A 144,179-nucleotide genomic window follows, 5' to 3' on the forward strand; every position below is an offset into this window, starting at 1 on the left:
CCCTACTACCTTTATCCCCAGTCCTAGGCATCCAAGGCCTCCTTTGCACATTGTTGTTAGGTCATATAGGCCCCATGGCAGGAGGGCAGGATCCTTTAGCCTTTAAACTTTTGGGACATCAGTACTCAGATGCCTTTATTCAGGGTGAAGCGCTGAGCCCTCTGATCTGGCTGGAGTCCCCACAGAACGTGCACTGGATGTTGGGGTGGCCTGTGACTCAGTCAGGTCAGGCAATGGGCATCCTGGGGGTGTTGGAGCAGAAGAAGCCCGGTCTGTGGGTGTGCTTATCCTGGCCTTCAGCATGGGCATCATTTTGAGGACTGGAGGCTCTCTCCATTCCTATGGCATCAACTCAGACCAGTGTGTAGCAGATCCCTCTCCTACTAGGTGAGTTCAGCTGGGACTTTTGGGCACCTGTTATTCTCACTAAACAGGAACAAGGGAGTGGAGTCTGAGCTGGACTGAGCCATGGGTGCAGCCTCAGGAACTGTGCTTCCTGTGAATACACCATATTCTCAGTGATTCCCCTGCATGAGGGCTAGCCAGAGACACAGAATTGCCATGGAAAAGCTGAAGAAGGGACATGTTTTGTGGGTGGGAAGATGTTGCATGGTGGCACAGCACCTGCAGAATTGGACCCAACGCATCTCCACTCTACTGCAAAAGTCACTGATTTTGGTGCCAGCATATGAAGCATGTACCATGAATCTTGACTTTTCTTGGCACAAGAGAAAGCTTCCACAGGTGAGGTGAAGGGGGAATCTCCCAGTCTGCAGGTGGAGAAGGAATGGCATTCCCTCAGGAGATGTGTGGGTAGCATCCACTCACCTCAGTGAGCCTCTACTCCTGAGCCCTGGAGTGAAGGTCAGACGTCCATGCGAGGTAGAAAAACACCCACATCTGGATCTCTACTGGCATAAAGATGTTTACGAAACCAGAGCACCATTCATATGAGGAGAGGCTGAGAGAGCTGGGACTGTTCAGCCTGGAGAAGAGAAGGCTCAGGGGGACCTTATCCGTATGTATAAAATACCTGATGGGAGGGAATGAAGAAGAGGTTGCTGGACTTTTCTCAGTAGTGCCCAGTGACAGGACAAGAGGCAATGGGCACAAATTTAAAAATAGGAAATTCAGTCTGAACACAAGAAGACACTTTGCTTTGAGGGTGCCCAGGCAGTAGCAGAGGTTGCCCAAAGAAGTTGTGGTGTCACCATCCCTGGAAATATTCAAAACCTGACTGGGCACAGTCCTGGGCAACTGGCTCTGGGTGAGCTGGCTGAGCAGAGGAGTTGGACCAGATGACCTCCAGAAGTCTCTTCCAACCTCAACAGTCTGTGATTCTGTGTATGGTACCTGTCACAGCTCCCCATTTGCCTCCCAAATCATCTGAGATTAATGCAGCCCACAATTTGTTCTTTCTTATTTTATTTATAATATAAAAAATGTTCAAGTGTTAAACAGTCGAGAGTTCTGACATTCAGACAATCCAGAGCAAACTTTGACAATCATCTTATGACAAATCAGCAGAGTTTTCTATCTGACCCCATCATGGGTGAGGAATAGAGGGTTTAGTTACTTTATTGCTAAAAGTTAAATGAAATACACTGTCAATTGTTGTATTATCTTCTCAGTCACAGCTTCACCATGCATCCAATCTACAGTATCTGAAATGCAAAGGACATGCAGAAGTAAAAATATAAAAAGAAAAGTCAGGCTACAATGTAAACAGGTTTGCTGCAGAGAACTGAGGAGAGAGGGGCACTTCCACGAGTGATGCTCTGCCACCTAGACACGCAGGACTGTCTCTTTGCGCCACAGAGCCAATGGCCAGAGCTGCTCCGAGTTCAGAAACACGACGTTGATCATCAATGGCAAGATGTGATGGGAACAACTGTCTTTACAATATATGGCATGGTGGTACAGAAGAATCCGCTCGCTGGGCTGCCCCATGCAGGGCCCTTCCCAGCCAATGCAGGGGCGACAAGTGGGGCCAGAAGTGCTCGGGCTCCTGCCAAACCCCAGGCCAGCACAGCCATCAGCTGCCTGGCACGGCATCCAGGGTGAGCCACGGCTGTGCTGTGCCACGGACCACCGTCCTGGTGTCCCCCTGGCACCGCCTGAACCGCAGCCATGCATGGCACACAGGACGCCACAGGCCTGGCAGCCCTACAGCACCATGGCATGTGGAGCCATGGCCAATGTCACACCACGGCTACACTGCTCAGTCAAGGGGACACTGTGGCCAGCACGGCACCCATATGGCAATACAGCCACCAGGCACCACAGCTGAATGGAGGCCACCCTGTTGGGACCACTGTGCAGTGCCATCTGCCTGCCAGGGCTGGCTGCAGTGAACTGGATTCAACTGCATGTAACAGGGCATTATTCCACCACGTTCATACAGGTGCCTGCCTTGTTTGACTACAAACCTGTGCCAACCCAACTTCAGACCCCCACGTAAAATGGCCAAAGGTTGAGAGCTATATTGTAAGGGATGCTGCTGCTGCACAATTTCATTTTCTCTTCCTACCTATGTTGCAAAATAACCATTATTTCTGCATTTCGGTATGGGGCTGTTGGGTTTCTTTTACTCCTGATTTAAGCAAAAATACAAGTAATTTACAGGGCAAGACAGATCCCCGTTAGACATGATAATGGAAATGCTCCCACTCATGTCCTTGATGTGTGTTTAAATGATACCTTAAAGAATAAGATCATTAATAGCAGGGTACGGGGCAACGTGGCGAGGCTGTTTTCTTCCAACAAAAGAGCGCCCTTGTGACAGGTTGTCTCCCAAACAAAAATCTATGATCATATGATCTTAAAAATGCTACTGAAACAGAATCCTCGGCATGAATCCCAGCACTAGCATACAGCAAAAGGCACCATGATAGTTTTGTTTTCTATTTTAAAGTAGTCAAAAATTGGCCCACTTTTTTTTTAACTTTATTGTTTGTTTTCTTTTCTTCTTTTTTTTCTTTTTTTACTTTTTTTTCTCGGAAGCTGTAAATCAAGACATTACATATAAATAGAGATTCCCTATAAAAAAGTCATTGCTGTTAGCCATTATAAGACAACTTTGCTAAAATGAAAATAAAACATTTTATTTGTTATATTTTTTCCCTCTTTTATATAAAATAAAAATATTTATTTTTGTTTTGTCTCGTCTCCCTCCTTGGCCTCCTCCATGTGGGTTATGTCTGCGGGTGCGTGAGTCTGGGAGGTGCCTAGAGAGGATCTGGGTCCGGTTTGGGTGTCGTGTGCACCAGGCTGCTGCGCCCGCTCTCTCCATGAGCACTGTGTCTGCTGCAGGAGTAGTGAGTCCGGCTGTCACCTGGCCGGTGGAGCGGGGGCGACTCTGTGTGCGCCGCCTCATTGTTCTGAGTGCTTAGGAAGGGGGTGCTCTCAGCCACCAGCTCCTCGTCAGACTCACTGTAAGAAGCGCTGCTCAAGGAGAAGGAGTCCCGGACAGCTCTGGCTCTGTGAGGGATGTGCCCATTCAGTTTGGATTTTTTCCACCGCCTGTTGCTGCTGGCTGTTTTCTTTGGCTGCTCTAGCGCTGTGACGTACTCCTGTGTCGTCTCGTACTCGTCATCCTCCGTGATGCGGAAGGGGCTGGAGGGCAGGCTCCCCATGCTGTCATTTAGGTAGGTCTTCCTTTGGTAGTAGCTGTCGTACCTCTGCATGTCCTGGAAGGGGAGCTGGTACCGCCGCAGGAGGGGCTGCTGTTCCTCCACACGAAAGCTGATGGGGGCCGCCGGCGGCAGGGAGACAGCATGTGCCGAGTTGGGAGAGGTGATCTCGAAGGTGGGCACCTGCGCGGCCATCGAGTAGTGGAAGTCGACCGGTGACAGGCGTGCTGGTGTGGTCAGGGCTGACACGTACCTGAAAGAAGCAACACCTGTGTTTGGACACTGAACAACCCCAAAAGCCTCCAGCTGTGCCCGCGCCCTATTGAACATCGGGTGTAGGGACACATGAGGCCTCCAGTGCACCTGGTCCTGGAGCTGGGCTTCTCCTGGGGAACTAAGCGGAGAGACCTTGCACCACTGTGCCGAGGGAGGATGAGCTGGTGGCTTCAGTGAGCCCTTGGGCACCATGCACCATGCATCCCAGGGCTGACTTGCCCGAGGGACTCGGTGTGCAATTCCCATCTTGCATTGCTGCAAACCTTGCAGCATCTCCCAGCATGCTGAGTCAAGACTTCCCTGCCTCTCGTCTACCTGCCAGCTGCTTTCTCTGGAGCTACCAGGCTTGTCTCTGAGGAATGTCCCTGAAATTCCCACCCCATGCTCAGGCCACAGATGGGGAAAGCCTGGGTATTGTTTCCTCTGCCTCAGCAAAAATCTTGTGTCTCAAAAAGGCATCTATTGCTTTCATCCACTCTAGTGACATCAATGTGGCAACTCAGGTCTGATCTAGCCCCTCTCCAAAAAGCCCTTCCTTTGGCATAACCTCTTTCTAAGGAGCAGATTTCACTTCTTCTCAGCAATGCCAATTGGTGTCTCTGCTCATTTCAGGCTGCCCAGGCTGCCTGGCTTGGCCGGTGCCTTTTTACCTGCATGTCTTGTGAAGTATGAGACATCTGTATGAGCTGGGTCAGTCTGCCTGAATGGACAGGCTGACCCCTCTGCCCCACGGACAAGTCCACTGCCTTGAAGGGTAACTGCCTGAAAGTGGCCACATGGCCACCCAGGGTCCCCCATGGCTACCCACAAGGGGATGGAGCAAGGGTGGAGATGTGCTTCTGTACCATGAGGCATGAGACCCCAGAAGATGACTGTTGCTGCCTCTCACTGGCTGATGGTGTCTCAGCTCTGTAGTTGTGTTCCCCAGAAGGCTGCATCATACAGTGTCCTGTCTCAAGGCTGTGCCAACATAAAGCACCTCTGCTCACCAGGCCATTCAGGATTATGCTGAGGACGCACATCTTTTCCCCATACACCTGGGGCCAGACCCTGCTTGAGCTGCCAGCCTGCCAGGCTGCCCAGGGTGTGCTCTCAGCCAGTTTTTCGTCACCAGTTGCCGATCGCAGCCAGGTATTTTCCTCTCCTCTCATCCCAGTGCTCCAAACCTGTGTTGCCACCAGATAAGCAGGGTGCAGTGCTTGCTGCTGCCCCTACCAGAGTGGCCTCCCGGGTTAGTGGCTTCCTCTGGTAGGACCAGTGCTGGAGTTTATCCAGTGCTACCATGGGACTGCTGCTCAAGGGCTGGGCAGAGGCAAACATTTTTACATCCGGCACAGAGGGCACGGCTTGTCTCTGCTGTGCCCAGGTGGCACCACGCAGTGGGGTCTGACCTCTCACTGTGTGGTGAGTCCCGCAGAGAATCCACTGAGTCACGATACTGTGTCGTGGGCCTCCGTGAGTCCTCGATGCAGAAGGCAGCCCCACGGCGAGCCCGTGCCTCCACACATGCAGGACTGTTGCATTTACTGGTTCCCACTGAGGACAGCATTATCCCGGACTGGGAATCTGAAGTCAGGCTCTCCGTCCGCTCCAAGCTCCAGGTGTGGCTTTCATGTCTGTGGACGAAACCCCATATGGACAGTGAGCAAGGAATCCCCACCAAGGTCTTCTCCAAAGAACTGCATGCAGGCACAGCTCACCCTCTGCTCTGCACTGGCATCCCTTTCCTCTATCTTGCTGGGATACATCTGGCCAGGGAAGTGCAATTTCCCAACCCTGCCTTTGATTTGCCTTTCTTTGCTACTTCTTGGAGATATGATTAGAGGGTAAAGAAAGGCAAGCCAGTGAAGTGAATACCAGGTATTTATCACACAACCTTCTGATGGCCAGGGCCAGGGCAGGACAGCCTCTGGAGGGAGGCCAGGGTAATTCTGCTTTGCGCTTGCAAAGCATTCTGGGTGTGGAGCAACAGACTGGCTGTGCCAAGGCAAGTCCGCAAAGGATCTTCAGATGTGCCATCTGCATTGCCAGATGACAGCCCCTTCAGCAATGCTACCAGAAAGAAGCCAGAAAAAACCCCACTCAAAATTACTTTATCATCAGCAGAGAACAACATACCAAAGGTAGATCTAGACGTTCAGTTTCCACTGATTTATAAAAGATTTTGGCAGCAAAACATTTTCTAGGTGCTAGACAAAAACTATGATACATCGACTAGACCTTGCTGAGCATTTGGAACTCCACCTGCCCTAGTCTTGGTGCAAAGAAGACAACCTGCAGTGACTCACTGGGGATGCATGGGGCCATGCACGCACTGGGGGCACACTTGTGCCATGGCCACCAGGCTGACCCATCTCCATAGCAGAAATATGTGATCTATTACAGCAACACCTCTGAACTCCCAAACTGCACCAGATGGAGCTGTGCCAGCAGAGGATTTTTGGGTGCAGGTTTGCAAAGAGCAGGCCTCATTAAGACTTCCCAAGAACTTTTTAATTATTGATAGCTCCAGGCACATGCTCGGCTGCAACCACCACACTCATTTATAACTTCAAATGGTGTCCTCATTAGAGGTGCTGATCAAGTAAAATGGAGCCCGATTATGCCAGTACTTTGCCTCTGGCATGACTTCAAGAAACACCTGCTCATTGCACTTGACTCAGGAGGATTAGGTGGCAGGTAGCCAGGACCAGGGGCCATGCAAGGTAAGTGCCTCCCCACAGCTGTCTTGTTAATGCTGCCCTCCAGACACACCTTTGTGTCTTCAAGAGGTTCCCAGGGATGGCCCCGGGGTCCCAGGACTTTGAAGTGAGCATGGAAGGCCAGCAAGGTGCAGCTCTGCGGGCACAGGAGCCTCTGTGTGCCTGGCTCAAGCTTGCACACACCTAGCCAGGGTTGGGCTGCAGCATACAAATTAAAAAAAAAACCTGGAAAACACACCATATAGCTCACCAGGGGAAGGATTTCCCTGGGCAAAGGCAGTCCCTTCCAGCCCAGCAAGTCATTCTTAGCTCCCTCTCTACTTGTTGGAGGTCTAGTCAGAGGAGTCTGGGGAGAAATTGACCTGAAAACTTAAGTTCAATATCTAAAGTTGATGTGATGCATTGTACACTGAGAGTACTTGCTCATCCTTGATGAATGCCTGAACCCTGAAGAAACCTGTCAGGAGCCATCTTTGAGCCCTAGCTGAAAGGATTCATTGCTTCCTGGACAAATGGAGACAAACACGTCAGGCTAATGAAGTAAATAAGCCAGGGTAACTTTCGCTTTATAAAGTTGATGCAATGTGATCTATATGTCATTGGCAGGCTGTAGATATGGCTCCCCTGCACCTTGTAGTCACTTTTCAAAGGCAAGTGCTCTCCTAGGGCAACACCATTGCTTACTGGAAGAAGCACAAGAGCTATGAAAGAGGAAGAACCTGAACATCCAAACTCAGCACAGGATTTTCTCTAGAGCATTTGAAGGACTTTTCTGGACAAATAGGGAATCTCCATCTGCAATTTAAATGCTCTCAAAACCCGTGAATTTCAGCTTCCAAGCCATGCTGCTCTTCCCCCCAGTGGCTACTTTGAGATGTAAAAAAAATTTATGCCTCATTATGTCTAGCACGAATTATTGGTACTTTCCTGCTAGCTCCAGTTTTCCTGAGAGCTTCAGAAAGACTTCCAGTGAAAGAGGTGCCACCACCTCAGAGGCTGAGATTCTAACACAACTTTCTGGACTGTGATAAATTGCTCAGGAGTGGCTTTTTCTGCTGAAAAACTGGACTTCCAAGTCGGACCCTAACTTGAGGAACTGGCCAGAATGTTTTGTGATACTTTGTGTACGTTGCCTTCCGCAAGGCGATACATTCTAAATATATCAAGCATGAAATGAATAAGCTGTGTGTGCTTAATGAATTATTGCAGGTGTCCAATCTGGTTGCAAACAGAACTTGCAAAATGTTTCCTAAATGCAACATCCCCCCCCTTTTCTGTCTGTGCAAAGCATGAAAGCACAACTTCATTTCCTCCTAGTTTCCAGCTATGTCAGCACAGCAGGTTCCTTCTGGCACCTCACTGCAGGTCAAGGATCACACCTTTCTGCACCTTTCACTAACTGGCTGTGCCAGCAAAGGCCCACACTGTCAACATGGAAAACTTTTTACTGACTTTGGATCTCACAGCATCCTAAGGCAAACAGCAGGAGAAAGTTCAGGGGAAAATGTTATACATCACCTCTGGCTGGATGTCGGAGTGGCTGTGGAGCAGTGATGAGATGGGGAGCAGGAGTGACTTCCCGAAAAAGTTGTCTCTGTTTCCCTTCGGATCACATGCTCAGTGACAGAAACATTCTTAGAAATATACTGCAAAATACAAAGAATCACACAGATCAACCACCAGCTTGCCAAGGGTGCCACAGCCAAATTCAGGTGGCTTGATTATTTCTGGTGAAATTAGATGAGTACTGAGTGAACCTCACAGCTCCACACCCCACAGAAAGAGCCAAGGAGGCTGGAGGCTCTTCTCTGCCCCTGCCCTTTGCACACTGGAAAAGGGCCATGGCATGGGGACTGAAGAAGGATGTGAAGAGCCAAAGGGTTCCCCAGAGGGTAGTGGTACCACGTGCAGCTACTGAGCAGGAAAACATCTGTGCTCACAGAAGGTTATACACCTGACAGTACCAGCAAAAGGACAACCACATCAGATCTGCCAGAGATACAAGTGCTACAGAAACACCAGATGCAAACCATATATTTATGCTGAGATATTCCTTCATGTAACAAGAAGCACTGCTTTTCACGACGACACTAAACCCTCTGGGGAAATCAGTACTTTGGGACCAGAGGGCTGTGGTTCTTAGAAATTCCCTTTCCCTCAGTGCTTGTAACTGATCCATTGTACTAATTTCCATCAGTACTTCTTTTCGTTTGGCTCTGCCTTCCCCGTCCCTTTTCTGACCCCTTTCACTGCTTTGGTCCAGCAAGGCACTTGAGCACATCAACGGTCCTATTGAGTTCACAGAGTTTGATGGGAATCTCATGCGACTGAAGTCATGAGAGCAGCTGAAATGCCCTTCCCTTAGCTTGTTCTCATTGATGTGACACTGGCACCCCACCAGAACATCCCACCTTGCCCAGGATGCAACTCTTGGTGGGTTAACAGGCAGGTGGGCTAAGGTGGTGTTGACCAGATCACCACAATATGCTTCAGCACAACATGGTCACCTTGGCGGCTCCAGCCACTGCTGCACCAATTGCATTTGTCATGCTGCAAAGTGGGACTTGATGAGATAGCTCAATAAACAGGAAACATCAGGAACACCTCTCTCAGAGGGAAACAAGATCACACTTGATTCATCAAAACAAGCCTGTCCCAAGTGCCCTAATCTCATTCTATGCTTCAAAGTAAAATCACATTTTGCTTCAGATATTGATTTTGGAAATGTTTCTATGCAGAATCTCATCTTCCTGTTCAAGTTTGTTAGTGTTTTGCTCCTCATGCACATGCACACAGGTATGTAAGCATACACATCCACATCAAATCCCTGGTGGAAAATAGGCACTCAGTAACATGCAGGGAGACAGAGACAAAAGGTCTTACATCAGCCATTTGGATTTCCTCAGGATCCAAATGTGGATGACTTGGCCCATTCGCAAGGTTCCTGTTCTGATGGGCAGGGCACATATTCTGCCGTAAATGATTATGCATTTGTTTTCTTTGTTTCCTTTAAAACAGAAGGGAAAAAATCTATTAGGAAGACTTATCTTATGGGGTTCTCTGCCCCCAGAGACACCTGGGGGACAGATGATAGAGAAGGCAAGTCTCAGACCCGCTTGATGTTTCAATGGTGTTTGTGGAAAGCTGCAAACAGGAAGAAACAAGGCATTCAATAACTGCCACCTTCTGCTTTTTCAAAAAAAAGGTGAACATTTCTCACTATGGTCAATTTGGGAAGCTGGGTCCAGGGTCGCCTTTTGCAAGACAAGGCCCAGCACAATGCAGTGGAGCCAGGGGCATCATGGTGCTGGGAGCAGAGGAGAAAAGCAGGGAGAAGGAAAAGGGGAAGCAGGTCCTGGCTTGGCCCTGGTGCAAGGCACTTGACCTGTCCTGCATTAAGCACAAAGTGGCAAAGCCTACCTGTGCCCCTGGCAGGGCATCCACTCTACAAGACCCACTGTGTCCTCACTCTGAACTGAGGTGAGGTGCAGTCCAGGCAGGGGAGGCTGGCTATAAAAGAGGCCTCTTGTTCCATCAGGATTGCTCTGAAAGACCCTGACATGTACACAGCTGAGCCCACAGCTCCTGCACAACAACCAATGTGCTTCTGCTGTCAGGAGATGAGCTGATGGCTTGGGGGCCAGCTTTTCCCAGTACCACAGCACCACCTGGCTGGGCAAAATGATGCTGATTCAGGGGATAAGCAAATGGTCGCAGGAAAACATCCTGCTCAGGCACAGCCTGGTAGATGGCTTCACTGGCCTCCTTCATGAGACCTTCCTGGGAATACCGCAGCACAGCATCTCCTTAAAATAGCATTTGGGCAAAAAGCATGAAAGCATGAACGCTATGACTCAGTAACCTCTGGCCAGATATTGTCTGTTAACCACCCATACTCACTTGGTTTTACAGTAAGCTACCACACAGACGATGCCCACCACAAGCAAGGCAACACAAATTCCTGTGATGGTTAAAACTCTCTTCTGGTAGAGCTCTTCCGCTTCTGCAAATGGAGAGAAAGAAACCAGTTACAAATGGGCTCCAGCACCGGGGATGTGTCTGACTGCACAGGAACCAGCACTACATGTGGGTAAGATGGAGAACAGGGCTCGGTCAGACCTCCAACCAATCCACTGTCCATCTCTAATAGCTGCCCCAAACCTGAAACCAGCTGGCCCAACCTTACTCACCCCTCAAGAGACTTTCAATCCTTTGGTGTCTCTGCACCTCTGCCCTCTCTTGCTCAGTAGTTCACTGTGTTCAAACATGCTTCTTGCTTTCTCTTCTTTTCCTGCAGCATAACTTGGTGACTAATCTCAAAAAGCCCCATGACTCTCCTCTCCCTTCCAGCAGGTCCCCCCTTCTTGGTAACTTACTAGCCTACCAAGGAAGTCCCCGAGCATCCCCCACTCACCACGTACATGCATGCCCTGTGATACTCTCATCACAGGCTCTCTGCTCTGACGGACTCAGAATGCCTTTTTCTTGCAGCGGCTGCATGCCCTGGAGCTCAAGTGGTATGCTAGAAACCACCGAGCAACAGGCCCCAAAGCATGTAGGTGCTGAAAGTGACATCCTAAAACAGTCAAAAAGCAGAATGAGGATGGAAAAGTGATAGCACATTAGACAAAGAAAAGGGAGTGGAGTAATTAAAACAGTAACAAATTACAGTTATGGATTTTTAATGAAACCCTAGGAAGCAATTAATTCCATTGCACCAGGTAACTCATATACACACACAAAATCCAAGCAGCATGCTGCTGCTTCTCTCAAATATCACCATTTGTCATGGGCCACCCTTCAAACCAGAAAAATAAGTCACTTGCATCAAAACCCAGACCATGCTGGAAGTGAGGTAATTCATTCACATTAATCAAAGCTCCAAGGAAATGCTAGGAAGTTGCTTGCAGTGTAACTGAACTACACCTAGGCAGCAATTGCACAGCAAGGACACCTCTCCCTCTGTGGCTACACCAGAGCAGATGGTCTTCTCGGTGACATCCAGAAATCTCCACTGAGATCAGCAGAGGCAATTTGGTCTCCAGCTGGATGACTGAGAGAAGGATTCAGTGCACAGCTGCCATGAGCATTTTAGTTCAGTACCTATGAACAATGTCCTTGTGCCCCCATAATATGTGTTAATGTTAAAGCTGTTGGGGTTTGTGCCTTCTTTAATATTCATTGAAATATTTTTTCATATAGGTTAGGCAATAAAACTCATGCCATGGTTGCTATGCTCAGCATGGTTCACCATGCCACACTAAATACCTTGAATGGACTATATGATATCCCTAGTGTTACCAGACAATGAAATACAAAACCAGAAGACAAACAAGTCTGGTCTGAGAAACCCCTGGAACTAGACTTTAGCAAAAAAAAAAAAAAAAAAATCCAAGTGGGAAGCAGTGAAACATTCCAGATAACTGAATATTTAGGCCAATTTCAGCTTGCTATTTCAGGAAGGAAAAAACATTTTTGGAAGAAAAAAAAGTGCTAGGAAAAATGCTTATCTCTTTCTAACTCTCAAAATGGGAATGAAGAAAGATTTGCTCAACAAGGGCTGAGAAAGACAGCCCTGGCATGAAGATGCAAAACATAATCAGTAGAGCTTGCTTCATGCCTGTGCTGCAAAGCCACAGTTTAAAGAAATAGATTTCCATCCATTTGGTTTGCACCCTGGCCTTTGGCTTCATGAGTTGCTCAGGGCACTGGTGGAGTTCCCAGGAAGGCAATGTCCCACCATCACTAGAAAGTCAGGCAGCTGAGACTCTCCCAGACTCCATCTCCACTGTGGTGTTGACCAGGAACGACAGGTCATGGGTCTCACTTGGGCTGAAAGTTACTGAGCTGCAGCAGCTTCACCAGCTCGTTGCACCTCCTCAGGCTTTGGGTGCTAGCTGGCCTTATACGCCTTGTGTTTTACTACAAGGAACCAGGTGGTTCCTTGTACAAGGGCAGGTCAGTTTTCACCATAGACCCAGCCAGCCAGCCAATTTTTTCAAAGATTTTTCACCAGCTATGTTTTTTGCTACAAATATTTTTTTTCAAGCATAAATTGTTCCCTTTGACTCATGGACAAGGGAAAAAAGAGTGTGAAGCCATCAAAACTATGGTGTTTCCTATTACCTGTAGGTAATAGGTATTACCTACATGACAAAATTTTTTGCCCAAGGCTCAAATCACAGCCGCTGTTCTGGTGATCATGTCAGTATGGGACCCTGACACTGGCATGTCTGACTGTCCTCAACCTTCACCTGAATTGCATGGGGAATGTTTCAGTTAATCAGAAATACAGATTTAGCCTCTCTGTCTTGAGCTGACAGCTCTGCTATGTGAAGCACTGAAGTGTGAGGCTGTGTGTCACTGCTGCAAAACTAAAAATTAAATGACCTGCTGATAGTAATTTAACTTGGCTCCTAACATCTCATTAAAGTTGATGCTCAGTAACACAGTATCGTCATGTTGCACAAAACCATCTCAATAGTGACAGAAAGAAAATAAGAGAATGCACGCTACGATTTTGTATTTGAGAAGGTAAGATCCTGGAGCAGGACTTGTCCATTTGTTCTCTATGCTCTACAAACACCACGTCTTCATCAGCAGCATTGTCACTCTACAGCAGCAAACACTATGAACAAACCATGTGGTGCCACATAATGCCGACAGAATCACAGTCCAGCCATGGGTGTCACAGCAACGCATGAAAGTGAAAGACGAATGACAGAGAAGAGACGACTGCAGGCTGGGAACAGGATGTGTGTGGTTCTGCGATGACATTGAGAATGGATGAGGAAAAGGACACAAGATCAACAAAAAAGGGATGTCAAAAATCCTCGATTTTAAAGTTTATTTAAGTGTATTAGCATTAGCAGCACCACTTTCTCTGAAGCACCTGAACTCAAAATGCACACATTTTCTGCAGCAGGGAAGAACTGCTGGGGGATACACACCAATCCCGGTGGATCAGGCATACAAAAACCAGAGGAGATTAGTTTCTCCAGCTTCAGCTAGTGCATGTCCTTCCACCTCAGGGAGACAATTTAGGATCCAGAACTGAAAGATTGGTGTCCCTATACCTCTAGCAAATGGAACTGAAGTGTCTTCATGTGAATGACTGCTCTGGCTGACATTGCCAGGTCAATTTTTTTAAACTGACAAAGGTAAATCTCTCTGCTCACGTCTGACCAAGCCCTCCCTGTAGCTGGCCTGTACACTCAGGGGAAACCTAGCCTCAAGCATTTGATTTCCCAGGTGCTTACTCAAGAGATACTTGATATATTTCTAAAAACGGACTGAGGAAGAAAAATAATATGATTATGAGGAACTGGGCAGGACCAGGTAATTGCCCAAAGGGGATATTTTGAAAACCATTTAAGTTACTGCAGTGTTTTTCCAAACTTCAGCTTGCTACCATGATGCTCAGCTTTACACCCTCCGCTCTCATGGGAGACTACTGACTTCCCCCGGCTCACTGTTTTCTAAACTAACTTGTCCCATGCCACCTTTCTTGGAACCATTTCCTGCTGGTCAAGAACCAAAATAAGCTGCTAACCTTTGGGAGGAGGAACAGCAAAGCTTGTTCTGACCCTTCAGAGGATCCACTGGAGGTTAGCGTGTCTAGGATGGCAATTTCTATAAAAGCCCTGATCTTCCTAAACCTTGCCTTCCAGTTCCTGGAATGCCTGCCCGTTCCCAAGTGGTGCCTGCTGGCAGCCTTTTGGATGGACACAAACTCCAGCTTTTCAGTTAAATACACAAAAGCACGTTGAATGAGGAGACATGGCAATTGTAACAACCCAGTCACGCCACACACACCAGGCTGCTGCTTGAAACAAAGAAAAAAGTGCTGCTAAAAATACACATGCATTTTCATAGGTTTACATTTCGTTTTTCTGTTTTTCTTTGTTTTGGTTTGGTTTTTTTTCAATCCAAACATCTATCTTGGTGCCAGGGAAGAGAACAGAACAGCTGATTTTTTAATCATCCCATTAAAGCCATAAATATAATGTGGGCAGCTCTTAATGGCTTCTGATTAATAAATGAATGGTTGTTCCATACCCTTTAATTCAAATCCAAGATGCTCTGCCAATGCAGAAAGAAGACAAGGAAGAGAAAGAGAAAAAGAAAAACAGGTCTGTCAGAGATCTCTAATATACAAACACACACACTGTGCAGTTACAGCAGGTTAGCTTTTCTGTAGGCTCAGCAGCAGTTACACAGAAGACAGTGTATGCTTCAGAGCATTTCAGATTCCCACCAGAACTTATATCTTATGTAAAGAAAGACCCAAACAAATTGCAGTGGAAGTTAATTATGAATTCTTGTAGTTAATTATGAATTCTTTTGAGATGAGCCATGTTTGTTAGTACCTGATATGGAATTCACAGTTTAGGCGGGGGGGGGGGGGGGAGGGGGGGGGGATACGCTTGTTCTGAAATGACTCCTGACAGGTCCAAACACATCGCCACTGCATGAACCTGGTAAAAACCATTCATTCATTTTCTACAGGCAAAATATGTCCTGCATGGTTTCACATGCCCCTCTCTGCCTGGAGGCCTGTGCACCAAAGAAAAGCGCTGGGCAGACAGATGTGTGGGCACTTGTACAGGGCCCTGAGGCCTGTCAGCATGATTCTGCTACCCGCAACCTCAAGACAGGTCTCAGATGCAGAGCGTCATCTGGCAGCATTGCCTGTAAATCACCTGACGGCGCATCAGTTGTGCGAGCACTGTTCTTGGCGGTACGGATCTGCAGTTGAACCACTGATCCCTTGCAGATCTAAAAGCACAAATTGCACTGAAGGTTTCCCTCAAGTCTGTGATCTTCCAAATTTCACTTCTGCTGTGGTTCTGCATTGTTTTATAAATAAGCATGCTGAAAAAAGCTCAAATTGGGGCATCTACTTTCAGATTCATATTCATTACAAGTAAGATTACAGTTCTTCTTGCAGAGATAGTGCTAAGCAAAGTAGTTTACCTAATGAATCAACAATGCAGTTATCCAAAACAACTATCCTGGATTTTAGTAATTTTCCTGGTACAGGCCTCACCTAAAGACAGTTTTTCTTACATAAACATTAAAGTTCTCCATACTTATCATTGTACATAAGCTCTGCTGTTCCCAATCACCATACACACAAGATTATTTGCAGCTTGGAGATATCCAGATTTATTTACTATATTTTCCATAGGAACTGCCTTTTGCTGCACAAAAGTATTGGCTTTCTTATGCAATGCTCTTCAAACTTTAGGCGGGGGGAAATCAGCACAAATCATTATGGAACATGTAAACAGTTTTTCTAAAGCAGGTTCTTCTCTTCAAATCAATGCCGATGTTTGGGGCTTTGGGGGGGGGGGGGGGGGGCGGGATTTGGGTGGGATTGGGTTTTTTTGAAGTTTTGTATAATTTAAAGGTCACAAAACCTGGCTGCTCTCTGCTTCACATCTCACATTTGTGCAAAAGGAAGGGCAAATTCTACCATGCATTTCACAGACATTTTGTACAAGTTGCAGTGACATGGACACAATGTGGTGGGCAGCAGAGAACTGGACAGAATACATTCATCCCAAACCTCTTGGTTATCACATCTAGCCTTGACCTTTTCCTAAGGCGTGCTACCATTACACACACTGTTTCATCCGACACTATGACAAATGCGTGTAGAGATACATTACATTTCATCTATATATCTAAGCTGCTGATCCATTTGATAGCTGCACACTGCCTATACATTTCCTCCCTGTTTCATGATTTATTGCAACATCTACAGCTACAAATGGATGCAGTTCAAAACATTTTTTCTCTTTTTGCAAACTCAAATATGCCTGTGCAAACAGAGGTGGTGGGCAGGACCTGAGGAACTTTAGCCTTCCTGCTGTCCCTCTCACGTCAGAACTGCAGTTTCTTTTGGCTCCCCAACCCCATGGAGCTGATACAGCCATCTGGCTCATTGGTTCTTAGATACAGGTTCCCTGAGCAGGAGAGAAACCATGCAACCATGCAGCAGCTGGAATGTATGTGCCTGCCTATGCCTACAAACCCACCAGTAGCTTTGCAGATAGAGGAAGCCTTACCCCAGCCTATCCTCGTGTATCCGACATCCACAGCTACTCAACACTTCTCTATCATCATTTCAGGCTACTGGCATTGCTTCTGTATCACCCATAACTGAACACATCGAATTGGGAGCTACTCTCCCCTTCCCCTGCACAGGAGTTCCTTCCAGCCTGGGCAGGTAATGCCTCCTGTGCTGGGACAGTGAAGGAGGAGACATTTCAAGAGAAGGCTGAGATTTTCAGGGTTTGACGCTGTTCAAAATTATTCAACATGGTACAATCCAGAGACTAATGAGATGACTCCAGCCCTGGGAAAAACATTGCTTCAACGTGTAATCATTCTGTATTCAGCAGAGGGGTATCATCTTCACAAACATGGCTTACCATGTAAGCCTATTACCATGTAATGCCTATTTTATATCAACAATATACCACTTGGTAGCAAACATATTTGAGAAATCAAAAATTCTCATACAGACAACAATTTATTTTGGTTTGGAGCAAAAGATATTTCTGACTGTGTACCATGTTTGAAAGATGTCTCCTTTGCTTTTTTTAAGAGATTGATCAGGAAAAGCTTTGGGTTATATTTGCTGCTAGGTGGAGAAGACGCTCAGCATGATGTGTAGCACCTGCACTGTTCCCTGCAACAGTTCACTCAACCTACATTTTACTCACCCTCCCAGTTAGACTGGCAGTCTGACAGACCTGGCTGCTTGGGATGCCCAGAAACCTTTGGGCAACAGTCCCCTCTGTGTCCATTAACCACACAGAAGCATGAAGTCCACATAAGTCCTCCAGCTCCTCCAGATGGTGATTCACTCCATGCCGATAGAGGTGGTTGCAGTGGGGAGGTGTATTGTATCCCAGGCTTGTGGCAGGGGGAGCCTTTGGGATAGCTAAAATTATTAAATGCATGAATCCCATCTGTAGAGACAAACTGATACATGTCAGGAGTGCTAACAGAGTGCAGCAATGCTCTCCAAATCCCATGGGACAAGCTCCATTGGAAACAATATACCGAAAGGCTACCATGCAAATAAATTACAGTGAGACAACACTGAGGTGGTAGCACTAGGCTGAGAAAATGGGCATGTTATTTTTCTCACATCATCAGCCTTCTGTCTGAACCCCACACAAGCTCGTTGGTCATGGCAAGGAGCTAGGGCTGGGCACCCTGAACTGCTGTGAGACTCCCAAAATGATTTGAAGTGAGGACATGTTTTTTGGAAAATCTCTTTTCAAATGTGCCTGCTGAATGTTTCTGAAAATGTTGGACTTAAGATAGAACCCATTCTTCCTAATGCAGCCATCAGTGCTAAGGAAACAGTACCTGCTGGCCTCTTTAATGCATTACTTTGCAGTATTTACATTTCTTGTACCTAAAAGCTAAGCTAGGCTCTTCTGTGTTGATCTGAAAGAAGACTGGATCAGTAGTTTGGAAATGTTCAAATACCTAACTACTGTATGTATGACAGAAAGCTGTCCAACAGAGAAAGGCAGCAGGCATGGGAGAGTTGAGGAAGGGACAAAGGGAAAAAATATGAGAGAGATGACAAAAATGTTTCATTTTCACACTCTTCATCTCAGCTGCAGCACATCTGTGTGGGATTCTGGTTGGTTCTCATCACCCATATTGGTACCACTCAGCTGTTTAAAGCTAGGCTTGCTGAACAGTCATGTGATATATGGACCTTACACTCAAGTCCCCCAAAGGTTGACTTTCAGCTGAAGTGGACTGAAAGAAAAATTTCAGTTGGATTTAGGTGCTACCAGTAGGGTGGGTACTCTGTGGACCCACTGTCACAAATTTTGTGGTGGATTTTTTTCTTATCATCAGACAGAAGAAAAAGTCCTACACTTGCTTGATCCACAGTGATTTTGTGACTGTTTTTCTCTACAGTGTATTTTAAAAGATGATCAGACAGAAACATTAAATCTAAAATATCCTCAAGACAAGATGGTTCTCACTGAATGGTAGACTTATAGGATGTTTAAGAGGGATAAAAACCTTAGCAAACAGCTGTGAAAACCGGGCCTGTGCTTACATAGACTTCAGGTTGCCCAAGAACGTTGTTAAGATGTTTAGTTACTGCACGCTTTACTCCCCCTAAACACGCTTGGTCCCCCAGAGGGCTATCTGGATCACAGAGCATGCTCCAAGGCATAAAACAAAGTGGAGAATTAACATCTGAGGACCAGCAAGACAGACTACTGATAATAAATTGTACTGACGAGTAATACTTGCAGGACCCTCGTCCAGGCTTCTCCCAGGGGTTACAGGGAGCAATACAAGGCAGTCCCGTGATACTGGGGGCAGAGGACACTGCTTGCGTTAAGGGCTGGGAAATACATGGGATCTCCAAGTACAGAAAGTTTGCAAACTTTCCATAAACTGCACAGGCGCTTAGCTTGTCCAGTAGTGTATCAATAAAAATAATTTGGTAGGCCTCAAAAGTCCAGATACGTAACATAGAGTATTAGCAAGCTGCTGTCGATTAGCATGCAATTAACCTTAGGAGATCCCAAAGGATAACCTGAACTGCTGTCCAGGGGAGAGGAATAACCCTGTTATGATAAACCACAAACGCCCTGTAATTACCCAGCCACACCCCAGCATAGTCATCGCCCTATAAGTAAGTGGTCAGCAGTTACCATGTCATTGAAAGGAAGCTGCAGAACATTCGTGGAATTTAAAATGTTGCTAAATATTGTTTTAGGGTTCAGATGAGTAAGAGGTGGAGGAAACAGAAAGGTAAGTTAAAAAAAAGTAGTCTTCTGCTTATCATTTTCATATCGCAATCAACAGGTAGGACACTACTGCTGAAGAAGTGAAGTGAAGTGAAGCGAAGCGAAGTGAAGCGAAGTGAAGTGAAGTGAAGTGAAGTGAAGTGAAGTGAAGTGAAGTGAAGTGAAGAACAGAGAAGCTGAAATTCAGATATAGACCTTCCCAGAAGAGCTTGAAGTGGCACATTTATCCCTCTGCCCATGGGCACACTTCACCTTAGTGTGAGAAGTGAGTGTCCAAAAACCACATGCCAGGTCACTTTTACATGTCAGGGTGATGACTAACAGTCCTCTGGCTGCAGCCTGGTGACTTCAGACTGAATGAGACCATCCCTCAGAAAAATAAAAAGCTTCTCACCCAATAAACCTACAGTGCTCTGCTTCCATTATGGTTTAGTCAGCAGCGTTGGAGCCAGTTTGTGTGCCACTGTGGGAACATGTGATTCTGTTTCCAGCCCAGAGAGCCTGATACAGACACTGCAAGTAGAAACAGAGTATGCTTTTCTGGCTGGAGAGGTTCTATGAAAGCAATTTCCCTGGAATGAACAACTGAAGGGATAGACACAGACATCTGATCTACAGGAAATGTGTTATGATAGAGCAGGAATCATGCTGCTGAGATCATTACACAATCACACCCAGTGATGGTGCAGTGGATGTTCAAGAACAGATGGTGGTTTTCATCTTGGAAATACCCGTGCTCGTCATCTGTGGTTGGAAGGAATCTGTAATGCCAATGCAAGGGAAATGTCCTGTCACACAGCAAATTGATCAGGAGCCAGACCCATCACACTAAACTTGTGATGGCTACGGTTAGGTAGTCCTAGGAGACGTAACAAGCTGGGAACTCAGGATACGCTTTCATATCAGTGTCCACTGCAAGCAGAATTAACCAGATAGTCATTGACTGCAAGACACAGATTTCTCAGATGAAGCTCTTCTCTTCCATGTTTCCAGATGACTACACTGAGTACCATGCAACAAGAGTAACTGTCTTTCTCCCTTTCAAAAAAAGGGATTTGATATCTGAATAACAGACTTTTAGGGGATCCCAAAGTTGAAGAGAAAGCCTGCTCTCCCAATGGAAAATTCTGCTCTGTGCTTCCAAAGCAGACCAGTAGAAAGACTCCAACTATGAACTAAAATTCAGTTTTTAAAGAAACCAAGAATGAAATAAGAGGTAAAAATGGAGAATATGCTAGATTACATTGTATATGAATGTCAGTTCTATTCCAGGATGTTTACAGGCAGGCTACAGACTTCAACTTTAATTAGGTCACGAAGTAGAAAATGAAAATGTTTCACTATACAAGAAGATGAATGGTATGACATTTGTCCTCTAGATCAGTGACAATTATTTTGGGAGATGAATAAATAGCAAAGTTAAGATGAAATTTCAGATTCCACAGACAAGAGACAAGCACAAACATAAAATTTCATCCCAAATTTCTAAATTGTTCCATAAATTGCAAGTGGAAAGAATCCAAATGTGCAGGCAAGCAAGGTAAAAACGTCGTTGCTCATGATGTTTAACTTCCAGTATCTCAGCCCCACCAGGAGTGAAATAGCTGCCAATGTGTTTTACAAAACCTTTACAAACAGTCAACCCAAAGCCTGGCAATTTATTAGCAAATTTCCAGCAGGGTTTTACAAAGACCTGAAAAGTTTCTTGTAGAATAGAGAGGATTGAGCTAGGTCTTGATCTGTTGTAGAACAGGCAGCTATGAAATACAGGTGCCAACACAGCTTTAGAAAAAAAGTTTCTTAAAAGGAAGGATGATTTCAGGCATGCTTCTGTCTTCTGGAAAGAACTACAAGACATAGTTGTGCCTATGAAGCTGGACCCAAGAGACAGCTGTCAGCTGGGTGAGCCTCCAGTACCCACTAGAAGCTTGCATATTAGAAAGACATCTGGACTTTTTTGTGATATTGCTGAACTTTTCACCCACGTGTGCCAGCAGAGATGAAGAACTGACTGCAAAGGCAAAATGGTCCCTGGGTATTAATACTATGGATCCATCCAGGCTGTGGATCAATATCTGTTAAACATCATTTCTCACTAGTGCATGGACAGCCAGACAAAGACACCTGTGATCTATGACTGCAGCTACCTGTACCAGGGTTCTGGGAGAGACATTTGACAGAAAAACCTATGAGTTTGTACTCATCTGGATGGCAGCACTAGAGTTCAATCAGCCAAATGCTCACCCTTGGGTGCCAAACCCTCTGCAGTGACTACGAAGGAAGCGTGGGGTATGAATTTGGACTCAGACCTCTAAAAAAAAAATCTAAAAGATCACTGAAAAAATAATGGGAGTCTGGCTGCACTTGCTGCAAAGGGGGGGCCAGAGAGAACAGGGATCAGAAGATGAGTTCATGACGTGAACTCAGACTGCCAGTACAGCTGGTTATTGCATTCCTTGTTGCCAGGGTCAGGGAGGATTCCTGCTTTAGGTTGGAGAGTTAGGATCTCTCCAACACCTATGGTTTCATTGGAGTTATATCATAACTGCAAGATCTAACTCCTGAAACTAGCAGACTATATGATGTTACCATGATATGTACAATGAAGTGTGTATATATATATATATAAAAATTATATCTGCAACTATAATTGTATGGAGACATAGAAATATGAAGACCTTGATGTGAAAAACATTTTAGTAAGATGATTTAATGACTTATCACCCACAGAAATATTTCTTTGTATTCTCATCTACCAGGGCATTACTCCATTTTATATAGTAATCGCAGACAATCACTGTCCCCTCTGTTCACTGCCATTAATTCTCCTTCAGTCTAAATTAGAACTGCTTTAAATGTTTCTTTTATGTCCCTCAGTTAAATCGTACAGCCTCTGTAAGGCTTTCCTCTTACAGGTTACTTAAAGCCTAGACAACATGATCTTCTAACCTTGATCCATCAGTCAATTCCTTATGCATGGATGGAGGAGCATGCCCAGAGACTGAGACCAGTGACATTTCATACAGACAAACGTCATCTAAACAGGATTAAGTAGCATATCTTAAGTCAGAACATCTTTTTCTTCTCAGATATGTACCTTTCAACTATTTTAAACTCAGTGAACTTGCAGCTGTTTGCTCTGACATCTCTCCTTCCTTCCTTCCTTCCTTCCGGTAGGTTTTCTGTTCTGATGAAAGTAGGAAAGCCATCTGTCAGACTGTCCTAAAACTGACCTATGGTAAACAGGATAAAACTTTTAAGTTTCCCTGTGAGATTTTGCCCATACTTACTGGATGTGGGATTACTACGCATCAATGTCTCAAAGGCTCTCATTTGTATTGCTGCCACTTAGCAGGCCATTGTCCATCTGACAGACAGTAGCCATCTGCCTACACATACCTAGCCACTGCTGCGCCAAATAAACGTGCTGCCTTAGATCTCCTTATGGTATGAGCCTTGCTAGAAAACAGACCATCAGGGTGGCTTAGACTAATGCAGGCTTAGCGTAAAGGCAGGCTTAGAGAGCTGACACAGTGGCACCTTGCTGGGCCAGAGCAATGTTGTCTGTTTGCACTATGCATCCATTTTCTCAGATAAGTAGCTGTTTCAGCATGCTTCACCTTTTTTTCTCCGGCATCTCAACACATTTCCTATTACATTTGCATTACAATGCAAGCAAAATAAAATGTAAACTCCTTATAAGCAGATAGGAACCAACTACTGATATACTTGCTTGAATTCTGCTGTTGCAAATTCCTACCAAAAGCAAATCCTATTCAACCAAGTAAGGGCTGAGCCAGGACAGACTGGGAGGTCTCTGAGCTAGCCCAATAATACAATTCCTAGTGAGTTCCTCTGTACCAATCTGTTAGAAAATAGCAACAGTGTGAGCACAACATATTAAAAAGCTCCATCTTTAACATCTCCTCTTCATTTTCAAGCAGTAGGTTGTCTGGCAGAATGTCTGGCAGTAGGTACTTGGTCATATGGTTTTAACAGCAACATAGAGAAACATCACATGCGAGAAAACCTATCTAAATACATCTGATTTTCATCTTCATAATTGCAGTGAATTTCGAATAATCAGAGAAAAACAAACCTCCAGAGCTACCCATCAAATAGACAAAGATAGCCTGAACTCCTAGAGCACATAGGGAGTTTTACCTGAGGAAAATCTGAATAAGGGTTTGAACTGGTGAGATAGGAAGCTGCTCCCAGGAGGAAGATACATAATATCTGGCATGATGCTGGGATCCTGCACCATCTCCATCTCTGGCCCAAATTCAGCAAAGTATCTTTTCATAACAGCATCTTAAATTTAGTTCACTTTGCAGAGACTATCACTCAGCCCTGGGATATACCTAGTAAAAATCATATTGCAATATTTAATATTTATGTTAAAGAATCTAGGCCTGAAAACCTAAAATACCCCAAATGCATTTAAAAAAACACCAGTGTAGGTGTCATTATTTGCTATTTAAGTGTCTGTCAAGTGCTGGCAAAGTTCTCAAAGCATGAATCAGGACTGAGCTATTTTATTTCCAGTAGAAATGCCTGAACCTCATTTAATCTGTTTCAGCTTTTGACCTGTCAGAATCCATATGAGATGAAGCACTGAGCAAATTATAGAGCAACAGCAACTTCTACTGTGCCCTAATTATTAATTAAAGTAGAAAGTAAGCATTTCACAGTCCAGACTCAAGTGAAATGTCTTTCCTCTTCAAAAGAACAGCATCTTCAGTGCATGCTTTTCTGCAGTGTTGCTGCTACGTATATGCTGTGTCCTGAAAGTGGTAACAGCAATAAACACGTATTGTCTTAGATGACTTTTATCCAAATTCAGACAGGTAACCTGGATCGTTAAACTTTTTTTACCTTACTATCTTGTGGTTAAAGGTAATGTAGTATGGAAATTAAGTACGGAAATGTACATGTGTCAGTTTTAAAGTTGGTGTTGTTGCTCTAACACATGAATAAAATTTAAACAAATTTAATTCCCATAAAAAGCTGGATTCTGCAGGCTGGGTAAAAAACCACACTGTTTACTCTTGCCATTAATGTTCTAAAAAGGCGTTTTCCTGACACAAAACTCATTTTCATCCCTGTTTTTGTTTTGCAGCATGGTTACAATAATGTTTAAGCCCGTTGTGCACCACTTCATGAAACATGCTACAAATCAGCTTCGTGGGGTGAGCATCCCACTGCTGTCTGCAGCTGGGGTCCCTGACACCATGGATTTAAAAGTGGAAAGGAAACCCTTTTGCATCAGGTTAAAGATCAAACCAGAACATTTTGTTTTGTCATTTTAAAAAGAGCTTACTTGCATGTTTTAGTCTGAAAGAATAAATCAATGGAGGTTTCAACTTGGGAAGCCAATTTGGAACAAAAGGCAATGTAAAAGCACCAAGCTGTCCGGAGGGCCTCACAAAGCCCATTTGCATCTTGTCTGTATAGGTGCAGAAGGGAGTCTAATGCGAGCACTTGCCAGATATTAGCATGTGCTAATGAGACTCCTGCTATTGCCAGTTCAGAATAAGGACTGCAGGATTTCTTACAGAGCAGAGGGAGAGGGAGTACCAGCAGTCAAGGAGTCATCATGGAGAGGCATTTCTCCTCTGGTTCCCACTAATTAAAGCCTATTTTGTGGCTCTTTTTAAAAAGCCTTTTTTTAAAACCACCATTTGTGGTGGTCCAAACAGCCAGCCTGGAGGCAGGATGGGTCACACAGAGGGTCACTGTGGCTGACTTCATGTGCTGTAACTGTGCCTCCTTTCAGGCCGGTCCTTACCCAGACCAGGAGCCCACTGATGCTGGGACACCGTCGGAATATGCATGCAGAAAAATCATCTGCCTTGAACAGAACTAGCTAATGATGTCTATAAGTGAGGCATCTCTGGAGGCCTCGAGCCTTTAGGAACTGGAAATCAGAAACTGGGAAGCACTAAGTGCAAGGGCTCTAGGGTATTTACACCCACTGTAGTTAGCCACAACCTCATATGTAAGGCTGTCCAACCCCCTTAGGAGAGACAGGAACATCTCTGTGTCTGGGAGATATATGGAGATATATGGATATATGGCTGCCCAGTCAGCAGATTTAGCCTGTGTCCTGCATGGCACTGGGAAGCCCTGAGACAGTGGCAGCCACCAAGGTGACCTCTGGGTTCCAGGCATGCATGTGTGCCCATCCAGCCCTCTGGGTGTGCTCCAGGATCTGACTCTGAGCCAGCCTCCAACCCTCTCTCCTGAATAGCAACTGATGTTTGGTTTAGCTTCTGAAAACATAAATGCAACCTCACCTCAGAGGAAATTTCATTACAGCCCTCGCTGTGATTTCCTCAGTTGGTACAGAGGGACTCACACAACCCCTCACAAGAGTCATGGGAAAATGTACATCTCTTGCACTGCACAACATAGTACATCTTGAGACAGTAATGCTAGCAGATACAGCTTATCACACAGACTGTTCTCACACAGCACACCACATAACCTTGTGCCTTATTTGCATTTTGCATGAAAAGAGCAAGCAACATTAAGTTCAATCAGAAATGAAAGCAGAACCCATTCTAACAAATGGGGAGATAACAAGAGCCCCAATTCTCCTCTTGGACACGATCACAGCTCCTCTTATGGCCAAGCAGAGCTGGGAGCGCACAAGACAGGAAAAGGGCTCTTGGAGAACAGAAGAACCTGCTTTAAGGACACGACACAGAGCTACAATAACCAGGGAAAGAAAGAAGTAGAAAGAGACATACTGGAGAAGCTGACCATTGCGAAATGCTGACACCGGTCTCCTGTGAATTCGATTGGACACCTACCGGAAGAAAGAAAACCAGAAAGAGAGAAACAAGATAGCAAAATGACACCCAAACAGACTGAACTGAGGCCCCTTTTGATCCCTTCCATGACTCCTATCTGTCTGCTTTCAGCCTTCACCCTTACCTGCATCCCTAAGCCCTAGCCCAAAGCTGACACCAAGAGCCATCCCTGACTAGACCACTCTACATCCACCGCTGTGCCCGGGAGTTTTTAAGTAGTGTGGTGCATTTTTTGTCTTCAAACATACTTTGCTTAGGATCTGGCATGTACAATCGCAAAGGCAGTTTCTCCAAACATCTCTGTCCGAAGAATCCGTTTGGACATCTGGAGGGGAAAAGGGGAGAAATCACAGAACATGTCTGGCACCATTCTTGAGGCTAAGGTCAGAAATAAAAAGTGCATTGTGATGAATGGAAAAAATAAAGGCTTTACGTGCATATTTACTCTTTGCTTTGCTTTAACCTGGCACCTGCAACATCAGCAATCCAGCTCTATTTTGGCCTGGGTCTTCAAGCAGCCAGCCAAACCCCTTCTTTCCTCCTCTGCCTGCCTCCTTTCTTCTCACCTGCTAGCAGCACCAGCTGGCAGGAAGATTGAGATGGGCTGGATGCTACTTTCAGAGACTCTCTTTGGAACTGCTATCTAGACGAGACTGGCAAGAGACACCACAAAGCGGTGAGCAGCTGCTCAAGCGACAGCGAGCGTTGTGAACAGCAAGCATCTTCCTGTTATTACCCCAGAAGTACCCACAGGATGTTCCAGAGAAAGGGGTTACTTTGTGGTTAGAGAGAAAGCATGTGCAGAGTCTCTGTGTTACAGAGAGGAAGGGACAGAGAAGAAAGCTCAACTAAACAGGTCTCACATGCTGCTCAACTGCTCTCTCAGGCTATTCTGACCAATGTTACGTGATGGGCTGGGATGTGCCAGCTTATGGGCACATCCCAGACCAGTTATACATTAGCATCATGCTGCAGTGGCAGGGATGGTGCCCTGCAGAAAAGGGCCGCCAGGCATGTACACCAGCTCATGAGTAAGCTCCCCAGTGCAGCTCCCAGGCTGAGCCAGGTTTGGGGAGCACAGGGGTGTGGGCAGGGGTGCACCAGGAGCTGCTGAATCACTCACGGTGTTGTGACCCGGTGCAGCTGTGGGTAAATCTGGGAAGCAATGGGAGCTCAGCTGTGGGTGGTCAAATGCTTCTATCCCAGGCACTAATCTCTCTTCTTCACTTCATATCTTTTCTTCTGGCCTCCTTGGATAGCCCTTAAAGTTATCCCTAGCTTTCTTGAAGTCCCAGCTCTTACCTGCCTGTTCCACAACTCACTCCCTCCCTCTCCAACTGACCTCTCACTCCTCTGCGCTTAAGAGGGTTTTATCATTATAGCTAGCATCTTAACATCTGATTTCCAACTTCCTGGGGTAAGTGGGGCAGCAGGTTCTGCACATCCTACACGTCAGACCTTCCTTGCCCTCATCTGCCACCCACAAGATCACACTTCCCCTCTGCGTTTGGCAGACCCCAGCTGGTCAACAAAGAAGGGACTGAAAGACACCTCAGCAAAAAGGTGTGGACCGGAGCCCCAGGTCTGAGGCCAGTGGCTTAGCTCCCTGCCGGTCCACTGCAAAGGACAGCAAGCAGCTACAGCAGCCTCAGCACAGTGTCAGACTACTGGTCCCAACCTGCACATATGGTGGGGAGGAGCGAGGCAGGTCTGGGTCCAGGTCCAGGTCCCATGTGCTCACTGCGAGCCCCATATGGGCAGAGCAGATCTGACCCTTCTGTGCCTCCCAAAGGTACACTAAAGCCTGATGCCAGTCTGTAGACACAGCAAAGTGGATGAGAAAGGGACAGCTTTGATGTTTAATAGGACCAAATCTTTGTAGTTCCAAAGCTTGTTGGCAGATTAGTTCTGTACTGTTGCTCAAGGGCTATGGCAGCCTTTGTTCTTGACAGATTTATGTTTAGATGGCACGTTACAGATATGCAACTCCAGTGGCAATAAAAAAAAGTCAAGAAGAGAGGTGAATTCCTGCTTCTCTCTACTTCCTTAAGGGAACACAGACAGTTTTTTCCAGCAACTATTTAGTTCCCCTGGGGCAAAGAGGTAGAAATTAGAGAAGACTTCCCTATTCATTATGACCAGAAAACCTTGATTTTTATTAGTTTTCCCTCATAATGAACATACTCTGATCTGGGCTAGCAGGTGGGAATCATGAAATGTGAGGGAGCACTAGGGTATCTCATCAGCTGCACCAGCTGTACAGACCAAGTGTACACCAGCCCATCTGTCAGGCCTGCAAGGATACAGACTTCTTTGAACTGAAGGGCTCCACTCCAAGCGGGAGAAATTAGATACAGCTGAAGTCTTGGGAAGGCCTTGAGGCACCAGGCAGCTGGGCACAAGGCAGGACAAGGTGTAAATATCTCCCAGCTGTGGTGATGGACATGGCAGGTGCCATTCCCCCAGTGCACAGACGTCTAATTCCTGCCTGGAGACCTCCATTAACACTCCCCAGGAGGAAGGCTGAGGCATTTGCTGACACACTGACACACCACTGCCACAGGCTCCTAAAGGAGGCCATCTGCCTGTGGGACAACCTGCTGGTACTCCAGAGGTAGCCTGAGACTCAATGCTGGATGCCTACAGGGGACCTGCAGACACACCTCTGAATTCAGCATGATCCAAGGAGAAGATAAAGCCAAGAAAAGACTGCATAATCTCTCCACCCCATCTACTGTCCTTCTCCGCCTCAACACCTCCACAGCTCCAAACCTGTCCATCTTTCCCCTAAAGAATGCATTTCCCAGTTCTCCAAGGCAGGGTGCCCCATGCCCGGGAGACATTTCACCTGCTGTCCCTCTCACTGAAGAAAGCTTTGGAAGGCCCTTCATGACACACATGGCTTTGGTCCTTGATTTCTTGCTGGTTTTCACTGCAGTTTTGGTAGGTCTGCATCGAGCAAAAAAGCTGATGCACCCTTACTGCCCGTGACCAGACCTGTTTTCTGTGCTACACAGCATCTGGGTTTTGACAGCTGTGCTAACACCTCCATGTGGGAGTGTGCTGGGCTATTTGTGTACCCCGAACTGCTCAGGGAGAACTTAATGGCATGGCTTTGCGTGAGGCTTCACTGAACTCCCTAGTCATACACTTAAGTTTCTCAGTGTCCAAGTCACTTTTGAAAGTGGAAATTTGACTCCCTGGTCAGGCAAATATCTTGGAAAAATTCACCTTCTTTCCTCATTCTTGGACATCCATCTTGGAGCATAGGAAAGGAAGACATACCAGTAATGTTGTTCCAATACTAGGGAGGCCAGCCAGCTCCCAAGGAAAGACTAGCCCAAGGGATTACAATCAGACTTGAGGTCTGTTGGCCTTCCCAGTGATGAAGTAGAGGAAGTTGGTGCTGGGAAGTGGAGTAAAGAAGATGCCCTGTTGACAATCAAAGAGCACAAACCTGAGGCAGCTGGGTGATGCAGACTCACAAGGACAGCCCTAGGGAAGCATGACTCTGGAGAAACCTTTAAGAGATTGCACTGGGGTTTGAACAAGGCATGCAAAATAGAAGATGTCTTCCCAATCCTTTTTGAAGTTTATTCATTACCACTGATAGAGTCATGAACTTATTCACAGTCTTCAAGGGTATCCAGTTTACCTTGCAATGTGCTGCCCATTTGTCTGGGATCTGATATTTCATGTATATTGTGAGCACACCGAAGGGCCCCAAGGGTGCTGCTGAATGAAGCAAAAGCCCTAACCACCTCAAAAAAGGGGCACTTCATCTGAAATGAGCTAAAACTGTCTTGAACACACATCTGCAAGAGGTCAGCCGAGGCTGGAACTTCAGAGTGACTGAAGCTGCGTGCCATTAAGGAAAGACTGAAAATTATGTCAAATCTGGTGGAAGGAAACTAAAACCCAGAGAAAGAAATTGGTGGGAAGTGAAAAAGCAAACCAGAAAAGTGTCAAAGAAGCTTTGGTGCCATGACAGCTACCATATAGGGAGAAGAGCTTCCTAGAAAGAAGCCAGTAGTTAACTGTCTTCCATGTGTCTAGGACAGCTCAGGCTTTTCATCTTTAGTTACTAGTGAATTAGCACTGGGAAAAATGACAGAAAATAAGCCCTTGTGAACATGAGCACCTTCTGTCACCTCCCAAGCTAGCATACAAGCTGTCAAGACACATGTGCTCCTCTGGCGTCCCTGGGCCCCGATTCCTTATAAGCAAGGATGCTGACAGCAAAAGTGACCAGGAAACATTTGAAAGCATGCAGTGCTCATGGTTCCATGTCTCTTTTAGGTGTCTCATACTTCCGGGCTGGTGAAGATGATTCATTATTTATTACTATGGCTCCAATGTGACTTCTAGGAAAGAAATCTCCAGCGTGCATGGCACATGAGTCTCCCAGTCTGGACAGGAAGAGAAATGGATATCACCCTGTCTTCATGAAGAATCTGCTGCCTGTGGTAAGGGCTTCAGGGCAGCTCTTCTTCAGTGGCCAAGCACATGGCCTGAGGGACATACCTGAAAGTTAAGGGTGACTAAGATCAAGAGCCATGAGATGGTCTTTGATCATGGCATCCTTCTGCCCACACATTTGACCATAGTCAAGAGATTTTGACTGGCTATCCCAGCAAAATGGAGTCCCTGCTCCTTTTGAAAGCTCTTGCAGGGACTACACAGATGGTGGGCTATTCTTGCAAATATGACCTTTGGACTTCCTGGTCCACTCACTGGTGTCACAGAAGCCCAACATGTCTCTCCTCAAAGACCAAGGGAAGCAGAAAAAGCTGTGTCTGTAAGAATGGTCTTGGGGAAGTACAAGGCTGCACTAACCTCTTGCAGACAGCACCTTGTCCCCTCTCTAGCCTGTGTGGAGACCCCCCAAAACTGCCCTTGCTTAACTCCATCCCTCTGTGCCTAACCAAGTGCATGAAAATTTAAAAAAATTGCCACATCTGAAAATTTGCTACTTGCAAATTCCATCGATAAAACCGGTCAGGGATTTTTGTGTCCAGATTCTGTTGTTGCTGGAAAAAGTCCAGTTCTTTCAGTTTTGACCAATTCCTTAAGGCTTTTTTTTTTTACCCCATTTTGAAAACATCCACAAAGTTCTGCTCTTGGGTTCAGGATGAATTGCAGTTAAATATTCACATGGAAGAATAAAAAAAAAGCAGTAAAATGATCAGCCAAATAAAGCATCTCAAAAGTACAAACCAAAATGGTTTGAATGACCCATTTCAATGTTGTTTGCAGAGTACTTATTTATCAAAATTGAGAAAGTTTGACCTTCTGCTCAGTATCAGGGTAGAGCAATAATTATTGTTAATTATTATTTGCTACTATTAATTAATAATGCCATTATCATAGTGTTTCTGCTGGAAACAAAACTTTTCTGCCTAGCTGTTGATCTAAATCTTGCAAGGGTTGGCACATTTCCTTTGCTCCCCCAGATCTTATTTGAAGCATGCCAAACTTGGTAGCTCTCAGAATGCAAACCATGCTACAGAAGAATGTGAATGAGCAGGTGCTTCAAAATAACAGGATAAGGAGAAGCTGTAGCAGAAGGACACAAGGCATTGATATAAGCAAATGGAGAAATGTTTCAAGCGTGTTGCTTATTTGTGTGAAGGGCTGAAAAAGAAGACAGTTCTGTCATTGTCCCCTGACCAGTCCCAGATGATCAGGCTCTGGAGAACCACAAAAGGCTGGACTCCACAAAATCACTGATGGGAAGAAAAGAAAGCAACCAGAATAAATGCAAAAGCCTTATCCAGAGCAGCTAATCAAGGCATGTTTGCTGTATAGTAGAGTCCAAACCACAGGGACACCCACTCCTGGACTCAGTGAAGACAGCAGCGCAGCTCTAACTAAGCTGTGGGAGCTCAGCAGGATCTGCGCTGCTGTCTTCATCGAGCCTCACTGTTGCAGAATCAGCTTCCACACTCTGATGATTCTCAAAGGTCTGCTATAGTTATATGTGCATTAAAAAGGACACATTGAACAGGATGCATAGACGGGCTGCTTGAACTCGAAAAGGTACCTGATCTCATCACGCAAGATAAACAGCATGCAAAACCGAATGAATGAATCCTGGGTGGTTCAGGAGATTTGGAACAGGATGTGGAGATTTTCACCCCTAGGTCAACACTGTGGGCTCTTCATTTCCAAGGATGTTGCAACACCTCCCCACAGAACTGCTCATAAATCCATGGCAAAGTTACATACTTGTGGTTGTGCAACATACAACTTGTGCTACCAAATCAGTAGAGTCATTAAGAGGGATGGCATAGTTCCTGACAACACAGGGGAGGTCAGCAAGCTGTGCTGCAAGGAGGACCATGGCCATGTGAGATCAGTCTGATGTTCACCCCTTTGAATGGTGCTCTGGAAAAGCACAGGGGAGCTGGCAATGCGTCTAACCCTTCAGAATGATCTTTCCCCTTTCCTAGGAAAATCTGCAGGAAACAATATACATGGAGGAGGGAAGCAAATGGGCTTCTAGGAAGTGAGCATGTAATTTTGTAAATCAGTGATTTGCATAAATCAACTGGTTTAAAAATGAATTGATTTTTTCTATTTTGCTTTGGTTTGTTTTTTTATTCTCTTCTTGACCTTCACTTTTCATCTGAGGTCCTCCCGGCCTCTGACCTCATTCTCTCACGTAATGCAGTGCTGCCAGCCCAAACCCAGAGCCTGCTTATCTGCCATCATTTGTAAATCCTTCAGCCTGACTCTTGCAAGCACAACCGGCCCAACATGATGGGGAGGCATTGCACTGTAAAGCTTTTTAAGTCTTCTGATCCCATGAAATTTAGGAAGATCCTGGCCCAGGGTACCAGCCACTTTGACTACCCCAACCATACAAAAGAGTCATGAAACATGTTTAAGTGGGCAGAGAAGGACTGTGCAGCAGTAAGACTTGGTTTTATTTCTTTGGCTGGGAAGACCCCAACTGTAGATAATGTGTGCCAAGACCTAACTGGGAAAAAGAGTATTTCTGCTGTGATACACACACTAGCACAACCCCATGGGGCATAGCACCCAGCAATAAAAGATTAGAGCAGCCTCAAACTGCTTTAAGTTGTGCCAAGCACCCAATGGGCTCCAGGACCAAGGCAGACCCAAGATCACAGGCTGCTAGCCATCCCAAGCACTACATTCATCCGGACACAACAAACCAGACACTGCTCTTCTGTGTCCCAGCCCAGCTCAGGGCCTTGAGACTTGCTTGTGTGCACCCTTTCTGCAGGTACTGAAACTTGCTCTACTCAGACTCCCCACTTCACTACAGTTACAGTGAGAAACCAGTCCAACTTGTAAGGCCTCTCTAAGCAAAATGGTCTGGAGAAGGGTCAACAAATTCTTCCTGTCAACAAAAGCCTGGGTCTTTTTAATTTACTAGGGCTGGTGAGTCAATCCTGTATGTGTGCAGAATATCTGAGGCAAATCACACTTCTGCCATCCCGTTTCCAGGTGGTCTGTTTGCAGAGTCAGGATAACAGCACAGACTGTATCATGTTCAGGTTGCCTTTGACACTAGCATGTGTAGAATTTACTTCAAATTAAGGACAAAATTATGCAAGCACACAATCCAAAAAAGACACAATTTCTGGAACAACTCCAAGTCTGTTCTGGGCTCTTCCCCAGTGAAGAAAACACATTATCCAAGGTCTAGCTGAAGTGTTTTGAAAAGGGATGGAGGAGGTGGGTTTACAGGCAAAGAGTTTGTTCCCCAGAATTCAAAAGACCAGGAGGAACATGTTTCTGGAAAGCCTGTTAAAAATAATAAAAGGTCAGCTGTGAATTTAGGTGTAATCTGTAACAAATCAATAATGAGCCACTTCATGAGAAGAAATCATTTGAGAACCCAGCTGCTCTTTTTGCTCCAGAGGTAACATCTACAGGATCGCCTATGCTTGTAGAGAGCTGAAAACAATGAAATCCACTCCAGGAACCTGATTATAGGATGTGAACATGAACATGCTAAAATTCTGTTTTCTGATGACTGGTATTGGAAAGGTTGGTAACATCACATGGGTCTTAGGGTGTTAGAATCTCCTTAGCACTTGGTGAAGGAGGACTTCAGGCTAGCACACAGTGCTAGACGACACCCCCAAGGCCCTGCTGACTCTAGTCAGAATAGCAAAGTGGGAACAGTGCACAGACACATGTGTTGTTCCTGGCTCAAGATGCTCACATGGCTCTTGTTTGATGTTCAAGGCATTTGAAGAGGTTGTGCACAGAAGGACCTATTGATCTCCTCTATGCTCATGTCTCAGAGGCATGGCACGGCTGGAGGACCATGACTGGCTCCCATGTTACAGAGTTCAGAAACGCAGGTCAAAGCCTGCGTCTTTGCCTCCCCTAGTTTCCTCTCCAAATTTGTATCACTGTAAGTTTCACAAACCACAGCAGCAGACCTCCTGTCTTGGTGCAACAGAGAAGCTGTAAAACATTTGAGCATTTTGCTAGTTTGCAGGCAGGCAAATGTGAAGTCCATTTATCCATCATCAGCCTTGCCCAAGAATCGTCCATGTTATTGGGAAAGCCATTTTATCAGAAATACTATGTTCAGTTCAAATGCTTCTGCATTCCTCAATAACTAACCATTGCCTTCTGGAGTCCAGAAACTCTAAAATTACATCACTTCAAAAGCCAGGATTTCTTATCTTCAGTCTATGATTTAATGACAAAAACACCTAAGGACACTGAACATCCAGATATCTCCTCAAGCAGTAAGATCAAAAATGACTGTACTGTGTGGAAGGCTCTTGGGTCCCCTGGGTTCCTGTTAACACAGAACTGCCTTTCTGGCAGATCAATAATGACAGTGCAGACCTTCGGAGCACCTCCTGGTTAACATTTTGCTGTCCTTCCATACATAACCATTCAATTCCTATCTGGTTTTAGCAATTGGTATCTTGGGACTTGTCAGAAAAGGAAATAATTTTACCATCTGCAAGTAAGGAATTAAGGCTTTCGAATGATGTGAAATAACTAGGTCTGTTTCATATGGCACATAAAATCTTAATGGAATCCATCACTGAGCTTCCCCTCTGTTCATCAGCTAGCATAGCAGCCTGGTTTGAAGGTAGACTGTCTCTTCGCAAGGCTGGAATTACTTTGGTTAAAACAGTCTATCTGCTGAAGATACCTGATAACTACCACGTGTACCCTTCATTAGGAAAAACGGAGCATTACCATTATAGCTGCATATGGCAGGAGTTCAAGTAACTCTTGTTGTAATTAGAAATTGATCTGATCTGAAAAGTCTTGATCTGGATTCAAGTTCTTCCCAAAAGAAGTAGCCTTCAGATCTATGCTTTTGGCACCACCACATTGCTTACAGATAGAGAGATATTGATTCATACACTCCTCCAGGCTTCAAGAGTTCACCCCTCCCCAGTATAGAAAGACCAGAACTGTTGAGGCTTCCTGGGCTACACCTATACCAGAATAGTGGCTGTGACTTTGATTCTTCATATGGGGCTTCCTTCATGTTTCCTATGGGGAACACTGGCAAGATGAACTTACAGTGCCACCAAGAAGCTGATGGCAGAGACAACTATGCTAAAGCACAGGTCTGTGGTATACAAGGCCTGCTCTCACTTCAAGCACATGGGAAATATGGAGGACGACAGCATTTGGCTTCTGTCCTACCCGGCTCTTTTCATGTCTGAAGGGGCAAGCCTGGGAGGACTGGAAGATGCTATTCATCCTATGTCCTTCCCACCACAGCTGACCCTGCAATGGAAAGTGAGAGCACAGGAGCTCAGCAGAATGCATTTCCACATGGTCTTTCCTACTGCTCCCTGCCAAAACAAAGGAGTACTGGGAGAAGGGAGGAGTTGTGCTAAGTGTAATCCAGCTCACAGCCCTTCCAGGAGGAGTGATGGTTCTGTTCTGATGTGTCCTTCAAGGCCGGAGGAGCTGAGGCGTCTAGTGAGCATCACAACACACAGTGGCAGTGGTACTAGGTTGACACCCACCAGTGTAAATACCTTTGGCTGTGTGTCTCCATGGAGAAGTCTCTGGGCCACACAGGGACAAAAGAGTCAGCTATGGGCTTCTCCAAGCTGGGAACAGTAGGTCTGGACTTCTCCAAGCTGGGAACAGTGACACCTGGATCCCCAAGTGAGCTCAGAAGCTGACTGCATCTGCTCAGCAAATGCACACCCAGGGCACCACCTTGTGCTGACTCCGCAGGAGCCCAGGGGCAGGTACAGGTGTGCTTTGGGTACCTACATCTCCAACACTGGCAAACAGTTCGCATTTCTCATTCACAGTCCCCATTAGGCTTACAGGGTGAGCTGTGAGATACTATTGGGCTTGCTGGCTGTGATAGGTTTGAACCAGAGGTGAAAAGGTCTCACATCCCATTCCACATCCTTCAGACTATGCAGCCCCACTTTAACTTCTCCAGGAAATGTAATTTTAAGGATAACTTAGTATGTCTCCCTGTTGTTTGGGTTGTTTGGGAGTTTTTTTGCAGGTTTTAACATTTGAAGGGGAGAAATAAACAACCCACAGCCTGCCACAAAGTGACACAGTGTGGTGAACAGCTGTGTGCTAAACCTGCTTCTGGGCCTATGAAGTGCAGACAGGAGAGGTAAGAGGCAGGTTTCAGCAAGTGACCCTCTCCAGTGACGGAGGAGGGAGGTGGCTGTGCACTGGGGAAAGCCCCCCTGCTCAGAGGGAAGGATGTGTTACAGGAGGATGTGGAGCTTTGACCTAGCTCAGGGAGAGCAAAAGGGACCCAACCTTCCTTGAAGCTGCAGAGGAGAAAAGGAAGAAAGAGCAAGGAAACAGCCAGGACAAATATATTCTTAGAAGAAGTCAGGAAAAGTGAACAGTGGCACTCACACAGAAAAAGAAAATATGAACCCTCCTCCCCCACCCCACCCCTCTAGTCTCCCTTTCTGAACCTGCACAGCTCAAACTGCAATTGCCAGGAGAATTTCAGAGCTACCCCTCCCCCAGCAGTTGCACAAAGGTCTTCTATCCCCCAGTCAAGTAATTTCCATACCAACACAAGAACTACACTCACTTACTTGCAAGACAGCTGATTAATCCCCTCGATGTAGTAGCATACCCCACCATTGACACAATAGGACTTGGCTGTTTCGTTGCATTTTCTAGCATGCCCAGACCAGGAGGAGAGAGTTGTGGTTACTGCATGGAAAAAAAGAACACACAGAGAAAGGATATATTGTTATTTCCTTTGTTGGGCAATTCTGTTTTCTTAGATGATATTCAGCCAGTTCGTTTGCCAAAGTAAAAACCCCAGAGCTACAGACCTCAGCCTGTGCCTTTAAACCCACCTTCACCTCTCCAGGTCCTGGGGCTGTGACTTGATCTTTCTTTTCCCAGAAAAAGTGGCCAAGTGAGTGAGGAGTTGAGGACACGCCTTCCTCTAAGCAACCAGCATGTCAGGACAAGATCATCTTTTTGGCAAGCTGTAGGGAAAAGTGCCCCTTTCCCACCTCTCCTTGGCCTCCCCTTATGCATGCATGCAACCCTGCACCAGCAGGCAGGCAGGAGGTTAGGAAGAACATATGCTGCAAAGTCACAGAGTCACAGTGGCATGCTGCTGAGGCCTGGTTTGCACCATGATACTGGACCAAAAACCAGAGATACTGCTGGGGACATTTCATTGCTCCACATCTCTGGGAGGAAATGAGCCAGAAGTAAGTGCCTCATTGTCCCTAGAACAGGTCCAGCACAAGCAGGAACAGCTCATCTCTCCCTCTGCTATTTCTGAGCATTTCTCTGCCATGCCCCAATGGGGCTGCCTCAAGAGACCAAGCAGAAGTTCAGCAGTAGAAGTCAGTCAGCCCCAGTCTGTGCTAAGAGGGAGGAAGCCAGCATAACTCAAGTTCCCTGGGATATAGATGTTTTTCTCAATCCAAATTTCTTTCTGGAGAGAAGCTCTCCAGCCATGTAAGGTACAAAAATGCCCCAACGGTACTTTGCAGAAATTCACTGCAATTCCTGTCTCTGGATGACTCAGACAAACTTACAGCCCAAAACAGAGAGTCTCCATAGGCAAGACAAAGGCCCTAGGAAGGGAAAAACCTTTTGTTAGAGCAACTAATACAGGTTACAAAAGCAACCAACTTTAGGGAATGCAGACCCATCTTCACATAACTGAAAGAAGGGCTGGGTACTCAAAAGCATCTGCTTTTTCCAGCTGAATACTTAATCTCATTATAGTCCTCCTTCCTACCCACCTTTTTCATACTCCAACACAGTTAAATCTCCAGCAGTGTGGCCACTACATATGTTGCAGCGCCTTTTATGGTGTACTCGAGGTTTCTGAGGAGATACCCTTGTCCATCTGTTTTCCAAGGCATGAATGAACCTCATGGAGAGGTGACTTCAGACCAGCCACCGAAGACTGAACACCTCATTGACACAGGATTCGAGGAAGAAGGCTGGAGCCAGAGCCCCAGGCAGGAGCTAGTCAGAACCACAGGAGTAGCAGCAATGCATGCCAGAACCTGCCCCAGAGGGAGCTGGGGCTGCTCCCCCCACCTCAGGCAGCCCCTGTGCCTGTCCTGCCTCCGCAGCAGGCTCAGAGGCTGCCGCAGGAGCCTGCCCTGCTGCCCCCGGCTGCAGCTCACACCACTAGAGCCAAGGTCTCTGTTCTCACACTCTGGCTCCAGCCCAGTTCCTGCCAGGCACATTCAGGGTCTCACAGATAAAGGATGAGTCCCAGCATCCTGTGAAGCCTCTCACATTTGTGTGATGCTTGGCACACAAGCAACCAAACAAGCTTGTTCTGGCTTTTAGGACTATCTCTGACTGCATGGGGTCCATGCCTCTCTGAAGGAAGAGTTTGCTCATGAGGCTGTGCACAGCAGGAGTAGCCCACACTGTTACCTGCATACAGCTCAAGGCAGAGCCAAGCTTACTGTTCATTTTGCTTGAACCAATGCATTGTCCAACCCCATTGTCTTCTGTTCCCATAGGGAAGTAAACGCCTTCCACTTTCTGACAGAGCTGAAGCTGTGCACCAAGCAGAGCTATTTCTATGCTTTGCCTTGAATAACTGTTGCCTCTGGGGCTGTCTTTTCACAGCTATCCAGGGCAAAGCAAGAAGTCCCAAAGTGCTTTGCAAACCAGACATGGCAAATACTTCAGCAAAGACTGAAAATGCACATGGCTCTGGGACAGAAAATAGCTGCTCTCCTCCTAGGGCACGTAACACCAGCCAGCTGGGAGCCAAATGTGCAGAGCAGTGTACACATACTAGAGTGTATGCTGGGTTTTGAGTTGACCAAGCCACCAAAGAAGTCCTTGCAAAAAGCCCTCAAATACAAAAACTCCCAAACTTCTGTATAGAAATTCAGTGCTCCCTTCCAGTTAAGATTAATGGGAACTAGAAGCCAAAGCCATTGTAACGGCTTTGTAACAAGTCTGTGTAGTTTATACCTTTACAAGATAGTAGCACATTTCTTCTAGAGCCAGTGGAGAGATGCAGGTTCAGGACAGAGGAGATTTAACTGTGTCTGATACCACCTGGACTTTCTTTGCAAGGCTTCTCCTCTAGCTATTGCTTGCTCCAGCCACTTAAACCAAGCCTTAACATCAAATGCCATTTTAAAAATTACCATGAAAATAAAACCTGGCCTGGCAGCATGCAGCTGTGTCCCAAAATGCAGTCAGAGCCAGCCTGTGCACAGCCTTCATTATGCATGTAAGTGGAAGCTGCAGGTTGTGCAGGCTGCCAGGCTAGTAGAAGCTGCCTGCTTCACTCTGCAGCTCTCTTAGGGCTGGCTGGGCCAGTCTTGTGGAGGCTGAAGCAGTGACAGAGCAAGCAAAGGCCTGCCAGGGAAGTCTGAATATTGCAGGGGACCTGGTACACAGAAGACAGCCGCTGTCCCTTTGAACAGTCCCCAGGTGATGCCTGGCCAGCACAAGGCATGGCAACTCCTGAAAGCTGCTCGCAGGGTGGCCTTTGGTTTGGAGTGCCTGCAGGCTTTTACTGAAGTACCTTAAAACTGCACAATGAACAGGTCTCTGTTAAAGCTGCAAGCATGCCATCAGATCAGGGAGCACTGAAACTTCATGAACCAAAGCACTGGTGCAAATTGAAAGACACATGGATGAAGAACAAGCACAGCCTGCAGGAAGCCATCACTACTGCAACCATCAAATGTACCAGTTGCTAGCAAGCCAAACAATCCATCTGGCAAAGTCTCACATGATAAATCTTATAGGAAAGGATTCTGGATCAAGCCTTCCCGCAGTAAGGGAGGAGCAGAGAGGGAGAGCCCAGAAACCTCCCCATAGAAAACCCCTCAGATGAAAAGGTACCCTTTCCACCAGAAAAGGTGGATGGAAAGATGCAGTGCTGTGTGATGTTGTGACACCAGAGTGGATTACAGTGCTGACCAGCTAGAGATTGCATGGCATTTTCATCCCATATAAACAATTCTGTTTCTTTTAAACAAATAAAAAAAAAAAAGACTGACATGAATGAGGCTTGGAACATGCTTATTGTGCACTTCTAGAAAGAGCTGTCAACAGAGCTATGTGTGTCAGAAAAATACATGGTCGATCAGTTCTCCTAGAAGCGTCTTGTTAACGCTGTTATCCTTTAAATCCTGTTTTCTGCAAACACTGTGCCTTTCCTCCCAAAGCAGCACAAAATGTTTTAAAACTGAATCACAGAATCATATTACTATGGTCCATTTGTTAGCAGCAGAGATGTGGCAAAGGCTACAAAAAGAAGCAGTCATGCCAGTTCCCTGTTGAGAAGAGAGTGTCATGAAACACAGGCCATTATAAGACTATAAGCTGAGCAGTACTGGTAAAACCAAAGCTCTGTCTTGTCTCTGGCAGTGGCCAATAGGCAATGCTTAAGGAAGAAGATCAGCACAAGCATGCAATAATAATTTTCTTCGGGCTGTCTAGGATGATCAGCTCAGAGACAACCTAAGTCAGCCAAAGTATCTTTACAATTAATAGCCTTTGATGGATTTCTCTTCCATGAATGTGTCTAGCTGCTGTTTGAACAAATCTAATCTTGTAGCATCCACAATATTTGTGCAAGAGCTCCACTGTTATACACACAGTGGGCAAAACCACATTTCCATTCACTTCTTTTAAACCTGCCCCTTACTGGCTCTTTACAGGGCTTTACAGGCACAGCCAGCAGCTCCTTCCCTAGCTGGAAAGCAATGACATCTTTAGTAGCTTCTAATACAGAGGTTGACTCAGCTGCAGCCCTGGGTCAAAAATGCCATCTCTGGTTCTGTTTTTCGCTTTGGAGATGGTGAGACCATCTTGCACACACAATATTTATGTCACCCCGGTTTGTTCTCTATTACATTAATAGCAATTCCTAATGTTCATTTTGAGTTTTGATGTACTGAATACAGATCTTTATCTATTATAACCCTGAAATTTCACTCCTGCATGGTAACACAGAGTCCAGTGCCTCCCAAGGTTTTGCTCTGGGATGTTGCTGCAGCTGGGACTTCATGTTCATGAGGGCGGCAGCTGCAGCTCATTTTGGAGCAAGGATGGAGAGATCTGCCAATTCAGAGAGCAGCTCTGGTGAGGGGACAAAGGGAAGCAAAATGCCTTGCTTAGAAAATGTTGATTGTGCCTAGGTTGAAATGTGGCCCCGTTTGACACCATATGCCTGTAGATCACAGACAAGCAACCTTGAAGCATGAGGCCAACGGAGATTTCAGTGGTTTTCCACCACACTAGCAGGATAGTTCACAGATTCAGAAGGGACTCCATTCAGTTACTTCACGTTTAGCTGTATTCCCTCACAGCCTGGGCCACTGGAAATACCTTAACAAATATCTACCTGGTCCTGAGTCATCTACAGTTCAATAACCAATGTTGGTATAGTGAGCCTCATGTACAGTTTATTTGCAGTCATGCACATTCATTCACCTCTGGTCCAAACACCACTCAGGTGTGCCTGGTGATCCAGAAATGACTTCCCACAGCTATTTTACCTTAACTGCCAAATGGTACCAGGCAGATTTTATTCCCTATTGGCTGGTGTGGTAGAATAAGTTCTTCATTCAGCCTCCAACACAATTCCATCTATCCCAAATGACTTGGAAAATTGTAAAATTACTGAGATAAATGGATATCTGAATAAGCAAGGGAGCAGTTTTGGTGCTAGCTGCAATCTGGGTAGAAAGAGACTCACGTGAAGGCAGTGGGAGATGATGAGGGTATTTGTGTAGTAACATCAGTCATGTACCAACTGCCTCCCCAAGTACTTAAATTAATTCAGAGCAGGAAACAGGGAGTGTGCATGGGGCAAGCTACAGAAAAGAAATGGTGAAGTCAGACCATTGCGAATAAGCAAGGTGCTCCTGAGACAGGGGCCTTTGCAAACACACAAGTCACAAAGCTCCTGCAAGGTAGAAGAAGGCCTGGAGCAGCCTACCCATCAGCAAGTCAGATCATAGAATGGTTTAGATTGGAAGGGACCTTTAGAGGCCATCTAGTCCAACACCCCTGCAGTGAGCAGGGATATCTTTAACTAGATCAGGTTGCTCAGAGCCCCGTCCAGCCTGACCTTGAATGTTTCTAGGGATGGGGCATTGACCACCTCTCTGGGCAACCTGGGCCAGTATTTCACCACCCGCATAGTAAAATTTCTTTTTCCTTATATCGAGTCTAAATCTACCCTCCTTTAGTTTAAAACCATTACCCCTTGTCCTGTCACAACAGGCCTTGCTAAAGAGATTGCCCCCATCTTTCCTACAGTCCTCCTTTAAGTACTGAAAGGCCGCAATAAGGTCTCCCTGCAGCCTTCTCTTCTCCAGGATGAAAGATCTCCAGATCCCCAGCTCATCTCAGTCCCAGGACTTAAAACAAAGCAGAAGGGAATAAGGAGGTGAGGATGGGGAAAAGAGGGCTGCCTCCTGACAGATGTGATTGCGAAAAATCTGAAGGCACATTTTATTGTTGCTGTCCCAGTCAGTGAGGACAGTTCAGCATAAACACATGAGAGATTCAGAGCACTCTAGTCATTCAGAGTATCTATTTTCCATTGCACACCTAGGTTTTTCAGGACTAACATGATTGGCAGGGCAACAGAGAGGAGAGCCACGGGCACTGACATTGCCATGTGGACTTCCCTTCATACAATCCATCTACGCAGAAAGCCCATTAATGATTGTGCAGGGATTCTTATGCAATTCCTACCATGCATGTCATTTAACCTTTGCAGAAAGCTCACCAGCCTGTTCTCAGAAATCTGGTGAAATACTCCCCTGGCAAAGAGTTAATTAATGCAGCTTGGACTATAAATTATACTTAATTTCTCACAAACTACACCTATTGTCGAGGGGAGCAGGGAGACAGCAATAGTTTTGCTGCTCTTTTTTTTTAAATAACTTTGGTGGGTTCATAGAGTACAGACACTTTATTCTCTCAATATTTAGACATTCAGTTAGACAGATGAACGTAGCTGGTTGGAGAGTGTATACAAATTGCCTGCTCTGTATATGCCTCATGTACTTACTGATAAAACACAGAATTGCTGAGGTTCCTCTCAAACGACTTCATCCAACTGCTTGTCAGAAGAACATGGATGAGAAGGTGTCTGGCCAAGCTATTCCTTAGTTGTAGCAATGTAATCCTGGTGTGAGCCACACTAAACCCGTGATTTACACTGATTAATATACTGAGGGGCTGTTGATCCTAAACATTCTCTCTGTGGCAGATTTCTGTACATCTGGTATGACACTCTCTTCTCTTAATAAACCTGAACAGAGTCTGGATGCTTACTGCTGCTATCTGTACATAAAATCAGGAGAGCCTGTGCAGACTGAGGCTCGCCTGGCAACAGACTGGGGACTCTGGAGCTCGTAAAAATTCTGCTCCTGTGTGTTTATTCATTTGGAAATGACCCAATATTTACCCCTGCATTTTATTGAAATAGATCCTGCTGGAACTATGTTCCCAGTTACTGAGGGGATCATGAGGATCAATAGCTGCAGACTAGAAGTTTATCCCAGAATACAAATGCCAGACTGCAGGACACTCATCTCAGAGCACCAGATATTGCTGATCAGAACAACACAGGCAGCACTCCCCATGTCTCCTATCTGCACTGTTTGGATGTTTAACTGAGGAGCAAGTTTAAAGGTTTCTGATCACCAAGGGACCACCCATTTCCATAGCACAGGTACCTATTGCAGGGGCAAAGTCCTGTGTTATTATAAGCTTCTAGTTGCTCCACCAGGCTGATCTCTCTAGCTTTATGAAGAAGCCCTTCCTATGTTTTTCTCTACCTCAGGGGTCCCAGAAAGCATGTTAGCACTGCAGCATTCTATTTTCCCAAACACCCATCACCAATTGTAATAGCAGCAACATGATACTTCAATAAGGGGATTTGTTCAAGAACGTAAAACCCTTTTGCAGGGCCAGTGCCAGCATGAATGTTTTGTAGGCAGGACAGCTGAAGCCCAAGAAGTCAAGCAACGTGCCAGGATAACACAATAGAGTCAGATAGAGCAGATCTGGTACACAGCATCGTGCTCTGAATGCTGGGCTTACAGCCTCAGTTCTTCCAGGGGACATCAGCTTCCATCCTACACTTCACTCCATACTGCCCGTCTTTGCCTTTAGAGTCACAATGGCCTGTCTTTAAATCACATCTAGAGTAGCAGATGTGATGGGTACTTAAAAAAAATACAGTGTGCAAAATAAGCAACGACCAGGACCTGACAGCAGACAGGCACAACAGAGCTCTCTCTACAGACTGAATGTGAGATCTTCAACACGTACACCTCAAGGTACCATGCCTGCATACGTGCCGGCTCCACTCAATTATCAACCACACCTCCAGCTGTGGGGTTTAAATTATCTGAACAAAGACCATGCCAGGACTTATTTTCGGTCTAATGTTGAAAACTGGTCTGTCTGCATGGCCCTTAGTGGAGTGACTTCTGTCTGTTCTACCCATGCTCTGGGCTGCCTGGACACCCTTCAACTCCAAACCAACAGCACCATGCTGACATTTGTAGCATTGCTGGCTCCAGGAGAATATAGTGCATTCAGACTGCAGTGACCAGAGATTGACAAGGCAATTAACATGCAGGTCTGCCATGGTCACCCCATAAAGGCCATGCCAGACGGGAATTGAGACAAGGTTTGGGGGAATTGGCTGAACCTTAATTACATGGCACACCTTACTGCGGTATATACTGAAGCTTCAATTCAACTAGATGTGACTAGATGTGACTTACAAACTACATCACAGTAAAGACATCACTGAACCATTGTAATCACACAAGTATCTTACCTGGGAGAGAGAAAGTAAAGAAAGCATTTCCAGCACCCAGCCATGCTAAGCATTGGAGAAGGTATTAAATGGGAGAGGGAGAGCCTGAATGAGCCTAAACCAATGAGTCTACTAATTTAGTCCAATGACATAATCAGAAATCTGTGGACCCAAACTGGTGTATGGAGAGTCAGACTTAATTTGAGAAAGAAGGGCTGTTTCACCTACCCTCCTGTAAGGATCTCTAAAGGGACTTCAGGGAGGGCTTGTAATGCCCAGCAGTTGAAATAAAGGCCCCAAAAATCAATCCAGAGATCCCAGCTTTCGTTCAGGTGCCTCACATTATTCCCCATTCCTCATGCTCCCAGCACAGCTCAGCACTGCCTCTTCTGCTTTTTCTTCCTCTTTCATCTTCTCATCTAATCCCAAACCTCTCTCTGCTGCAGAGCACCCATAAAGTGAGATTAGACCACACAGCCAGCACTGCCAGCCTACATAGGCTGTTACAGTAATGGTACTCAACCAGATTAACTAGGAAGTGACCCAGACAAAGGGCATGAGCAGAGTCCAGGTGAGCAGCTGCAATGACCCACTTGTTGGTTTATACCATCTTCCCATCACTGGCAGATCCCCTCGTATCCTGATGGTATCCAAACCATGCTTCTTCCATCCAGTCTGTATTCTCTTTTTACCCTCAAGACTTCACCTGTTTGTTGAAGTTAAAGAAATAAACTAGAGGAAAACTCAACAGCAGAAAACAAGCAAAAGCAACTACCTGACCTTTTCAGAGATTTCAAACATTGTTTTACCTTTTAAAAATGAAATTGTGATAAGATTTTAGTATCTTTGTCCTGCATAAACCTTCCATCTCGGAATGCTCTTCAGATTGCTCTGAACCTTCTTCCATTTTTGCCTCCATCAAAATGTTTCTACACTTTGACACCGATTCCTGTTCTGTTTACCAAGCAGGTCTTTAGCCACAGACTCCTGAACCTAGCTTAGCTACTTCAAGCTGCACAGTGACAGTATCACATTACCATTTCGAGTTCTCTGGATGTTGAAATGAACCTTTCTCTCTGCATCAGCGTGCATGATCAAGTTACCCCATCCCTGCAAGTTCCTGCCTGTGAGATGAGCCACTGTGACCACCCAGCTGCACAACCTTAGCCTGTGACAAACACAAGACAACATGTCTTATTTAACACCTTTCACTATGTATGAGGCTACTGCAACTATATCATGCTCACTGGGCTCAACAGAAAGACTTCTTGATAAGAGCAGTAGGCATGTCTTCTCTTTTGAGCCCAGTGCTTTCTGAAGAAAGCATCTCTAGTGCTGCTGTAGTCTGGCAAGGCTCAAACAAAAGCATATAGTCAGAGGAAGGTGTAAGACTATTGTACCATGTCAAAATATACAGCATCATGGAAAGACTTTCCCGTACACCAGATTTCCTTTCTGAATCTGGCCCTCAGAGTCTATCTTGACCATGTGGGCAAAAGCTGGTGTTAAGATTGACACTACACACCTATGACCAGGCTAGAACTTATCACACTCCATGGCCCAGTTTGTTACATCTGCTAAATGGCTCTAGCTCATCTGAAGGTGTCCACACCACTGAACGATGCTGAGTGGTACCCCATGCCACAAACATACCATGTAGTGGGAGCATCAGGAAACTCCACTCTCTGTCTGGCAGGTCCCACTACTCACCCCTAGTATAGGTTGCATCCTCATGTGCTGGACAAAGATGCAAGGCAGATTTGAGTCCAGACAGCTCTCAAAACGCAGCACCGTCAGATCCCAGATCTCCCAAGTGTGCTGTCTTTTGTCCCAGATCCAGACTGGTATCAGGGTTGTCTCTGCACCAGAAACACTATGAGATCCTTGGGTTTCTCCATACTGTCATGAGGTCTGTAAGGCCCATACAAACAGTACAGCAGGCAAAGGGAACCACAGGTTCTGCTCCAGCCAGCATGTAGGCAAGGGGAACAGCAGCTGGGGAAGAGATCCCATGCACATCTTCATAACAATGCAGATGTTTCCAAGAACCTATGGTACCAATCTGTCTCCTTGCACTCTGTAGCCTTGTGTCAGGTGCCAGCTAGGCATGGGAAGGTGCTGAGATGGAAAGTAGTGGGACAAAAAATATGCTTCCAGAGAAAAATGTTACCAAAGAATGGAGACAGAACACCTCGGAGACCTGGGCTGCATTTTGAGTGCTGTCTGGTGTATAAACCTGCCTTGTGCCAAGGATGCAGCAATGCCCAGATGTCTGTGGCTATTGGAGAAGAGGAGGAGAAAGGCAGGGGAGACTCAGAATGGGGCAGAATTTGCTAGTAACTACACTTAGGGGTGGTAAGAAAGGCTTTAACAGTACTCGAAGGAGGAAATATGTGATATACCACTCCTTTCCCCAAGACAGAGGTAGAAAGGAAGGCCAGACCATCCAAGAAGGAACTGGGACCTTCAGGAAAATTACTAGTTAAAACCATATATGCCCAGAGCACAGGACTACTGGGTGTGAGGCACATGGGGCTACACAGTAATGGGTTTTATCCCCTTGCCCATAGGGACTGTCTGGGCCCTGGGAAAACATGGTGAGCTTCTTGAGGTGTAAGGTCTAACACCCTTGCCCAGCCTACTTGATAAGATGCCTCCCTCACACCGCAGGCCAAACAGAAGTGACCAAGCATCGTGACCTAGAGCCTGTGTGAGGCAGCCTCTCCTTTCCCAGGGAACTGCAGCTACCACCAAGCTGGCATGGTGCTTTCTCAACACGGTGTTTAAAATCCAGTTCATCTTTTACAAACTTTCAGTGAAACAATGAGAGGTGGGACAACCTACAAGTGCCAGACAAGCTTTTGAATACAGATGTTTAAAAGAAATGCAAGAATTTTACAAGAATTAGGTACTTGCCAGCTTTCCAGATCATCACACCTCACAACTTCATTACCTCCCCATATGTTATACACATGTGCAATTCTATGATAGATCATCAGGAAACATAAAAATCAGGGAGACTATGTGTTGTTTAGATAACAATTGAAAGAGATCATAAAAAAGGAATGTGAAGGAAAAAGTTAATTACAACTTTAACTCTGGAGACGTTACCATCTCTTCCTTAAGAAAAAACCAGACAAGGATGTTTTTCCCACAGAGGAAGTTTTTCAACAGGAGAAATTTCTCTGCAAGCCACACAGCATTTCGCCAGTTTTCTTTCTTTTGATGAAATTTGGCTTTTAGTGAAAATAGCATATATCTAATGCGATGCAAATATGTAGCATGGATCTATGCTGGTGAACACAAAGGAAAAATCTTGGGGAAGAATGGTACGGTCATTGCATTAACGGTCCTGCATCTCAGCATAATGACCCCAGTGCAGCGGAAGGCTAAGCACAACACAAGAGCAAAATTTAAGCGCGGTTTTCTTATCAGAAAAACTTTTAAAGGATATCTGGCCAGTCCCTGCTGTAATCAGATTTCCTTTAAAATCATAAAAGATTGAACTTTCCAAGGAGGAAACATCACCATAAAATCTGCAAAGTGGAATTGTCAACAGAGAGGCACAGCCAGCTGCGCTGTCATTCTGGGTGTGAGCAGCTGGAATAGAAATATAGCACAGATCTCAAAATAACTGCCTGGTCCTCGGCTCTCCAGGTGCCTGCTCATTCGGACGTGATCCTGGTGGGCTGTCCAGCGTGCTGACGCTGCCTGGGTGGCACGTGTCCCCCAGCAGGGAGAGACTCTCTGACACAGAAATAATGCCCTCCACCAGAAAGAGCTGAACGAACGGCCAGGCACCTGGCTTCTAGATCTACACTTGTATGCATGCTTTGTTTTTTATTTCTGTGTGCCCATTTTCTACTGCATTTGTGACAACTGAGTAGGAGGAGGGAACACTAAAAAGCACTTCCACCACATTAAATCAAATTAACATTTTGGGAAATCTGGAGACTCAAGTTAAAATGTGATGGCAGGGCACAGATGTGTTTTCTGCAATTTTCTTATGACTTATGCTTAGAAGACTCATGTCTTTTTTCTTGTATTCCTATAGCCTCTTTTGATTTTCTCACCTATCCTCAAAAAGAAAAACCCAAACCAAACAACAAAACCCCATGCTAAATCAAAGGCTGTAATATGCACACCTTACAAATATCAATAAGCCCATGTATTGAAAGAGCTGGGTATGCTTAAAACCCAGCTGCAATTTTAAGTAGCATGCTCTTCAAGTTACCATTGCAATAGTTATCAACCTCTCTCTCCCTAAGATATACACCAGCAATATAAATCATAGTTTTTGAAAGATCTAGGGAAAGATCAGTGGCTTTGGGCTAAATCAAAGAGAAGCAGTGATTAAAGAAGATTCCAGGAGGCAATAAAGCATTTATACAAAATATCTCATAAAAACAGAACAAATAAGAGGAAAGAGGCTATATGGGAGCAGGGGGGGGAGAGGTACTTACACTCTTCTTCCATAACAACTATTTTAGTTTCTGAGGCTGGTAAGACTTGTGGTGCTTTCGTTGTTCCTGGGGAAATTAAGGTAAGAAAGTAGTGAACAAAATATCTATTTTGAGAACAGAAGAGTGGGCTTAGCTACTGCAGGGAGGAGGACAAGAGCAGGTGCTGCTGGGTGGCACAGGCTGGGGTGGCTGTCAACGTGTTAGTGCTGGTTAGAGTACACTCAAATGGGTAACTGGATAACAGAGGCAGATAAACGAGTGCCCCTGCAGGGGGTGGCACAGGTCCCCTCACTGTAAGAAGCCTCATGCCATTAGGATGTCTGTCATGATAAAAAAGCAGAAATGGCTCAGGATTCACCCAGCAGGTGAAGAGTGAAACTGTTTGAGGTTTTCTTAGCCCTGATGGCCATGAGAGTGCAAAGACAGGATCACAGACTGTGACAGTGAGAAAAATGTGGACTTTAAGAAAAGGTGAGATCATCTGAAGAGCCTCCATCCCACAAGTATGTGCAGTTCTGCAGCACAAAGTAATGCTTGTACAAGAGATGGAGGAACATGAAACAGGTGAAGGCCATGGCCACAGGCAATATGGAGCCGAGTGTATGTAGCAGTTTCCTCTTTACAAACCAGGATACTGGGAAAGTCCTATGTCCACAGTCACCAGCTCTACTTGAGCCCGCTGGCAGCAACAGCCCCTTCTGGATCAAAGCCCCTGACCACCCTCTAGATGCACAGAAGACAAAGCACCAGGAGCCTACACTGTGTGTGCAGCACGCTGTCAGAGAGAGGGGTGAGACCACCATGAAAAGGTAAAAGCAGAAAGAATTTTTTATAAAAGTTTGATTTTTCCTGCAGTGTTTAGCAAAAGGGCAGGGGTCAGTTAAGGAGGTGTCTAGAAATTTTCTGAGGAAAAAAAGAATCAAAAAAAGTCACATCTCAGCTGTGCCCTCATGCCCATGTGCCACCAGTATTAGACTACTCAACAAAGAGAACTGGGAAACAGGATATTTTTCTAAGAAAGCATCTAATTTACCTCAAAGTAATAAAAATCTCAAAATAAAAGCAAAGCACAATATATTTTGGCTAAGCACAGAAGCATTTCCTCAGAAATTGACACCCTCCAAAGCTTTTCAATGTGAAAGCATTTATTTCTGAGCCAGGCATTTTGTGGAAATACCAGAATTGCAGAGAAGAGATGAAGTGATGGGTTTGGCTGATAGGCATTTTCTAAGTGACAAGGGGTCACTGCAATGCAGCCACTCTCTTTCTAAAGAAAATATCTCTTCAGTGTGGTGGTTTTCGTGATTTGCGACAGATCTGCATGGCTGAAAAGGTGCTCTTTTAAAACTGGTATAAACTGAAAAGTGATAGTGGAAGAGAGCAGAGTACTTTGCAACGGCAACGCTGCCTCATCATGCTGAAAAATTTTTACCAGCAGAGACTGAATCTCAGACCTTCACATCCATGGGCCTTAGGGTCTCACGTGTGAGCTGTTTCTCTGACAGCAGGACTCAAGTGGGCTCAGGAGCCTCTGCCTCTGGCCTCTGCACCCCTGGAGGGGAATGGCGTGTTGGGCTGAGGACACCTTGCTCCTCCATAATGCTCATCTCAAGCCTCAACAGCTCAGGCAACCTCTTGTAATGCCACCTTCTACAGGAGCACACAAAGATGCCCCCAAACCACATGTCTCTGTATAACAAGATGCAGTGTTAGCTCATGACTTTTTCCCAGTCCTGGATTTACACGCCTGTATCACAGCAACATTATAGGACCTCCTACAATACAGCTACGTGTCAGGTCAGAAAGTCTGCTTCCAGCAGACAGTCCCAGAGCATCAGTCCCAGCCAGCCTGCCCAGCACAGGCAGATGCACCAGGTTCCCAGGGACAGGGCTGCAGTTAAGAAGCAGAATATAAAGCAGCAGAACATACAGAAACAGCAATAGCTAGAGTGAGCTTCTGGGACAGAGGGGAAAGCTCGAGGGGAGGCCAGCTCACGCGTCTCCTCTGATTAATTGTTATAAACTGCTAGAACTTCACAAAGCACTGTGTTGAGACTTAGTCACAATAGGATCAGTGCTAAGGAGCCTGGAGAAGAATGCAGGCAGGGACAGAAGAGAGCGCACATGATTTCAGAGAGAAGCAGATGCTCTGAGGAGTTTTCTACTGAAAGATATCACAGATGGGAGCTTGCAGAAGTGAGGAAAGCTGTCAAGGTCCCAAGAAGGCCCAGCAGTAAGGAAAGAGGGAGATTCCAGGACAGCAAGTGCCTGGGCACAGATGAAGGCTCCTCGGCTCGGAGTAGCTCCATGGGAAAGCGAAAAAAAGAGTGCAAAGGGGGTGACAGAGCTGCAAAAGCCTACAGTGATCACCATCATCTTGTTTACCTTTGCAAGGGACTACAACTAGCATTCAGCTGCTGTCCTGCCAGGTGACCTACAAATAGGAGCAGCAAGGTATGCATGCAGCTCAGAGTGGCAAGACAAAGGCAGATTTGCAAAGCAGCTTAGAAAATGGATTAATCAAGGCACTGCCACAGCAGGCAATCTACTGGATCTGCAGTACCTTGCAGCCTGCAGCTCCCACTAGGAAAAGGTACAGGTCAGATCTTTGGATCTTTTTGGTTGCTTTTCAGGTCTCAACACCTTTCTGGGCAACTCAGGTGTGTCTTCACACCCCCTATGACCTGAGTGGAAGCAACCAGCTGTCCTTGCCAGACAGCATGTCTTCCTGCAGAGGAGGATTTAAACCCTGACAAATGCTGCCATTACCTGTGCATATGGACAGGTGCAGTTTGAAGTTGTAGTGGCCTGATGTGCATTTTCTTGGTGCCATAAGCAGTGTGCAGGATCAGAGCCTTGCAGCGTGCGCTGCTTGATCGCACTCTTCCACTTGTGAAAGGGGATTGCTAGTGACTGGGTAGGGCGAGTGGAGGAGGCAGACAGGGCTCTGATGGCATGCGCATGCTGCCCGTGCATGTTGCACATGGGAAGAGGGTTGCACATGCAGCTTCCAGTCAAAACAGGAACAGTTCACATTGTAATGGGACAACCAAAGCATGAGTCAGAAAAAAAGGAGTGGCACTGCCTCAGTTAGTTTACTCTGGACACCTTTCCTACCATGATCACAAAGAAGCACAGCAGAGCAGCAGGGCTAACTTCATAGACATGAAGCATAAAGGCATGGAGGTCTGAGCATGGATGGCCTTCCTCCAGACTTTGCAAGCAGTGGGTTTTTACAGGCAGAGTAACTGAGGGAGGGGGGCTCTGTGATATTGCAGCTTCACAGAACAAAAGATTCAGGACTGCAAACACTGCTGAGGTAGGGGTTAACAGAGAAAATAATGCCAGAAAGAAGCAGGAGAAAGCTACCTTCCTTCACATTTGACTAATACTAATAAGAGCACAACAGGAGGGAAACTGGATCACACCAAAGGTTTGCAGAGCACAGAGCCCAGGCTCCCGCAGTGGCCCATTGTGAATGGCAGGAGGAAGAACTTAGGAAACAGAACTTGTACAGAGTCATCCCTCCCCTAGTCGCACCCTCCTGCCTTCTGGCAACCACTGTAGGGACTTTCTGAGCTGGAGGGCGCATCCAAACCAACATGTTAAGCAATATAATTATTATGACCAAGATAATAACAAAACCACCTAACCTCAGACTCCATCTGCTGAGCTCTAAGAGATGGAGCACACATTCTAGGATGAAAACCAGAAGCAACTTCACTCATCACAAAGCTATGGTTTAATTACTTGTCTTCTGGTGAATTTTGTTTCTCAGAAATCCTTTAAAAAAAGAAAACATCAATCCCACCAGCTTTCTTTCCTCCTTACCCCTTTTAAAAAAATACATAGACTGTAAGTTTATTTAAAATGTAAATTAACCACATTGCCAGTGACAGATAACAACGATAAACATTTATGCTAAGCTGCATTTTTCTTATCTCCCAAGATTGTTTTACTCGATATCCTGAAAGCATGAAACAAAATGAAAGACAGATCATGTGCAGAACTTCCCACTTTCTGCTTGAATGGCAGACAGCTCAAGACATTTGCTGGCTTCTTCACTTACCACTTTTCACATTCAGGCTGCCTTTTGCGGTGTCTTTCCCTAAAACGTTCTCCGCTTCGCAGCTGTACTCCCCAGCATCTTCCAACTTCACCTTGTTGAACTGCAGTCTGGAAATCTTTCTGTTGAAAAGTACAGCAGACATTTCTTACTTGATTGCTAACCACCCTCATGAATTGATAACCATTCCTGGCCCTGGTACGCTGCCTGGTACATCACCCCTTCTTGAGAGGATGGGCTGCCTGATCTCACAAGCTGAATAGGCACTCAAGCCTGGTCAGGATTCGGATTAGACCCTTCCCAGGCATCACAACCACCATGACTTCCTAAATGAACATCTCCCTCTGAACCCACTGCTCTTAGCATGTTGCTGTGGTTTGGTCTGACACCTGCTCTCATTCACACAGAAGGTCTTGTGAGGGGTTGAGCCCAAGAGTCCCAGCATTCCAGCGCAGACTTTCTTCACTGAAGAAAAGCCACTTTACTGTTAGACGGTGGGATCTGCCTGCGAGACAGAGATGTAGAGATGAGATGCATGTTCTGCACCTTCCTCAGCAAGAAGGCTGAGCAGTCCAGTGCGTCACTTGCTGTGTTCAGCAGTGTCACACACTCAACACAAACACCCACAGGGTCAGGGGGGACTCATCACTTTCCAGCCTGCAAATCAAAACCCTGTGGTTTGACCTAGACAGCTAGCTTGTAGCTTTATCCAGGCCAACAAATAGGACAAGCACTTTGTTTCCCCAATATACACACATTCCAATATACTACAAATATGTGGGGCTGAACTGCACACAGTCATCAGCCAGAAGTGCCTCGAAAGAGCAGAAGACAATGATTGCCCGTGCCACCTAACAACTTGTGGTGTGTTCTTCATGGGAGAGGGAGCAGCTCTGCGGCAGAGCTCTGCGGCACACGGGGAAGACAAGCGTTGTCTTTCCCACTGGCTATGACTGATGTCTCATTGTCTGCAATGTCTCTCTGACTAATAGTCAAAACCTTTTGTTGCCTAGTTTAACAGAGATCTATAGGAGCCTTCAACACACACTGAATACCACCCAAGAGACCACAGTGGGACTCTCACATTAGGCCCTGGTTTACTACATTTCCTCCATTGTAGCTTTCTTATCAAAAACTACCCTGTGTATTCTTCTCATGAGAACATCCCTCTGCTTTCTACCCCAAGCTTTTATCTCAGGTCTGTGTCATACAGTCAATTTATTTAGAGACTTGGAAACACTGACAGCTTTAGAAAGAGGTCCCAGTGGTCTATCTCACTGAAGGCAAATAAAATTCCTTTTATGTGGAAAATAATCATTATCTTTGGACATATTTGCAATGTTACAGTGTCATCTGAGAAGGACTTTTCTTTGGGCTCTGCAAATCATCGTCCATAGGAAGGTCTTCACAGAAGCACACTGGCATATTTTTAATACCCTGACATGCTGTTCTACTGGGAGGCACGATGCAATGACACAGTGTGAACATCTCACTAGTTATATTAGTAAATTAAAAGCACTTGGAGACAACTTGATACAGCTCCCAGGATACAGGCACTGCCCTGTTTTACAGGATGTGGTCAAGTGTTCAATTGCACGAGTTTAGGCCCCATGTGGAGCAATTTTTAAATGAATGTTGACAGTATGCAAAGACCTCTTGAATCCCTCTAATCCTAGGTCTCCCCTAATCCACTGTGTAATGAAGTTATTTGGGCCAACATGTTCCAACATGGGTGCCTAAACAAGCAGGCTGATTCAGAGTGGTGCAAAGCTGCCTTGACTCCCAGTACTGTACACTTCTCTGAATTTTGTAAAGTCTCTTAGAGCAACCTGTAAAGTCCTGGGTATCATTGTCCTCGCTGCTGTGGTGCCTTAGGACTCAAGCAGCACCCAAGACACAGCAAAGCATTTAAAAGCCTCCAGGGCCTGTTGCTGCCCGATGGAAATTGGGTTCTGCATCTTGCTGGGGAAGTATGATGGGCACCTGATGAAGGTTGGCTCTGTTGGGCTGTAGTGCCCGGTTCAGGCAAAGAGGCAGGTATAGGAACCCTTGCCAAAGGGGTGAGGTGGGCTTCTGGTACTACTGCATGCAACTCCAACAAGACTGCCCCAGCACAGCACAGCCATTACTTTCTCTCAGCTGTCTCAACCCCCATTGACAGAATACACCATTTGTTTTATAAATCACCCCTATGACAGGCTTGTAGTTATTGCTGCAATGCAGAATGAAAAGGCAGGCAGCACGTGTTGAAAGCAGTGTGGAAGAGTGAGGTTCTAACTCAAAGTCCTGTAGAAAACACCACCCTTGCACACCAGCATGCTGAGGCTGACAGTGCAGAGCTGAAAGCATTAGCAGACATGCTGTCTTCAGCTGCTGGAAGACAGATATTCTGATGATAACTGGCTACATTGCAATCTCATATGCACAGCATGTTTCATTGTGTGTAGTAACTGGAAAAATCCACCATGGCATTAGAATATGCCTATGTACGTGACCTTTTACAGATAAAGGGTTTTAATTCCCAAAGATACAAATTAGTAAGCTATTAGTGACACAAAAGGCTAATGAAAGGGGGCACACTTGCCAAATTCATCTACAAGAACAGGATGAGAGACATTTGGTCTTTTACCTGGAACTCAAGAGGAATGTGACCAGAATAAAAAGCAATGATGGCATTTATAGCATATCAGCATCAAGGTGAAACCAAAGAGCATTATTTTGCTTTAATGCACAAAAATGTTGTACTGTCAAAAGTGCTTATTCTTATTTTGTATCACAGTTTGTTGAAATTCTCCTGGATTGCAAGATCCCCCTAAAAAATCAAGAGCTTATTCTTGCTTTTCGTACCCCAGACAAATGGTATAGCTATGCTTGGTCTACACACTGCGCTAATGTCAGGTAACAGACTTGGGGGAGAGAGATGAAGGGTACAGACAAGGATCAGCTTTAATGTGGAGCATAGCCACAGTAAAGAGAATTCCCCTATTCCAGGAAGCACTGAAACAGCCAGAGAGATACCTTGTTTCATAGCATTAGCCATGCACCTTTTAATTCACATGGATAATGCCTGTGCACTAGAACTGAACTAAAGGATGTAAAAGAGACTAGAACTTGCTTGATCTGTGTGTGGCAAAGACAAAGATGATCAGTCTGTCTCTGTTCTATTTTACTATCTCCAAGTGCTACAAAAATACCTCCAAACTGCCTAGGAAATTGGTTTTTCAAGTTTGTGTTCTTCCTCCTGCTGCCCCATGGGCAGGCACTTTGTTCACTTGAGGGCTGAGGCATGTTTTTACAGAAACACCGAGTAATAGCATATGAGGAATTAGGTTGTGCACAGGAGTTTTGTATCAAGTCCCTACTGCCCTTCTGGGCAGCATGTCTCTTGGGGTCACCAGCGCCTGGGAAAGACCTACCATATGCATTCACAAGGGTGCCTGGCTGGCAGACAATGCCATTCTTCTGGAGGAAGGCAGTGCCCTGGGCTGTTTGTTCAGTGAAAGGGCCAGGGTCACTTACAGATCCCATCATTTCACTGCAGTGCAACTCTGCTGACATTTCTTTACTCCAGGGGAAAATCTGCCTTATTGTCTTTTCTGACCCTCAGCACATATGACTTAGCCACGTACTAATTATCTCCTGTAGTGCCAGTGGAGGAATACGCCATGGGGAATATGTTGTCTGCAAGCTCTGGGGGATAGGATTCATAAGGAGACCTTCAGCCTGGCCAGAAGAAGATCCCCCAAAATACCTTTCTGGCCAAGAGAAAAGAGTCCCCCAGAGGGCAGTTTGGAACGATGAGTAAATGACCCTCTGTGGTGCCAATCTCCAGACTACAATGGGAAACAAGGAGATCAACCCTTGGCTGGGACCTACACAAAGATCCTGGCAAATTCTGGCTGGGAAGGGTGGCCTCATCTGCTGTAATTTAGACATCTCAGAGTTAGACATCTAAATGTGAGCTTGGGCCCTGAGGCCTCCAGTATAGGCAGAGGAAAAGAAACAGACACTTTATCTCAGCCAAGGAGGAACTTTTCATGACAGGAGTCATGTTCCCACCAGCACTTTGGTCAAGCTTGAATTGTTTTTCTCCTCTTCCCTACTGCCAAGTGGAAATGGGATCATCTTCCCCGGTCATCTCCTTGCAAAGCCATTCATCTCAGAGCATGTGAGCAGGAGAGCAGCTGCCACAAGCTGCCTCCAAGACACCTACATTTCACTGAGCACTCTGTGTTCCTTATGTGAGTTCAGCTGCTTCTGCATCACTCAGGAAAAAAATAGCTTTAGGATTACTACTGCTGTAGTATTTTACTAGTCTTCTACAAATAGGGTAGCTAACACATAAGTAATAAAGAAGTCAAGGAATTAGCTGATGAAAAGAATTTGAAGACTACACCACATGTGGCCCCTAAGTCGTCAGTGAAGAACACTGCACATAGTAAACACACCTGAGATCCTAGGAAAAGGAAATTCCCAAATATGACCCTTGCAAAGGACACACTGAATACAGTGTGTTTACCTATTATTAGTGAATAACTGTGGTTACGTATTAACTCCATTCCTCTCTGTTTGCACAGAGAGCCAGTGGCAGGAAGCAAACCAATATTGCAGAAAGCAGAAAGGCCAGCAATTGCTGTAATGTGTGCTGCTTACACTCCTGCCAAAGATTTAATTGGTGCCTATGTGCTGCCCTGGCACTCTACACGGTGGTGCACTTGTACTGAGGGAGCAGGTTAATGATTGGCAATAAGATTCAGAATATCCAGTTCTTCAGTTTACAGTCAAGAAGTGTTGTCCAGTGACTGCCAAACATCAGGCAGCCTCACTGGCTGCAGCAGGAGCTTTCAGTGCCCTGACCTTGAGGAACACGTTCATCTTCCCCAGCACACAGTAGGCTAAAATCAGGCAGAAGACATCACTGCAATGCAAAGCAGAGAGGGGATGGCCATGGCAAAGCACCTCTGTCAGGGCAGGAGCGGCAGCCAGGAGCATCCTCTCTCCTGCACTGCCAGGTGGAAACCACCCCAATCTCTTCCCTGCCCTTCAGTTACAGATCACCACAATAGAGCTGGGCACGCTGGCTGCGCTTTGCTGTGCTTCAGAAAAACAAGTGGCCCTATGCTGGCTGCGCTTTGCATGGCATCGTGCTAGGGCATGATCTGGCTAGTTCAGGATTAGCTACAGAAACAACAAATGGGAAAGGGGGAAAAAAGTGCTCTCAAGCAAAGCAATCAAATAAGAGGGGTATGGACAAGGAGGTTCAGACTTTTCAGCTCGGCCATCATCCCTTCTGCAGTGGGTGAAGTACTCCTTCCACCTCCCGTCACACCATCATTTGCCCCTCTCAGTGTTTGTCCTGCTGGGACTGTGGGAGAAGCAGGTGTGGGAGACAGATAATGTTCTTGTGGATGCCCAGGACAGGACCAGTCAACCCCTGACCCCCTCTCCCTGCTCTCTCCTACCCCTGTCCCCCAACATTAAAGTGCTGTTCTAACCTGAAAAGCAGATTTGCCCCTTCTTTGCTCAGCAGTGCTGTTGTCTCTCTGTGCCCAGGCTTGGGACAGGCTGATTTTAAAAGGAAAACTTGACCGTCCTCACTCTGCCGAGCTGTCGCTGACGCTGGTCTCAGAGTGAGAGCTGGAATCCCTTCTGGGTCATGCAGCGTCAACAAAAGGGGAAAAGATCGATAAGTACGCTCCAAAGAGCAGGGTCACTTGTGCAACCCCCCTGCATCCTCAAAATCAGCCTGGGGCCACATTCATGAATTGCCACAGATGTTCCTGCAACGGGAAGAGGTGTAGGGTAACAGAGGCAGCATAATGCAGCCACACACCTGTCCCTGGAGTGGACTTTGTGGCTGCTCTGTTAAGAGACAAACCCTTGTGTGCTGCTGCTCTTTGTGCCGGGCAAGTCTGTCACTGCTGCCAGGATGTGAAAACAATAAATACATAAAAGCTGAATTTTGGGCTAAGGCTGATGCACAGACCTGATGTCAGTGCAGGGTCCATTGTATTACTTGTCCTGGAATTCAAAGCAATTGATCCATCCCACAAATGTTTCCTCCAACCGCAATGCCAGGATTTTAATTTCTTCGAGAAAATTTAGATCCTGGAGCAGTACTCTGAGGCCAGCTCAGAGCAAGTTCTTTCCCTGCTTAATGTGATATCTCACAGGAGCACACTAGCAGCCTCCCAGGAGTCAGGGACCTCCCAGCACCAAATGTGGAACAGATACCTCCCTGTCCCAAAGAGCATATGACCTCAATATAGAGACGAGACACCCCTGGTAGGTGTGCAGCCAGGACAGTGTGCAGAGGTCTCACCATATCAGCTGGTTCTGTAGCAGGGAGGGGAAGAGAAGGTCAATGCTGCTAAGGAGAAGGCACAGAGGTCCTAGTTTGGAAGCATATCACATATTACTTGGAGGCTGATATGCTGGGAAAATCAGAGGCAGGACAAAAACTTCAGGAATTGCCAGAAGAGGGGAAGGCCTTCAAAGCAAAGCCAATTAGTTTTAAAGAATCAGGGGAAAAGGAGAGGGAGGTGACCTACTAAAAGCAGCTGTCTGGGGTGAGCCCTGAGCAGAGGACAGGAATGGAGATGAGCAGAGCAAGGCTGCAAATACCCAGATCAGGAAAAAGCATTTGTGGGAATAGAGGACATGGGAAAGGGATGGCACCTTCAGATGGACAGAGAACTACCCCTCCAAAACATATCACTATGGTGGTACACAGTGTTGTGCAAGAGATTCAGTTACAGTTTTGGGGCTCCTTTCTGAGTTTGGAGCCGTTGGGATGGATGTCATTCTTCTCTTCCTAAGTCATTTTTCTGCAACTGGTACATATCACAGATCCTCACCAGTGCGTGATCCACGAAGTCTAAGGGGGACCTGGCAAATACATGCCTGTAGGTATATAATGTGCTGTCCCAGGTGAACTGCCTGCAGCCTCAGCCCTCACCCCAGCCCTCCTTCCCCAAAGCAAAGCATTTTAACTTAAACTGGATGAATGGGATTTCAGCTCATGTCTCAATGAGTGCTTCAACCTAATCTGTGATATTTTGCAACCACAGTGGGCTAAGGTCTGTAGGGAGATTTTTTTTTCTTTTTTAAGCAGCCAACATCACTGGAAAAAAAAACCATACAAAATTTCAGGCACGTAAAGCTTCTTCCATCTTTAAGTTCGCACACACCATCAGTTGAAGCAGCCCAGAATCTGACCGTAACTTGTTAGTCACTATAACTCAGTCAAGTTTGATTAAATGCCCATTCTCTGAATCTCTTAGGAGCCCCAACTTGCAAAGTTTGTAGATTGTTCTAGCTCAAGACCCAGCTGCTTCTCCTTTCAGTTCTCAAATTCCCTGGTTCAGTCCCAGGTGCATTGGCCAATATGATGTCCATCATGTCCTTTAAAACAACAAACAGACAAACAAAGGAAATGCTCTCCTTCACACCCCCCTCCAATAAAGTGCCTTCAGCAGCTAAAACCAAATCCCAAATATCGGAGACTTATAATGACATCGTGAGAGTTAGCAAGGCAGAAGCTCCCTTGGTGATTATAACAACACCGGTGCTTGAGAAGAGTCTTAGCTTCAAGGCATCTGGAATTGCTCTTGCAAGATCCATTGTCAAAAGAGCTTTTTCCTTTGTTTAAAAATGTCAGCCTGAAGACCCCTGCCAGAGTGGTGGTATAGCCTGCTTCGGTTCACTCTGGCTCCCACAAGGCTTTAGCAGTTCTCTTTGCCCCTCCTTGTCTCCAGGCTTAATTAGGAAATCATTTATCTTTATTGGCACTCTCTTTCCCTGCTGCTTTGGCATTTTTTTTGCCTTCATTCCAGTGCAGTGAGCTGTACAGGGAAGACCACAGCCCCATTCATTGTGGGTGGGGAATAATCTACAGCAGTGAGCTCTACAAGGAAGACCCCAGCAATGAATCTGCCCCAACTAGCATTGCCTGAGGGACTACTGTACAGAAACTGGAGAAGGGTATCCCTTGGCTCCACTTACAGGCTAACAATAGGGATTCCTGGTGATACTGAAAGTAGGACACTACTCCCAGGGGATGATATATAGTCAGCCTGTCCCAAACTGAACTGCCAACCCTCTCCAATCTAATGATACTCCTACTTCATCACCCCAGCAATCTCCCTTGGTAAAAGAGCACACAAAGAGAAGAGGCTGTATGGACAGCCACAGCTAGGGGACTACCAGGCTCCTGGACCCTCTCTGACTCCATCTGAAGATCTACATATCTCAGGGCTGAGCCCTGAGCCCTGAAGTGGGGTAGGTTCTCTACACCTCCACAAACAGAAAATTCCTTGGCTTTCTCCACAATTGGCATTTGACCATTTGCTGAGACAGTCAGAGAGTCAAAACCCAACCTTAACTTTTTGGGAGCTAGCAGCCTCAATCGGATCTCAGATGCACTCAGCAGAAAATGGTATTGCTTTGGCAGCTCAAAAGGAGATCCACTCACTATGCTGTACTTCCACTACTGCATGCAATTCTTTCTGGGTAATTTCTCTAGGTTGCCCATCAACTGTGTTTTATTTAAGTTGAGCCAGAGATAAAATTCCAGCCAATAATGTCTTCCACCTTAAAGAGAAATTTCCTTTTCGTGCAAGCCAGTCTTGCCTCAGCCTGTTACTAATTACAGATGGAACATGCAGTTCAGAAAGGAGGAATTAGAATTGTTCCCATCCCTCCAGCAAATACCCATTGGAAAAAAAAAAACAAACAAACAACCTACTCCTTTACCTGATGGCACCAGAAGTTTGCCAGTAGGTTTAAAAAACAAGATGGGAGATGATTGATGGAAAAGCTGAAGAGCTGACATGCAGTTAACTGCTTCTCTCCTTACAACATATACTTCCTTTATTTTCAAAGAGATGTCCTACTTTAGGAAGGCCAATGGGATCAGATGAAAACTTGATCACAAAAAAAAAGGCCTTCAGTCATGCTTTCTAGGTAGAGGTCTTAAGGCTCTTTAAACACACAGGGAAGAAAGCCAGGCACAGAGCAGTAGAGGAATGAGTCACAGAGGGCAACCATGTTCTTCTTGTCTCCCATCCTAATCCTCTGCATGTTGTCTAAGGACTGCAGTGTTTGAAAGAGTCTGACACAAAGCTGTGCCCAGCTCTACTGGGACACACAGGGCCAATGGAAACACTATGGACAAGATCTCCACGTTCTGGCAGGGCTCGTTTTGTCTGGCTCCAGCAGACAACCCTATTAAGTCTTTGGATCAAACTTTTAAAGAAATTATCCTGTGTGTCTGGCCAGGTGCTGCAGAGTCTGTGAAGCTTTTTGCCTTGTGTACTTTATGAAAGTCCCTCCCCAGTTCTCTATTTCTAGCTCCCTGGAAACCCCACTCTACTCCGAACTAAAATGAAGAGCAGAGGAGTATCTGGAGACCAGTGTTATCTCTAGGTGGAGTCAAATGTACAAACCCCTTTATTCTTGAATTAATCATCATAGAGTAAGACTTCTTTTTCTGAGCTTTACAGTTTAGGATGCTTAGCCTTCCCTGGAGTCCCCTCCTAACATGCTAGAAGTAATGAGGTACACCCATATCCCATTTCCAGTTTTGGGTCCCTATGGTAAACTCAGCCCCACTAGCTACTTAATGGAGATATCAAAGTCATGCGGAGTCCCTCAATCCTCAGTCTGCATGCACAGAGCATTTTTAAATGCCTATTGCATGCAGTCAAGACCAGAAGGAGGCAGGTCCAAAGCCAGAAAACACTCTGCCCTTGAGGTGTCTTCAAGCACAGAGACCTAGCAAACCCAGTGGAGAGAAGAGCCTGAAAGCAGAGGGTGACAGACTGGGTGTGCACACACCCATCCAGATCTGCCTGGAGAAGTGTTCCTGCACTATTGACTGCTCAGCAAGGGGCAAATGGTCAACAAGGGGTTATCCTCTCAGAGCTGTCCCAGCTTGACAGCTGCTTGAGTCTAGTGTCTGTAGCCAGGCTCAAGCCCTAGAGAGGCAACCTCTCCACTTAACAATGTGTTTTAATGGCAGCAGGATGCAGGAGCAGGGATGGGAAGTGATTCTGGGAGCAGATCAGCAGGGAGGCTTTGGGCTCACACCTTTGGTGCTGAGAGAGCCTCAGACACTGGAGGAGGCAGGTGCTCAGCTTTCTTTAAAATGTTTACCCTTGGGCTTATTTTGCCAGCAGGAAGCACTTCTAGCATGCACATGTCTTTGGCCTGTCACTGGCAGGCTGTGAGCCAGCGTGTTGCCATGGAAACTGGTAAATGCAAAATTATGACTTGACAGCAGTGTCCTGAGGAAAGAGGATCAACCTTCTGCCATATGTTTATGGCCCTAACCCAGGGAGTGCGTGCCCCTGCTGCACCACTGTGGGTGGGAAGCCATCCTGTCACAGCTTTGTGCTGGACACAGGGTGCCAGGAGGCAAGAAAGGACTATGATCTCTGGGAGCACAGCAGGGAAATGCTGCAAGAGGCACTTCTCACCATTGCCAGGATCCCTCCCCAGAGACTTTTGCTGGGTGTTTGGTCTGGGGCTGATTGCTCTCTAGCTCTGAGGGAAATAGCTCCCCCACATCCCTGTGAGACCCCAGCACCAGTGAGCTCATGGTCCCACAAGCTGCCTGCCCGCAAGGATGCAGTGTCTACATGGGGTGGACCAGCAGAATTCTCACACCTGGCTGCAGTGGGTGTTGCAGACATTCCTCCAGGGCATCCTAGCTCCAGTATCCGTAAGTAAAGAACTGAGGCCATGATGGTGACAAGGTTCACAGAGATACTGAGGGCAACAGAGCAAAAAGGCAGGCACAGTTCTGCCCTACCTCTGCTGCCTGCAAGCCCAGATAGCCCCTCCGGACCAGATGGCATCCAATAGATTCCAGTCAGTTATCCTAGATCCGCTGGTGTTTCTAGCTTAAGACTTCCAGTGACCACCTCTCTCCTCATCCCAAAACAGCTAGGAATCCTACAGTTATTATGAAGGAAGTCAACCATTTTGGGTGTGACTTTGAACTCAAAACCAACAGGACTGAAATTAAATTAGAACACTTAACAATGACCCATTCGAGCACTAACTGATTTTTTTTCTAACTGATTTTTCAGTGGCTTCTAATTTTAAAAATTAAGACTCTGTCAATCCATAATGAGAAGAGGTGAGCTATTGTTCACACACTGAGACATAACATATATTAGCAAAGAATTAGTTTAAATTTTTCCAAGGATTCAGGCAGTTGTGAGCTGACTTTGTTGCTGGCTAGGTCAGGATATATGAATGTAAGCATACCCATGATTATGGAATAATTTTAAGATATATCATATGTAAATATTTGGCCTTGAAAAATATCAGCATGGATCCATTTAAATCAATTCCCAGTGAGAACCCCTTACCTTCATCACTGGGGCCTATTTCTTCCAGTGTTTTTGCACTGCCTGAATGAGGTGGTCCCTAGGATGACACTCACTGACAGCAGCTGCCCAAGAGCTTCGCTACGTGGGGAGTTTGGGGCAGCCACGATGGAGCTTGCCCTGGGTGTAGCAATGCAAGATCTAGCATGAGACAAGGCCTCGGCAGGTGACTGCAAGCCCTAATCAGACTATTGTGATATGCGATGTGCTTTTGCATCCTCGCAGTTGCCTTAAGTGCTGTCGAGTCCACCTAAATTCAGGAGAGAACAGTGATTCTCCCCACATTTATGCAGGCCCACTGCTGGCTGGTGGGGTGACTGCTGAGTTTGGATAGCTTCTGCATTCAAACCTCTAATCACAAAGAAGGATTCACCCCAGGTACCTGAGCTGCCTACAATGAGTCTACAGCTAGCAGGGAAAGAGTTATCTCCTCAGGTCACTGGACACCCATCTCAGACATCCAGTAACACAGTTACCCAAGGAGAGACCCATCTACAAACCCAGCATCTATCCTGTGTGTGCCTTGCTCCTCTCTCTCAGCTACTTTTTCACGAAACTGGGAATCTTGCTCACTCTCCTGGGCATAGTAAGTGGGCTGTGCATGGTCCTGTGACTCCAAGGAAACATCTCAGTATCACTCAGCAGTGACTCGGAGAGCACGGCACCACTTCAAGCCAGGCGGTCCCCCGGACCCAGACACTCAGCTTTAGTGAGCAGAGGCAGAGCAGACCCGTAGTATACTTACTTCCCATTCCCATACTTGATCCGGATGTCTTTGCTCTTCTTCAGCTCTTTGCCATCTTTAAACCATTTGTAGGATGGCTGAGGGTTTCCAGCAGTCGCCTCACATTTCAGTGAAATCTTTTCACCGACATGAACGTTTGGGCTTTTCAGTTTCTTCAGTTTGGGAGGGACAGCTACAAAAAGAGAAACCAGACAATGTGAAACCTGCCTCTTTCAGAGGCTGCAAACAAGCGATGTGAGCCCACCAAGTCCCCTCCCCTGGAAAAAGAACTTGCTGCCCCTGCTGCTGCGTGATTGTTGGAGAGGGGCTGCATGCCAGCTCAGCTCCCCAGGTTTTACCAGCACACAGGCTGGGAAGGAGCACAGAGTCAGAACCACCCACAGGGGGAGCAGAGGGACACCCTGGGTCTGGATCACTCTTTGCTCCACATGGTCAGACTTGACAGCTCCACAGCTGCCCTTAGTCATGCAGGCAGTACCCTCCTGCCTCCTGCTAGTGCAGGGGTTTGCTCTGCTCTCCAGGCTCTCCCACCAGGAGCGCAAGCTCTTCAGAGCTTCCCTGCATCCTGTCATTGTTGCCAATGATTACCAACACCTACATGACCTCTGCCACTGCCAACGGGCATGCTGCCAATCCCACAAACCCACAAACCACAGCCAGAGCATTTTGCTGCAGAACCAGCAGAAGCAGGTCATGGGGAGCAGTCCCCCGGCCCTCAGCAGTGTATGCCATGGATACTCTGTGCCTCCTGCTTAGATGGGTGGTCACTGAGCACGACAGTGTCAGCAGCAGAGCAACAGCCACTGAGAGGGACTGCGGTGAAAACCTGCACATACAAAGGATGAAAATTGGAGGGACAGCTATTCTTCAGATTCACTTAGAAAAGTGAAAGAATAAAGCTATTTTAAATGGTCTTAGGTCCTGTAATGTCAGGCTGGCCAGCAGCCTTTCCAGTGTGAAAAGCCTGGCTCTGCATGTGAGCTTCCCTGAGTGTTTCAGAGAGGTGATTTTACCATGCATCGGGAACATCAGGCAGAGAGGGAGACACTTCTTATCAGTCTCTGCCAGGCATTATATTAAATCTGACAAGAAAGGATTAGCAGGTTTGCAATTTTTCTTTCAACTGACAGCTCTGTAGTCTTGTATCTCCCTTTTTCATTCTGAATGTTAACCTTAAAAAAGGAAATAGCAAGTTGCTGGTTTTGCCTTAAGAATATTGGTAACAATGGTTTCCACTTGTCTAAGATGTGTTACAGATAAAGTATTTCCTCTCTCTGATATGCACAAGCCGTCTTTTAATTGCCTAGTGCATTCTGATCTTGTGATATGGAAGAGCAATCAAAGGAGGAGGAACTGGATGGGTTTCATTAGAGCAATTGCTATTTTATAGACCTTTGTATGTCTCCACTCATTCTTCATGCCAAGCTAAGTTATCGTAGGTTGGTTTTATTTAAAGGCTCTTTTCACAGAAAGTGATCTTATACAAAATAAAGCACAGCAATCATCACGCATATGCTCCCATGGTAGGAAGCTTTGAGGACTGTCATATTCCTTTGTTTTATGTGCAAAGGCATAAGAAGCTAAATTGTCCTTAACTGAAAAGACACAAACATGGACAGAAATGGAACAGTTCAGGATAACATGAATTGGCTGAGCAAACCTCACAGTGACTGAAAGGCAAACCCAGAGATGTCTGCGTCCATGAGAGGAGAGGTGCTTGGCAGCGCATGGGTGCATATCATAACAGGTCTGGTCCCAAGCACTCCAGACCTTCTGCTGACTCTGAGCTGCACAGCTACACTGCTGCCAAGGCACAGAAGCAAACTTAAGATCCAGGAGTGCAAAGGAAGCATGTTTACCACACCAAGGAGAAAATAAACCCCACCAAATATTCTTCCTGCCTGTTACTTTTGCACACCCAAGCCTGCTGCAGGCTCCCTAGAAACCTGTGCCACAGGCAACAGGATGGAGAGGGCTGCACATGTGCTAATGGGACTGGGACAGCACAAAAAAGGGCTTGGACAGCTGCAGGCAATTGCTTCAGGCTGCACACTGACATCTTGCACTGCTTCCTAGGTAACTGCGTTTTGGCACTGACAAAGAGACCTTAACAAAAATGAACTCAGCTTTCCCCAAATTTCAGGAGTTCTATGAAAATCCAATGTGTCCCAGGTTTTGTGAAGCCATTATCCCTGATCCTTGCCTGGAAATGGCTCACCCAGAAGAGCAGGAAGGCAATAGCAGGAAGGCAATGAATGGAGAAGAGAGCTTGTCTCTTCTCAGAATATTGCGCACAGAGAGCCAGGAAGGTAAACAGAACCTTGCTTTTATAGGGGTCATTTTGGGGAATAGAGAAATAGACTGTGTCAAATATTTATTCTGTCTGAATGTGTGTGTCCGTTGGCTCCCATTGTACACTGAGGTCACCCTGTACCGTGCTAACAGTACACATTTTCCTTAAATACTGGGAAGGTCCTGACCTTGGCACTGGTGCATCTGCTTCATATTACTTCCAGGTTTATGGTGTGCAGAATTATGAAGCAGGCAGCCCTGCCTCTCTCCCCAGAAAATGCTGGCAAGGGTAGAGCAAAGCCCAAAAACCTGGAGATCACTGAGAAGCAAGAAACCTCCCAAGGTCCCTATACCACAGTTCCTCCCCACTGACATGAATCACACCTCACCCAAACCTATACACCTCTTGCACCTTGAGCTCTTGGCCACCAATGATAAATTACATGACATTCCTAAATAGGCAGGTCCAAAGAGACATATGCCAAGTGCAGCACAGATGGAGCTGACACACAGGGCAAGAGTTCTGCTTGCATCGCACCCCTCAGGCAGATGGTCCTGCCCAGAATAAGGGAGGAGAGCATGTCCCCTCTCTTCAGCTGTCTTACTACAGGAGGGAAAGGGACTGTACATTCACCTCACAAGCCACACTTCATGGACTGTAATTCCCTGGTTCAATCAGACAGGACAGTGAAAGGGGAATCCAACCCAGAATATTTTGGACTGTGTCTGGGAAAAGCACTGTGCACAAAGAAACAGAGCTCTGCTCCCTGATGCTCAGCACATCTGTGTGCCTTACTGCTGCACTGCAAGTGTGGCTTGTGCTTGGACAGCAGCATGGAGAGAGCAGGCAGAGCCCCAAGCCTGGGATGCAGCATCCAGAGCCTTGCACAGGCTGCTCTGGTCAAAAGGGAAGCCCAGCCTTGGTCTCCTGGAAGGGCTGCTCTGGGCTGGAGAGTGCCTTTCATAACTCCAGCATCTTTTAGAAAAACAGAGAAAACCTCATTTAGAGCCATTAACTGCCGATGAATCTGCTCAACAACAGCCAAAGACCTTCCACAGCTTTTTATTCATATTGTTTAAACTGCAGCCCTTATTCCTAGCCTGAATTTCTCTAACCTTGGCTTCCAGCCAAAAGATCTTTCTGCTTTTCTCTGGTAAATTTGAATCCCATGTAGCAACCAGAAACCACTTCCCTTTTTAGGTACTTGTAAACCATGAATGACTCACCTTTCAACCTTCTCCAGGAGTAAACTAAAGTAGCTTGAGAGACCAAAGCAGCACACAGAGAGCTAATACTGGAGTATGTCAAAGACAAAGTTTTACATTTTGGTTCATTTTCAGCTTCACCATCAACTCATTCCTTATCTCTGCCCTGACCAAATCACAGAGTTGCAGCTCAGAAAGTCACAAGCTTGGTTCAAACAGACATGAGGATTTTAAAAGTGCCCCCTTTCTTTAGTACTCTGAACATTTTGGATCATTTTAATCTCCTCCCTGTTCAGTACTTTTTCAAACACATTGGGAAAATAAAGTCACTAGCTTCATACATATCAAGATAACATACTATCCCTGGCAAAGTGTCTCAGATGTATACCAAGCAGGGTCCAGGTCCAATTTCCCCACATTTCCACTAGTTCCCGTCTTCCCAGCCTCCTCCACACAGGTTACTGCTGCTCAAATGTGGCCAGTACAGCTTTTGTCAGAACCAAAGCACCAAACCAGGGCCACCCAAGTCACTGCATCATCCTGGTGCAGGCTGAGCTGAAGCTGCCGTTTCAGCTCCTCATCATCTAAATCTGATGGGTCTGGTCTGCCAGCTCGTGGTGTCCTCCACAGCTAGTTTAGCCACACACACTGCTCAGCCGCTGCTGCCACTGGGTTCATGAAAATGGGGAGGAGGTTTTTGGCTGTGCTTGTCAGACTGAGGCTACAGGTAGCTTCAGGAAACCATTTAGGATCCATATCTCTGGTCACCTTGCAATTCTGTCAACCCCTCCTCTCTCCGAATTCAAGTGTCCTCTCCATGGGGGTGAAGAACCACCAGCCTCACAAACCCTGAGGTGTTGGACAGAAGAGGCACCTGCACTCCAGGCAATTTTTCTAATAGGCAACCGTGTCAAAGGTATGCTGTGCTGTAGAAAGGAAGCTTTAGTCCTGGTAGAGCTGAAACCAACAATAAATACAATTTTCTACAGGTTTTTCCTCACTCCAAGGTCATATGAAACCCAAGTAACCATTAGATCCCAGACTACACTAGTTGTGTAAGCCATAAGTATTAACCCTAAAACATGCTGGGGCTGGGATCAGCAAATGCACACAATTTCCTAAGTTGTTTCAAGAGTCGTGTTTCACTAAGGGGCCTTTGCGGGAGAAGTTTGCCGTCTGACAGCAGTCCTGGTGTCTACTGCCAAGTTACCACCTTCTTACAGAGAGGAGAGGGTTATAAAAGTCTAAAACCTTGAGCTCTAAATTACACCAATGAGTTGCTCGAACATCCACCATAAAAGGACTTATATGTACACACTAATTAATTCATTTCTTATTACATTTGACATTACATTGAAGTACCTCTATGATAACAGCATCTCTTTTACTTCTGGTACCTGGAGTATGCCTGAAAGCACCTTAGAGCCTCAACTCATAACATCATTAATCATAAACGGGCAGAGTGCCCAAAGAGAGTCCAACAATGGAGCAGTAACAAAACCACATCCCACCCACAAAGCACCATACATAAACAATCCCTCGGCAGCACAAAGCAGAAGCAAGTCATCCTGGGAAAGGTGCTCAGTGAACTGTTTAAGACCCAGCAGTACTAGCCACAAACACTGCTTCAAGGGCTGTGCCTTGCTCACTGTGGGACATCCACCAGAGCAGACAATCTACAGACACATCTGGGATCTCCAGGCAACAGACATCATAAGTAGACGTGACTTATCTTCCTGGGCTTCTCCACAGGACGCAGTGCCAACCACAGGAGGCTCTCTCACACTGCCTGGCACACACGGTGTGGCAAAATATTTGGGTAGGTGGATCTGGGGAACCGAGAGGCTGGTCCTTCTGTGTCTCTCTGAGCAGCTGAGGAAGAAGGCATCTTAGCTTGAATTCCCATGGCCATGGAAAAGGGTAGAAAAATGTTTTCTCACAGGAATGGGGGGAGATGGGAGGCGAGTTAGGACCTACAAATTCACAGATGATGCCTTGACATGCCTACGTCAGAGCAATGGCTTTCAGCACATTCCCCCGACTGAACTGTAATCCTCAGGTCAGGACACCCCTCCTCTGCAGAAGGGGAGAGAAGCTGCACAGGTGATCTCTTGGAAATGGGCTGTGTTTCTCAAACTGCCCAAGCCATTGGTCCCAAAACAGCCCTTCCACAGAGGTGTCAGGGCTTCTAGCCTCAGGGGTGGAGAAGCTGCAGGTCTGGCAGTGTCTCCAAGGGTGCACATTCCCAGTTCTCAAGAGGGAAATCTGGACACCCAAAGCATACTACAGGCACAGTCCTTGAGGTTTCAAGGCTCCTTGCCATTGAAGTACAAGATCTGGAGGCATGACACCCACCCAAGCCATGTCTCAGAGGTTGCTATTCTCTAAGCTCCTCCAGAAAGTCCCCACCACTTTGCTGTTTGCTGTTCAAAGTCTCACCCACAGGTGTACAGGCCTTCCCTTTTACGCAGGGCACCTCAGATGAGAGACTTTCAATGTTCTCCCAGCAGAAAATTCCAGAATTCATCTTTCCATGGGAAATGTGTTACAGCCTCAACTTGCTCCAAATTCAAACACAAACTTTTGCAGTGACTCCTTACTAAACAGAATTTTTCCCATTTCTATCTCTCCTACCAGGTGAGAACACATTTCCCTGGCACAGGGCATCACCATGCAGGTCTGGAGACCAAATGCGTCTTTGATGGATGAGCATGCTCTGCATTGGGCTAATACATCTTAATCCTTGGCTAATGCAGCCCTAGTGCTTCTGGTATGTTTGCCGCCTCTACTATTTTTATCAGAGACAATGCTCCTTTGGCCTGTGTTTGCCTTGGCTTTTATTTGACTAGGAGACAAAACTGAATCTCAGCAGCAGCAGCTCCTGTCCACCTTGAGTATTTGACTGTTTCAATACTGGCTGCAAACACCAATTTGTCAAAGAGGCACCTGCTCTGAAGAAAGCTCCCTCCAGTCAGATGGAACGGAAATATGGGGTCCACTTGGAAAAAAAAAAAAAAAAGCCTTAACACTTTAGATGCTCTAAGCATTTGTCCTCCTTTTTTCTGGGTTTTCATAGAGAGGGTAAAAATGCAGTCACTGATGTGCACCTGGGCAGACTGTGGCATCTGGAGCTGGGACTCTGAATGGCGTTCAATTCTTTGGTGGCAGGGTCACAAGAACTCCTCTGAGACTGTGACCCCTGGAGGTAACAGGCTGTATTTAACTAAAGCCGCATCTGAAGCATGGGAGGGAACAAAAAAACCCAGCTTTATTCAACAGATAGACACAACCTCCACAAACCACAGTCAAGAGCCTGTGGGAGACAACCTTGATGTCAAACTGACACTCCCTATCCCAGCCTCTGCTGCAACTCACTGGTGGGTAACTACAGGCTCCAAATTGGAGATGTAAAATATAATACAGTATCTGACATATGTTTTATGCTTTAAGCAACTTATATTTCTAGTTTATGCAAAAAGGATGATCAGACTTTCTCATAGGTGTTAGAGCGACTGTCTTTGCACACAGCACCAGCTCACTCAGATCTCTGTGTCCTGGGCAGGGGTACATGGCAGGTAAACCACAATGCCAAATTTAAATTTCCAAAGGGCAGCATTCTGCTGTAGCCACTATTAGGCCTTTTAACTAACACATAGCCATGTTTCTTTTACTAGATCTGTGATGGTAGGGACTTCACCGTGGGAACCAGCACTAGATGACATAGCTCACTTTGGCCATTTACACCTCACCTCCACTATCCATGGGTTTATCTGTGCAGTAACTGCCAAGACATAGGCTTCAGCAAGGGTTAATAACCAAAAGCTCTCCAAGGACACAGAAGATGTGCTCTGTGCCTAGCATGCACCATGCTGCTGTGCCCTTCATGCAGAGGTACGCTGGCAGGAGTCAAAGGCATATCTTTTTGTTCCTGGGAAAGGGCCCACTTTGACAGCTGGAGACACTAGGTATGACAATGCAGGTGCCATTCCTGCAGGTCCTAGAGGGTCTGCTGGGGACATCCACCCAGCTGACTCACAGAGAACAGACAGTGATATGGAGAGGACCCAGATGACGGGAAGTGTGAAGATGTTGAAAAGACTGAGATCAGCAGACCTGGCATTGGAAGGAAGCTTGGAAACCTTGCAGGAGCCAGAACAACTCTATTGTTCCTCCCTATGTGTCCCATAGCATACCTAGAATACAAGTTCTTTTCCCTTAACTAGATCCCTGTAGCACTCTATCTCAGGGAGGAGAAATTACTACAGTGCCAACCCACAGCACAATATATATTTGAAATGGTGAGTTACAACAATCAGTATTTCCATGACCATTCCCATAGGCCAAACAAAATTGACTGGAATGTCACAAGCACATTTCCTGATTTAGGTTTGCTCTTTATAGGATCCCACTGGCAGCTCAAATCACAGGAGAAGGTGCCATAGAGACAGCAAGTTCACTCTCCTCTTACAAATACTGGCTCCACTTACATAAAAGAGCAACTGATAAATTCCTCCTCCTCTGTCATTCTCTTTCCCACACTTAATATTCAGTTATTCTTCTTTCAAGTGAAAGTTTTGAAATTGGTGTCTGATTCGGTCCAGAGCCCTAGGCTGAAATCTCAGCTCCATTGAAATCAATGAGCATTTGGCCACTGGGCAAGGATGTCTTCCCAATACCCAGGCTTTTCACCCAAATTGTTAAGACAGCTAGTGTATGCTTTTATCATAGATTGGGCAGAAATGTGGAGGTGCCCATGCACGTGGCCACTCAAACACTTACCTGAATAGCACAACAGCTACAAGTAATTTACATACAAATATCCAATATTAAAATCCATGGCTGCAGTGCTTGGATTTGCCAAACCTAGTACTCTATGAACACTAGCTGGTTTGCAAACAATGTAATTGGAGTAGAATTGCTATTGTGTTTGTTTGTTTTCAATATTTTTGGCCAGGAAGTTGTCCTGGAGGTATAGTTGAGCATAAGTGGTGTGGTGGAAAAATGTCATTCATTCTGTTCCTATTAAAACTAAAAACAATAGCCACACAAAGACAGCAGCAACAATTTCTGCTTTTCATGCCTCTAACAATGTGTTTTCAACCCTAAAGGCAACATCTTGTTTGTACCCAATTGATTCTGGGATCACATTTTATATAATCAAATATATCTTTGAACAAAGATATATTTTATGAACTGCTCAATCTCCAGATGACCTTGGAAACAGCAATTCATAAAATATAGCTTTATCTCTATCTTCACAATCAGCTAGAAAAATGGCCCACCCATACTCTGTGGACTGCCAGTCAAGACCCAGTCAACAAATTAATTACCCAGAGCATCTGAAACTTTAAAATACATTAATTCTTTGTTTTAGACACTGAACACTAAGCACAAATTACTTGCCCTAGTACCCTGGTAAAGACCTGGGTGGTATCCATTATCTTTTAATCACCAAAGGAAAGTGTAACCCTCACCCCAGGAGACAAAACAATCTAAGTTAGCAAAAAAACTTGTTTCATTAAATGTTTATTATGAACTCTGTACAAGAAACCATATATAGACCCCTTATGGTCATAGCAAAGGCTATGTTTCAGGTTACAGGAAAGGATTTGCTGATGTAAAATGGCCATTAGTGGAACATCATTGGTTCTAGAAGGGGATGAAAAAACCTATTTGGTGTTTTACAGCTCTATCAACCTCAGGACCATTTCTTTAAAACATGGGGGGAAAAAGCTCAGTTAAAGGGGAGCTGAAATCCTTTTAACAGAGACTGCCTGCTGCCTGGGCTCTCCCAATGACAGGAGAACGGAAGACACACCATCACAGATGAGTGGGAGCACTGCAGGTAAACTTGCAAAAACATGAGCCGCCACAATGCCATAGGTACAGAACAACCCCAGACACCACCCACCAAGTCCTTCAGACAAATCAGCAGGAAGGGTTGCTACAAGCAGATAAATGAGACCAGCTCTCCGAGTGAGGTACAATGTTTGCAAAGTAAACGTTTTCCTCTCTGCCTAGTCCTGCCCTGTGCCCATCAAAGTTAGGTGTAAAAGCAAAGGACCAGGGATGCACTCTTAGCTTTAGCTAGCACAGCACTTCTGACATCTCCTTCCTCCTCTCTAAATATACTGTATTTAAATTCAGTGAGGACCACAGATGTGTTAAATTACTGAGATGTGAGGTCTGAGCTCAGGAACACCATAAACACACAGGGAGAAGGAACTTTTCAAACCCAGCCCACATCAGCAAAATCACAGCACTGAATCTGCCTCCTTCCCTGCCCCAGCAGACTTACAGGTGGAAGTCAGTTTCAACAAGTGTTTTTAAACATACTTAACATCAGCAAACATAGAAAAATCAGCAAAACTTGGGATCAGTCGCAAAGATGTTAATTCAGGTCAGGCAGCAGCCAAGTGAAGGTCAGATGTGGCAGTCCAGCCTGCAGCATATTTTGGATATTTCGACCTCCCAGGAAGTCCTGCGCCAGAGGACATCCTGGTGTTTCATACGCAACCAGGTGGAAGCACTGCACAAAACAGGCATTCAAAGAAAATAGCATGTTGATGTCTGGACAAATAAATTTGATTAGTGGTCTCTAACACTGAGGTAGGGAATTTTTAACTTTTAACCTATAAAATCATATTTGCTAGCATTCCGTGACAAAAGCCAACCACTTGCAGTCTTAATTACAATTTTTTTTTTCCATGTCTCTGCTTACTTTGAACGTTCACCATTGTCTCTGGTAGAATTTTGACAAATCCACCAGAGGGTATTTCCAAAACAGAAAGCTGTGTTTTTATCGGGATCTCCCCACAAGAAACCCTGGGGCTTGCATTAAAGACTTGTTTGTTCTCTGTAATGTTATATTAGAAAGATTAAAAGTTTTCCTGTTAGTTCAAGAAATACTTTAAAGCACTGGTACCAAAAGAACCTCAGACAGTGACCGCAGGTCTGTTTTTCATCCAAACACAGGAAAAAGAAAGAAAATAAAGATCATCCCTGGGACAGCTTTTTCAAGGCATCCAGATGCATACATGCCCAAACCCCACCGAGAGTGGATGGAATCACCACCCTATACTATAATATTCTCCCAACGTCAAGACACCCTGGGTCTCTGCCGCTGCTGGAGTGACGGCTTGTGTCAGGCCAAGTTCTATTCTCTTCCCATGCATTGACCTCTCTGTTGAAATCAGCAGGACCCTTGCACAGGAGAACACGATCCACAGAGAGGGGCTGGCTGCACTCTGTGCCGGCAGTGCCCGCATGCTGGCCGAGCTGATGGAGTGCCCAAGCCCCGCGGAGAAGGGGCCACCCTCCTCCGTGGACTGCAGGGAAGCAGCTAGCTGTAAATTCCATTTGGGACTCTGGGCACTGCCCAGTGGAGACACTAACACAGCATGTCTCCTGCCTTGTCCAGAGCGCGGCTTCCCAGCATTGTTCTGAATAGCTCCGGACCCCCACTGAAGAGCAGCAATGGGTGGCTTACACTGAAATGTCCCCCAACCAGGCTGATTTACGGCTGCCAGGAGTCTCAGGGATGTCAGCTCTTCCTGATTAATTTTTTTATCCTTATTTTCCCTTGTTTTATATTTGGATATCACTTATTGCAATATTCTTCAGAACTATTCTCTGGAAAGCCATACTGGCTAATTTTTGGCTTGTAAATTGCTCATGAGCAGTTTGTGGCTTGTGCTTTGAAAAAAAACTCAAGTAACTCTGGCTCATTTTGGTTGGGTAAAGAGATTTTGTGGCCTCCATCAATTCTAGTCCCTGACAGCAGTGACAGAGCTCTTATTATCACAAACATACAGTTGCAATTTTAAAATTCGCTTCCTCTGACTCTTCATTAAAATATAATCAACAGTTTCTGCTTCCACAAACATTTCCGGCAGAAAGTTCACTTCATAGAATATTCACAGGCAACAAGTAAGAAGGAAGCTAAAGCAAACTTGAGTTTTTGATGTGAGCAAACCCTTGCCAGTTGTCCAGCTACTCCACTAAAAGATTTAGGAAAAAGCAGTAAAGGAAGGTACGGCACAAGTAATTTTCTAGGAGATATTGCAGAATGCAGGCAACCAAAACCAACGACCAATGATGCAGCAGCGAAATGTGGGTGAAGAAAAGACAACAGGCAACATGGTGGCGCAAACAAAAAGACTATCATGAGTTCAAAATGGATAGGAGTTTATTGGACCTGCTTTACATCTAGCTGCAGATCACAAGGTGAAATTGGCCAACAGATCCTGCACAACACAAACAACTTAAGGTAAAAACCAGATTTCTGAACCAAAAATGGTTGTTGAGCAAAAATCTATTAATAGTGCTGGGGTTTATCCCAGAAGTGTTGCGTAAAGTGAGACAATTCACATCCCTTCTCTGTGCTTCCATTTCCTGTCTCAAAGATCCCACTTAATATATCTGGGGCAGGGACCGTCTCATGTTATAACTCTGTGCTGTGAATGGCACAAGGGGAACAATGCTGCAGTTGGGACCTCTGGATGCCATCACAAATGCCAATTGTAAGCAGCAGTGACAACAAGCAGAAGGAGCTTGGGATCCAAGGAAGACCTGAGAAAAGACAGAGTACAATGTGGGATTTGTCTTGTATTATAAGCATGGATGGTTCTCACCTCCATACAAGAGGGACAGGGAAAAGCAAGGAAGCAGTTGAGCTAGACAAGTAAGAAGGCAGCTCTCTGCCTAGACACTCCAGCTTAAGCAAAATTCCTCCAGAGCTGCTCCTTCATTTCTCCACTTTCACTGTTCCTCCCTTTCACTATCACCCCAGGCCATCCTTGAATAGCTCCATGCAGAGGAATTCAATCACCTAGCAATCCAAAAAAAGGGATGTTCAGGGGTCCGAGATACAGTACGAAAACCTGATGGAAAGGGTGGGGTCTCCTCTACTGGGGAACATTTTTGTAGGAAACACTCAATTTAAATACCCTGTGCATGTGACTTTCTGATAAACATGTAGAAGGGGCAGTGGTGCTGAGGAGCTGCCCTGGAAAGGCCTGGATAGACCTTTACCATCTTCAGCATCTACAGAACCAACCTGGAAAGGCCCAAAGACAGGGTTCAGGGGACAACAAATCACAGGATTACAAGAATAAGCTTGGAAGAACACTTCAGAAGTTGAGCAGACCACATCCCTGCCCTGAGGTGGGATCAGCCCTGCAACATCCATCCAACTCACCAGAATCCAGACACACAAGCAACCTAGTACCACACATCTACACTGCGTCCCACAGAGTGCCTCAGGACCCAGCTGACTTCAAGGATATACCCGATCCCAACTTCACAACCTCTCCAACAGGCAACACTAGATCCCCTCTGGGAAAAGGCCCAGAGTCTCTGCCAGAAAGGCTGTCAGTGTAAGGGCACACTAGTTAGCAGGTGACGGGGAACCCAGCCACATTATCAATTATTGAGACCTGTGAGGCTGTTTTGGATTCCCAGGTGCAAAACATGTTGTTCCACCTGTTCCCAAAGATGCAGCCTGTCTCTCCTTTTGTCTTTCAGTTCTTTACACTGCACCTTCTTTCTGTTTTGTTCTCCTTGCCCATGCCAGCTGCCACCAATCACAAGTAACCAAAATCACTCATCTTTGTCCTTCCTGCCTCAGTTCACCTTGGTTGTGATATGCATGTTTTTTTTCTTTCCAAATCAATGACCTTGAAAACCTTGAACATCCTTCTTAAGCCCCAGCCTCATCCTCCTTTCATTTCTGGAGATGCTGACTCCCTCCCACATCTCACTGAAGAGCTCCAGGCAGCCTTGTCTTCATGAAATCGAGAGGGCCTGTATCATCCTTTTAGACAGGCACCTGAATATTGGTGCTGCTTTTCTAGTTTTCTGCCAGTTTGGTATGGTGCATCAGGAGCTCCACTATCACACAGAGCTCAGAAATACTTCAGAGCTGCTTTGAGGCTGTGTTGCTCCCTGGTCACATTCTCCCCCTGGCTGCAGGATGTAGAAGCTGAGCTTCCACTTGTACTTATGCTCTGTGAAAGGTGTCTGCTTTTCACCCTCATGACCTGTCTGTCTCTGCAGTGGCAGTGCCTCTACGTAATGGTCAAGCCTGAAACACCAAGAGAAGAAAGCCTTCTTGCCCACCTAGATGCTGCTGTTTGTAGTTACAGGACTCCTGTACATGTACAAAGGATGGATCCATCCTAGATCCAGTTTTATAATGGCACTTCTGAGCAAGGACCCATGCCAGTTGCTACGTGGGTCTCACCCAAAGCCAGGGAATCATGAAGACTGAACATCACAGACAGCCACATTTTTCAACTTGCACCCCTCCCCTTGTAATTTGGTGGTTAATAAACATCTATTTACTAGACTTAATATTTACTAAATAATTATCTGATAAAAATATCAGATAATTAATTGGGACCATCTTTGTGAACATGAACAAAAGCTAAACGGACACCTCAGACAGGATCACACATCAGCCCTGCCATATGAAGGATATTCTGAAAAACCTTCCAAGGTAGATAGAGACAAACAGATCCAACTTCCCAAGTACACTCACAGACTCCCATTAATTGCTATAGGAGCCGCAAGGAAATGCAGCAGAGGTTAACTATGCGCAGTTCACCATGAAGGGCAGCAACTGGCAAGACTTTAATTCCCAAAACTGTGCTCTCCTTCACTCCCCTGACAATTTGACACACTGCTGTTTATCCTAATCCATTGTTCATGGTCCTCCCCACCCAGTTCTCAGCCCATGTGATGCTCTCCTGCCCCTACCAACTGGAATTAATTTGGGGTGCTAGGGCTCTATCAAGAGACTTTACTACAGTCTAAATGCTGGCAAAGTATTACCTGCTTTCATACAGGTATTTGGCCTTTTATCAGACACCCAGAGTGAACAAGGAAGCCACCACATTCTTCTGGGGCATTTGGCTTGCAACTCCTGGCTCCCTCACTGATCCTTCAAATAACCAGGTAACTTTGAGGGGGACATCCTCATCAGCAAGGACTCTTTAACAACATAAACATTACTCCCCCAGAATTCTCCTCTACCTCTAACTTGTTATGTAAAGCTGATGCTGCTAAAATATTCAGCTGAACTTAGGTCAAGAGAAGATGGCTTTTGAAAGACTTCCAGTGGTTCATTTGCAATAACTGGCTCAGAAATAAATCATTTCAGCCCTGATTTCAGCCCTCAAGCAGCCAACTCTGTTAGCAGGGCAACTCCAGCAGCGAAGAACAGGGGAATGTTTTGGTGATGCATCGGGACTCGTGACAGGCACAGAAAGCAGCCAGGAAAGACCACCATGCTGCGAGAGGCTGCCATGTTGGGTTAGACCATGCTACTTGCTAGACAGGGACCTCCACTTCGTGGCAGAGAGTATCACTTACTCCTTCTGAATAACTTCCCAGTAGGGAAGTTTTCTGCATTCTCTCAAGGACAGAGCTGTTTTTCTGCCCTGATGCCCAGAGGCTTATAAATCCCATGTGCATTTTTACCCTAGTTAATCCAGCTGACAGAATGCCTATGCTTCATATAAATGTCTTTCCTTTCTGCCAGTCCTGCTATGCTGTTGCCCTCAGTGACTGGAATGACAACAACTCCCAGGGGATACTGATGTACTGAGTGAAAACCAGCTGGGAGCGGTCAGGGATGTATGGGCTTCTACTTTGGCCTCAGTGGAGATGTAAAGAACGAGTGCTTCTTTTACATTACTTTCTGTACTGTCACTGTGTCCCTTCTCCTTTCAGAGACCTCAGGTTTCAATCCTGCGGGGTGCAAGCTGTTTCCAGGGTCCCTTCCCCCACTCCCAAATACAAAGGTCCTTCCCTGTTCACACACCATCCTTGCAAGAGCCACAGTAGTGCTTCATATGGAAAGCACTAGCCGTCTTCCACCAGTGTGACTGAGGCCTGGGGACTGCCAACATGCCTCTGACCCCAGCTCAGCAGGCACAGTCCACCTGTGGACCATAGTCATACGCCCATAAGACCATTTCCCCAGCATCCCTGGCATGGCGGGGCTGAGACAGTGCTGGCAGGGTGGATTTGAGCCTTCAGGGAGGCTTCAGGAAGCTTCATACTCTGGCATGTGAGTGCCACAGATGACAGCTAGGGTGGCCAGTCTGATAGCCCTCAGTGAGGACCATATTTGCAGTCTACAAAGCAAAAAACCATATCTACACGCAACTCCCAAAGCATACCGCCCCAGCAACTTAGCCAGCTCACGTGGACTGCGAGCGCAGTGCAGAAGGGCTGCTGACTCAAGGTAATTCATCAAGTTGAGTCCCGGGCTGCTCTGACAGGTTTGGACTCGAGCAGCTAATCCAAACCCAAATGTGAGGAAGGGGGACTGTCAACTTGGGTTGGTCTGCATAGCCTCTCTGTTCAGGGTGACTTTCCCAGAGGATACCAAGAACCCCTAAGGTGGGCTCTGCTCTGAAGTGGTCCCCCTTTTCTGGGTACACAGGGAACCCAAGGGCACCAGCCTCTTTCCTGCCACCCCCTTGCGTCCTCTGAGGTACTAACTGGAGCCAGCATCAAGAACCCAAGGCCAGCTCAGAACAGAGCTGCCACAAGAGCCTTTGGCTGCTCAGGTCAAGTGCAGTTGTTCAACCACACCCAGCCAGGAGCAGAGTAAAAACACCATCCTTTTTTCTGCAGAATAAGAGGGTTTAAGGCAGGAATCTGGTGCAGAAAAGTTCTGTCCCTTTAAATTCACACCCTAGGCCGAGCAAGTTTTGCAAGAGCCTCCCTGTGCAGACAAGCCCCGAGGCTTCAGTGCAGCAAACCGCCTCTGCTGGGGGAAGCACCCAAGACATTTCAAGGCCAAGGCCCCAAGTATTACAATGAGGTGGCTGCTAAGCCTGCACGTGGCAGAAGAGATGGGGCAGGCTCAGAGATGTGTAGTTCTCCATTAGCACGAGAAGACAGCAAATATGTACAGGAGACACTCAGTGTCTCTTCTGACTTGCAAAAAAGACCACGAAGAGAAGTGGTAAGGAAGAGAGGACAGACAGATGCCACACACTCGGCTCACTTGGAAATCATGAATTGGCCCTCTTCTCAAAAATTATTATCTTGTTATTATCTTTGATATTGTGAATGTTTATGCACCAGAAAGGGCACACTGTCTGGTTTTGCCCTGCGATGACAAAGGATAAGAGAAATTAGAGATTCCCAGAAAATAGAGCAAGTATAACACCTGGGGCTTTACGGGAAATACCAGATTATCACAGTTCTGGCAAGAAAACCAAACCTGTTGGCAGTGTTTCAGATTACTACTGGTTCTTTTTTCCCTTCTAAGCCCCCAAAATGAACGGCACACCTACCTAACCCCGTAAGAAAACCAGAGGTGTGACTTATGACATCTCTCTCAAACACTGACTCAAAACATTACCAACACAAAATGTTACAACACATGAAATGAGCAATGGCCCTGCTAATACGAGGTTTGTTCTTAAAATTGCATGGCCTGCCCACATTTTCTAAATATAGGATAGACAAGGAAGCCTCTCCAGAAGTAATAATAATTCAAACAACCAAATACACACTAGGTGGACAGAGGTGGTTTTGAAAGCTGTTATCAATATATTTCCATTTTACAACATTTCTTTGCCACTCCTGCTTTATCTTCTGCCCATCAGCAGCAGGTAGAATGGATCAGCTCAACCACAGAAAGGAACAATTCCCTGAAATTCAGCTTAGGAAAGTCCTAAGCAACACCAGCATCATTGCAGCTGCTTATCTGCAGATTCAGGAAGGCAGTCTTACACCTGGAAGTTTGCCAGTAGAAGAGCTAGAAGTATTATTGAGAAAAAGTAAAGCTTGGGAGGTCTGTGGTAGCCAAGGTCACTTGCCCTCGGAAGGGTCTACACTGTCATCAGCAGGACAGATCAGCATCCATGAGCCTGCCTTGGCGACTTAGCTGAGAGAGAGGAGCACTGAAGAGGCGTAAGCATGCACTGTAGCCTGTACATAAGGGCTAGGTGCTAGGGCTACACATCCCAAAATTGGAGCATGACTTTGCTGCTGCTTTACCAATACTGGTATTCAAGTAAGCAACAGAAAAGCTTGCTCAGGATATCTTCATGTAGCAATGTTCTTTCCTGACTGCAGTGCAGACATCACACCAGCTGGGCAAGGACCATTTGCCCATGGCAACCTTTTTCACTTGACAGCTCTTCTTTGGTTATCAAGAGATCTCTTCATCCTCATGCCTGAAAGTGCACAACTCTGAATCAGGAAAGCTGAGTCAGATCCTCAGACTTGCCATTAAGGAACAGGCTGCTGCAGTGCAGCATGAGTGCCTAAATGCCACCACCACAGCACAGAATGGGCACTGTCCTTCACCTCCTGCCTCCTGCAGGAAACCTAGGTGTTCATTTAACCATCAGCTGTAACAATTCCTCCGGATTTTTACCATTTTCTCCCCCAACTACCATGATTATTTGCCAAGATGTCCCTCCTGAAATCCACCCACTGGCATTTCTTCAGGGGGTTCCTCAAACAAAGACTACCCAGGAGTTTACCAGGTCTCTCCCTCGATCTAAATGTGTCCACTTCAGATGGCAGAAAGGTTTCCTTATTCCCCAACAGTCTCACTAGCCCTGCTGGATAGAAAGGGAGTGCCCAGGGCATATCAGGGTGGGCAGTGGGAAGGGCATCCAGAAATAGGCAATTTCTGCTGCCTCTCATCTTCTTCACATGACCTTTATAGGGGAAAAGGTTCTGGACAAAGACTATTCGTACGTGGAATGACTGGGAGAGGTACCCCAGGACTGAGTGGGAAATGTTCTTTCAAGTAGAAAAGAAGCATGGACATTATTATACACACACTGCTTTTGGTATTGAGTCACCATTTCACGTAAGATACAGGATAATTTTTGTTTTGGGCTGAATCTCTTTTTCTTGATCATATAACTGGCATATCTGCAATGTTAGGACCTCTTCTGCAATGCAAGTTTTAGCTGTGTTTGTTACCCAACAGCCAGCCAGAGAGTTTATTTGAGCATTCATTAATCGTGCCTCTCACGCAGACTCTCAGCACAAATACAGAAACCTAATCTCATTTATTGACAAATGTGAAGCAAAATAGACTTCCATGCCAGAGAGAAGTTCATCACATTCCTTGTCCTTGCCCTTCAGGCAAAAGCCTGAATGAGCAGATGAAACACACATGATCTCTGGAAGGGAAACAAACTGCTTCTTGGGTAGCAGCAATCAGGCAGACTTCTGGCCTTTGAAAGACAGCCTGCCCAGATCCAGCACCTTGACTTATGGATTCAGGACCAGTTAGCAAGACTTTCTGGATGTAAATCACTTTAACTTAAATCATTTACAGGCAACCAAGATTCATAGCACAAGACCTGCAATTTGCTCTGCTCACAGTAGAAGTCACACAGCCTAGCATTGGGATATTGTGTGATGTAGAACCTGAAGCTGCTGCACAAGCTGCTGTGTCCATTAGTGATTGCATTACGGAGCAGGCATAGCAACAGTACAGGCTGGCTCTGAAAACCTGCTGGCTGAGAAAGCCCCGCCTTGCATTGCCAGCTGCCTACCAAAAAGGGAGCAGTGTAGCAGCAGTAGTAGCCACTGGACTGCCTCCCAGATCTCTTCCCCATCAGTATTCCTCTTGCTTGCAAACATTGCAATGAAAGTCAGGCAGGTGATTTTTTAATTTTTTTTTTTCTTTGTAGTGCAGCTGAGGCTTCTCTCCTGCAGAGAGCAGCAAGTTAGCATGGACACAGCTGAAGCTAGTTACCTTCCCTTGCAGAACAACTGTGCTAGCAGCTGAAAGATACTCCCTTCTTCTGCCTCGCCCAAATTCAGTGTTCCTCTCTGTCAGCCCTGCCCCACTCACCAGAGCTTGGAAATGGGCTCAGGAGACAGGCATCTGAACACCCATGCAGTGCAGGCAAGGGGGATGTGGCCAGGTCAAGGGAGCAGGCAGTGCCTTTGACTCATCTCCCTGGCCAGTATTCTCCCAAGAGCATCAATAGCCGGTTCCCTCCTGGGACCTGAGATCATTTGCTGATCTGACTTCTTGCATCACAAATGTGGGAGCGCTATCAATAATCTGGCTAATACCAGGTGCTCTGAGTAGACTCCACAAACCCATGCCTGCGCACACACTGCTTCTGGAGTAAGACCAGTTTGCCCCCAGAGCAAGGAAGCTTGTCTCCAGGAGCACTTAGGTCAAGCCAAGAGGTGGGAAACAGCTTGAACCAGAGGCATAGCTGCTGAGCATGGGAGTGTTGTCAATGGTTTGACTGGAGGAAGAGATGTATGAGAGGAATACAAGGAGCAACAGGATCAGTACAGGTTTTGCCAGAGTAGTGTGCGTACCCACACTCCCCAGAGAGCTGGAGTGCATCAGGAACCAGGGGACTCTTGCAAAGTGCCATGGGCTTCAAAGTGAATTAAATTCATGTGAGCACAAACATATGTACCCACGCACACATACACAGTTTTGGAGCTGGAATAAAGTCCCAGCCATCAAATCAAAAAGCTGCTGAAAGCAAGAGGGTTGGATGCTCAGCTGGTACATATCATGCACACACGAACAAAGCCAGAGGAGACAGGTCAGAGAAACACCTGCTGGGAACATGGCTGATGGATTTTAACCTTATTTTACCCTCATATTAAGCAAATATGCAAATTCTGACACCAAAAAGAGGTTTCTGTAAAGGGTTTCCAAACATCAGTCAATGATGTAGGAAATCTGCTTCAAATTTTTGGGTTTGTTGGTTTTTTTTTAAACAAAATGCTATGCACCTGACTTTAGTGTAATTTTAAGGTAAATTAAAGTTTCAAGGCTTCCCTAAAGAACACTTTTTCTGTCCATCTCACACATTTGTAGCTGTCCTTCTTCTGAGCTGCCAGCCACCGAGTCACAGACTTGGAGAGCAAATATAGTTCCCTTCCCCTCCCCCTTCTCACCAGGCATGAAAATTCAGCAAGGAAAACAGGGCTCTGACTTCCATGTGTAGACAAAAGTTTAAGGGGATAGTAAGGTTGAGACAAGCTGCAAAAGAGCTCGAGGACCATCAGAGTCCTCAGAATTATGACTATTACCATTACTGCGTGCAGACAGCCTTGTGTGGCTTATTGCTCTTCTCTGCAAAGAAGCTCTCCCTCATATTGAGAAGTTTTTACCTTCCAGACACACCTGAACTAAAGTCCTTTATAAGAGCTGATGACTAAGTCTGCCAAACCTGATTACCAGAGTTATTAATTACCTGAATGTTTAACTTCTACCATTATTATTTGTATTTATTGTTACAATTTGTAACATCTCAAAAATGCAGCAACATAACACTGTCCTTATCACAGTGGACACATTCCCAGGTCATGTAAGTTCAAAACACAGCTTTCTGTCTGGAGCACAGCACAGGAGCCAGGACACCACACACATCTTGCATTGCTCTGGACGCTCTCACAGGATGTTGAGGGAACCTGCAGTTTTGCTCCAATCAGGCCCTTGCAAGTCCAGTGAGAGCTTCCCTCTTTGGCAGAGTCACATCTCCCAGTCATGTGAGTTTCATTATCCTGCCCCAGACAGGAGGTCAGTGCAACAGGTGATGCTTGTCCAAGCTCCAGCCTGGGTGGAGAGGCCTTCGCACTTCCAAACTGCCTCTGCTGCCATCACGTCCCTCCACCTCACTGGTGCTGGCAGATGAGTGGAGGGTGACCAGCCACCAGGACAGCATGCACTGACAGAAACCAGGGTAAGTGCTTGACACAGCACCAAGCAAACTTCTGGGTGAACCAGGAGCAGTGGGTGGCTCCCACCCAGCTTTCTACTCCTCTCCAGCCTCATCCTCAGTGACACAAGATGCAGCTTTCCCAAAGGAAAGCTCCAGGTTATCTCACTGCCTGACAACCTCTGCCCTGAACACAGTCTCCAGCAGAGACTGGACAGCCAGCCTTTGCTGGGACTTCACAGTCCTGCAACTTCTCAGCCAAAAGAAATGGCCTGGATTTACAGTCCTATCATGAGCTGCAAGCTCAGCTGCTGTTGGACTTACATTCTTCAAGTTCTTTTCAGGAAACACTTTGTTTTTTATGGAGCTTTGGTCCCAGAAAAACACAAGCGCATCCAAGCCAGAGCCATGTGTGACCCACAGCCGCGCTCATTGCTTACTGCAAAGTCATTGCTCCACTGTAACAAAGCTTTCAGTTACTTAAAATGGCACAGGGTCATATGACCCCCATGCTGAACTCCCCTTATGCACCTGAAAGTGTTCCTTGGAGTCCAAGGGAAAATGAGGAGGGGTCAGAGGAACAAGAAGCTCATTTCTGCTCCTCTCACTGCCTCTGGAGTTATGCAACAGAAGAAGGGGGACATAGGTCCACACACATACACTGCCCTGGACTCACCCCATCTTCTCCGGACAGTTTTGAGTTCAAACACATGCTGCAGTCCCATTAGCGCTCAGTGCTGAGGCAAGACTGGAGATCAGGGTAGCACTCAGAGAAGGAGGCTGGCAGTCCAGATGCAGGAAGAAGGATGACAGAGCCATGCTATTCATGGCAACACAGCTTTCCTTTAGCTGCTTTGCAGCTGGAGCCCGTCACATTGAAAAAGGCAAGAGAATGAACTAAGGGCATGACCTCAAAGGTCGGCAGCTCGGCTATACTCAGGCCCTCTCCAGATGTTCCTCCTCTCACCAGAGACTGCCTTTCCCAGGTTACCTCCAAAAAGGGATGAAAATGGGATGCCCAGGGCTCTGACTCACCAGCTTTTAGATCCACAGTGGCATTACTTACTAATGTACCATTCTGCTCCATCCTGCCCATCTGCCAGGAATTCCTAGACCCCTAGTCTGCCTGAACAGAGAGACGGGTTATTCCTCAACCCTACTGGATCTCTCTCCCATAACCCTTCTGTTTGTATTAACACCTGAGAATATGAGCCAGGGGCAGTGGAGGAACAGAGCCACATGCTCATTTATCAATCCCTCCTCCTGTAGAGCTAGCGAGCTCCAGCAAAAAGCCCAGAAAGCATCTGGGACATATAACCTCTTCCTTTACCCCAGCATGAATCACTGGAGCTTGTGAGTCAGACCCCCTCCATTCCCAAGGCTGAGCAAGTTACTGCACGTTTGCTGATCTGTGGTAACTGGCCACATGCATGCTCTCAGCCACATGGCAATGGCAACAGCAGTCCATCAGTTTAGCCAGTGGAAATGCTGTACTGAAAACATGCATGTGGAAAGATCCTGGAGCACAGCTGACATCTGGTACCTTGTGTGTCTGGGTGTTTATAGAAAACAAAACTGCTACTGTAGGATATCCGCTGTGGACCATCCTTCTTATAAACAAACCTTTTGGCTAATGCTTCTATGAGCTCCTTAGAACTGCAGTCTTTCCTACAAACAGAAGACTAAGAACAAATTAAGCACAAATCAAGAGCATGCTCACCCCGCAATGTGGACAGAGCTCACACAAAGGTACCTTAGCCAGCAGGAAAGTAGCTGTTTTGGTTACACTGCTGTTGGGTATCTCTGATAGCATGAACTTTCACCACAAAGCCTGCACCTAGCATCTGCATGGGACTTTCACATCCCTCACTGAACTCCACGTTAATGTGGCAGCACTCTAAAGCACCCTGGCTGGTAGACCTGGCTAACGCACACCTGCTTCCGCTGCAGTCCCAGCACTGGATTGCGCCCAGGGGCACCCCTCCTCCTTAAGACCTCTGGAGTTTCAATTGCAATACCCTTCTGCACAACCTTTCTACCAAATCCTGACTCATCTGCGAACTGAGGTCAAGCTGGTTCTTACTGAAACATGACACACTCTCTGCAGAGACTCTTCACCTGCACTTCGAGTAGTTTTCCAACGTTAGCACTTGCCATGGGCAGTTCAAGAGAAAGGCACAATTCCTGTGTTGCCTACCTTACTAGCACTGACGAACAACAAAAACCTTAAGTACATGCAATGTTTTCCTCAGTGCCAAGTAAAAATAAGAGAGAATGCCTGGAATTGCTGGGGAATTTAACCAGTGAAATGCTTTACATTTCTCTGGTCTTTTCTCCCCAAGCGACCTCACAGAAGTACAGATGAAACAGACTTTCCAGTCTCACAGCCCTTCCCGTTCCACTTTGCTCCTCACCTATGCCACTATCAAGGCTTCCTCCAGCCCTTTTGCTTCTCTTCCTGCCTGTCTGCCCATGAGGCTGGTATACTGGCCTCCTGATCCACTGTCACTGCTCTGGTACTTGCTCCCCCTGTTCTGCTCTGAACTTTTGCATTGGCACCAGTTCATTTGTCCCACTTCTCTAAATCTCAGAGTGCAAGAGGGAAGCTTCTTTTACACCCAGTCTTGCCTCAGTGTCAAGTCTTTGATTGCCCCAAGCCATCCAGTGTCTGATAAAGTACCATCTTCTCTTGCAGTTAAGAAGTTTTCTTCCAGACCTGAACTTTGCCATCATTGTGGGAGCATTACAGATTTATTTGCTGGTCTGTTGCTACATTCTGCAGCTCACGTAGTCCCTTCTGGGTGTGCCTTCCACGTGTGTTGGGTGGGACACAGTCTATCTCTCAATGCATGTTACAAACATCTAAAAGAGGGATCCTGACAGTGCTTCTTCATAGGTGGACACCATCTCCCTCTGGAGGCCTTCACAGGCTGTTCACTGGCTGGGTCTGTAGCTGAGGCACTCACTTTAGAACAGCTGCATCACTAGAGGCCTAAAAATGTGAGTTTAGGTTAAAGCTAGCCCTTGTCCTCAGAACAAAGCTAGCACTTCACATGAGATCAGCAATCCTCTTTTACACATTCACAGCAGCCAGAAAAATTGTGTTAAAAGCCACAGCGGAAGAATCCTTTCCTCCCCTGAGTTTGAGAGACCTCAGGGGAAATCTAGCACCCCCCCATGGCACATTGATGCTCTTTCCTGGAACCACTGTTTCAGCCTCTTTTCCTCTAAGAGGTTTTTCTGCATCTGATTCACTGGCAGTGAACAGCTCTATTACATGGGATGATTCCCCCAGACCAGCCAGCAGGGCTGGGGCAATCACCTCTGGAAGTTGGAGTGCTTTTCTGTGCCAGAGATGTCCTGGGGCTCTCTGCAGAGCACACCATGAAGGGGTGTCTAGGGGTAATTTCCCATGCAGACACCTATGACCACAAGGGTAGACCAAGACTTTCAGAGTGCCGTAGATAACAAAGTTTGGCCCTTCAGCAGGCAGAGACTGGTCAGGGATGCAATTTGAAGAAGAAAGGCTTTCCATCCTGTTATTATCCCCTGAGTCTCCCCTGCACTGGCCACCTAAAACAAATGTTCCTGTCTGGATCTCCTGAGAGCCTGTTTCAGATTTTTGTTAGTTTGTCTTCTGCCTCCTAGTTTCAGAGGGGTCAGCACACCCCATTTGTATGGAAATAGTACAGCCTGGGGAAAAACAGAGGACACAAATTGCCCTTGCAGTGCACTGCCAATTGCCTGATTTGTGCCAAGACTGGGTTTTTGCATCAGCCCGAGCATGCTGGAGAGGCAGTGTGAGGTCCAGCCACAAGCTGAAGAAACAGAGTCCACAGGATGCTCAGCTGCCTTGAGTGAGGGTCTGTGTACCAGGACTGGAGCATCTGCTCAGAAGTGACTGGGGGAGGAACTCTTCTCTTCTAAAAGTCCTTTTGGGGAAGCATTGATGTGGTACCCTTAGACCACATGGCAAAGGGGACCCATGATGAGAAAACGTCTTCACAGGTTCCACTGATCCCAACCAACCCAACCCAAAGTGGGATTTTGTTCAGAGACACCACAGACAACCACATGTCTTGCTCTGATGGACCCATGGAGCAAACAGTGGGCAACCTCTGCAGCAGTACAAGGCAAAGGAGTGACCTGGATCTAAGTAATCTTGTTAGTAATGAATGCAATAAAAGGACTGTGTTGCTGCTGTGCAAGCCAAACCCAGAACCTTTTCCTTTGGTTGAGGTACAGACAGGATCAATGCAATCATACCCAATTCTGCTCTGGATCCATTACTAGACAAAAAGGGGCTTTGCGCTCTGAGCAAAGTGTCCAGTTGTGGGATTTATATGTGATAAAACACCCCTACAGTGCATCTCGGCAGAGGACTAGGTTGTTAGCATTAGTAACTACAAGTAAAGGGTCTTTACATGTTCCCCCTAGAGCAGTGAGCTACTGCAGGGCTTTGATGTGGCACTAGAAAACAGAGTGTGGTCTGACCCCTCAGCTCACACCAGTCTTTTCCCCCACACGCAGCCCCCGTGGCCCCACCGTGGCCCACATGGCTCAAGGCCATTGGTTGCTCCCTCAGCAGCCCCAGAGTGCCTCACTCCCCCGCTGTGCCCAAGCCAATGCCCCTCAGTCCCACCAACCCCTCCATCCTGCTCCCAGTGGAGAAGATGCCCACAATGCAGGCACTGCCTTGTCTCACCTGTGCGCTTAGGAGGCACGGTCATCCTGCCAACGGCTGTGAGCCCCCAGTCCCTGCACACTCCAGAGCCCCTTGGGCAGATCTGGTCACCTTCAAGCAGCTGCTGCCTCTGCTTGGTGGTTTCAGGCTCCCTGTCCTGAAGCTATCCCAAAAGTCTCCTCTCAGGTCCCACAGCAACAACTATGTTCTGATGTCATAAGCAGGAGACCACACGTGAGGTCAGCCTGCCACAGCATCAGCACCCACTGCCGCCCTGGCAGCTCTGTGAAGGAGCCCATGCCCTGGGCACAGCAGGGTGGTGAACACAGCTGGGTCTCTGTGCTTAGAGTAAGGGATGAAAAAAGGTTGGGGCAAATCCTGCTACCAATGATGCCGGCAGGAAGCCAAAACAAATCTGTTCAGCTAAAGAGCGCTCACTAGCATCATGGTAGCAGGACCAAGAGCAGAACTACATCCAGGCAAGTGAATAGCTAAACTGACAGACTCCTCCAGGACTCAGTCCAGCTTGTAGCCTCTCTTAACACTGATAAAACACAAAGTCTGACAGAGTTGCCGCTCTGTCCAAATACATTGCCAGATAAACCACAGATAAGAAACAGCCAGGGATAATCCCTCCCTGACACCGTGACAGAGAAAGAAATACCACTATGCTGCTTTATCACCAAACCTTCTATATCTCTCCAAGACAGTTCTCGCATTGCCCTGGCTTGTACTCCCCATTTACTTGGGAATCGAACTTTATCAGTTAAAAGCAATCTAAACATTTTATCCCAGCAACATCTTAAGTATTGCCTTACTCATTCAGCAAGGAACGGCCAGATCTCCTCAGGAACAGCCCAATTTCACTAACAAGCATATCAGCAAAGAATGAAGGTTTACAGTCCACATGTCTTTAACTGCAACTCAGTGCAGTTACCTCAAAAAAGCGAGGCTATAACAAATCTGATCTCTGAGCGTTGGTATATCCCAAGGAACAGTTCCTGTGATCCTCCAAAATAGTGGCTTTTGATACTTACCTCCGGAAGAAGCAAGAAAACAACCAACCAAACAGCAAAACCTGACACACCAGAATCCCCAGAGAATTAGCACAAACCCCCTCAATTACCATATCACTGTGACAGGAACCGAATGTTGTTGTTTTTTGAAAGAGTACATTGCCCTGAATTCTTGGGACTTTGGGTATTAAAAAAAAAAAAAAGATCAAGAAGAAAGCAGACCTATAACAGCATGAAATATGAATGAGATGCAGAGATCTACACACTTATCTGGCAAACGCTCCCTATCATTTGCACCCTCATGCAACCCACAAGTACTTTCCTTCTGGTTTTCTGGCTTCTCTCTTCTTCCTACAAGTAAAATTTGTTAAAAATGGGAAGTACCTTTTCCTGGGTCAGGTTCTTTTTCCCCTTTTTTCCCTTCTTTGTTCTTTTTGCTCTTTCCTTTCCCTTTTTTCTTGTTCTCGGACATTCTGCACAAGTGTTTACAGTCTCAGGAAAAGACAGTCCACACCAGACCTATATGCCCCACGACTGCTACTCCAAATATTACTTGCCAGCTGCAACTTCCGACTGTTCTTATATTGTTTCTGACACAGACAACACCCACCACTGGGTGGAGAAGCAAAACTTTAACTGTTTGCTCACTGCTCCCAGTTGTCTGCAAAGATGCACTGGGTTACAGTGGGAGGGCAAGGGGAGCAGTGCTGCAGGATGGGCGTAGCTCTCCCAAGACTATCTTGGACACATGAAGTGTAGAGGTGGTTTTCTTGCTTGCTGATTCTGTCTCTGGCTGCAAATAAGTTCTGAACAGCTTCTGGAGCATCACAGAAATAAGTGGTTTGGGGAACTGCTGAGGTTCAGACACGCAAGAGGCAGTGGAGTCTAAAGAAAAAGGTAGAGGTTTGCAACCCATTCTTATTCTGCTTTGACCCTGCAGAGGGATTAAGTTGGCCTTTCTCCTCATATTGTTGTTCCCACCATAAATCAGAGTGACTTCACCTGCCCTTTCATCCAGCTCTTTGCTGTTCCAGGAGGTCTTTCCAAAAGCTAGGAATAGTTGGAGAAGCCTTACCTGCACTTCTCGTATCTGGCCTTCATCACTGGGAGCTCTAGGTAGGTGATGGAGGCCATATGGCATCTGCTTGGGGGTTAACAAGGCCCTTTTCCACAGATCCAACATGATTGTGATGGGCGACTCAGACCAATCCCCTTCTGTAGGGCAGGCCATGCTGACATTGCCTCAAAAGTCCATCAGGATCCCCATCTTGAAAGCCCAGAGTACTGCCAAATCATTCCCAGATGCAGCTAAAGGCTTCAAAGGCCCAAAGGGGCCATAAGCCATAAGGCACATTCAATCCAGTTATCCATGAATCAAATCCAATTCCACGGCCATGAGTAAAGCATGTCCTCCAGAGAAGCACTCCTGCCTGGTGTACAAACATCAAGAAATGAACAAGCTATCAGCCCCCTTGGGATCTTCTCCCAGTGGTTAATCACCCTCATTGTTAAAAATGTCTGCCTGCTCTAAAGTGGAATATCTGGCTTCACTGTCCAGCCATTGTTTCTTACACTTGCTTTCTCCTCTAGATTAAAAAGCCCTTCAGCAACTGTTATTTTGTCTCATGGAAGTACTTATACACTGCAACCAAGTTATCCCTCAGTCTTCTTTTTGATAAGCTAAACAGATCAAGTTTTTTCCATTGCTTGCTGTATGGCATTTTCTCCAGCTCAGGGATCATATCTGTGGCTATCCCATTTTGCAATATCCTACTTAAGCTAAGAACACAAAAACCAGGCACTATTCCATTGTCTCTTGTGTACAGAGACAAATACAGAGGCAAAATCCCTACTGTGATCCCTTCCCAGCTACATTAACCCCCACGAGTCCCATTCGGGCACTGGACTTGAGAAGGAAAATCTGTTCTGTTGTGTTTCTACTGCACCTCCTACCAAGTCCCTGCTCTGTCAGACATAGTCCCTTGCTCTCTAACTAGGAGGAATTTCTTGCTCTTTCACAGCACCACTCTCTGTGGTGAAGCTTCATTTTGTTTTACAAAAGCCAGTGTGCCAAGCCAGTCCGATTACCCTCTATAGCTTCTTTCTTCCCACTGATGCTTGAAACTCCATCAGTCTCTGTGTTGCCTTGCTAATTTTACGAGAGCGTTCACCTGCAGGTTGCTGGCGACACCGATCTCACTAGAAACACTTCACAGAGCAGTGACTGCCTGCCAGCAATGGCTTGTTGGTATGCGCCAGTCGATAACTTCTTCGCCTGTATACATTAGAAAACTTACACTTATTTTCCAGTTTTAGCAGAGGACATCACCACACTGAATACCTTGTACACAGCTTTACAAAAAGCTGAGAGGTATATGCCAGAGACCACTTGAGCAAACTTGCTTTGAGCTATTAGATAAAAGCTACCAAGCCTGCTGATTTGGAGATTGAGCCTAATGTACATTGTTTTAACATCCTCCATGGTTTCTTGGTCACAAGACAGTAGTAGCCCATCACACTGTTTCTCTTCCAAATGCAGGATAATAGTGGTTACTGACCAGTTAGTGTCTTCTAAGTTATTATGAGTGACAACTTCCTTATGGTTCTTTCACTGTTTGGCTCATAACCATGTTCCTCTTTGCTAATATGTTTCTAGAGTAATTCTGTAGCTGTACTTGAGAGGCAATTACCCTCCAGATGTCTTTATCTCATTGTCTACACACCATAACTCCAGATGCATATGGATTGCTACCTATTTTTCTCTTTTCTAAATTTGTTAATCTTATTTTTGCTTCCAGTTGTTGCTTTCATTGCTACCAAGCTAGGATGGCTATTAGCTAAACCTTGTCCCCTTTCTTGACTCTGAAATCTCAATGTTCTTGGCCTCTGCTCAAAGAGCTCCCAGTTCTTACTCACATTTTCCTGTGAACATTTTAACACCCAATCAACTCAGTTTTCCTTAGCCTTGGGAAATCAGTTCCTTTGAATCCTCAGGAGTGTCTTATATATATTTATGAATAGGACTTTCATCTGCCAGCCCATATGAATGAAAACTCATGATGGTCACTGCCCCCATGTCAATGACCAGTGATTAATTCAGCCATCAAAATCAATAATCCAACACTCACCAGACATGAGGCCCAAACAGAGTTCCCTTGCTTTAGTGTGATAACTTAGTCTTAGATCTACAGAGTTTTGCGACTTTGATGTTTTACCGCTAGCAATACCTCCCTTGCCAGCACGTGTCTCCCAAATGGATATATCTCATTAAAAACACATTTCCCTCCCTCCTTTCTTTTCTTCTGCAATTTTACTTTCATCTTGAAATATCTTTTACCATAGGTACCTTTACATGAAGGTTGTGCTCTTTTGCTCCCTGTTGTCATTTCTGAAGATAAACTATAGCTCTTCCTCCACTCCGGCAAATCAGTACCTTAATTCCTGTTAAAGACACACAGCCTGTGTTTTCCTGGGATCATCTTACCAAAGTGCTTGTGTTTAGTGGAGGTTTGTTAAAGTTAACAAGCGCAGATAAAATGATGACCTACCTTTTCCCCCCTTTCTTTCAAATTAAGGAATAATCAAAGATTCCCTACTGCTGAACAGTGCTCAGAGGGTGAAGCTGTGCATAGCAACGCACAGCTCAGCTTCAGCATCAGAAAATGAAAATTACAAAGTCCAAGAAGCAAAAATGGCAGTGTCTGGCTTGGCCCCACTGTCCTAAACAGCCTAGGACATGGAATGGGAAGAAACAGCACCCACAACACCCGATATGAGTATTTATGTACCTTGGCAGCAATCACAGTCTCATCTGTGACATACAAGAAATATTATATGCAGAGTAATTTTTGTCTTGGCAGGTGTACATCTTATACATATTATCACATTCAACTGGCTGGCCCCTGTCCCAGGGCAGGATCTGCCCCTCTAGATCCAGCTTTAGCATCACAGATGTATGGAATAATCTCTATCCTGAACAATCCCGATGCACAAACACAGGAGCTAAATCCAGCAAGTGACTTCAGTCCTCATGCGGCTACTCTGATATAATAAAACCTACCAATGGGAAGGGTATTCCAGTCTGGTTTCTCAGGTGCCTCATCTGGCAGTCTGCATGTATTTTAATGGCTGTGCTCTCACAAGTCACTTAATACTTCATTCTAAAATAGCATTTGAGGCTTATTGCTTTAAACAGTCTCATGGAGAGTTATAACCTATAACACTCTGAAACTGTGTTTTTTGTAGTCTTTACATTCCTGTACAGTTTTATGCTTAACAAACAGGAGGCATGTAATAATAATAGAGTCTGAGCCATACCTTAAGCACATCTAATTCTTACATGAAATCCAGCATACTAATTTCACAATAGGTTGCCATGCTGCAAGCAGCAGTTTACCAGGCAGAGCATCCTTACCCTTGTTAGAATTTGCCTATATGCCAACCTAACAAGTTGGGTTCCTTAATAATCCCCAGGAGGTCAGAACCAAGATCAGGTGAAAGAGAACCTCCCTACCTCTTCCCCCACACAGTATCCATTGCAGTCAGCGGCTGTAAAATTACTTCTTTAAACAAAAATCCCAGATCGTCTCGGTGGAGAATGGAGTCCGCAGCTAAGAGTCACGCTGCTGCATTGCATTCTGGCTTCTTTTCTGGGAGGATATAAGGCACCGCTCCCAAGCAGAACAGCAGTGTGCTCTCCAGGGGAAAACAGCGTAGGTTGCAATAGCAAGGTCTGAGTCTGGAAAAAAATTATTAATACAACACCCCCCAGGCCTGATGGAGATTAAAAAAAAAGCGCTGACCCATCAGTGCTACTTGATATTTGCTGAAACCCAGACGGCAAGCCCACTCCAGCTCCTCCAGTCTCTAAATTTCAGAAGCAGAGGCAGGCGTGCACACTCCACAAACTTCTGAGGCTGTATTTATGGCAGCAATCTTGGGAGCACAATGACCCATTTTAAATAGTGGCATTCTCAAAAGCTCTGAGTATTGGCTTAACTCTGCTCTCACTGGCATCACCAGGAGGTGGCCATCAACTTCTGGGGAATCTCTGTGTCGCATTACATGGTCTGTTCTAGAACTGTCAGCTGCTGTCAGTTTAACAGTGGAGTCGACCCAAAATTGGTGGTAGCCAGAAATACTTACACATTATTTCTAGAAAAGTATAATAAAAGGAGACACAGTAGGACTGTACCTGTCAGCATCCCTTTGGCTTATCAAGGCAATACACTGGACACCATTTCTCCATGACCTTGTTCCTACAAAACACTGCAGGCTTGACGGAAAGACTATGGCATTGTGAAAGCAGCAAAGCTCAGGCTCCTGACCCATCTTGAGCTGGAGATATGCAGAATGCTACCAGCAGGTTCTCTGAAGTGAAACTATTGAAAAGCAGCACAGCCTTCCTGTCATTGCTGTTCAGACAGCACCTCCATGACCAGGGTAAAAACCATATCCTGGGGATTATCTCTTCACAACAAGCATCTTGTGGCAGAAGAAAGGATGTGGGCACTTGCTGGATCATCAGCTCAACAAAAGCTCTGCCATAGGTTTGTCTGCTGGAACCCACAAGTTGGGAAATGTATTTTTAAACCGAAAATACCATCCTTCTTTTTGCACCTCTTGCTGCTACATCTTTTGTTGCCATGCAGGAAAAAAGAAAAACCACACACCAAGTACAGCTATTTATTTGTCCAATAAGGGCCCAGATAAGTTCCATCCCTTCACCACCTGATGACCCTCTGTTGCACAAATGGCATTTTGCCATGCTCATATTCCACATCTGCACACTCCCAAGTCCAGCCTAAGCCCGCGCTGCACATTCAAACACAGCTCTGAAACAGCACAGGTCTTGTGGATGATTGATAGAGACCTGACCCAGCCAGACCAAGTGGGATATTTCACATTGCATCTTCTTTTCCTTCTCCTCCTTAAGGAATGAAATCCTCATCTTGACATAATTTATCGCATAGCAGTTATGTCTTATAACCATATACATTTTTGCTCACAGAAGTGAGCTTATGTTAACAGCTTTTATTGAAACCCAGATGAATTTGCTTCTGAGAGCAGGCAGGAAGACTGGAAAGCCAGCACTGACTCAGCTCCTGAAGATGGCTTCTCCCTACTCCTGACACATTCAGGAAGCCCATCTCTTGGACGCTATGACAGCAGAGTCACTGCCAGCTTAGATAAATCCCAGCCCTTGTTTGTGACTGCTCCATGCGGGTCTGAACCAGGGCTAACAATGCCCCACTGCTGGAGAATATGGTGCTATGGGGTGTCTCTGTGAGGTGCTCTTTGATGTTTGGGTGCCCTCATACAGCAGCAGGCAAGTCAGTCACTGTACTTTACCATGTAGACACTCCTCATGGCCGTGGGTGCTCCTGGCCCACCACAGCCAAGACAGACAGTCAGTGCTGAGCTTGGACACAGGCTTCATCCCTGCTTTGGCAGTGGCAGTGGCAAGGGCTTGTGTATGACCAGGCCTCAGCTGATGGGCTTAAATGATGGCCTTTAAATCACAGACTTACTCTTTCCTTCCTGCAAATTGAGGGTCCAAGGCTGCTCAGAAGAACCGTGCTGTGAACTGGCCCAAACTCACTTACCAATCTGGGACAGCTCCAGTTAAGTTATCGTGTCCGTGCCTACAAGCCAGACCTGACACCTTAAAAGCAGAAGTCACCTCCTTGCTGAGTCAGCCACCCCAGCCCTCAAGAACATCTGAAATCCTCCTGGACACTTTTCATCCCATCTGCCATTTCCTTCAAAATTTCTGCTTTATTTCCTTTTCCTCCTCCTGTCCCTGCAATGAGCAGCAATTTTCACATGAGACCAATGAACAGGGTGTGCTTCATTGATGCCTCAATCCTAAGCCTTTCAAGTACATCTGGCCAGAAAAGGCCAGGAAGTTTTGGGAAAAATTCCATGAATTCTTACGGTCTCTTTTACTCTAGATGCAACTCTGCTGAAGTGCTGAAGGCCCCAGCAGGTTATAGCCTCCTACAAAGAAATCAGAAAGTTGCTTTTAGGAGTGTTTATATTTAAGTGATAGCATGAAGCCTCTCCCCCTCGGCGCTTCGCCTGCTTGCAGGGTCAGTCTTGAGGTGGAGGAGTGGAAGCAGAGGCAGAGCCTGTGCCTGCGTAGACCCTGTAATGAGAGGCACTCTAACACCTCAGTTGCTTATCCGAGTGGATCTAAGAGTGATCCTCTGCTAAGCACTGTGCCAGGCCCACGCACAACCTAGAGGAGTCTATAGGAGGTACTGCTTATATGCAATCACTCTAACTTGTGCGTCCCCTGATTCATCATTACCACTCCCTGTTCCAACACCCATATATCCATTAGTTCCTCAGATCTTCAGCCTAAAGGCTGCTGCCCAAACCCAGAGGATGTTCTGCAAAAATAAAATGCATCCAAAGCCACAGTCACATGGCCAAGGACAGAAAAGGTACATCTCATGTGTTAGTTCCCCCATTCAGAAGAGAACATGGACAGAAGAAAGGCTGGACAGGAAAGACTGAGCCCATCTGGAGAAAGAATAATCAGAAACTGCTCTTGTAGTCTCAAGAGACCTGATCTTTGGCAAGGGGCTGCATATAGGACATCTCAGATGCATAAAGAACTCATAAGGCTCCCTGAAGCAAGAGGATTCCCAGGCTCATCTCACCACGGGTTCAGCTTACCTCTGGTCTGTGCGAGCACCAGAGTATAGCTGCAAGGTCCTAAAAGTGACATACCCACCAGATCTCACTACTTGGAAAAGCTCTCCAAGGACATTGACTGAAACACCTGACCTCTGCTTTACAGAACTGTTTTAAAAAGCAATTAGAGATTACGTTTCTACCTAAATGAAATGGTGCTTCCCCAGAAACCTCTTCTGGAACCTTAAAAGACCAAGAAAAGCAGATACAGCATCACTGACTGCAATGCTGTGAGTGGAGCGTGTGATAAGATGGACAAGTACATTACTCAGGGCAGGTGCTGTTCTGTGTTGTATTTGCCTGACTAAAATGTGCCTGAACCAACAGAGTAATTGGATCTGCTGCATTTGATTCAATAAGGGAGATGCTGCGGGTTAACTCTGGTGGGCAGCTAAGCAGTACACAGCCACTTGCTTACTCCCTCCCACTCCCAGTGGGATGGGGGAAGAGGAAAGGAAGAATAAAAGCAATAAAACTTGGGGGTCAAAATACAAATAAAAAAATAATAGTTGTTTTATAAGTGAAGGATAAATATAAGAAGAGAGAAAAAAACAAAACAAAGAAGTGATGCAAAGGCAATCACCGCCTCCCATGGGTAGACTCATGCCCAGCCAGTTCGCAAGCAAAAGATGGCTAACGTTTTTATTGCTAAGCATGACGTTATGTGGTGTGGAATATCTCTTTGTTCAGGTCATCTGCATGGTTGTGTCCCCTCACAACCTATTGCACGTACCCTCAATCTATTCACTGGAGAGGCAGAGTGAGAAACAGAGGCGGCTTTGATGTTGTGCAAACACTGTTTAGCAAAAGTTAGAACATTAGCATGTTACCCGTACCATTTTAGTCAAAATCTAAATAACAGCACCATCTGAGCTACTATGAAGAAAATTAACCCTATCCTAGCCATGCCCAGTACAGCAGAGCATCAGAGTCCATACAGGGAAGGTACGGATGTTCACGTCACTTCCCCATGCCTGTGCTACGCTAGGGAATGCATTCCCCCTGGGTAGGGTCTGTTGGCACTGACACCATGACCATCCACACCATAACATGCTTCAGGTGGCCAGGGGACAGTCACAGAGCAAGACCACAGCTGCCAGCTCTGCTCTTCCTGCTCCAGGGAGAGAGATGGGCAGTTGAAGCATCTGCTGTTGTTTGTCCATGGGTGAAAAGAGAGGCGGAGCTTAGGCAGCTGAGAGAATAGTTATATACTCTCCCTGGATAGGGACCAGAGAAGCCAGGTGATGCTCAGTATGGAAAGCAGGTTGTGGAGGGGATTCCTCCAGGATGTGTGAGGAAGAAGGCAGAGAGGGTAGTACCTGGTGATTCCCAGAAATAACCCAGCATGAAAAGACCTGAACTTACAGCACCAGCTCCTCAGTCAGGTAATATCAGCCTGCATGGATTTTGGGCTGCCCTCTCTCCCACAGGGACATGAGGGAGCTAATCCGTGCCTTGCTCTAGGCTGCCTTAGGATCAGGGCTCCAAAGAGAGTATTTTCTTTGTATAACTTCTCTAATCCAGAGACAGAAGAGCCTGGGGAAATGGCTTGCGACTTTGCAGCAGGGAAAAAGCAGCAACAAATCCATGTTATTATTTTTGTCCTCCCAACAGGCTGCCTCTTGTCAGGTGTGAGGTACAAAGCACATGAGGAACGATCTCTAGACTTTGATTCACTCCCTCTTCTCACAGCCACTCCATGTATTTAGCTCTACCAGGCCAAGGGAAGGCCTCCTGCCCTTCACCAGCCAGCACATCCTCTTTTTGAGTCACTGTCAATTCACCTCTGCCTCGTTCGCTAATGCACAGTTGAGGCCACAGCTGGCCCAAGGAGATACCACCTACTGCTGCCTCTCCCTGCAGGTGCCTGGGAGCAGAGAGCTCAGCAACACTTCATATTACAGTCTGCTGCTGAACTTATTACCTGCTCATGCAGCCAGGACTCTCTCAGAATTACTGCTTTCCAAACAGCTCCTTCTCATTACATAATTCTGCCTATAATTGTTCTTGCCCAAAGGTAACAGCTGTGTTACCTGCAGATTATAACCAAGATTATTCTTTTCTGCTCACTGTCAAAACCCTCTGTCTTGCTTTATATTCTCTGCTCTCTCCTCACATGTGCATTACACCTTTTGAGAACCCAACGTGGGGCTTTTCCACACGACTTCCCCATGTTATCACCAGCACGTTACATAGTGAGGGGAGTGACTATCCACCTGGGCAGCATTTCCCCTTTCACCCTTGCCAGAAAAGTGCTTGGCATGGCCACTCCTCCCTCAGTCCTTTCCACATATTGCAAGCCATTCCAGCTAACTGGCACTCCAGTCTCAATAAAGTCTACATCGCACCACAGCACACTGCAAAGGGTTATCTGCTGTCTTCCTCAGTCCACTAATTGTGTAATTATGCAGAAATGGCCTGTCTGGTACAATCTATTTCTCATGTTCCCCTGTGGTGCTTGTTGCTTACAATGCTCATTATTCCTCTAAGTATTTGCAGACCTTCACCCTCCATCATATTTCCACAAATTGCAGTTCTATTAACAACAGAACAATTCCTGAAGTCCTTGCAAACATTGTATTCATTTTCTCAACTGCTCCCTCCTTTCTGGTCAGGAGCAGATCTAGTGCTGCCTCCAGGCTGGCTCAGACTCTCCTGTCTCAGTTCAGCAAAGGTGCCTTTGCTCTTGAGTCTCTCCCCATGCAATTTCCCATCTGCCAGGCTCATAAAGCCAGGCTGAGCAGGGCCTCAACGTGTGGAGCAACAGGAGGTGTGCTGTCCCAGGCTGAATGCCTGCAGGGACCACATACCTCACCCTCTGCTATGGGTGCATACAGCTGGCTCTTTGCTACTCAATCCATGCCACAAGAAGGAGACAGGCAGGCTCTTTGCTCCATGCAGGACTTTTGCCTGGTGCCAGACTCATCTGTCTGTGCAATTAAACACAACGAAGGCCTGTTCTTCAGATTCAGTTTCCTGCCACAAGCATGTGCTAGGTCTGAGCTTGGAGCACTCTCCCTACACACATTAGGATGCAACCACCATCCCCTGCTTTCATCTACCTGATATGGCTAGCAGCATGCCTGGACAAGGTCAGCACCAAACCTCTCCTGCCTGGATGTTCTGAGCTAGAGAAAGGCTAATGGCCAGAAACCCAGCTGGAGATCCTGATATGCTTCAAGGTGGCACAGCAAGGACAAGCAGCAGATGTAAACTACTGCTTTTTGGGGACAGGGCATTGGAGGAGGGCTCAGGAGGCTCTGGACCAAACACTGAGTTCCCTGGGACTGTGGCTCCTCTAGGGTTATGCCAGAGGTAGGGAACGGCTGCAGGAGGCCAGGCCAGGCTGGTGCAAGACAGCAATGGGGCTGGAAGGAGCTGAGGCACAAAGGTTGGCCCATCGCCCAAGACACAACATGTCAAGAGACCTCCGGGCCCTGAGAAGTAGTATTTCAAGGAATTTCCCTCCTTGCAGACAAGCGGAATCAGAGGGACACCAGGGCAGCCACCAGATGACTTCTTAAAAATTAAGAGCCTTACATTGTGTCAGCACCACAACAGGCAGGAGTGGGAGTGGGAGCCCCAGACCCAGCAGCTATTTTCTGGATGAGAGCTAGACACAGTATTGTTGAGCAGAGGTACTGTGTGTCAGCATATCCCTCAAATCCCTCATCCCTCAAATGAACCTTAAATGAGGTCATGTGAGATCACCAAAGGTTCAGGAGTGAAGAACAGTGGGAGACTGCACTAGCACAGCAGCATCCCTCTGGGTAGGTACACCAAGAGAAGTACCTTCCCAAGAATGCATGTTGCCAGAAGGACCTACCTCTCTCTTGCTGTAGAAAATGCACATCCTCAGCATCAACTGGGAGTTGAGGGAGCATTTAGGATGGGCAAGGGGATGCTTATGCTTGGTGGTAATAGTTGGCTGGTCTGATCTTTAATTTTGGTCTCTTTGTTCAGCTTCCCTTTCTGGCCTATCCCTGCCCCTGCCTCTCCTCTCTGGCCTTTGCCAGCATGAGATTCTCAGTTTCTTTTCAACTTGCTGGTGCTTCTCCCTCACATTTTCCTTCCCACCTCCAAGCAGCCAGCTTGATCCTGTGACACCCGTGTTCTGAGTATGCACCAAGGCTGAAGGCACAAAACAGCTCATGTGACTGACTCATCCATGCAGTTAGGAACTGATGCACCCTTTGGAAGAGCTGGGAAGGGCTGGGCAAGGTAGGGCCAACACACGCCTGCCAGGAGCACATCCACACTGTGCACCTTGTCTCCCAGAAGGACTCAGCACAGAAGTTGCTGCAGCAATGCCTAAGTTGTCCCTAGGCACTTTAGGTCCCACCACATCCAGAAGTTCCTTAGCAAGCCACATCCAGAAGAAGCCAACTGACACCCAGACACATAGAGATGAAATTTTGCTTACACACAAAGGGTGAACCTGCAGCATCAGCCCTGTAGCTGCTCCATCCCTTCATTTCATGTCCTAGCTGCCTCCTTCTGCATCACACACAACCTCCCTTCCCTGGAGGACCCTGGGATCAGCCCCACAGCCAGAGTTGTTGTACCTTGTGCATCACAACTCACAAACAGGTTAGTAGAGCACAGCAAAACAGGGACGGTCATGCTACAGATAGGCTCTAATGAGCCTAGGTGATCAGTTGACACATAATACATCTTTGATATCTTCTCTCTGCCAGCCACAGTGCCTATGTAACCTGACCTTCTCACTCACCCCCAGAGCTATGCAGCAGACCATGCAGGCGAGAGCTCAAGGCAATAGTCCCAAGTTGATCATCTTCCCTTATCAGCAACAACCCAGGGAAGGGTCTCAGAAGAAGCCTGAGACCCTTCTACAAGAATAAGTTGGAGCTTAGTGCAGAGCTGGATGCCGTGGGCAATCTGGCTATCAGTGATATTCAGAGGAAATTTATGTCAGGCTTAATTTCCATTTTGAATTTCCAGTACAGCTTTTGGCCTATTTGACTTGTGCCACAGACACAGCGGAATAAGAAAAGAACTGTTACAACTGTTGATCGTGATAATAGACCAAGTGCGTTACTAAGTTTCACACAGAGTTATCTCTGACATAGTATTCCCCAAGAGAATTTAAATGTCCCTATAAAATTTAATTCTAACCATCTTTCTCCTAGGTATTTCTGAAAGGGGGTGTCCCATGAGAGGCCTGGTGCTCCCTGCTTTCATTAAGTCTAGACATTTCATAAAGCAGTCTCTCCTTTTACTGTTCTGGCTCCCTCATTGTAAGCCAAGAGTTGATGAGATTTCACAAAAGAAGAGGAGAATACACCAAAAAAAACCCCAATTTGACGCTATTTGGTCAGCTCAGTTGTAGATCTCAGCAGAGAGTTAATGGAGGAGAATGAACATGCTGCTCAGTCAGACAGGACTCCTCCATCCTCCTTTAATGACAGACCAAACGCTTTTGTAACTACCCCCTGCAGATACTAAGGCTGAGAAAAATACTTCTCCTAGCAAACCACAAAAAGAAAAGAGTTTTGTTCTGGAATGTCATGTCAACTAACAGGATGAACTTCTTAGAACTTGTCTGAAGGCTGCCATATTTTAGACTTCTCAGACTAGGAAATCATTCACAGATACACCTGGATGAATTATACATTGTAAATTAATTCACTGAAGAACCAGATATTCCTTCCTGTTTGTAAAATATTTCTTTGCTGATCTTAGCAGCTAAAGATTACAAATACATTTCTAAACATCTGCTGAATAGTTTACAGGAACAAATGTCAGGCTCTGACGCAGGTCATTTGTTATGATCTGCATTATGTCCACACGACAATCAAAGTTACAGTTGTTGCAATCACGCACATTACCCTGTGGGCTTTTATCTGGGTAGCACAGGTAAGTGCATCAATGAAGAGAGAGCTCAGGGCAAGCCAGAAACCCAAGTACAAAAAATGTATCTGCTTTTGTGCTCTGAACAGGAGACTTACACCGAGTCCCCTGCAGCTATCATTTACATATATATATAAACTTGCATGATATAATGTAGCACTTTGGCATATCTCCTGCTCAGGATGCCTGTGTGCTAGGCAAAGCGAGGTCGCAAGTCCAAGCAGTTCCCCTAACCACCAAACACAGCCCCATTAATGATGACCTGCAACTCTGGCAAATGCAATGCTCAAGAAATTGGAGGAGGCACCCAAGAGTCCAGCCAACCTTGTTCGGCCTTTGCCAACAAGCTGTCTTAGACCAAGCCTTTGATAGCACTACAGAAAAACAAGCTGGTTGACAGTCTGCCTGATCTCCATTGGCCTCATTCAGCCCCAAGGGAAGTTTTGTGATGGAGGCCCTTTGCAATATAGTCCCTTGAGCACAGCTGAAATTGAACCAAGCAGGATAAAACTCTAGGGAGAGGGCCAGGGTCTCAGCTGAAAGCCTACAATGCACCACAGGCATGACTCAAGTGCTCAAGCAGTGGAAAACTGCTGCATAAGGACTAGTGAGGACCTTAGACTGGCACGCTGGAGGATTAAGAGAGTACAGGGCAGTGTTTGCACAATCCCTTTCTATGGTGTTAAATGTCCCCTATCCTAATGAAAGAGTCTTTTCTCTGCCTCAGAGACTTCTGTCAAATCAGGTAAGTTTACACAAAAATTAGTATCATCCTCTATAAAGCACACAAGCAGACATGGCAGATTTTCTGGCAAAATAATGGGTTTTGATCCCATGCATTCCCCCCACTTGTGTGGAGAAAATTCTCTCCACTATTCCCAGTCAGAGTCTTTGCTTTAGGACTCTGTCTGCAAATCTTCGGTCTAACATAATGAAGTGTTTTTTCTGCCTTCTGTGCCATAATGAAATGATAACAACCTTCTCTGGCAATCACTTGACCCTAAATAATTTGATCCATAAGCTTCTCCCATCTGCCCCTGTTTAGAGCACAGCCAAGATGTTCTGCTTCTTTTCTCAGCTAAGGCATAAAACTTAGAGTGACCCCACTGCTCAGTCCTGTCCTTTGGGTTCCCCGAAGGTAAGATGGTAATTTTAAGGGGTAAATTCAGTGCAGGTGACAAAGTTAGTAATGCTCATAAATAACCCAAGGCCCCATCCTGCTCTGAGACATCACATGTCACACAGAGAAAAGCTGAGTCCCATGTGTTCCCTCAGCGTCCCAAACCATGAGCAAGATTCCCAGAGTTCAGAGGCACAGGGTGACAGGAGACAGCACAGAGTAGTCTCTGTCCTTCTTGGCTCTTTCAGTCACATGCATCAGGGTAGAGAGATGGAGCCAGATGGACCAACCCCTGCACCCCCCAGCCCTTTGGCATTCCCCTCCAGCACTCCCACATTCAGAAATGTCTGACAAGCAATACATCTCCCACTGGCCCTGGTCTTGGAGACATTACCACCTTCTGCATCCCAGCATCTGCCTCTGCTCTTCCTGGAACAGAGGGCTCCTCCAGACCTCAGAGCCCTCTCACAATGTCTGCTACATCCAGGACTTATGCTTCCCAGTTGAATTTTTCCTCACAGGAGGTCTTCTGTAGGAGTGCTCTGTCTGCACTGCCACCTCTACACCTTGAATCACAACAGGCTTTGCCACAAAAAGCCATACGACACACAGCACGGCATCTGGAAAACAGTGGGGAAGTCAAAGGATAATGAGTGTCCTCAGGTTACCTGAGCTCAGAGTCACCCCAGCTGGCCAAGGTGGTGGAAACTCCATGTCAGCCACTCCAAAGGGCAAGTCAACCCACTTCAGATCCATATCATCCTCCAGACATGCTTGTCTCTCTTGTCTGTAGAAAGGGCCTAGGACACACCTTCTTAGATGGTGTGGCAAAATGAAGTGCCTAACCATGGTGTCTGTGCCAGAATTAGGGTCCAAGGCAGGACTCTTCACTCATAACATTTTGCAGGCAATGCTTGCCCACACTTCTATCACAGCCAGTTCACAGTTCAGGGAACAAAGGTGATACCAGAAGAAAATTACAAATGTGACATTCTCCCACACAAAGTTTGGCAGGTGAAGGACCAGCAGGGCCAGGAGCACTCCTTGGCAGGTGTGAAGAACACAAGTCACCTAGTACTCATATTCACTGGCTCCAGTGGAGCAACTGGAAGTGACAGAAGGAGCAGCAGGGACTTCTGGGCTAGGAAAAACTCAGGTGTTGGGGGGAAGACAGTGGGGAAGGTATTAAAACCATATACATGTTAGTCTAGATGGAGGATTTATGCATGGCACAGATATTTCTGATTATGCCTACAGTCCAGTTACAATATTTTCAAAAGTGGAAGCCAGTTCTGGGTGCCCACACCAAGGCACCTGGTCTCCTTCCACCACTGTTGCATTTGAACAGTCACCCCAATGATGATCCCATTGGAGACTCTTCAGGGTAATTGTGAAGGAGGAACAGGCTTGGGTTTAAAAGCCTCTCTGCCTGTTCCCCTTCTCCAGCTCCCAGAAGGAAAAGCCCTTAGAAAAAAGGGGCATGGGTATCATTTTTCATTCTTTATTTGCATGCCCTATGCTTCTCCGGGAACTGACAAAATCTCACCTATCTAGAAACACCAGCTACTTGCCAGCACTTAGCATGCTGCATATTAGTACCTTTGTATAAAATAAGGCTAGATAGTGCAACCTACAGTGGGATTGTTTTTAAATACTTCCTAGCAGGTTTTATTGGCTGCCTGGACAGAGACAATAACAGGTCAACCTCATGCTGACAAGCCACATTTCTCAGTGGCTCACCTCTGCTGAAGACCTGGTAATGACTTCTGCACATGGCCTGGCTCCAAAGGTTAGGCATGAATCAATGACTAAGTCCCAGGATGCATTATTTTTCTAGCTGCTTGTTGGGGAATTATCCGTGTTTTATTTCTTAACTGCTGCAGATAGCCCAGACTTCATGGCTGAGCAGATAGGCTACTCAGGAGTCTACAGTCCTACTGGGAATAAATTTTTAGAGCTCCACAACTGAAAACCAATTCTCACAGGCTCTTATTCTGCTAACAGCACTTTCTATGAAGAGCACAGACCCTCAACACTCCTAGCACCAGCTCTGCATGCAAAGCTACCGAGAGGCTCACTAGGCACGTCTGTGTGCGTGTGTGTGCTCCTCCCTGGTCCAAGTGGTAAAGCATGAGAAGAAATCTTGGCGCTGGCCCACAGACATCTGAGCTTAGTAGCAGCATTTGACGACAGATGTGTGTCTTGCAACATCGCTACTGAAGTGTCTTTTCCTTTCAAAGTAGGAATCATTTTCCTTCACGTAACAGTCCAGGCAAATATAATCCTATTAACAGGGCTATTAAACTAAACAATACTTGGCACGCCATGACCTAAAGAAACAATCCACCAACACCGGCAGCTTGTAAACAGCCCCGTCCCTAAGGCAAAATGGGCATTTCTTATGTCCAAGTGCCCTCCTATCCAGCGCCCTCCTACCCTGCTGCTGTCTTCATAAAATTTGTCTTTCCTGAGACAAGTGGGCCTCTTTCCATCCCGCTCTCCCACCCTCTAAATTGACTTTACTCCCTAGACCAACTAGCATTCACTCAAGTTTACACCAAGACAAGGCCCGGATCTTTGTTGGCACCTCTGCAGTGTCTCTAGTCTCTTGGGTTATAGCTCTTTTGCTCTTACATACACTAGAATTCCCAATCCATTCATGCCCAACTTGAAAGCCGAGGCCCACATCTCTTTTTGGTAGGGCTGCCAATTAAAGTTCCTCCTGATCTGCTCTCTCTGCTAATGTAGTCCTAATTCTTGCTTCACACCCCCAAGGATGCAGCTGGCTCTTCTCTGCCCTTGTTTGCAGCTGTGACAGGCAATGAGCTCTTGACAGCACTGCCTTGGGAGGCAAGAAATGCTAGGGTGCTCAGGTACTCCCTGGGCACTGGCTTCATCTCAGTAAGCCTGAAAATAGCTATAATTTCCATGGTGCTACAGCAAGCAGAAGAGCAAGAAGAGTTTGGGCTGGGGAGTCATTTGGGCTGCATAAAGACTTTTAGCAACATGAAATTATGCACTTGCCAACAGATGTCACATCAACCCCATGGGGCACTAAACTGCAATCAGCAAAGGAGGAACCCACAGAAACGAAACACCGATGTTAATGACCAAATACTGTCTTCCTGTTGCTCCTTAGAGCTACCCACACAATAGGACCTCAACAGGTCTATGTGCTATGTAAACCACTTGTCTCTGGCCTCCCAGCACTGTTGGGCTCCCCAGGTTGTTCCAAGAACAGACACACCTGCCCATCAAAGCGCTGTTGGTTTCCTTCCCCTGCAGTGAGCTCAAAACAAGACTGGAACAATCACATTTCCCTGCCTCTCTGCCCACACTTCGCCCTCTGCTTCTGCCTCTGCAGATATTCCCAGAGTGCCACTGCACTGAGTGTAAAAAGGCATAATTTCATCTGTCCTTTCCAGCACAGTTCATCCTTCGACCCCTCGCTAAGCAGCTGTTCTTTCCATGGACTGAGATCAGTTGCAGAGCATTCATTGGCAGAGGCCATTTACCAGTGGGGTGAGGGATGTTTTGTCATTGTCCCAAGCGCTTCTGCTAGTTCCATGAAGAGAAGTGGCGGTGTTCATCCAAATGACATCCTTGGCTACATTATGTGTTAGAGGTGGGGTTTCCAAAGAGATGTGCCATCCTACCACTCTGCTTTGGAAGATCTGCTCCAGCCCCACCAACTTATGGAAATCAGATTCCGCTTGAAGCTGGGGAAAAACAACCCAAAAATCACTAGTCATTTTTCAGTTCTTTTGTTATTGTATATTACCTTAGAAATATTTGCAAAATAAGTAATGCAAACAAATCCAGATCAGTTCCCAACAAACCATGCGGATCTCCACAGAGTCCAAGGCAGAAAATCTAGAGAAAATGACGTGTATGGTTAAAGTTGCTCATTGTCACTTGACTCTTGCACAGTCCAGCTACTTCATATTTTCTCCCAGCCAATTTGGCTTTCCTTGGTGCTTTGCTTTATGGGAAAGGTTTTGATTATTGCAGCTTAATAACCCACTCATCTTCTGTTATGGGAAAAATGTATTGAAAATTCCTCCTCACACAAAACTCCTGAACAAAGTGAAGCAATGACAAATGGATCTCAAAGCTGACCATTTCTTGATCAGCTGCTTTCTCAAGGCTTTCACCTGAAAGGCAGGGTCTGAGATAAGGCTAAGATGAGCAGTCCAGCACTAAAACACTTGAAGGGATCTCATAGGATGAAGATCTACAAATCTGGGCCTATCATAAAGTACAATCAAATTACAGGAATTCACTCAGGTAAACAAAGAATCCCAAAACACGTCCAGATATGCGCACAGTGATTCAGTCCAATGACAAATAGACCAGATACGGCTCTAGCCACTTAAACTGACCACAGCACTTTTCACTCCCCTCCACCTCAAATTCCCGGAATAACAGACATTCTGCGTTGTTCAAACAAACAATATTTATTTTATTCTTACGTAAAATTGTACGGGCTCTGCAGATATAAACATAAGTAAACATTAACTCCTTTTCCCAGTTCTGTAATGCACAGCAGTATCACAGAAAGAGAAGGAGGACTCTGGCGCCTGCATTCACCTCCCTGTTCTGCCAGACCTTCCCAAACACCTTTGCAGTGGTCAGGCATCTTGGGTCTTGGTCTCCATCGGACGAAGCACATAAAGCTAATTTCACTGTAACATATATCAACACAACCCAGTTTTCAGAGGTGTTGAACTCCAGTAGCTGTAACCAGCATTTTCAGCATTTGACAGCCAGGCCACTTCAATTTATGCCACTAAATTTTTTAAAATGTTGACAACAGTATTGTGTTTGGTCACCTAGAAAGAGAACAAGACAGTTTTCCTAACTGAAAGGCTGATCTAGGCTCTTGGTGAGTAAGCAGAGGACAGAAAGAAGCACAGGGCATTGCAAAATGAAGAACAGCAAGTGCATGTGCTGGGTTCAAGAGGCTGATTTATTTCTCTTTTAGCAAAAGCCTTCAGAAACTTACATCTTTGTCTCTTCACAGATGGTGCTAAGCCAGACTGTCCTGCTGGAACCACTACTGACAGTGTCATTGAATCATCTCCGTTAACTCCCATGAGGAGGCATGGGTAATTCTGGAAGGCTAGTGCAAGGCAAGCCCCAGTGGGGCTCATTTAGTACTTTGTAAACACTTTTGGAAAGCTGAGTTCCTGCTTCAAGCCTACAAAGCTGAAGATCAGCTCTGGCAAAGGTTAAGAAAAAGCCCTACCTAAGTTTCTGCCAGGAAATTTTATGCAACTTGGCTTCACCTTTCAGCCAGCACTTTGTGAACTGCTGAAATTCACTAGGGATGAGGATCTAAGATCCATCTTTTCACAAACTCATCAACCCCAGGAGCAGGGAAAAACCATGAGAAAACGTGATACTGGAAAGTCACACCACAATTCTTTGCTTGAAACACCAGCTGCAGGATGCAAAAAGAACAAGATTGAAGAGTCATTCCAGGGAAAGTTATGAAATAAAGACCAATAAAGAGCACACCTAATTTCTCCCCAGTGCAGACCAACCCTATCAGAGAGTGATCACTTTCAAAGCATTTTCCTAGAGGTTATGCACTTGTGCACTTGCTCTCTGAGCAGGAAGTTACTTGGGCAAATGGTGGGAAACACATGAGAAGAACTTGAATATATTATGTAAGTCCCTACCGAAAAGAGAGAGCCTTTCTGCCACTCTCTCACCACCCTGCCTGAAGCCAAGGGCTGCAGGGCCCCTGGAGCACTCAGCACTGGCAGACATAGGGCAGAAGGAATGTTTGAACAGGCAGTTTTCAACTGGAACTGGGAATTTGCCCTTCTCCCTAAGGCTCCTCCCTAGTCTTGCAGGATTTGCAGCTCTCTGAAAACACTGGGAATCAAGAACCATATTATGCCTCATAAGCTTTAAGGATTTTGTCTCTTGTGAAGAACCTTGCTACCAAGCTAATTTCACTGTCCAAAAAGATGAGACCTTCTAATGAATTTCAGATGCAACAAGCCATTGCAAAGCTCCCCTTCATCAAACCCTGTGTTATGACAATGGCTAAACCAATTATCAGGGGTAATTTTAACAATATATTCTGGAAGAGGCAATAGCATTATGGAGAGAAAAGTATGAAGAAGTTACAGAAAGAATTCCGATGTTGTCTTTTCTATTGCATTTCTCTGTGACAAAAAGCAATAGCAGCAATCAGTGCAAGTTGAAAAATTGCCACATGGGGTCAGATTTTGAGGACTGCATCCACTGAAAGCAAGACAGTTGAGAACACCCTATCTGCCCTCAGACTCTATTCACATAGTGGTTAAGCACCTGCTTTGATCTCAGAGCAGCATATGTGCCTATCCATGACAGGGACAAGGTACTTTCACTGGATCTCCATTTTTCTATAGCACAAGATGACTCAGAAAGATGGACTTAAGAAAAACATTTGAAGTCAGTCGATCACTGCAATTAGAGATACTGCTGGAAAGAGCTTGGGGACACCGCAATAATTTCTGGGGAGAACTATATTGTTATCGGTATACTGGTTTATCACGGGGCCATCTAACTAACTAACTAACCAACCATGCAAAGGAGCTCTGATTTCAGGAGGAGCTATGTAGATCCAATGTGCTTACAGCACAGACAAAAGAAGGACTCATCCTGTGCTTTGGAGGGGAGGAATGGAAGCAGGATATGCCTAGATCCAGGTAATCAATGATATTTCGGAGTGGGATGTTGTCGTGGTTTAGCCCCGGTCAGCAACCAAGCTAAACCACAACAGATGTGGATGCTTGAGTCCCACCAGGTCTTCTGGCCTAACAATGCAAGTACTTTGTAGGCCTGCTGGGACTCAAGCATCTACACCCCACACTGAGACCACACGAATGCAATATGTGGTGAAGGTAGAGGGTGTGCAAGGGCAGTCAGAGGAGCAGATAGAAAGTCTAGCTCAGAGAGACTATGTTTAACACATGAAGGAAGCAAAATCCATCTTCAGTCTCCATCAGCTGCAGAACCAATCTGGAACTTTTTGTAAACCAAATCAGGCTTAACTTAAAGTGCTGCCAGCAGATCTAGTCCAGCACTTTCCTCTGCAGGGCAACCTACAAACACCAAAAACAAGTCTGGCTGCCAGAGATGGAACCACTAATGAACAGGAGAGCCACTCTGACGGCAGCCAGTTGGTCAAACTCTAATTAACTAGCAACAGCAGCACTGGACAATCACACTGGCAGCCCCAGGAAGTTTTCAGCTCCATCTTTACACTGCCAAAAGCACATTATCTAGGCAGCTGTGGCATGACCAAAGCCTTTCTCCAGATGGAGAAGTGGACGGTCCCTCCACTTAAGTATGGGGCTGACTCAGGTGGTCCTGCAGGCTGATTTCTCCAGAGTCTGAAAAGTCTTGGGTGCCTGTTTGAAACACTCTCATTAATGTAGTAAGTTGGAGGTATGGCCATCACATATGTTTGGGGTGTTGCTATAAATTGCTTCTCTGGACCGGTGTCATTTGTGGCCTTATTTCCCCAGGCACACAGAGGGAAGTTTGTAAGTGACAGAGAGCAAGGAGCAGCTGGAGACAGTTTGGTGATCAGACCTCTCCCAGAATCCTCACCCCAGCTGTTATGGTTATGGTTATGCTGGTTATGACCTCTCTGCAGTTCAAACGACTGAGAGTAAAACCCCAGACTGGTCAGCCAAAGCAGGCCACAGCTTTCTGCGTGGCAGAAAGTAGCAGTGGAATTGCTGGATACCACAGCAAGAGGCCCAAGTGATTTGTACAAACAGGAGGGTGGGCAGGCCGGGTGGCCCAGGAAGGTAGCAAGAGGCCCAAGTGATTTGTACAAACAGGAGGGTGGGCAGGCCGGGTGGCCCAGGAAGGTACATGGGTTGCAATTTAAATGAAATTTAATTGAATGAAATTGAGTTTGATTGAAATTGTTTGAATGAAATTGAGGCCCTTCCTTGTTCCAGTGAGAACTTCCTAGAGGTTCCATCTGCCCTCCCATCAGGTTTTGAAGCTCCCAGTCAGTTTACCAGACAACCAGGAGAACATCCCCTCTCCCTTCTGCAGGGGATTACACTTGGCTGTCCTCTTCTCACTTGGGTACTGTTTTGAGCTTAGGTCTGAGCTGCTGAACGTTCCTGCTCCCAAGAGGCTCCCTGATGCCTCCTCCAGCTACATAACATCCACCCTACCCAAAGGACAATACCAGGCCCAAATTCACCTAGTTTCCCTTTCCACAATTTGCATGGCCATATCCTCTAAAAATCCAGGACTCTTAACACATACTCTGTAGGGCCAGAGCTGAGCCATCCCAAACCCCTTTGTGCATGCTAACCCTCCAGCCTTGTTAGCAAAAAGCTTCCAAATCACACAGAAAAATATGAAGATAGGGTTCTTGTTTGGGTTTTTATAAAACTTGTTCTGCACCAGATGAGGTGAGAGAGGGAGAGCTGGTGCAGGGCTCTTCCATGATCTCAATAAGAAAAGCCCAACACCAAATCCCTTAATTAAACAGCTGCTTTAATGAGATAAAATTAAAGAGAAATATTGCTAGTGAGTAAATGTTACATCCCTTCAGATGCTGGGAGCCCTGCAGTTGTGCAGCATCAGATGGACCCCAGACAAATTTTGCTACAATGCTGCACAGATACTGTCCCTGGAAAGAATCACCTTTTTGGTCATTTGAGCTATTATTTTCTTACAAGAAGACAATTCTATTCACCATGTGTACTGCCAGACAGAAAGGATGTTCACATGAGAACTCCTTGCTGCACTGTTAAATAAAGGCAAACCCATCCAGATGGTGTAATCGCAGTACTGATTTGGAGCTGCCCATGGGCTCCTCCGTTACCATAAGCAGGCTGAGTCTGTCCCACAGCCACAGGATTTGTGCAGCACAGCACAGCCTGAAGGCCACACTGGATATCCAGCGCAGCTCAGCACAGCATGGGCCTGAGTATATTCAGGGTCACTCTGATGTGGATCACTGACTTCTCCATGCACAGTGGCTCCCGATCAGGATCACTGCATTCACCCCTTGATCCACATACAGTTTTTCTTTTCAAAGGAATGATAAGTTACAGATTATGTTAATAACATACAGGCTTCCCAAGCCATAAGTACGAGGCACAATAGAGCATACATGGTACATTCAAGATCACTGACTCCTCCAAGACAATGTCTTCCACAAGGCTCCCAGTGCAAAACCTTAACATAACCAGCCATGCAACAGCAAGGTTGGGGGGCATTTCTGCCGAGTGCTGCTGAGCTCATTTTATGAGGATCATGCTGCGATTTATATGTTCTTGTGGAATTTTATTTGTCTTTGGTTGAATTTTCCATCTGCCTAAACATGCCCAGTGGGAGCTGAAGATGCCCACACAATTCTTGTAATGTTACACCTGAGTGGCAATACCCACAGCTCTGCCCAGCCACCTCCCATCCTGCTTCTGCTTGGCTGGCAGCAGTCGATGGGCCTTTGCCTCTGCACCCAGGTTTGTGCAGGCATGTGTGCCCACTTGCCATGTTTGATGAGGACATGCAGCTTGCAGCACCAGGCCCTGCTCCTTTCCAGCAGGCATCATTCCTTCAGCTCCTCTGGGCATAGCCCTGCACTGCAGAGCTCACCTGCTACCTTTGGCACAGCCTGTTAAACAATGAGATCTCTCTTTCACCATCCAAAGCAGACACCCCTCCTAGGGCTTTCCTCAACAGAGCTAAGTTTCAGTGAGAAATGGGGACACCTAGAGTCAGATACCCAAGTTTTGATCTCATTTCTCCAGACCTAACAACCACAGAAGCTTCACAAGTACAGAACACCAAGCAGAGCTTGCAGAGCAGCTCAGCACTGGGAGACATCTGCCTCTCCAAGCCAAAGACACAACAGTTGCGCAGCTCTGGCTCAGAAGTTTTAACAAAGCCTTGTCTTCCTGGAGGAAGCCAATGTCAGTCTCAGACCTGCATTCATTTGAACCCTAACAGCCCTTGAGTCCTAAGACATGTAAACTGAGAGACTATTCTAGCGAGAAGAACAAAAATGTAGCATGGGTACTTGCTTGTACAGCTCAAAAACGGGTAACAGCATTAAAGACCTGCTACATTTTAACATCAATACTCAAGAAGGAAGTAAAAACAATTTTTATCTGATCATTCAAATATACCTGAGTCACCTTCTCCTTTGCATAAAAATCACTTCTAATCCTGACATCCTGGGCAGAGCTCTCTGATTCACACACATCCCCTTTGCATTCACCGAAGATCTGAGCACCACAATTCCTTAGCTCCAGTCTTGCTAAAGAATCCAAACTACATTCTGTTCACATTTCACCTCCTCCTTCCTCTTCTCACAAGAATTTCCTCAGAAGGGAAGCTGAGCTGCTGCATACTCCAATAGGCAAAAATCACCTTGGGTAATCTAGGTTGGGATCAGCCATCAAGACACAACTGCATTCAGATGACTGTGGATCATCAAAGCTCACAAGACAAACAGATTTCTCATCACAGCACCTAAGTATCCAGCTGTGGAACATGACTGATGCTCAAAGTGTCAAAGCCTTGATGCTCTTCTCAGCTCCTGCTCCTCAACAATACAGTGAACCATGCAAAGGGCACATGTGCACACACGCACTAGTGACTGGCTCTCAGATCAGCCCCTCTTGAATCAATGGGACTTCCCAGAGAACATTTGCTTCCTGCTGGAGCAGGTCCCTTTGCTTTCATTCACAGAAAGTTAAGAGCCTTCTGGACACCCCTTACCTGGAAAATGTGCCATTGGGAAAGCAATGAGAATGTTCTGCTGCCTTTTAAAGCAATTAACAACTAGAAGCAAGAGGAAGTCAGCAATGGTGAGCAGACAAGAATCTGAGAATCACCATTTTAACAAAATTTGCAAGCAGAGACTGTGATGTTATTCCCCATGTTCCAGCCAAACAGAATCTCAATGCTTCTGAGTATAGCAAACACAAACGCACCGTGGGCCTAAAACCACACTGTCACAGACACCACAGGCTTGTAGCAAAGTATTAGAGGATGGATCTTGGGACACAGGTGCATTGCAGTTATTTTGGAGTTGATGTGGTTGATCTTGGTGCCACCATCAGAAAAAGCAGCATGCATGAGTCCAAAAACAGGATAGAGCACTGTTGGAGGTTTGCTGTGGAGGTAGCAGCTGGCTACAAAAGTCCCCGCCTCCCCCAAGCAGGGTTGCAAAGGAACCAGGTCTGTCCCAGACCCAGGGTTGTCAGACCTCACTGCCATAACCCCAAGGTCTCTGTAGCAATGGCCTCCTGACCAGACAGCACCTCGACTAAAAGCCTCTCTGCTGCCTTGGATGGATGCCCTTGTTGCATCCAGAGAGATATCATGCATATGTGCTGCTGGAACCACTTCTGCCAGCGAAAGGAAATCCTCCCACGTGGCTGCTGAGCCCAGTGCTGCAGCCGTCACTCACTCCATGCCACATTGAGTCATTCTGAGTAACAGCTATTGATGTCAAATTGATCTCTGGGAGCCAGTTCAGCTATACACAAGGCAAGGATCTGCCTACTGTGAGTCACAGTGGGGCAAAACAGTACCAGCTGACCTACAAGTAGCCCCACAAGTGGGACTGTTCACAAGTGTAAGCTGAAGGCACTTTTTGATTTACACTGACAGACATCTGCTCAAGAAAAGAATCAGAAAACAAGCCAGGTATAGGGGCCAAACACCATTACAGCCCATTTCTTCTCTTTTGTTAGAACTGTTCAAAATGGAAATCAAGGAGTGATGCTGATGCCAAATCAGCCAGATGAAAGAAGCATCAGGGCTCTTTGCCAACACTCAGATATTGCACAGGTGAAGTCTTCATTGCACACAGCCAGGGCATCACACAGATCTAGTGCAATTTAGTCTACAGCCTAAAGCCTTTCCAGAGGTACACAATGCCATACAGAGCTGATGTGCTGCCACAGTCCTGCCCAGAGCTGCTACACACAAACCACCTTGTAAAGCAGCAGCACTAACCCCAGTTGCTCTCCCCAGCTCCTGCTGCCAGCCTGACCCTTTCCCTGACGTGCGTATCCTGGCCTGCATCAGGCTGTCTCACCCTGTGCAGCAAGCACAGCTGTGTGTGTTTAGTTTACCCAGAATGGCACTGGGGGTGGAACAGTGACCTTTCTCATGAAACCGTATGGGAAACAAAATTCCCTCTTTCAAAACTTTGTCATGTCTCAACTAGCTGCTCTGCAAGTAATTTTTACAAAAGAAGGAGGGAGCTGTCAGCTGAGACCTGTCAGTGACCGAGAGCACAAATCACACTACCTCCCCAAGCCATGGAGACAAAAGCAAAGCACTTGGCAAGGCTACTGCTAACCCCTCTGCCTTGGTGCCAAGCTACCCAGGCTGCCTCCTCCAGCGGGCTCCTTGGAGCAACACAGGAGGAGCTGGCAGCCATCGTGGCAGGCAGCAGGGGAGGGCTGGAAAATCAAAGAAGCGCCATTTCCACACAGAGAAACATTCCCATGCCTTGAAGCAAGCAGGAGCTTGTGCCTAGAAGCACAGGTCCCATCCAGCCTGCGTTGCTAACATAGCGGAGCATGTGTGCCTTGTTGCTCCCATACACGCCAGCTTAGCAACATGAGCAGAGTCAGTGCTGTTGGGTGAATGGCTGCTCCCATCTTGGGGAGTGAAGCCACCCAAAGACGTTAGTCTTCCCTGGGGAATCTGGCTCCTTCCCCTCTCCAGCCAGAGCAACGAGGCTAAAAACCCCTTTGTCTCCATTTGTCAGGACCCCCAATCACAGAATTTGTAATCTTGTAATAGCAAAGCTTCTGGCTTATAACTGCAAGCAGCATCATTAGGAGACACTGGAAGACAGAAAAAACCTTTGGCAAGGGACATTTTAAAAATAAAGGAGCAGAGACTATTACCTGCATAGGAGAGGTCTGTCTAAGGAGGGGGGTTCCCAAAGCATCACGCTCAGTCTCTGTTTCAAAAGAACGTGTTGAACAGGGTAAAAAAATCCTTCTCTGCAGTCAGATAAATGCATTCAGGGAAAAATGACCACCTCCAGCTTCATCTGAGATCCAGGCTGCTACTTGTGGCATGCTGATGCTTTCATATCTTGGGGAAATCTGTCACTTCAAAGACACGCTGACATATGAGGAGTGAAAGGCAGGAGCTGCCTCACGTTTGCATGCTGCAGCTAAATAAAGCAAGTTGCCAAGATACATTTACTGCTCTCAAAGTATGTTGCTGAACATGATCCAGGTGTGCATAGACATTGGCTACAACCATTCAACCTTAGCACTATATTGCATTGGTCATTCACACACTGAGACCCCACTTTCCTTTGCATCTCACTGGATGCTACTTCTATCCCAGTTACCTGCATACAGATTTCAGAAACAAGATCAATTCCTAGCCCTCAAAGGGCTTAGGAATGGATTTTCCCAATCATCCAACAAAAATACAGCCTCTTGCTTGCTTTAATCAATGAATTTGTGTGCAGAGGATGAGCAGCTTTACTTATCACATTAAGACACCCTTGCAGAGATTTGGGAATTTTGTGTGAGACCTTTGGAGGTTGATGGCACAAAATTCTGCTATATCAAGGGGAGAACACACCCTTTAGCTTAGACCTGTCCTTTTTTTACAACTCTTCTCATCAGCATTAATTACCTGTTTGTAGCTTTTTCATTTTTTTTAATGGGCTCTTTTGGAAGAGGAATATGAACTATTTCTAAGGAATTTGTAAGGGACATTTCTAAGAACAATTTCTAAGGGATTTCTAAGGAGTTAGACACCCTCATTAACAGGTGCCTTGAAAAGCCTTATCAGTACTAACTGAGGGCAGATGTAGGTACCAGAAAAACTTTTTCCTTCAGGTCAACAGCCATAGTGACAAGATCCTGCTCCTGCAGTGAGGGTGACAGGAATAGCCCCTTACATCTTGTGGCACAGTAACATTAAGGTTCATGTGATGCCATAGACACATACTTAGTCAGTTCTGCATCAGGTCTCAGCTCTGCTTGGTACACCAGCATCCTATGATGTAGGCCCAAAAATGTGCCCTCAGCATCTCTGTTCAGGTCCCAGAGCCTCAAGTTGTGGGTCTGGTCTGGGGAGAACCATGGCTACACAGTTAGACTTCTTAGAGTGCTTCAGCCACTTGCTCTTATGAGGCAAGGCACCTCAGCACTGCTGAACTGCACATCATTGGGGTGGCAGTGTCAGGACCGTGACAGCCAGGACCTCTGTGTCCCAGGCAGGGAACCCACGCAGCTAATGCAGCAAACAGATCCCTGTGTAAAAGGGATCATCCGGAAGGGAAATCTCTTTTATCGACTACTACTGAAATTATTAGACTTGGCAGTAAAATCCAACTTGGTCTTTTATCAGAGGGTCACTGTCCAGGTACGAATACAGGTCTTCCATGCAGTCCCCAGGTCAGATTTCAGGTCACTAGGAACAGAGCATGAATATGTTTTAGACTCAATTGGGAATCTCCAGGAAAGGATTTGGGAAGCAAAGTTTCCAGATAGTGGTATAAAAGGAAGATTTGATAAAGCAGCACAGGCATTGGTGCTTGCTGAAACTAAGGAAAGAGATTATTCAAGGCCTGGATACTTAAATATGGACAATTTAAAATTTAAATTTGAAAAAAATAGAATATTTGGAATTATCAAATGGGAAATGAGTTAAAGATCTCCTCAAAACCTTTACTTTCTTCCACAGCACAACTCACCATGGCAAGTTTCTTCCCCTCCTCCTAGAAGGCTCTTTCCTGGGCCCCTTCTCCACCTAGGACTTTGCTTTCGCCTCATACTGTGAAGTCAAGCTGTAAGCTTGCCCCCTTCAGTTCACTCCATTTACTGCCCAGAAACCAGAGAAAAGTGCAGTCACGTCACTTTCTACACAGCATGAGATTCCCACCGTCCAGTTCAGGTCTTCTTTTTCCCTGCTGGCCAATTTACTTCATAATCTCTTCTGGCATCTCCCTTATCTTTTCCCATGCATGCCTTCCTCTTCTAAGGGCCCCCAGAGGTCACCCACAGAGGCCTCTAACAAGCAGTTCCACCAGTAAAATTCAAAGAACCATCCCATGGTCCCACCATCCACTGCAGCTCTTCCACATGTTCTCCACATGGCCCATGTGCTGTGAGGTGGGGAATGAGCTCAGCAGATGAGCTGGAGTGTTACTAACCCCCTTGGGCTAGGACCACTTAAGTGTCCACCTGGACACTCAGGACAGTTCACCATAGCAAGCCAAGGTGGGTAGACAGGCTCACCTTTTGGGAGGCAGTCAGCAACCCGGGCAAAGCCTTCCTGCCATCTTTGACCTTCTAAGCTAGTGTAGGAAGCCAAGGAGTCGTGTTTTCTTTTGTCTGTATCTCCTACAGGTGAGAACTCCCAAAGTGGATTAGATACTCTTTGTGAGTGGAAAGCCATTACAGGAGAGCTCGCAGTGAACATATTCCTCCCATTTCTGGAGTCTGCACAGGCTCATTATTATGTTAGTTAATACCTTAAGGGGACTAAGGAAAAAAAAATCGGAGGACGTTTTCCAAATCATACAATGGCATGGTATTTATTGAATGGTCTGAAGGTAGACGGTATTGTGCCAAACCACTAGGGTCTGCTGTTAATTATGAGCTTTCCCTGGAGATGATGCGCCTACTTCCATTCCCATGTCTAGATTCCTGACTCCAAATTCAGCCAGCACCCTGCATGCAAACCATGGTATTCACTACTGCAGAAGTAGTTGATAGATATGATCCCTCATCTGTAGAACCCACAGGGCAAGATATCTCATTTTGCCAGAGAAATCCAAAGGAAAATGAAGGGCCAAACTTCCCTACACACACATAAATATATGTGTCCTCAGTGCCTTCCTCCAGCCTGCATCAGGACCGCCTGGCCTTTGCAGACCACACGACACCTCCAAATTCCACCTAGGCCAGGTTCCTCACAGCAGGGGCAGCCTGGCCCCAGCAACACTAACTGACACAGAGTTTGTGCAAAAGGTTCAGCGGAGTTGCAGGGAGAGTTAATGCTTGCAGCACATCCCCTGGCAGTAACCCACATTACCCACCCCATCTTGTTTTCTCAGCAAGCTGCTGGCGGGGCTCAGGCCAGAGCACACACTGTGCCATCACAGCTAGGGAACACAACAGCCAAGAACCAAAGACAGGTAGATGTCATGGAGCTGTTCTGGAAGCCCAGACCTGCTCCTCCCAGATGACCATGGGAGGTATTGTGCTCTGCCATTCACAGAACATCATTAACAGGGATATTGAGGCCAGCCCCAGGGATCTGGAGCCAGAAAAGCAGTTCTCCTCCATTCGCAGGGAAAGGTTCTGCTTTGTGATGGTAGAGCTGATATCAGTGCCTGGAGCAGCTGCAAAGTTGATTCAGATTAACCCATGAGGCTCTACAAAAGATCCCTGCAGCAGGAAAGCCAAGAGTTGATGTGAGTCCAGTAACCAATGGTGAGCAAGGATCCACCAACGCTTACTGGGGTCAAACGCTACCCAAAGCACGTCATCAGAGGGAATTGGCCAGGAACTTAAATCTTTATTCAGGATGTTGCCACAGACATTTGGGCGTGAAGCAGGGAGCCCCCAGATTAAACCTTTGATTAATATAGTTGCCAGGTCTTAGAGGCTTCAAGATTCAGTCAGAGTGGAAACAAGACCAACAGAAACAATCCCATGTGGGCCAGGATCCATGAAGCACTCCCTGCAGTAGCAAAGTTGCCACCATTAGACAATGCAGACCAACAGTAGACCAGTGCCTTCACCAGGGAACTTTTGTAGGTCTTTTCAAATCCCTCTTCCTTTAGTTGTGTTCAAGCCTCTCCCTCTCTGGCAGAACTGCTCTACACTGGTGGACAGCAGCTTTTGTGGCTGGACCTACATTCAAATAAGGAAGAACTTTGCATTTCTAGAAACCATTAAAAAATATTTCAGCCTTTTTACCTAAGCAAGAGGTCAAATTAAACTGCTTGATCTGTGCATGAATCTGTATTTCTTCTCCTAGAAACTTCTGACTCTCCTGTCTGATTTCAAGTCCATTTAAGCAGGTGGGCAGAACCGCAGAGATTGTGGCAGTCAGAAAGGTCTGCAATGTGAGAAACTGTGGAGGTAGAGAGCCAGGCTCAAAGTGTCTCATGCTCCCAGGGAGCCTCTAACCCTCCTACTCACTGGAGTGTGGCTGCCTAGAGGATGTTGCCAGAATGTTCCAGAAGAGAAAGATATGATGCCTCCACAAAGCTCCAAAGGATGCAATGTCTCTGCAGAAATGCCCACTAGAAAAGCAGCTACCTAATGCTGGAGAAACAGCTATGTAAGAGAGAGAACAAGCTATGGTCAGGAAAGAGCAGATGGAGGAAAAGTAAGAGAGACAGCACAGAAGCCTGGGAGTGTCCTGGAGAGGAACAAGAGAGAGCAGAGAGACAAAACCTGCTGCAGCTCTCAGCTGTGACACTGCTGTCCAATAAAGCCCTAAATAACTCTACTTGATGGGGGAACCTTCTTGAAGACCAATTTCACTGCTTGTTACAAATCAGACCTTCCTGAAGCAAGCCAGGGTCCACTGGCCACAACACTCACGAACAGTTTCTTCTAGGACAAATTTCTAGGTAACTCTTTTCCCACAGCCACCACCTACACAACACACCAAAGTCAACAGAGCTACAGAAGGAGGGAGTTGTGCCCAACCCTACAGAGCAATTTTTCAGTATCTCAGCTGCTAGTGTAACCATTGCAACCCTGTGTAGCCAGCTGGAAGATGTACCAATGAGACAGACCTGCAGACATAGGCAGAGGGGTGGTGGGGCAAGGAAGACAGAATGCCATTTAGATCTTGGATTGGGCTCACAGCTGGGACAACAGAGATATTAGTGTGGTCAGTGCAAACCTGTCAGCCCAGAACTGCAACAAAATTAGATGGTCCACTCTGCCACTCCTTGCGGCAGCTCACAGCTGTGTTCCTTGCCTCAGTACTGGCTCGGTGTCTATCTGGCCTCTGAAGGGTTCACACAACCTCCATTACCCTTCCTAGACAAGCTGATGGTCTGGGGATCTGCATTCTGACAGAGAAGAAACCTACAGAATTACAGCATCTCTCCACAAATCATATTTGTTTCCAGATAGCCTTCATGGGTTATCTTCTCCTCTGCCTTAAAGGACCCAGGAATACCTGCAGTCCCCAGAGCAGAGGTTCTCCTCCCCCACGGTGTCTTCTGCTTCTTTCTGGTTCTAGGCTCAATAGGAGCATCTCTTCTAACACCTGCATTTTCTACCCAGCTGGAGTAACACTTTATAGAGCCAAGCACCTGTATGCATGCATTTGCTAGACAGTCAGGTTTGTGAAGAAGGGGGCTGTTTGGACCTAACAATTCCTGAGAAAGCAGAAATAAATCATCAGCGCTGCTGAGAAAGCAGGCTAGTAAGCAGCCTCTTACTATCTCCTGACCAATATGCTAGGACCTGTCCAGTCCACTTTGGAGCTGAATTCAGTTCAGTGCTTTTCTTACAATCTGAAAACTGCAACATTCCCTTGCTTGCCCTCCTGAATTTGCTTGCTCAGCCTTGTCTGCAGTGCTGGTGTGAACTCCCCTGGTGAAATTTCTACCTGGGATGTGGGGACTCAAAGCCTGTTCAAATCCACTTGATCTCTTCCGCTAGGCAACTTCTGATGTTATTTTACACTAATTGCGGACAAGCCAGTTATAAAAAAAATGCAAAAGGTTATATATGACACACTTCACTGTCTTCTACTTTTATAATGTATTTGATGACACCCCCCCGGGGAAAACACTCCTGCATGAACAAGTAACAACACAAGAGGAAAGCATAAGTAGGGCAATCCGGGTATGGATGATAATTACCAACGCATAAAAATATATCATGAGATACACTTAAATAACTTCACATGAGGCGGCAGTTCTGGCTTAGCAATTCCTTTGCCATGATATCATTTTTGTGCTCATAGGCCAACTGAAGGTAGCTAAAAATCTCAGGACCAAATGGACTGAGGAGTCAATGGGGGCAAGTCTATGTCCTTTCTCCTATCACACTCTCACTGGCATTGAATTTGGCCCTAGAAAGCTAGTGCTAGTTTTCCCTGTGCTTCCTCTCCCTGGCAAACCAAGCCTCAGTTCATCCTGCTGTGCCAGACTCCAAATCAACAGATGTTCCCTCTTCACAACTGATCCATGATTTGCCTTGGAATAAGAGACTAAGATCTCTGAGTTTGGGAAGCAATACCCTCTTTTGGTTTGAGCAAAAGACTCCCAAACTGAGATAATTCATTGTAGAAGTCATTTATCCAGCTCTCAGGGGTACAGATTCCCCTTACTGTAATGCGTTGGGAGCTTCTGGAACTAACTGTGCCCTTTGGGCTGGCCTGAAGGGACACATCCTGTGGTATTGCTTATCACTGTCCTCCTTCAAACTGTGTCCTCATGCGCTACTTGACAAGCAGACACAACTCACTGAGCAGCAGTATCTGAGACAATAGACAGACCCCCGAGACATCTCCCAGCTCAGCAGAACATGCACATGGTTTTCTTTCTATCTACATCTCTGCCAATGCACCGAGACTTACTCCCTGCACAGGTCTCCTTGCAGACCGCCTGGAAAGTCTGATGAAAAGAGGCAACTTGAACACCATAGTCTGCCAGTACTGGCCCCAGGAGATGCTACCATGAGCTCAGCAAACGAGGCTAAACAGGCATTACAAGAAGATGATGACTGGGCATGTCAACATTGCAGGCAGGAGGCCTAGCAAGTAGGCAGGAACCCAAGCTCTCCTGGAGGCAGCACACCAGGCAAACAGATATGTGTTCTCTTCCAAGCTGCTGCATCCAGGATACAGGGAGAAGCCAGAAGTAAAAGACAGGCCTGGAAACAGGGACTACAGACAATCAAAGTGTTTTACACCATGGCAGGTGCGTGTTTATTGCGTAAGGGTGAGTTGGTAGGGTTGAATCACAGACAGCAGCCTACATAGCTAAGCTTTCTACCTGAGCACCAATACCATGTCCTTCATATCAAAGCACATATAAACATGTTCCTCAGCCCTTGACTGTGTTTCTGGTATATAATTTAATATCTGAGGTATGATTTAGCTTGGGATATATCTAAGCTTCCTTGCAAGAAGGCCTGCTGGAGGGCTACAACGTGCTTAATGCTGGTTCTGCCATTTTCCTTAAGGACAACCATGTCCTTCTTTAGCCTACAGAGTTAAGGTTCTTCTCCAGAGAGAGTCACAGGACCCAAAGTCCCTCCTCACAACCTCAAACACACAGTGAAGATTCCAGAACAAGTTGTGGTGGAGAAGCTCACAGTGGGGGACTAAACCAAATACTCAGAGCACAGTGACAAACAGCTTATAGATACCTCACACTGATCTACTAGACTGGAAATTAATGTCTCGCTAAACAACCAAGAAACTGTATCTATAATGCTTCATACAACTGAAGTTTGCCTCCTGGAATAAACAGCAATGATAAAGTTTCAGTCTTAGCAGAAAAGAAAAAAGTCCCTACCCACCTCACCATCTCCAAAATAACCCTGTGTTGGGCTCAGACCAGTCTGGATCTCTAAGCAGTTCTGTCCAAATTTTCTGCTCCGCACAGCCAATCTGAAATGTCTTTTCTACCTGAGTCCCAATGACACTGTTATATTCCTTCCTTGTATAACGTATATATAGTAGAAATAGCAGTGGCTTAATCTCTACTTTCCACTCCTGTTGTTCTCTAATGACCTACTGTAATTATCCAAATTGAACTCTTCTGGCAGAGCACAGCATCATTTCTTAACTGTCTCAGTCTATTCCCAGTGGGCTACTGACCACATCTGAAAGCATTTTCTTCTGGTGAAGTGTCCTAGGAGCCAGTGACCTTCTCAACAGGGCAAGTCCAGCAGCTCTGGGCTGAGATGGAAATGACCACTCTTGCATTAGCAGCAGAGGGAGAGCTCTCCCAAGTATTCCTAGAGCTTCACAACCTGAGATGGAGAGAAATAAAAATACCATGTTCCCTGACAGAGGGAAGAAGGGAAAAACAATGAAAATACTTTCCAGGTGCCCTACTACAGACAAGCACAATCGCGTTCAGACAGGAAGCTTCATCAGCAACCTGTTAGCTTTGGTGGGGTTCTGTGATTTGTTTTCTTTTTTAATAAGACACTTTGCCTCTTGCCAGACTGGTTTGTTTTGGCTTCCTGTGCCAGTGAGCCAGGAAAAAAAAACCAAAACCTTATCAAAAATATGATCTTTTTCCCCTGGTTTCCTTTTTTAAAGCTGCTGAAATGAGGTGGACCAACAGCAATTACCACCCTGTTCTTAATCCCTGGTTTGGATATGTGAAGTAAAACTGAACTCCCTGGGAGCACACAGTTGAATTAACTATCTGAGCAGAGTGCACACTCATTTTTTGAAAGTCAAGAGACCTGAAGGAGGTTGATCCTCCATTTTCAATCCTAGCAAAACTGTTATCATAGTCAACAAACCCATGGTGATTCAAGGACCAAGAGAGTCCATTTGAGAGAAGGTTATTACAACTACTGCTCATTTAATTGCAGATTCCTCACCATTGCAGTGGTTCTGTTGCACCTCCAGCACCCATTATCCAGGAATCTCCAATGATGGAGATCCCCCCACCGCCCTGGTGACTAACCCTGGTGACCCATCCCTGGGGAAAGAGCCACTGAAGGCATACAGAGTCTTCAGGATGAAAGGACACAGCAGCCTGGGCAGCACAGGGACAAACAACAACTATGCTCACTACTGGACTGCCATTCACCATATAAGCATAGCCCCCCCATCCCGCTCCCCAGAAATCCAGCTGCACTCTCTTCCGCCATGTGAGCCCACAGGCTCTGGCACCCTGCCAAACTTCTGCATTGATGGGGGGAAAATAAGTACGCTGCACTGTTTACAGAGATGGAGAGAGGATTAAAGTCTTTTGTGAGCAGCTAGTAACCCAAACCAGAGGTGGAGTGCAGAGATTGTATGTCATGGCACCTAGAGTAGAGAGTGGGATATTAAAGGCAGATTAGGATAATTTCATGTGCCAGACACCAGGAGAGACCTTGCAGTCCAAACATGCTTGAACTTGCTGATAAACCTGTTGCCTTCAGTGGATAACCACCAAAGCAGGCTAAAAAGCTGGGGCTGCAAAGCAAATGCCAGGCCTGATAACAGGCATTTAATATTTATTAGTGCAGGGTTATGAGCCCCTCTCTCTAGACTTCTACCTTCGCTAACAGCATCAGCCCTTCTGCAGTCCCACCAAGACAGAGGCCTTTCCCTGGTCAAATGGTTTGTGTCAGGCTGACACCAGACGCCTCTGTGTCTCACTGAAAGGAGCCGTTTTATGGCCAACTGCCAAAATTAGTTTATAACCTGTGACTGGTACCAGCAATCGCTATGCCTGACTGAAGGGAAGGTGCCCTGATCTCAGGTCTATGATTATATATGTCAGGAGAAGAGCTAACTGTATTATCATGCATACTGCTTTAGGGTAGCTCACATTATCATATTAACCCCTCAAGTTCAAGATGCACTGGAAAGAGCATCTGCCCTGACGTGCACAGTGAGGAGAGCTGTGGATGTGCTGGGAAGTGCCTGTTCTATTGCTATCCCAGCCTGGGCATTACGGGCCAGTGGTCTCTTTTCATAAGATATTGCCTCCTCTGCAAATACATCCTTCTGTCTGGCTCTGGGCAGTTACTTCTGTAGACTTCTATGGCTTGTGGTAGAAAAGTGCTTTACATCTCCTACCTAACAGTCTTAAAAGCCAAACAAATGTTCATTGCTTACAGCAACACTAAAATACTAGACCTGTTTTATGCATTCATTGTCATCATTATATGATCTCATACCCAGGAAGTTAGTGACTATGTAGCCAAAGTGGCACTGAAAGCAACTGATCCCTTACAGGAAAAGCAAGTAACAAAATGGCTGAAATTCTCTTTATGCTAGAGTTAGATCAGGGTCAGATTCACCAGCCCATGGTCTATGGATCTAGAGGACCACATTTCCTAGTGCTTAGCACCTTCACAGAGAACACGATGCCACACAGAGACGTGAAGGACTGAAAACTACAAGAAGAGTTCAGAAGCTTTCAATCAAGGAAAAGGAAAAGGGAAAGGGCAAAGGGGAAAATGCTCTAATGGAATAAGAGAAAAATCATTGGATTGAGTCATCATAGCAAGCAAAATGGGCATACTTTAAAACACACTTGTCATACTAGAAAGAAGAATTTAATGAGTGATCATGAAATAAGAGGAAACTCACAGCAAGCAGGCAAGGTCTGCAGAACTTCAAGGGAAGAAAAGCCTTCTGGTAACAGAAGGGTAGTGGCAGGAAGATGGACTTCCTTCGGACAGTCAGCTCCTGCTCCTGTGTGTCTTTTGCTATGGTAATGGAGATTGAACTTCCCAAACAAATTGCTGGCACACAAGAACTCTACATAGTAGCATCCTGGTAGCACAAGTGTCCCCACCACTACTTTAGTCTCCACTGTATCCAAGATGCAAATTACTAGACGCTCTATAATCACCACTGCATGTAGGACACTGGCCTGGATATCCTCTCGCAGTGTATCCTTGCCTGGTCCAGCCAAGCATCAGCAGGCTTTCTAAGAAAACTGTATAGACAGAAAAAAGAGAAGGATTTTGTCCAGCCCTTCAATAGAAGATTACCTCTACTCATTCCACATAACATAAAGCAATCTTTCTCATCCACTAACACCAGCAGAGTAGCTAATGTCTTTGCTAATCCCACAAACGTGCACCACCATTTCATTCCAGCCATTACATTGAATGAAAAAGAAGAGCACCAGTGCAAGAAAAAAAAAAGGGCTTCTAGTTTGCTTTAGAAGGATTTCCTGGTTAAAGGGTTTTACCATAGCCCTCCCATGCCAGTCAGGAGTAATAGTTACTTGGGCTACATGATCTAGACATCTCCATGTCAAGTGCCCCGAAATACCCTAGCTCCTTTAGAGAGACCCTGAGAAGCCTTCAATGCCACAAGCTAGATGTCAACATCCTTTGGACAATAAGAAGATACATAAGAAGAGCCCAAATACCCTGCAGGTCATCTGGTCAACACAGTGGAAGGACCATAGTTTGGTTGAGTTTGACCATGCTTCTGGAAGATGAAGCAACATTACAATAATGAACACTTGCGAGGTCATCTTTGCTTTGCGATGTGTATATAGTTGATACTATAGCCGCTACATACCACAGGGTAAGCCAGGAAGGAGAAACCTTTCATGTATCCCCATTTAAGTGGTAACAAGAGACAAAAAAGGAGTTGAAGAGCCTTCTTTCTAAAAAACAGCCTGGTAATTTTGCAGGGGTGTCTATAGCAGAAGCACAACAGATCCAGACAACAGTATCCAGGAAGAGGCTAACAGAGGAGTCACAGTTGTCATAGGAGGAGCACAAGGGTCCTTGCACCAGTATGCCAAATGCTCTGGAGATGCTAATCTAAAATAAACAGGAAGGCTCTATGGCTGGCCAGAATTATGATTTCCTAAGTGCAACAGATTGTCTGGGAGAACTCAAATTGAACCCGGAAAAGTATCAGACTCTTCTGGAAGGACAAGTGATACAATTTTTGTGCTTCAAGGAGACAGGTACTGACTGCAGGGTCCAAGGAGAATGGAAACCTCAGACCTACAGAAAATTCCAGCAGTGCAGAGATGCAGCTTTGTGGACACAAGGACAAACTGGAACATACTAAGGACAATTTGCTGGGGCAGGAACAGTGCAGTTGACTGATAGGCTTACTTTCAGGAGTGACTCAGTGTGGAGGACTGGGAAGAACACAAATGTGGAAAGCTGCACAGGTGAGCGTGACTGACCCAAAAAGGTTGGGGAGCCTTCAGAGGGGTACCAGGGAAGTTGAAATGCTGATTTCAGAAAGGCAAACCATCATAAGCCCTGAGCTTTGGTATGAATATCTTGGAAGGATGAGCTATAGAAACAGAGAGCATATACAGATCTGCTAGTTTGTTGAAGAAGTGGGCCTCAGACAAGCTTTTTGGCTGCCAGGAAAAAGGCAGGAAGAAAAGGAAGTGACCAATACAGCTGAATCATGAGATCCTTGTGGATCAGAAGGAGGAATTGACACTAGGTCAGATTACAACAGGTAAGAGTTAAAAGCAATCTCACAAGCACAAAAGGACAAAGCTGAAAAGCCAAGACACTTAGCTTTGGAGGAACAGTGAGGGCAAGAAACTGTTCTAAGCCCATCAGTCGTGAGAGGGAGACATGGCATGTCCACTGCTCAGAGCTGCAAAGTTATCAGCTAACCTGGATACATGTTGAAGGTCACAAAGACCAGTGTGAGAAAAAAGCAGCAGGTGATGGAGCACAGCTATTATCAACTACAAGAGGACAAGATTTTACCCTCAGATAAGGCAAGAGCAGAGTAAGAAGTACTTTTCTATGTGAAGGGTTTCCAATGAGATGTGCCTAATAAGCCTTATCTCAAGGCCCTGATGCAGGTTGCTGGGTTTTGGGCTCCAGACAACTAAGCAGCCTTAGAAGGCCACAGAAAGGGCAAATGAAGTGGTGCTTTACAAAATGGAGAAAAATAATATCTGGGCAATTACAGACCTGCTAGCTTAGTTTTCATTAGCATAAGCACTAGAGGTAGGCAAGGAAGGATACAGGAACTAACACAACCTCTTCAGACCCGACCAGCTTCCCTGGACAGCCAGGCAAAAGAACTATGTAGATGAGTAAAAACAACAGTTATTACTTCCTGATGTTAGCAAGACTCCTGATATTTGTTTGGCAATAGTCTCCTAAGCAAGTTAAGGGAACGTCAAATGGCAATATGATAGAACATCTAGAAAAAAAAAATATTCAAAAAGTAGTCATAAATGGCTTACTGTGTGTTGGAAGATGCATCAAGCAAGGATTCACAGAAGTGGGTTTTGGGTCCATCCTAATTAGCCTTTTTACTTACAGCCAGATAACAGAAAAGGAAGCAGGTTTATTCATCATGCAGGTGATGCCAGCACTGGAGAAGCTGCCAGTATATCACAGAGTAGGCTTTGGACTCAAACCAGTCTCAAGAACTTGGAAGATGCAGTCAGAAAAGAAATAAGAAATAACTGAGTCAGTGTGAATACACCATGCCAGACCTCAGCAGGGCAGTCAGCCCCACAAGCAGAGAAGGGGCAGGGAAGGATCTAGAAGGTATTGTGTGCCACAGCCTGCACATGCGTCCGTGCCCACTGATGGGCAGGGGAAGAGAGGGCATGAGTCCCATGGGTTTTGAGTATCTCCACAGGTGAAGACTCCACATCCTCTCTGGGCACCCTGTGCCAGTATTTGATCACTCTAACAGTAGAAAAGGGGGGTTTTGTTCAGATGGAACCTCCTGTGTGCCCACTGCCCCTTGTCCTGTCACTGGCCAGTAGTGAAAAGAGTCCAGCTCCCTCTTCTTCATTCCCTCCCATTAGGTATTTATGCACAATAAGGTCCCCCTGAGCCTTCTCTTCTCCAGGCTGAACAGTTCCAGCTTCTCAGCCTCTCCTCATATGAGAGATCCTCCCATCTCTTAAGCACTCATGGGTCCAGTTTGCTTAAGTGTTCTCTAACCCAAGGGTAAGTCTTCTTTGCTCCAGACTTTTCACCTGGCCTCAGGGGTTTTCAGATTGCTGAAGGTTAGTCTTACTGGCAAAGACTCAAGTGAAGAAGGCACTAAGTACCTCATCCTTTTCCATGTCTTTTGTTACCAGGTCCCCAGTACCTCTCAGCAGCAAGTCCACATTTTCCCTAGTCTTCCTTTTGCTGTTTATGTACTTGCAGAATCCTTCGTTGTCACCCTTCACACTCCTCACCAGATTCAACTCCAGGTCACCCTATCCCTGGAAGATCAGACAGCAACTCTGTATGCCTCCTAGGTCACCTCCCACTGCTTCCACACCTTGTATGCCTCCTTTTTACATCTGAGTTCAGTTATGAGCTCCTTGCTTATACATGCAGGCCTTTGCCTGATTAATCTCAGTTCTCTCCCTTCAACTTTGGCTTATGTATGAACACTTGCTTCTTCTTCAGGTCCTCACCTAGGTCTTTTGATGGGGAACAGCTTCGTTACTCCAAACCATCTTGTCTAAAGCCAACCTCCAGCCTACCAGCTAGTTTTTCCTGATGTCATATGCATATTCAGCTCCCCATCACAACGGATCTTATACCAGCCAATTGTGGCATTTGCCTGTGTTTGCTGTGTAAGGGAGCAGATGGAAAAACCACAAAGGAAGTCGCAGTAGCTAAGTCTCCCCTCTTACCCTGTTCACCCATTTAAAGCCTTGCTGCACAAAATGACTTGTTTCAACACCTGTAGTGATAAATAGCAGCACAAACCAGGAACAACCACTTGGTTGTGTTTATCCTCAAGTGTTCCTTGGTCGCATTGCAACCCACAATAGCATTCGTTAACAAGTGTTAGAACATAGTTACAAATTGCAGCAAACACAAGTGCTCCATCACTATAATTGCAGACTTCATTAATGATGATCCTTCACATTTCAGCAACAGCCATTCAAGGATCTGAAAACATTTATATGCTTCTGTGAGCCAAGTGTCACACTCCATGTGTGAGCCAGATGTTCGCAACATCATTTTACAAATGAGAGAACGAAGTTCACAGGACTGACTCCAGACCCTTTTCCTCCCACTGAGTAATCCACTGCCCACCAACTAGTCATAGGGGAATTATCCAATTCAAGGCAAGGCAGGACACCATTATGGTTTCTTTGTTTCCTTGCATTGTCTCTATTCCCCTGCTCTTCATCTTGTATACAGACTCTAGGCCTGGAGGGGTACCTCTGAATGCGTCCACTATAGCACAACATGGCAAAGAGATGCAGCTTAGCACTACTCAGTACAGCAATGCAAGCAGCAATGGTACCAGATTCTGGATAACAGATAGCTCTTTAAGATCTCCAGCAGCTGCATACATCAAACCAGGCCCTTACAGACAAGGCAAACGCAGTTAATTCACAGTAGCGGCAAAGCGAGCTAAATCCAATGCCTCCCATTCCAGTCATCATCTCCACAGAGCATACAGTGCCTGGACTTGGAAGGCCCCTGGCCGCCTTTAAAACTTTACACTTCCAAGAGCCAAACGGAGAATCAAGAAAGTGATTCCAACTTAGCAAACTGACCTTTTTAAGGTGCTTAGCTCCTCCCTCTCCCCCCAGACCCTGCTGGCTGAGCGGGACAAAAGATTCCCTTGCAGCTAGAGAAACACCGGTGTTTATGAAGTCAAAAAGACTGCAGCATTTCTCCTACATCCCTCCTGCCAAACCGCTCCACCAGCTGGGTCTCTTCATCACGTCTTTTTTCAAGATTAAGGAAAAATCACATGCTGCTCCCTCTAGCGACAGCCTGAGCACATTTAAACAGTCTGGCCCCAACACACAGCACCACTGCAATAGTTCTGGGGAATAACAGACAACATTTTTACAGAGACCCACTCTCTGGCATCCACAGTCTTTCTCTCATGCTTTTGGTGTATCTAAACCTACCTTAGTTGCTCTCTCTGAGGCTGCTGTGCTGCAAGCACAGGTCTCACCAAGCTCAAGAGGCTGCTAACAGGATCCACAGAGCTTCACCAGTCCCCAGTTAAAATCTAGTCTGATCTGAGAGTGACCTCAAGGTAAAAGCACTGGGCGGCTGCAGTCACCTGAGCAGGGTCATCATGAGTGCAATTGGCACTCGTTGATCAAATAAAAGAGAGTTCAGGAATTAAAAGCAGCTACGCAACAGAGAATAGCCATAGCTCAAACCAGCATTCCAGCTCCCACATTCATTCCACGGACAGCAGAAAGTTGTTAAACCCAGGTGTAGTCTCTGTAAGCTAGAAACAAAAATGGATATTACAGCTTATTCGATAAAAGCAAACTGTGCTGGGCAAAGAAAACAAATGAAGGCAGGCTGAAGTTAACATAAGCATTACCTTTCTATTAATTCTAGACCATCAGGTAGCACAGATGAAGATCCAGGGATCCAGCTGAACAGAAGCAGCACATACACAGAGAGACTGTGACCACTTCACTTTTGCACATCCTGATGCAGGCAGCATAACAGCTCTGCACAAGTCCTTCATATTTGTTTCCAATCAAGAGGAAACATAGATAGCTGAAGAGGAGGGGGGTCTTTTATTTCTTGAAATTCCCCAGTGTACTGGTTTTGGCTGGGATAGAGTTATTTTCCTTCATAGTAGTTTGTAGGGTGCTATATTTTGGATTTGTGATGAAAACAGTGTGGGTAACATAGGGGTGTTCTAGTTACTACTGAGCAGCGCTTACACAGTGTCAAGGTCTTTTCTGTTTCTCATACCATCCCACCAGCGAGCAGGCCTGGGGTGCACAAGAAGCTGCGAGGGGACACAGCTGGGACAGCTGACACAGACTGACCAGATAGTACATACCGTATGATGTCATGCTCAGCAACAAAAAACTGGGGGAAGAAGAAGGAAGGGGTGATGTTCACAGTTATGGCATTTGTTTTTCCAACTCACCATTACACAAAATGGAGCCCTGCTTTCCTGGCAATGGCTAAACACATGCCTGCTGATGGGAACATGTGTACAGATATCTTATTTTGCCTTGCTTGTGTACGCAGCTTTTGCTTTACCTATTACACTGTCTTTATCTCAATTCATGAGTTATCACTCTTTTACCCTTCTTTCTCCCACCCCACTGGCGGGGAGTAATCGAGCAGCTGGTGGTGCTAAGCTGCCTACTGGGGTGAAAACACAGCATCCAATTTCCTGCTTTACCTATCTGTCCCATTGCAAGCAAATAACCTGCCAAGGTACCAAACTCCCCTGGTCCAGGAACTCAGCCATGTGTGGAGAAGCAAAGTCTGGAAGCCCCTTCCAGGGCTGGCTGATGCATACATGTGTACCTAACTGCCTGCACATCTTGCCAGTCCCTTTCACCAGCTCTAGGTCATGTCCTTGCAAATACCGACCCAAAGCATGCGACTGACTTTTCCCTGCATGGTTAACAGTAACATATTTGCCCTTTCTTCCCACTCATACCAGAGCCCAGGCCAGCATCAACTCACAGAGAGGAAGATGCAGTCACTGGGACGACAGTCACACAGCAACTTGCTGGCGAGGCAAGACACAGGCAGGCAGGGTGCCGGGCATTTCCTAGCCCATGATCAGCTGCATGCAAGTGCCTAAGTCTGGACGACTGTGCTCCAGGACCGGATCCTAAGGCCCTGCACATGCCTGTACGGCAAAGACACATGCTTGGACTTTATCAGAGAGGCTTGCCAGGACCCCTGGGAGAAACTGCTGTCCCCTCTGTCCCATCAGCCCCATCACACAGCCACACCCAGCTGCAGTCAAATTACAAGGACTAGCAGGATAAAAATGCAATTTTTCGTTTTTTCTCTCCCTCCAGTTCCAGAAAGTCTAGGAATGGCCCCAAACCACGGACATCTCTTCCTGAGTTTGCAGAGAGTCTGAGAAATCTTCTCTGAAGGGACAGAGTCATGCTAACAGGGCTTGAGCCCCTACCTTACCCACACCATGGCTGCTCAGGGCGAGGGGGAAGGAGGGAAGCATCACATAAAATGCTGCCAGCTCTCACCAACTCAGGGGTGCTGGCTGCTTCAATTCATATTATCTGCCCTATACTAAAGAATCCCAGAACCGCAGAATGGTTGAACTCTCCATCAGTCTCCATGGCATCGTTCTTCACCCAAGTATCTCCCTCTGCAATGCCGCTCACATGATGGCCACCTCATTTTCACATGCCCCAGAAAAACAGCCACCAGCCAGGGGTACAGGCAGGATAATCAGAAAGGCAACAAGAGTAGCAGAGGGCTAGACATGGAGGAAAGGGAAGACTTAGAGGTGCAGAGTGGGCAGGCATGGGGATGTGGAGGCTCCCTGGAGGACACAGGCCACAGCAATGGAGTGATGGCAACAGGAATCAGTGGGAGGGCCCCACAGCCCTGAGGGAAGCCATGGGTCCTGAGGAAGGCCATGGAGCCTGGGGTAAGGGCATGGAGCCTGAGGGAAGGCTCTGCAGCCCTGAGAGAAGGCCATGGAGCCTGGGGAGCTGTAGGAGAAGGGCAGGATGTCTGCATGTCTTGTTTTGGAACTGCACACACCCGGGGAGGTAGCAGCTACCACAAAACCCCACTTAGCGCTGCAAGCGACCCTGAGTGAAGAGGGTCTGTCCCACTGAGGCCATCCCTCCTCACCACATGTCCAGGACCCCTGCTTCACTGCAACCCTCCTGAAGAGACAAGGCAGAGACTTGGTACAGCCCAGCCATACGGCCAACAGCCATTCCCTCACCTGCCACCACAGCCTCCACAGGGCAGGGTACTGGGCCCAGCAGTGGAGGCGAAGAGGATCCCCGAAGGCTGGGGAAAACTCCAGCCACTACAGGATGCAGCAGGCAGTGCTGAGACAGCAAGGCTGTCAGGGCAGGGCCCCAGAGGACAGGGCACGGTGGGTGGGAGACAGACAGACAGACAGCAACACAGGCACCGAGACAGGCATGGAGAGGCATCTGTCACCTGCTGCTGCTCCTGGGAACAGCAGCAGAGGATGGTGGGAGAGCTGGGTGTGCTTACCTAATGTCATTTAATTCTCAGCACCACAGATATTTAAAATAAATTAATTAAAATAATCACAGTGCCATGGCATCCCTGTGTCCACTGCAGACAGGAAGTCTTCAGCAGAGCAAGCTGTGGACAGGTGTCCTCATTCCTTGTCATGGAAGCAGGCAATCACATCTGCTGGACTGGGTGAAAGGACCAAACCAAGGGAATAGGCTGCTGTGCGACAGACTGGCACAGAGAGGAGGGGACACTGTGTGCAATGTGCTGGCTGCTATAGTGACAGGGGCAGCATATGACATGCTGACTCCTAGCAAGGCAGAGCAGGAGAGCAAGAAACAGAGTCCTAGCACATCCATGACGCATCAGCTCACAGCAGGACATGTGAGACTCACTGACTTCTCATCAGGCATAGTCAGCATACATTGCACTAGCTCCTAGCAGGGCAGGGCTGGATGGCAATGCACACACTTCTGGAGGGACATGTGGGACCCATTAGCTCCCAGCAGGACACATGTGACGTACTGACTCCAGCCAGTCAGGGCTAACACGTGATGCACCAGCTTCCAGCTGATGCCCTGACTGCCACCAGGATGCATGCGATGAACTGACCCCCAGCAGGACAATTGTGATGCACTGGCTCCCAGTGGGGCTGAGCCCCACAAGATGCACCAGCTCCCAGTAGGACACAAGGGACTGACTGATTACCATCAGGGTACGCGCAATGCCAAGACTCTCAGTGGGACACACCAGCTTCCAGCAGGACACAAGCAACAGAACTCCTAGCAGGTCAGAGCCAGCGTGCAAGGTACCAGCTACTAGCAGAATACATGCAAAACACACTGAATCCCAGCAAGGCAGGGCCAACGTGTGGCACACACACTCTCACAAGAGAGTGTGCGCTGCGCTGACTCCCATCAGGATCCATGTAATGCACCAACTCCCAGCAAAGCAAGGCCCACCGGTGACGCACCAGGACACTTGTGATGCAGTGATTCCTGACAGGACACTTGTGTTGCACTAAGTCCCAGGAGGAGGTGTGCAGTGCAGTGACTCCCAGTGCAGCACACATGATGCACCAGCTCCTAGTGAGACGCACATTGTACTGACTCCCACGCGGATACTCACAGTGTACCAATTCCCAGTGAGATACATGCAATGCAATGACTCCTACTGTGGCTGGGTCAATGTGTAAGGCACAGGCTTCTGGCATAACATGTGTGAAGCACTAGTTCCTAGTACAATGGGTGCCATCTGTGAGACACCAGCTCCCAAATGCCGTGCCAGCTCCTAGTGGAAAAGTGCTGATGTGCAATGCACAGGCCCCTCTGTGCCCTGCTCCCTGACCAGGAGAGCCATGGGCACTGTCCTGGCAGAGGAGGGGTGCCGGGGCAGTCCAGGCTCTGTGGCTGGGGGGACAGGGACACCATAGCAGGGCTCCCAGTGCCACCTAGTGGGGGACAGGAAATGCTATGGGGCCACCCATCCCCAGGACCTGGGCACCGCAGACCTTCCCCAGCCAGGCCAGCCTCACCCACCACCCCACCAGACCTGCCTGCCCCCAGCAGCCACCCCAGTCACGCTCATTGCCCTGCAGCAGGCCAATGTGTCCTGCCAGCTCTCCTCCCACACTTGCTCATCCTGGGCCCTGGAGATTATATAAAGCACTACCATGAGAGGGACCGAGGAATTTCCTCCAGGTGCAGTTTGTTAATCACATCAAGTACAGTTCTGTCAAGTGACTAGGTTTCCATCCTCCCCAGGGTGAGCACAGAGACCTGGTCAGACATCAACATCTTCTGCCCATGAGCTGCAATGTCCAGAAAGCATTACAGCCACTCTCAAAAGAGGATGTTCCAAGACAGCTCCAGAAAAAGGCACACACATCTTCTGAGGCACACGCTGATGCTCAATGCATTCTTTACCTGCATAGATTCCGGTGAATTATCCTTTGTGTACATTAACTCTGACACACATAGTCATGCATATACAAAAATGCACCTCAGGCACATCAGCTAGAGAAAACACTGGCACAGTAAACAGCTTGTGTGACTGCACAAGTTTTATTTTATAGGCTTTCTACCCCAAAAACAGAGGTTCTGAGAGATGGAAACAGCAGATGCGGACATAAAGGTGCAGTAAAGAGCTGTATGAATGTTTACACAAGGGAAGGCTAAAAACCGAGTAACAAATGCAATTTAACATGGGGGAGAGGGAGTGGATTTACAATCCTGGTGCATGTGAATGCAATCTTTCCTTCCATCTCTCCACCCAGCAGGCGACAGTCAATCTCTTAAGCCGTATCTCCACTCATCTACAGCTGTTTAATCACTTGGCATTTTCTTCCATTCCATCTGCATCCTCAGTCTCTTCCTTCCTCACATGTCCTCAGCCTGAAAACAATCCCTAGGATATTAAAGAGAAAACCATGACACCTTGTGGAACAGATGGAGCCTTCTCCAGATAAAGGCACCCTCATGAATACTGGTGTGTCACCCAGCAGGCCTGCCCAGTGTTGTACAGCCCAGGCAGTGAAAACAGAAAAAGTAAGGACCACAAAAACAGCAGTTCCCAGTAGATGCCCCAGGTTCACCTACTGATCAAACACAGCCCCTCCTTGCTCAGAGGATCAGCTACCAGATTTTTGTTGGCCTTAATCATGATTAAGCTGAGCACCTCTCTGGGGAGTTTTTCCAGAGAACTCAAATCCCTGCAAAAATTACATCAGCTGCAAGATGCTTTATTATCCTCATGATCCACCCTGAGGTCAAGGCAAAGGGTGAGGCCAGAAATTCAGGCCCATCATCGTAATGATCTCAGCTAGGCTGCATCCCAAACAGATCTGCAGTAATACATGAGACAAGCCTAGAAATGGGGAGAGAGGAAATACATTTGAAAAGAGATGGCCACAGAGTTCAAGGCAATGGGAGGGAAGGAGCTAACGAAAAGTCCTGTCATTAAGAAGGCTATTGGTACAATCCAGGGCCTAGGCAAGCTAACGGGTTGGGCATATCTCTCCAAACATGAACCCAGTACAAAGCCAAGACACCAGATGAACAGCTCAGGTATGTCCAAAAAGGCAGATGACATCCCCATGGGGTCACAGACTCCCGACCCCCTGTTAGCTAGGACAGCCCCTTCTCACCTACAGCAAAAAACCTGCAGGATCCCAATGAAACACCAGCTAGTCCCCAAGCACTGAAACTGAAGGCTCTCCTTTTCCCATGAACTCACCTCTTCTGTTCTTTCTGCAGTATATCACTCTCACACATCCCAGCTGCCAGCCTACTGCCTATTTTAAAAACAGCAGAATTTGGGTTCGGAGTAGTCAAGTGAGCTGTGGTGGTCCAACAGGCTTCCTCATGACTACTGTCCTCCAAGAGCTGCCCTCTGCTCCCAGAGCAGCACATTCTGAAAGAGAGGAAAGAGGTGGGGGCAAACATCAGTCTCAAAACTGAACATCTCCAGCTGCTCAGGATCAGACCATTATTTTAAGAGCACTTACATGAGAGAAAGAATAGCTTGGGAACTGCTAAGGAGAAACTTGGCTAGGTCCTCTCCAGGTCACTGAGCACACGCAGGGCAGCAGAAGCAGCTTCAGGCTCTTGGCTCTGTCAAATTTTAGTGGCAAAACTGAAAAATGTGGTAGAAGACATTTTCATTTTGCAAATTTTGCCAACCCCTCAGGACACGCTGGTGGTGATGAGCTGCAGAGAGATTTGGGCAGGCATAGAGGGGAGCTAGGCTTGGCGCAGGTGAGGATGGTCAGTACGTTGTGGGGAAGGAACAAGAAGACTGGGAGAGACATGAACATAGCAGGGCTAACACTATTACTAGGAGAGGGGAGAAGACTGGAGAAAGGTGTGTTTGGGGGTAGGATTACCAGATCCTAGAAGAGCCCAGGGATAGTGAGACCAATCAGACCAATCAGACCAAATGTTCACAGCCATCAAGCCCCTGCTGGTGCATGGCCTGCCCCCAAGGCAGAGAGAATGATGCAAAATACAACATGAGGCGAGACTGGCTTTACAGTACTTGCAGGCCAGGGAGACCAGCTGGTCTTCCATGCTGCAACACTCAAGAAAGCCCTCCTTCTTCCCTCAGCAAAAAACCCTGAGGGCTGGCCCCAACGTGCTTGAATGTCACAGCTGGCATCTGCATAGGAAAGGGTCCCTCAGCATGACACATCAACATCTAAATCCCAAGAAAGGTATTAACATCTGCTATCTGGTTCTAGAGAGGCTTTAAGGGTCTTGGGGAAGGAAACAGGTAACCCCAACATGACTCGAGAGGAGAAGTAATTTCCCCCCTGCCACACAGTGGCTCTAGATCCTAGACCCTACATCAAGATAAGTGTCGGGTCTCAAACTAGACCCCTCCATGGAAACTGAAGTCTCTTGAGATCTACTGGCCCAAGCAGTCCAGGGCAATATTCATCAGGGAGGCAAGAGCAATAAATGGGATTGACAGGAAGGAGGGCTCAAACAAACGTCTTTGGAGGGTACTGAGGCATTGCTAATCTCCCTCTGGGTATGCCTGCACTGCCCAACAGCTTTGCTCCCTGTCTTGCTCCCAGGTCCCATTCTCTGACCATCCACCCACACTGCAGGGACAGCTTTTTGCAGATGGGCTGTAGTTTGGAGGAGATCAGTTCAGCCTCTGCTAGGTGACAGATACTGCACATGATGCGTCATGCTTGGGCTGCCATACCTTTTTGACATCACAGGAATCTGGGACTGCTGAAACTCCAGCAATTACTGATGGTGTCTCAGAGCCAGTGAGCACTCTGAGAGGCCCAGAAGAGACCTGGGCCAAAGATTACAC

At 46.4% G+C, this 144,179-nt stretch overlaps 1 protein-coding gene across 1 annotated transcript; it reads right to left on the reverse strand.

Annotated features, from left to right (window-relative positions):
* Window positions 1–3,078: 3,078 nt before the first annotated feature.
* On the reverse strand, window positions 3,079–93,616 carry NRG2 (neuregulin 2). The gene is made up of 11 exons (XM_075102373.1): window positions 93,447–93,616; window positions 66,175–66,346; window positions 54,037–54,155; window positions 49,968–50,033; window positions 37,286–37,406; window positions 26,480–26,556; window positions 10,511–10,613; window positions 9,494–9,617; window positions 8,129–8,256; window positions 5,300–5,524; window positions 3,079–3,885 (listed from the first exon to the last, which is right to left on the reverse strand). Exons 1-11 carry the CDS (start codon window positions 93,532–93,534, stop codon window positions 3,228–3,230), a joined length of 1,881 nt encoding a protein of 626 aa, XP_074958474.1. The 5' UTR covers window positions 93,535–93,616; the 3' UTR covers window positions 3,079–3,227.
* Window positions 93,617–144,179: the final 50,563 nt, after the last annotated feature.

This window comes from Phalacrocorax aristotelis, chromosome 8 (assembly GCF_949628215.1).
Source record: "Phalacrocorax aristotelis chromosome 8, bGulAri2.1, whole genome shotgun sequence".
Classification (NCBI taxonomy): Eukaryota; Metazoa; Chordata; class Aves; order Suliformes; family Phalacrocoracidae; genus Phalacrocorax; species Phalacrocorax aristotelis.

Coding starts and splice junctions, on each gene's coding strand:
- NRG2 (XM_075102373.1), bottom strand. CDS start 93,534: ATGTCCGAGAACAAGAAAAAAGGGAAAGGAAAGAGCAAAAAGAACAAA. Junction 54,156..66,174: donor ATCAAGTATGGGAATGGGAA/GTAAGTATACTA, acceptor ACTTTTCAACAG/AAAGATTTCCAGACTGCAGT. Junction 50,034..54,036: donor CAGCCTGAATGTGAAAAGTG/GTAAGTGAAGAA, acceptor TAATTTCCCCAG/GAACAACGAAAGCACCACAA.